At 40.8% G+C, this 144,179-nt stretch overlaps 2 protein-coding genes across 19 annotated transcripts in view; both read right to left on the minus strand.

Moving 5' to 3' along the window:
- Positions 1–19,069: 19,069 nt before the first annotated feature.
- On the minus strand, positions 19,070–118,512 carry KIDINS220 (kinase D interacting substrate 220). 15 transcript variants are annotated; one of them, XM_032866798.1, is made up of 33 exons: positions 118,362–118,512; positions 111,605–111,748; positions 103,670–103,768; positions 102,783–102,881; positions 97,991–98,089; positions 96,932–97,033; positions 93,989–94,087; positions 91,614–91,811; positions 89,512–89,610; positions 87,555–87,653; positions 85,949–86,047; positions 83,006–83,183; positions 79,466–79,630; positions 78,077–78,256; positions 76,882–77,047; positions 74,721–74,872; positions 74,245–74,534; positions 73,368–73,508; positions 72,412–72,655; positions 72,159–72,247; positions 70,592–70,736; positions 65,967–66,129; positions 46,234–46,412; positions 44,884–45,110; positions 42,306–42,419; positions 41,486–41,542; positions 37,227–37,262; positions 35,542–35,574; positions 30,868–30,999; positions 28,912–29,010; positions 27,656–27,892; positions 20,290–20,346; positions 19,070–19,380 (listed from the first exon to the last, which is right to left on the minus strand). In XM_032866798.1, exons 2-32 carry the CDS (start codon positions 111,710–111,712, stop codon positions 20,296–20,298), a joined length of 4,179 nt encoding a protein of 1,392 aa, XP_032722689.1. In that variant the 5' UTR covers positions 111,713–111,748; positions 118,362–118,512; the 3' UTR covers positions 19,070–19,380; positions 20,290–20,295. The 15 variants fall into 15 exon arrangements, with proteins under 15 accessions (XP_032722689.1, XP_032722690.1, XP_032722692.1 ...); XM_032866788.1 differs by lacking the exons at positions 19,070–19,380; positions 20,290–20,346 and adding an exon at positions 22,072–25,065 and having other exon boundaries at positions 96,932–97,030; XM_032866786.1 differs by lacking the exons at positions 19,070–19,380; positions 20,290–20,346 and adding an exon at positions 22,072–25,065.
- Positions 118,513–135,936: 17,424 nt separating this feature from the next.
- MBOAT2 (membrane bound O-acyltransferase domain containing 2) overlaps positions 135,937–144,179 on the minus strand; it is a 119,651-nt gene continuing 111,408 nt past the window's right edge. For all 4 annotated transcript variants that reach the window (XM_032866805.1, XM_032866804.1, XM_032866802.1 and 1 more), the window contains 4 exons: positions 142,500–142,564; positions 140,640–140,772; positions 138,471–138,622; positions 135,937–136,719 (listed from right to left, as the gene is read on the minus strand). In XM_032866805.1, coding sequence (XP_032722696.1) covers positions 136,494–136,719; positions 138,471–138,622; positions 140,640–140,772; positions 142,500–142,564 — 576 coding nt within the window. In that variant the 3' untranslated portion in view covers positions 135,937–136,493. The remainder of the gene's footprint in view (positions 136,720–138,470; positions 138,623–140,639; positions 140,773–142,499; positions 142,565–144,179) is intronic.

The following is a 144,179-nucleotide window of genomic DNA, read 5'->3' on the forward strand; positions in this document are numbered from 1 at the left end:
AACAAAGTCAGATCCTTCTCTATCACCACATAGAAAAAATTAACTCAAAATGCATCCAAGACCTACACGTAATGGCTTAAACGATAAAAGTCTTAGAAGAAAACATATGGCACAAGCTTCACCACATTGGAATCGACGATGCTTTCTTCGATATGACTCCAAAGGCACAGGCAACAAAAATAAAAATTGGACTTCAGGAAAATTTACAACCGTGTCTCACTGGACACCATCAACAGGGCAGAAAGGTAACCCACGGAATGTGAGAAAATCTTTGCAAATCGTAGATCTGATAAGGGATTAATTGCCGGCATATATGGAGGCCTCCTAAAACTCAACAACAAAAAAGCAAACAACCCAATTCAAAAATAGACAAAGGACTCGAATAAATATTTCTCCAAAGGATATATGTGAATGGCCAATAAAACATGAATAGAAGATCAGCATCACTAGTCACTAGGGAAATGCAAATCCAAACCGTAAGGACATTTCACATTCATTAGGATAGCTACTATAAAAACAAACAAAACAAAACAGAAAATAACGAGCATTGGGGGGATGTGTAGGAGTTGGACGTCTTGTGCACTCCTAGAAAGAATGTAAAATAATAAAGTCTTTGTGGAGAACAGTATGGCATCACCTCAAGAAAATTAAAAAGTAGAATAACCATATGCTCCAACAATTCCATTTCTGGTATATCCAAAAGAATTGAGGCAGGGTCTCAAAGAAATATTTACATCCATGTTCACAGCAGCATTATGCACAATAGCTAAAACACAGAAGCACCCCATGTGTCCATCAACAGTTGAGAGGCTAAGCCCCACGTGGTATAGACAGACAATGAAATACTAGCCTTAATCAGGAAGGAAATTCTAACATCTGCTGTAAGACGAACCTTGAGGACACGATGCGAAGTGAAATAAGCCATTCACAGAAAGACAAGTATCATGTGATTCCATTTCTCTGAATGTCAAAATCACAGGGACAGAAAGTATAAGAGTAGGTGCCAGGGGGAGGGGAGAAGGGGGAGCTTAATGGGTGTAGAGTTTCACCGTGGCAAGATGAAAGAATTCTGGAGATGGATGGCAGTGATGATTGCACCACAATATGAATGTACTTAAAACCATGGACTCGTACACTTAAAAATAATTCAGATGGTTCATTTTATGTTATGTGTATTTTACCAGAGAAAAAAAATTTAAGCTACTAGAGAGAGAATTAAAGTACTGGGAGATGGATCAGGGGAAATAACCCAAAATACAGCACAGAGAGATAAAGGTATCACAGAGATGAAATCAAGGTAGGACACAGAGTGTGGGATGGGAAAGTCAGACATGCAAGGCAGACTTTACTGAAGGTCGTGCAATAGAGGGGAGTGCATGACAGCAAACAGGCAATTTGAACTTGAACATGAGACATGTCTAAGTGTCAGACAAGCTAATGTGCCACACATACGTATGTCCTGAAAATTGAAGAGAACAAGTCCAACGGCCCAAGAGAAAGAATTCACAGGTGAAGTAATACGATGGCCTTTACACACAGGAACAGGTGGTATGTTTTGTTTGTAGTAAGTTCGAGGAAATGGCGTCAGATACCAGCTCTCACTCAGCAGACGGACAGTGGCCCAAAAGTGTCCATACACTCTGTTGAGAAGACTGCGGGGGAACAATCTTATCCATGATAAAATGGCACCACCCACATGCGGAGGAACTGGACACCAGCCAGCAGAACGTGTATGCGTTTACTCCTTCACCCAGTGGGCAAATGATCGGAAACAACGTAATTGCCCACCAGGGCAGCAGGGACGGGTCGGAAAATCGGTGGAACATCCTGACGCTGCCTTGTGAAGAGGAAGGGCTCTCTGTACCCTGATGTGGGCTTTCCAGGGTGTAATGTCAAGTGCAGGACAGTGTACATAGCAGGCTAACTTTTGTGTCAGAGGCAAGTTATAGGGGCACCTGGGTGGCTTCGTCAGCTAAGCAACCAACTCTTGATTTCAGCCCAGATCATCTCAGGGTGTGAGATCGAGCCCCGCGTCAGGCTCTTTGCTGAGCGCGGGGCCTGCTTGGTATTCTCTCTCTCCCTCTCCCTCTGCTCCTCCTCCTCCACTCCTGCACTTTCTCTCTCTCTTTAAAAAGAAGAAGAAGAAAACCATAATATATACATAGAGATTCATATCTGTTTGTATTTGCAGAGAAACAAAGTGGGAGGATCAACCCATTGACATGGCTGCTGATGGAGGAAGGCAGAGGGATAAAACAGAGAAATGCAACATCTCTAAAGGAATCTCATTATGTATTTTTGATCATAATGTAAATTTTTTTAAAATTAAAGAAAAAAGCAACACGTAAATTTTTAAAAATAATAGAACAAATGGATGTAATTGCATCTCGAGTTGGTGGTACACCCGTGACAAGCCATCGGTCACCCCAGCTGGCTGTGGAACACGGCGGTTTTACTCAATGTGCCTGCTGGAGATATTCTAAGGACAAGAAGAGCTGCAAAGAAATCGTAAAGTTCATTCAGTTGTCATATCGTCCGTAATAATCTTGCTATTGTTCTTTTTCAACTGGTAAATGTATGTTGTAAGGTAAGTGAAGAAGTAATTACACTTCGTGGTTTAGGGACCAAGATTTTCATGTAAGAGAAAGTAGTTACAAGGAACAGTTAAAGAAGAAAAAGCCCCAAAACCTTAGATTTGAACTGAAAATATCAATTTAAACTGACTGTTTCTCTTAAAAAATATTTTTCTAATATTCCACTGAAAAAACCTAGAAGCAAAGGTGACTTGGCCACGATAAGCAGCCCCCTATACCAGTTTGCGTTCCCCAGGACCATCTACCCCTAGAAGTAAGCAGTTTCTTGGAGAAATGGCTGATTCCCCATCTAGGGTAGGAAGTAAAAATAAAAACAAAAATAAAGAGGAGATGAAAATAGAATAAAACTCTCTGTGTCCCAGGGAAGGCTTCTAGAGCACTGACTCATTTAAAAAAATGGACAATTAAGGGAAATGAAAAGTGTTTCTCCTGAGAGCGCCTGAGTGGCTCAGTCCATTAAGAGTCCAACTCTTGATTTCAGCCCAGCTCGTGATCTCAGGGTCGTGAGATCGAGCCCCACACTGGGCTCATGCACTGCGCGTGGAACCTGCTTAAGATTCTCTCTCTCTCCCTCTCTCCCTCTCTTTAAAAATAAAAAGATAAATAAAATTAAACATAAAAAGCGTTTGTCCTACCTTCCCAGTATAAGCTGTATATCAGAAAACCTCAAGAGAAGGACAAAATTAGTACAGCACCATGTGCAGACCCTCACATCACAACGAACGTAAGAACTAAATCCCTAGCAAAATCACTAGGTGACAGATTGATGGGGGACTCTATGATGACATGATCAGGCTGTTTATGAGGAAATGCTTACTTGAACCTCCACATCGGTCACTACTAATCCAGACAAAGGATCATGAGATGTGTCCCATCAGAAGGACACGACATCACTCATGAAATATTTTTAGGAAAACATGTTTTCTAATAACCCAATTTGAAATAACATAAAGCCTTTCCGTCTAACTTCTTGTCTGTAGGAAGTGAGCAGAAGGCCAGAATGGGGGCTTCCTCACGACAAGTGGCCTGGCTTGGTCAACACATCGGTGACACTAAGGGAGGGGGCTTGGGGAGGATAGGGGAAGAGCTGTCCTTGACAACGTAAGAAATATAACAGGCAAATGCAAGGAACGGGTCTTGTTCAGCTTCCTAAACTCTCAACCGGCAACCGTTCGAGGCAGCTGGAGACATTGGCACGAACACCGGGCATTACGTGATGTTACAGAATTAGCTCCACGATGTGAAGTCGGTTTTATGTCACACGGGAGAGCGGCCCTGCCTTTTTAAGATGCACACTCGAGTATTTACAGATAATGTGGCATGAGTCGAAGAATCGCTTTAAAATCTTCCAGAAGTGGTCATGATTGGTAGGTCAGAAAGTCCTTTCTCCAAAGGTTCTGGCCTACTGCCATGTGGCTTGGCATCCTTGTTCCCTCCCTCAAGGTTGACCTTGACCTATAGCGCAGGTGAACTCTCCTTCCTCACCTGGCTCAGCTGCCTTGCACCACCCCTCCCGTCCCCCCCCCCCGACCCTGCAAGAAGAGACGCTGCTCTGTGAGCCCAGGGACACCAACGTCTCACCAACAGGCAGCAAAGACAATCTCTACGAGGCCCACCCACATCTTCCCGTCCTTGTCCTCTCTCTTCCCCTCTGTCATGAGCAGAGAGCCGTACATGTGTTTCCACATATATGCTGATGCCTTCCTCTCAGAATACCGTCCTCGTTTTAAGTAAGCATCCGGCTACAGACAATGCTGCGGGACTCATTTTGCACGGACAGTCTTCTAACCAAGTTCCATCGGATCTGGAAGAAAATTCCCCAAACCTCCCACATTCCTTCAAACTTCTACGTCTCAGAAAATCCCCCAAACCTCCCACATTCCTTCAAACTTCTACGTCTCAGAAAATCCTACAGAAGCACTGCAAACAAGCGAAAAGGCAGGGCCATCCTTAATGTTCTCATTTCACCAGAATTTGCCAAAGCCTACCAGGGAGGGGAGAAATATTCCAAAAATGCTAACTGAAACTTTAATCCCCTAAAGTAAAATATTTAAAGGAGAAAAAACAACAACAACAACAAAAAAAAAAAACCTCAAATTTAAATTTAATCCATACGGGTTCAGCCAATCCAACTTAAAGCTGTCTTGACGAATACAGAAATCTCAGGGCAAGTTTGTCAGGCACTGGATTTGCGGCTGACAGTGACTTTGGAGAATCGTCCGGAAACTCGAGTGCAGCCTGGAGTGTGATCGCTGCAAACTCCAGCTGATGAAGAAACAGTCGCAAATCACCCAGGGACGCGGGAACGTGTCCTGCTGATTCTCCCCCCGCATGCTGTCGTCGGTGAGAACGAGCGCTCCGGCCCGCAGCCGCTCCCGCTGCCCAAGGAGACTCTTCTTTCCAGGGCTCAGGTCCGAGGTGTCCGACGGGTCACGTTTACTGTTACGTTTCCTTGTGCATTTGCTCCACAAACACTGACCCGATGCTTTCTCTGTGCCACACACTGTTGTAGGTGCTGCAAACACAGCAAAACGAGGGTCCCTGCCCTGGTGGGGGGGAGGACGCGCATTCCAGCAGTGAGACCGAGATCATATGCAAGAAAATTCTAGCACATCTGTGGGGTAAGTGCTATGAAGGAACTTAAAGTAAGGAAAGCCAACAGGGGCCGCAAGATGAGCCACGGGCTGACCGACTCTCGCTTGGCTCCCGCCCACCCGGCCATCCGCAACCGCGTGCGCTGGTGGCTCTGCGGAAGGAGACCCTCCTCGGGGCGGGCGAGGGAGGGCAAGGGCGGGTGTGGGGCAGCAGGACAGCAGGACTGGAGCTGCTCCTGGCACTCCCGGAAGCCACACCCAACACGTCTGCCCCCAGCCTTCCTGCAGCAGCCCCCCACCCCCACCCCGGATCCTGTCTGCGGCCCAAGCTCCCAGACAGACCGCTGACCCACTCCCCTCCCAGGCTCCAGCACCGGCAAGCAGCACCCGCTCCTCGTGGGATGTGGGGCCCAGGCCCGGGGCACCCCTCCGGCTCGGAGACCCCCCGCACAGTGAGTGGCACCCCTTCCTCAGAGCTTCTGAGAGTGAATTATTCCAGCCCCCCTCTTCGTGTCCTCAGCCCAGGGGTGGAAATGCTCCCTGCGGTAACCACCTCTGGGATACCCGAGAGCTCTCCTCTCGCTTTTTCCATTACCTCGTCGGTGCTTGAAACCTCGCTCACAGTTTTTTTTTCTCTCTGCTGAAGTTTGCGACCAGACCCTGACTGGTGCACTGGACTCTTGGACCCCCGTGTCCTCTCCTGCGTGACATGAAATCCGCACTGCTCAGAGAACAGATGCACAGGCTCACCAAGTCTTGGATTTAAAATAGAATTCTAGTTATGGGTTAGTTCTACACTACTGCGTAACAAAGTACCCCAAAACCTAGAATCTTAACACAATAAACATTTATTACCTTGCACAGCTTCTGAGGGTCAGAAATCAGGAGTGACTTACTTGGGTGGCCCTGGCCAAGGCTTAGCCATGCTGGGGGGTCAGCTTCAGACTTACTCACGTGGTTGTGACAAGTCTCTGTTCCTCACAGCTGTTGGCCAACGATCTTAAGTTCCTTGACACCTGGGCTTCTCCACAGGGCTGAGCATGACATGGCAGCTGGCTTTCCCCAGAGTTAGACAGAGAGAGAATGCCAGAAGTGACATACCACCATGGTGGGTCACAGACCAACTCTGGTACAGTGGGAGGGACCACAAGGGTTTGGGATGTAGGGTGGGGGCACCAGGAATAGTCGATTCCTGATGCCATCTTGGAAGTTGGCTACACAGGCTGTTTTCACTAGGAACTTTGGGCCCTGGGGTGAGGTGGGATCAGAGCCAGCCTGGGTGTCCCAATTCCTGTGCTGCTGGGGAAAATCAAGAGACTTCTAGACCTGGGCAGGAGCTATAACCCATAGGTCCTACAAGTGGGATATGGCTAAGTCCTCACTGCAGGCACCATTTTAGAAGCTTTTTGGAAACATTTGTTGGAAATGGCAGGGATAATTTTGGCTGTGTGACTCCTCCAGGCATATCTTGCTTTGTCACTAAAAATCTCGATTTAGGAATTATGCTGGCATTTTCTCCAGCTGCTGAGATGTCTAGATGTCAATGGCTTATATGTGTCTTCTGTAGTTATAGCCAATATATTTCAAACTTATTAACCAGACTACAATTAACTTGGCTTTTTAAACCCAAGAAGTAAATAGCATAGAAGTAACCACACATCACAGAACATCGTAACTCCTTAAATCATTTTCCTTTTCCCAAATATTACTCCCAGTTGATTAAACACCCAGTCATAAATAGAACCTTAAAGTGAGGCAAATAATATTTCCACTTTCGCAATGACAGGGATAATAATGGCAAATCTGAAAGATTAGATACATTGATACACATCTGAATGACTAGATACATCGATATAAAGATATATTAGATACTCTTAAATATTTTGGACTTGAAATGATTACTAATACATGGAATGGCAAGGTGTAATAGCCCAGGATAAAATCCAGGCAATCTTCCCTCCGCCTGCCCCGCCCGCGAGAATATATATGCAGCCTCTCTCGGGGGAAATACTTTAATTACTGGAAAGATTACACACAATCAATAATGTTCTTCAGATCCACCAAAGAAAGTGACACCCTTCAAGTAGTTAAGGAGATAAAAAGATCGAAGTTCTGGAAATGTTGAAAATGCCTCTTGGGCCATTTCCACACATTTATACATAGGATCGTGGTAGCTCTGGTGTAATGTCTATAGAGATAAAGATAGGCGACTTGAATCCTAAATGTTATGTTGATATGCAATCTGAAAATAGTATATATTGAAGATTTTTTATACACTTCCACATTTTCTGTGTAAGGCCTTTACATTCTTAGTTACAGGCAAAGGCCCAAGTTCTCTGAGATTCCATAGCCAAATCATCAGTGAAATAGAAGGAAAGGGGGGGAAAAAAAGAGAAAAAAAACCACACAAACCTCTTGCTGGAAGCCATATGCAAGAAAGAAATGGTGACAGTGTCTGAAAAGAAAGCCATTTCTATTTTTTACATCTTTTTTTTTTCACTATAGTAAGGGTGTAAATTTTCACTGACATTTTCCAACTCAGTGGAAATCATTCCGGGGGGATGTGAGTGGACAGGATTGGCCACCAAAAGTACATTGAGGGCTTTGGTGGTGAGGGATCAGCTCTGCTTGACTTCACAGGTCTTCTGCCCAGACCATTTCCTGCCCCAGGCCACCCTCACGGGGACCCCGTGGAACCCACAGCTGGGGTCGAGCCTGCAGAGAGCGGCAGGCGGCAGGCGGTTCTCCCGGGGGCCCCATGGGCAAGCGACTGCACTCACTCACTGTCAGGCCCGCAGAAGCAAAGCCTCGGGACCTTTCAGCTCCAGAGCACTATCTGGAATTCTCCTGTCCCGGAAGAAGATCAGGTCTCAAAAATCAGGCCAGAGTGCGTGCTGCATGGAGCAGAGCTGGTTTTCCATCCGTGTTCTGCCACAATGGTACCACAGGGGATAGTTTGCCTTCCTGATCTCCATATGGATCTGCGGCAGTCTGTGCTTTCCAAAAAGGCTGCAGAAATATTTCTGGTCCCACATCCTCTTCTGGAACCTTGCTTACTCCAAGAGCAAGGGGTGGAATCTCTCTCCTGCCCTTGAACCTGGGCTGGACTTTGTGAATGCAAAGGAAGGGATGCTCTGTGAATTCAAAGGCTGGTTCATAAAAGGTCGCACAACTTGGCATGGTTCTCTCTCTCTCTCTCCCTCCCTCCCTCATCACCCTTGGTATGTAGCTGCCATTTCGTGAGGAAGCTCAAGCTGCAGAGAGAGACCACATGTAGCTGTTGCCACCAACACCTGCCATCCCAGCTCACACCTCATCTGTCACCCACTGGGCACGGGAGTGGGAAAACCCTCATGAGGCCTCCAGACCCTCCCACCATCTTACCACCATCGCCTGCGAGGGTCCTGGGTTCGAGCCCCACCAGGCTCTCTGCTCAGCGGGGCGCCTGCTTCTCTCTCTCCCTCTACCCCTCCCCCTGCTTGTGCTCTCTCTCTCAAATAAATATACAAAATCTAAACAAAATAAAATGATAAATTAAAATACAAGAACCATTTCTTCTTTTGGAGTCAGAAATTTCACACTGCTTCTTCTTCTCTCTGGCCTAGTGCTTCTAGTCCAAGCCCCCCACAGAGTTTTATTCTCATAGATGTTTGCATTAGAAAATTATTTCTCATCCTATTATGCTTTTCTGCAAAAAAGAATATGCGCACTTACATATTGAAATTATAAGTGTTTTTGTTTCCGTTACCACAAAACATTCTTCAACCCTTAAACATTTTTATAAACATTAAGATAATATTTTACAGAAAATAAGATGTGCAAAACTGTTTTGTTTTGTTTTGTTTTCAGTGATTTTCAGTATCCACGGATGAGTATTCCTATCGTATAGAATGAGCCAGGGTTCAACATGAATTTTGATCCGTTTGTAATCTTGTAGGTTTCAGCGCCGAGAAGCCCCACTCACACGACGAAGTAGCTGGAGTTGGAAGCAGTTTCCGTAGACCAATGTCTATGCAAGGGACTTGTCCAAGTCACATGCTAGGAATGGCATAGCAGTCCAGTCTCAGGCGTTATTGTTAGTGTTCTATACCATGACAAGTCGGCTACATCTACCTTCCATTTTATTGGTAGCAAACAACTGGAAATCACTTGGCTTGAACATCTCCTGGGCAAACGTTCTGGGGACTGACAGGAGGAGGAGAGGGCTTCAGAGGGGGGTGATGGGAAAACGGTCAGCCGGCCTTCCAGTTCTCAACCACTTTCACCTCTGCCTCTAGGGGGCGACCCTGGGCTTCCCCGGGGCGGGAGGTCGGGGGTGGTGTGGGGGACGGACGGGTTCTGCTGGAGGCCCTCTGAGACCCCCTGCACACCCAACTCAACTCGCGTCTCTTCGGGGACCCGCTGGTAAACACAGGATACAGCCTGTGTCTCTGCTTTCCAGACTTGCGTATGTGTCGGCCCCACCCACTGCTGTCACCCCCCCTTCCTGGGATCCTTGTCCTTGCAGGCTGACACATCAGGATGGGACGGAAGAGCTTCATGTCATCTTCTCCCATTCTTAACTGGTACTGAAGTCACTACGTAGCAGGAAGTGCAAGTTCTTAGACTTACCCAAACCGACATCTTACACTCTAAAGACGAGCCTTGGGTGGCAACCATTTACACATGGACAGCAAGATTGTTTGAATAGGCTCAGTGACACGTTTTCTTTATCGAAATTTCCAAAAGTCATTTGGAGGAAAGGCCTCAATTAATCAAGGCTCTTTACAGGAAGTTCTATGGAATACTGTCCTGCTCGATGCTCAAGGGAAATGGGGCTTGGGGTCAGCTCTGTTTGGAAGAGATCGCACACCATTCTCTCTCCTTGGAATTTCCGAATATACATTGAAAGTTTTAATACATTATGTAACAAAGAAACCCATTTGAATGGACTTTCCAAACTCATCAGACCACGAATCCAGTTTTTTGTGTAATACTTACTAATATCCTCACATAACCAGCCTTCCACAAATGTACAAGGGAAAGGCTAAAGTCCATGACAAATCTGGTGACAGATTTTGGTCAGAAACGGCTCAGCTGGGCCCTGGATGTGCTGAAGCCAAAAGACCCCATTCAGCTCTCCGCCTTGTAAGGCATCCTGTGGACCTTGAGCGTGTGTGCATGACGGGATGGATGGATTTTTGACTTCCGGTTTGAACCATGCCACAGATGGCAGAGAGACAAAGCAATGTGCTCTTTATTTGGGACTTTGACATGTGTGCTTCGGGGGATATTGGGAATGTTGTAATTTTCCAGTGCAAACTTTGACATTTTGTTTCTGGGTCACAGAGAAAACACCACCTCTCATCACCAATTACTGTTTTCCTCAAATCCATGCTATTTTTGTCCAGTTTCCTTTGAACAAATGCTAAGCCTTTGAATTCTCCTCTTGTCATTCAAACTCATGGTACAGATTTTTTTTTTAAGTCTTACCTTGTGTTCAAGTCGTCCTTCAGGACAAGTGAGTTGCTCTCGAAAATCAATTCGCTCCTAGCACTTGTCCCGTTGCTAGAATCACAGCTCTTACCTCTTTCCTGCTGATGTCACTGACTGACTGTTTACTTGGATTGTCTTTGATATTATCTGTACTTTGTTTAATCTTCAGGGTCACACTCTCACTTTTGATGTCAGTTATGTCCAATCACATCTCTTTTTATGTATTTACAATTACATGAAAAATTGACTTTCGAACATGTTCGTTGTTCTTCACTCTAACTACTGGTCAACAATTTCTAGTCTAGTCCATAGTAATGCATTCCTCTGTCTCTAAGGCTATTGGAACAAGATTAGTTTGACAACACCAAGGTTAGTGCTGTCGCAGGTCAAAACAAATTGCAACGTGCTGGAAAACACGCGGACTCTGACTTTTTTAATTTACAAATTAAAGGTGTTAGACTCAAATCTCGTCAGGTCTCTTTGGAGAATTTTATGCTTCTGTATGTTGCTAAGCTCAGGACCCTTCTATTTCCATAAATAATATGATAGCATTTTTTAAAATATTTTATTTATTTGTCAGAGAGCGAGCACAAGCAGGGGGAGTGGCAGGCACAGGGAGAAGCAGGCTCCCTGCTGAGCAAGGAGCCCAAGGCGGGATTCGATCCCAGGACTCTGGCATCATCACCTAATCCAAAAGCAGATGCTTAACTGACTGAGCCACCCAGGCATCCCAGTATAATTGCATTCTATAATTTTTTTAATTCTAAAGTTTTTGAGATTCAATTATTTTTCAATTTACTGCAGCTCCTTCTGTAATAAATTCTGTTCACTTGCTACCCACCAAGTTCCAGTTTGACTCTTGCCCCAATGCCTTGCCTGTGGTGGTGGCCGGCTGTGAGAAGGCACGAATGAACACTCCCTTGGTTTGTGAAAAGTTTCTAGGCTTTAACGGAAACCCAGACAACTGCATTTCAACAGGAGATATTGTGTCAAGAAGGTAGAGCACTCAGCATGTGAGGAAGAGAAAGCGTGCACCTGAGCACGGACAAAGTGAGGACAAACCCACAAAAAATAAGGATCATTTCTGAGTTTAGTTTTCTGAAGATCTTTGTAATACTCAGGAAAATAGACGTGAGTGGACAACTTTAACCTAGAAATCGATGTGAACAGGAGTAAATTAGGGCCATAATGTGAAGGGTCTCGAGCATCCACAGAAGGTCACTAGATTGGATACTTGGGGTGGCAGGAGAGACATCACCATTTGGGGGCAGGAAATGATGAACTCCGTGATTTTGGAGGTTTCAATGGTATTTGTGGGCAGATAAGGAAGAAGGGAAGAGGTGGGAGGCTGGTGGTAGTGGGTGCTAGTGGCAAGGTGAAGGGACCCTACAGGGACAGCCTAGGGAGACACTGCAGAGAATAGCTAAGAGCTTAGTGACAGATGGGCTGAGAGGATGGGAGAGAGAAGAGGCAAAGATAACTCAGTTCTGAGCCTGAGTAAGGAAATCATTATGGCACCAATGAGAAGGAGGAAAACATGGCAGGGAGAGTTGATTTGGGGGACTTGGGGGATAGTTCCATGTTAGACCAACATGGGAGAAGACCACCCATATCTGGGTGGAAAGTTCCGCCGGTGCTGGAGGAAGGGGAGGTCTGGAATTCTAAGGGTTGCTGGGCACACACGCGACCTCCTGGCCACACCTGTCACAAGGCCGATGCCTTGGATCACAGCTCTTTTCTCCTGGCATCATTCCAAAATGAAAGGCCCCAGTTTTGGTCTGTTTCCAGATGGCAATTTCTTGTGCTGTCACTCACTGTTGACACTTGCTCCCAGTTCTTGTTACGTTTAAGATTTCAGGATCGTCACAGCAGTCTAGACATAGATATACCCCGGGGGGGCTTTAGAGATATAATAAACCAAGGAGAGTCTGTGCTGTTTGCACTATTCTTCTGAATTACAAAAATACATGTTTTTTTCTAGAAATAACTCAAACCCAGAAATGTGTACATAAAAAGTCCAAACTCTTACACCGGTAAACCAGGAGACATGCAAAACGCCATCATACAAACACTGCAATAAAAATTGGAAACAACCCAACATCCAATAAAGTAAATAGGGAAGTTATACATATTTATGTAAGAGAATACTAGTCTTCAATGACAATGAATTATAACTATGTACATCAGTACTGATAAACAGTGTTCAATGAAAAAAGCAAGTCAAGGGTAAATATTAAATGATTTTATTTATATGAGATCAAATGCAGGTAAAATTTTTCCAGGAGACATATACAGGTGGTAAAGTCATAAAGGTAAGCAAGGAGAGGATGCTTCAAGCAAGGGAATGGTACTCTGGCTATACTTCCAGAAGAGACACGCAAAAGACTTCTAAGATATCGGCAGTTCCTAATTCTTGACCTTGCTGTAGTTAGATTGATATTATTGATATTTGCTTTATTGTTGTGGCACAATGAGAGAGAGAGAGATTTGATCTTTGACCCAGGTTCCTGACAGAGCTTCTAAATCCCCTGGAATTTCCTGGAGGAGAGGTACATCTTGTTCTAAAGAGATGGCTCTCGGTGGGCTCCTGGATGGCTTCAGGATGGCGGATCTTGGGTCACCAAGACCAAGCCATGATTAGAAGCATGGAACCTCCAGCCCTATTCCCCATCCTCCAGGGAGACACGAGGGGCTGGAGATCTGGAAGATCTCTGGAACTTCTGGAAGAAACAGTGGCTGCTTTGAAGTTTGGATAGTGTCTACAGGTCCTAGAGGAAAGATCACCTTGTTTCCAGCAGTGAGGGACCACCTGCAAGAGGGGTGCTGATTGGTGAGCAGGTCCAGGATGAGCCATTTTCTTCTCCTAATGCTGAAGCCGAGTCTGGCTGGAAGCCGCGCCCTGTGACCACCGTCTTCCCTGTGCTCGGCCAGGCCTCCGGGGGTGGCAAATCAATGCACGAGCCTGACAGAGAGGCTGGCCTTCCATCTCCCTGCAGAGCCACAGTCCTGGAAGCCCCCCAGCAGCAGATTGATGGCACAGCACTTCTGGCAGACTAGAAGTCAGTGGGACCCGAAGATCAAACAGGTAGGAGACAGTTTCTATTCGAGCTGAACGTTAGCGCTTACGAGGTCTAATAACAAAGAGCTGGTTTCCGCTAGCCAGAAAATGATCCGGAGGAGGAAGGTTGTTAGGAACCGAATGTTCATATCACCTCAAAATTCATTCGATGGAGGGGCACCTGGGTGGCTCAGTGGGCTAAAGCCTCTGCCTTTGGCTCGGGTTATGATCTCAGGGTCCTGGGGTCAAGCCTCGCATCGGGCTCTCTGCTCATCGGGCAGCCTGCTTCCTCCTCTCTCTCTGCCTGCCTCTCTGCCTACTTGTGATCTCTGTCTGTCAAATTAATAAATAAAAAAATCATAAAAAAAAATTCATTCGATGGGATTAGTGCCCACATGCAAGTCACAGGAGAGCTTGTTTCCACCCGCTGTCACCCGCGAGCGCGGTGGACGTCTGCAGGCCGGAATAGCGCTCTGCCAGAACCTGGCCGGGCTGGCTCCCCGATCCCGGACTTCCCGCCCCAGAACTGACACATAAACTCTGTTGTTTCTAAGCCACCAGTCTGTGGTACGTGCTTACAGCAGCCTGAGCTAAGACAAAGGTAAAGGAAGCTGAAAGTCAGTGGAAACAAACCATTCTGGGCAGCCCGAAACACTCGTAATGGTATGACCACTGTGTAATGTCCCCATGGGTAAACCCGACGGGGCTGCCTGGGTGACCATAGCGTTTCCACTCTGCGTGCCCAGTGCCTGTAAGCAGAGTTCAGGGACATCCTTGCAGAGGCACGGGGATAGCTGGGGATACATTCATGGCTTTGGTGTCAGACCTGAGTTCAAATCCCTGCTCTAACACATAATGGCAAGACCCTAAGCAAGGTTTTTAACTTCTCTCAGCTTTAGTTCCCCTGTTCATAAGACAGAAGCGTCTACCCCTCCATATTATTGCAAAGAGCAGAGAGCTAATGCGTGCAAGGGGCCAACACGTAATCAACTCTGGGGAGGTAGCCCAGTTACCACAGGAGGGAGTCCTCTTTCCTCCATCGTTTCATGTTTCTCTGAAGAAACCCAGGCGGACAAGTAAATGGCATCTGATGAACGGGTCACAGAGCCAGGGCCACCACGCAAGCCTCGAGACTCTGTTCTGCATTCCTTCATCAGTGGCCGACTGAGCAGCTGACCCCCTAATTCAGTGGTGGGCTCAGTCAGAACGGCTATCTGGCAAGGAAAAATTTTAACACGTGCACGTGCAAGTGTACACACACACACACACTCACACAACCACTGTAAGAATTTCACCTTGGTCATCTGTACCAAACGAACAGAGTTCAGCTCGGGCGATCCCGTCAGCGAGGATGGTGCAGCCAGACAGGGGACTCCTTCGGAGATTCGCAAGGATCCGCAGCGCCGGGGTCACCTGCACATCTGGCCCACCGTATTGCCCAGCATCAGGGCGGCCGGGGTTCGGGGGAACGGCACAGAGGAAGAACACGAGAGCTTCTCTGGGAAACGTGACATTCGTTGAGCTGAGTGTGAGGACTCAGGCGTGTTTACTACTCTCCACTAACATTTTCTCTGACGAGGGAATGGAGAGCAGAAGCATCACAGACCCATGCGGCGCCCAGGGAGGGGTGCTGGGGGAAGAGAGGCGGGCAGTGTGGTGTCTGATGGGAAAATTACAAAATTTAGAGGCAGAAAACAGGGTTGGTGTCTTTCTTCTGTTTACTTGCTGGTGACCCTGAGGGTAGGGTCGAGGGCGGGATGGGCCTCGCACCCCCAAATCTTCAGTTTTCTCAAAAACAAAGAACACTAATGATGCCAATGTTTTAGGAAACAGTTATAAAAATATAATGCATGTAAAATTATGTAAAAGTTATAACTTTCTGCATTGCAGTTTCTGCATCTGTAAAATAGGGCTGCTAACAGGATCTACTTCCTTAGCGGGTTAGAATGTAGCGAGTTAGGCCCATGTGAGCACTTGCAACAGTGTCTGGCTCCAGTGAGCAGCACATTATTGGGCAGATGATCATACGAAACTAGATGGTCACCCAACCACCGTCTCAATGCACTGTCTATCCACTATTATCGACACATCTCTTGGCTTCTTGCCATTAGTGACTAGTTGTCATCATGAGATACGGAGTCCAGTTTTGCCCATTTTCCCTTCCTTTCTGAGGAGGCAGTGACCAGAATCATTTAAAAAAAAAACAACTCTACTGCAGTAGTGATTTTTAAATAGATACATATTACTTCTCTATGAACAATATTAAGCCATAATTCTGATCAACAATAGGATATGAAGAAAAATGCAGAGTGGTGTTTAGGATTATAATCTAACATAGCACATTGGTAATAGACACACAGAAGAGCAAGTGTCTGACAGCCATGCAACAGTAAGACTACAAATAAAATTATTATTTTCAACATAATGTGCAAGATTTAATGTAGTGGTCTAATTCATGAGTAATAATAATAAGACCGTTTTTAAAAAGTCAATAAATTTTTAACCAAAAATCCAATGTCGTTCCAAAATAATTAGTAGGAGCAAAGATGTTGGATGATAAAATAATTTTTTCTCTATAAATTTAAACATGGCTATAGACTTTTTAAAAGGTCTTTATCTTTCTAAAACAAACAGAAAGCTACTTGAGAGACCCCAGATCCTATCTTAAAAGGAATAGACAATGATGACGATACAGCAAAGAGAGCTAAAATTAAAATCTATCTTGGAAAATGTAAGAATGGACTCCTCTCTAATTAGCTAAAGAACAATAGTGATAAACGTGGCACAAAGAGTGGCCATTCTGGAGCCGCACTGCCTGGGCCTGAATCGTGGCTTCACCGCTCAGTGGTCATGTGACCTTGGGACTTTCTGAAACTCAGATTCTCATTTGCAAATTGAGAGTAATAGCAATTATTTCATGAAGTTACTGTGAAGATTAAATTAGTTAATACATGTAGAGGTCTTAGAACATCGTCGGGTGCAGGTATGCTCAATAAGTCTAAGCTATTTTTATTATAACAAATGCGTGACAATATTTTAAAGATCCAAAATGCACGCAGGAGGTGCAGTCACCGAGAACACAAGTATTCAGCACAAGCTGACTTCTGGAGGTCGGTGAAACGTCCATCACCGCCAGCTCGAGGCTGTTGCGGCCGCTGCGGTCCCGCATGACCGCGCCACATACTACGGTAGCATCGCGCCGTATCGATCCAAACGACTCCATCAACTGTGAGACGGGGCCTTCCTTCCTTACTTTAGGAAACGTTAGAGAAAAACGCTGCCGGTTGTCAAAACGTTTCAGAGAAGTCAAACGTGCAAACAAAACGTGCGTCTCGGAACCGAGGAAGTGCGGGTAGGAAAACGCCGGGAAGTGGTCCACGGAGCTCGACTACGACGAGTTCGTTTCAGGACAAAGCCGCGGGCGTGGGGTCGAATGTCCCGCCGACTTCTGGCGCGGGGCGCTCTTTCCCGGGGAGCAGTGGTCCGGGGGGCGGGGGTCCTGTCTCCGAACCAGCAGCCCCCGGCCTGGGGCCAGGCGCCCCCCGGGACCCCGCGCCGCCCCGTCTCACCGCGACGAGAAGCGACCGGGAGCCGCCGGTCCCGCTCCAGGAGGAAGAGACCTCGCCGAGCCGGGGGCGGCCGCGCGGCCGGCGGGCTCCGGACGGACCGAAGAGCGCGCCGGGGCGGTGAGACGCGTCCCGCGGCGCCCGTGCTTACCTGGCGGATCCCTCCCGCGCTCCGCGCCGCGCCCGAAGCCCGTTTCGGCGGCGCGGGGAAGCGCGGGCTCGCCGGAAGCCGCCTGCCCGAGAAGCGCTCCGCTCGCTGGCGTCCGGCCGTGGCGGGCGCCCGCAGAGAAACCCGCACGGGCTGAGACGTGAGACCGACGCGGCCGGAGCAGGGGCCGCTGTGGTGGAAAACACCGTCGCGGCGCGGAGTCCGCCGCAGGGAAGCCCGGCAGGTGTCCCCGCCGCGAGGGCTCCCGCGCGCCCCGGAACGCTCGCTCTTCCCGCGGGGCGGCCGGGTCGCAGCGCAGCAGCCGCCCCCGCCGCTCGGCGCCGCCGCGGGGCCCACGGGGCCGGGGCGAGGGGCCTGGGCCACCCCCTGGCGCGCTCCCCCGCCCCGGCCGCTCCCGCCCGCCCGGAACGCGCGCGGCGGCGCCTGCTGAGGCGGCGGAGGAAGGCGCGCGGGCCCGAGTCCTCACGTCGGCTCGGACCGCGGCGACCCGGCCGGGAGCCAGGAGCGAACTCGCGGGCCCGTCGGCGAGCTCGAGCCGCCTCACGAACGACACTTCGGAGCGGCCCGCGGCGGCCCAGCCGCACCGCAGACCCTCGGGGCCGAGCGCGGAGCCGCACACTCGCTCCCGGCGGACTCAGGGGACACGCGGCGACAGAAGCGACAGAGCCGTGAGGCGGTCGGCGGGAAGAGCAGCGCGGCTGGCGGACGGAAGAGGCTGGAGACGGAGCCCGACCGGCGGAGCCTGCACAGCGGCCTGTCGCGCGGCCCGCAGCGGGCGTCCCCGGCCACGCCGCAGCCCGGGCGCCGAGGGGATGCGCAGATCCTTTCAACGCGCTGAGCTGAACGTAGACGAAGCATCTGCTTTGACGCCGCAGTTCCGCCAACTTGGACGACGGGCGTCCCCACAAGGTTCCGACGGGCTTCGAGCGCAGGAGGGCGTGACAGACACCCCCGAGCGACACAGGGCCTGGCACTTGGAAGCGACGGCGCGTCTCCGGACGGGCTGGGGAGACCCTGCCCCGGGGGGTCGTTGTCAGTGTCCGGACAGACTCCGGGCGCCCCAGACCGAAAAGCTTCCGGGGGCCAGACAGGGAGGGGGGCGGGCGTGACGCCACAGCCCGAGCGCCGGCCGGACCCGCCGCGCGGAGGCAGAGCCGCGGCGTCCAGGCGACCCGGGCCCGCAGCCATGGCCGCGGCGCAGGCTCCGTGCGCCCCGGCCCGCCGCGGCCTCGGCCCGTCGCCTGACGAGGACGGCCCCGAGGTCCCCGCGCTAACCGAGTCCGAGGTTCGCTCTAAAAGCTGCTGGAGCTTCCGTCCCGTTCTGCCGTCTGAAGAAGGCTTCGTGGCAGGAGCGGGTAAATACATGACAATAGAAAAAAACTTACGATGAAAAGGAGCCAAAGAAGTCAGGTTAAAGGTAGAGGAAGAAAAACACAAAGAACTCAAAAAGAAAGTAACTTTTTTAGGAACACAGAGAGTTTAATGTGCATTAACGAGAACAATATACAGTGTGTGAGTTCTCAGAAGCATGCCGGCCGAAACACATGCTAGCCGCGGGAGCTGGAATTTTTAAAATAACAATCTAACTTTTTATCAGATATTTGACCAAGATGCTAGGAGATACAAATGCAGGGTTCTGTGGAGTTCATTGACATGCTTTTTGCTATGCATTTGGGCTTTCATCTAGAATTTCATAAACAGAAAACTTCATTAAAACCAATTCAAACTTTACAACTACTAGGAAAGGAAACTGGCAGAGGTGAACATTTCTCTTCTCCAGCAACTGGTAGCAGGTTACTGAGTGGTGGGTAGTATCTTCTTGACCCCCTTAGGTTTGGTGAGGAAGCCGAGCGTGAGAAGCTAACCAAACTGTCACGAGAAATGGTCTCGTGGGCAGGGTACTAAGACCTAGAGCCCTTGTTGCCTTGAAAGAAAACAGGTAAATAAGTATAAAATATATATTAAAATTAGAAAATGATAGTGGGTAATCAAGACCATCTTAGTTATTTCAAACAGCTTCTTAATTTGAATAATATGGCGCATATAACTCTATAAGAGTAAAACGTCATTTATTCAAATTTTAATAATTCGGTTTGATATATTATTTCACATTTTGTTAAATCCTGGCAAAACTAAGCAAGGGCTCCTGATGTCTATCACTGGTGTAACTAGCACTACAAAAACCATATTCAGCCTCAGAAAGTTCAGGACTTAAGCGTGTTCTCTGTAAACAGATGACTGCTGATGACACTCCCCGGACACATTCAGAATACCGTGTGCTCGGGAACAATCACACCGCCTTTACCCCACAGTATTGTGTAATTCACGTTTCTGCCAACTTTGGTCCTCACTCCAGTGAGATCAAATCATCGACATTTCCATGGGCTTTTTAAAGAGTTGTACTACTAAGAGTCTAGAAATAATTGTTCTTTCTTCTCCAGGACCCTTTTATATTCTTAAAAATCCTTTATTTTCTTAATGCCTCACTGTTATGGGAAATTCAGGGTGGAGCTAATCATACAAGCCACCCATGTCCCATTTAGGAAGTTCTCTGCTCTGAGTTCGAGTAAGGCCAAGTCAGTGAAACCTTTCGGCCACCCCAGGGACCACGGCACAGCAGACTCAGGACAGTGTAAACCAAGACTGTGCTTTACTAGTAATTTTACTTACAAAGCTTTGGCTGTGAAGTGGTTCATTTCCAGCGATGGTTTTAGATGTTCTTACTTAACTCTGTTTCTTAAAGCGGTAAGAATACAAATTCTCTAATTGGTGAAAATTGTGTCCAACAACTGGCTTAAAACTAGTTGACTTTGAAAACTAATTTTTTACATACCTTAGTTTAAATTGGATCCTCTGAAGATGTATCTATTTCAAAGGCCGCATTTTCTTCCTAGACATGAAAGGGTTTAAAATTATGTAAGATTTTAACTTCTCTTTCTAGTTAATCAGTCTCAACCAAGGATTCTCAACCTTTCTGAAGTGCTGAACCATTAAAAGACCATCCAGTGTGGGCTCACTGTTATATATAAATTTCCATTTTTCAATTAATTTTCATAATTATGGCCTATGCTTGAAATTATGGGGTAGGGAAGGGTAGGCGCACCACCACCTGGAAATTAAAAATACCATCATTTCAAATAGCCTGCCCCAGGCTAGATAGCCCTCACCAGTAACCCCAAGCAAGAAGTTTCCCCGCCTGCTTCTTCCCTTCTGCCAAGTGTCAGCGTTAAGTCTAGAAGGGCAGGTAGGGAATAAGGGAACCAAGATGTTCAGTCTCAAGTGTTTGCCGAAGTTAATTTTATCGCACCTTCCCTTTTACCTGCTTTTCCCTCAATGTCACTCATCCACAAAGTGAAGGGGACAGTGACCTCTTTTTCTGGGCAGTTGTGTTGATTTACTCAAGAGTGAGCCAGGAATTCAGAGATTTTTGACCTCGGGGATACTTCTAAATAGGCTGAGAATTCCTGGTGCAACCAAAAATTAAGTAGTCTTAAAACCTTTTAAGTTTAGTATTTTAGCCAGAAGAATAAAGAATTTAATTTTATTCAAACAGTATTTTCTAATGGTTAGTATTTGTAAGAAAAAAAAATCATGATTAAAATGTATGTTACTGCAGCACTACAGCATGCAAATGATCTAAGGAGTTCTCAAGTTGAGAATTTTAGCAAATAAATTTCTAAAATTACTTGGTTAGGCAATTAAAATTATTGACTGCTAAAACTTACATAATAAAATATAACACAAAAACAGATTTTCCCATCAATTTTGGAAATGTTGATTCAGTTACAAATGGTTAAATTTCCCAGAATTTGGGCGCTGACCTTACACCCTCAGCACTGTGAAAATTGTATCCATTGAGAGATGTCAATAGCTTCCTTCCAGTTCCAGTCTCCCCTGCAGGAGGGCTGTACTCCTACCCACCACTCCACATGTCCAAGGTGAATGACTGGGCTTAATGTTCTGCTACGTGAACAGAACTGCCCGTGGCTTACAGTGAGGCAGAATGGTTTATAAAATATGGTAAAACTCTAAGCGACACAGAAGCGAAGGGACTGGCAAGATTAAAGCACCGATTTTCTTTTCTATCATGTTCCACCCAGCTTAAAGCAGAGTTTCGTATATGTGAGGACCAGACTGAGCTATACAGTATAAATAGATACACACACACACACACACACACACACACACACACATAGACGTACAGATTCAAAGGGATGACGGTATGACTCAATACGCCATCTGGCTTGTCGATTTCTGTAACAGTATGAGAAGGAAAACTTTTCCATACTGCTCATATAATAATTAAGTTGATATCCTCCCAGGATCTGGACGAGCTACTTCCTGCAGCTACAGAAATGCCTGGTGGAGGGTTGTGCTGTCGGGCACTAACACCCCAGCACAGCACCGTTCAGGCTCGGGGACCGAGGAGCCAAGTTCCCTCCAAAGGACTAGTGGGCAGCTCAGCACACGTCTGCCAGTTGTGCGACTGCTCCATGAACCTGAACATCTTTCACAAACTGTACACACATATGACAAAACAAACACACAAATTACTCTTTTATTTGTACTCAAATGTGAATCATCACTGTAGTGAATAAAAATTCATGAGTCAGAATAACATGCAATTTTTTTATTGTTCTCTAAATCTATTTGTACACTTAATACTCTAGTATTAACTTCACAAACAGCGTAAAGAATGTACGACAATGATATTAAGCTGCATCTACTCACCGGAAAAAGAACAAAATATTGCCTCTGAAATAATTACTAATTATACAATACTGTGAACTAAACCACTATAAATACTAAAATGTTAACATTTCAATATATAACGTCAATAACATCCTGCCTTAAATTGGTTAAAAACATTTGTTAAAGTCATGCAAAATAAACACTTTAAGGAAATGTTAGATTATACTCAAACATCAAGACAATGAAACCCCAAACAGCAACTATTCAGCGCAATGACTGGTCAACTAAATAATTTATTCAGTGTATTAATAAAAATCTATTAAGTGAAAACTATCACAAATGTAACACTAACTTTGGGTAATTGCACATTCTACGATCTCACCATCTACGATATTATCTGTGACTGAGGCTATACTGCCAAAATTAATTCTACATAAATAGGCTATGTTAAAACAACAACAAAAAAATTCAATGCATGATGACAGGGTCCACTTCTAGTCCATATGATACTTAAATGTGGTCATTCTCTTAACCCTGCTAAGAATAAATGCAAAGTCTCACCAGTTTTATCTGCTTTTTACCCTTGCTTTGTTACATCTTAAAACTTCTTAAAGTATATCCTTTTTTATGGTCCTCCTCTGGGGTTAGCATGCTAGTTTTGGAAAAGATGAAGTAGACAGATATATTCTACACTGGTATAGAAGGCATAATTTAATTTTACTTGATTAAATATTTCCTTGTCTTTGTCAAGTGACACTGACCTTTCTGATGTAATTATCTCCTCATTCTCTTGACCCATGAGTATCAGAGCCTATTATTACCTGTGTCTCCCTGAGTCTCCAGAGAAAGAATTCATGTTTTTCCCTCTCACTGCTAGGCTAAGAAAAGTTGGGTACATGATTTAGAAGAGTCACAGAAGAGACCAGCGTGGGTTCTCAAGCTGGTGGATGGGGTGAGAGCCACGTCTGGGATGTGGAGGCCAGCATCCAGGTCCCAGGCAGGTTCTCAGCCCCTCCCCACGGGCCACTCCCCTAGCAGCTCGGAAAGTTCTCATCACTGGGTCTCTATTTTGAGCACTGTTCATTCACCTTCTTATCAATATTTAAAGCCCTTGTTAAACAATGTGTCTATTATATACAACACTGGTCCTCTATTTATACAGTAGTCTCTGGGCTACTCCATAACCTATAAATTCTTATCTTTTACCCTTGAAGAGCAAAATTTGCTTCTGGTTCATCTAATACCATGTCTTCCTTTGAATATTTGATGAGTGAATGTTGTCCAAAAGGGGTCTCTAGCTTTCCATTTTCTTTGGCAAATCATGCCCTTTCTATCTAATAAGATATTTCTAACCTATTTTTATACTTAGATCTTGTCTCAAAAAATTTTATGACGTTGTGTGCCAATGCAAGTTCCAATAACAATAGTGAGTTTTTAAGCTTCTAATTACAAAGACAGTGGAGGCTGACTGATCCATCGCCTCTTCTTACACTTTACTCTGTGTATAGTGTATGCTTCTTTTACCAAAGACCTTCCCATTCATTATTTGTGAATGAAGCGTACAAAGACGGCATGCATGGATGGATTCACTATAAGTGTGGGTCAATTTTGTCCCAGGGGTAGGGTAATACTATTCTGCTTTTGCTCATTTCTCTTAAAGAATGCTTTCTCTTTCCTCTCCAAAGCCTGTACTATCAGAAGAGGCCACTGCATGGAGCTCTGAAGAATCCTTGGAGAGCCTTGTGTAACTTGAACGCTGGCTTCGCTTATGCGTCATGCTTTTGAGGTTTTCATTCTGAATTGCAGTTGGGTTGGAACTGGAACCAGGCCTCAGAAGGACTTGGGAAGTCTCTCTCGTTCCTTCCATTTCATCAAAATTCTGATTGGATCTGTTAGCTGGCGCACTGTTGTTGTTCAGAGTCACGGTACTGGGTGTTCGGTTCAGGTTGTAGGCTTTCTGACACGCTGGCCAGTTTTCTTCAGGACTGCTGGCTATCAAGCTACATTCGGAAGGGCTTTTCTTGTCTTCAGAACAAATGGACATCCGAGCTATAATTGGATCTTGCAGGCCGCTCAGGCTATGTGGTATCCCCCGTTTTCCACTGTGGCTATCATCTTCGAGCTCAATGAGATTCGCCTTTTCAAGCTGGGAATCATCAGCCCCTTCATTGTGAAGAGAATGATTGGGAGAACTTTCACTGGATCTCACTCCTGAATCAGATGAGTCTTTTTTGTCAAGGAGGGCATCTGACAAATACTCTTTGGCTTTAATGAAGGTTCTAATCGGCTCAGCACTGTGTTCTGGAGACTTTGATACTCTCTCTACCTTCCCTTCCACTTTTTTATCTTTATCATCTTTGAGCAGTGGAGTATTATCTGACTCTTCGGTCCCAGATTCATCCTCATCACTTGGAAGTTTTTGATAGCGCAGCCCACCTCCCTTAAGCTTCAACTCTGTCTGGAAGAGGCTGGACCTTTCTGAGGACTTCTTGCCGGGGAGCAGCTTACTGCCTGACTGGTCAGACTTCTCATCTTCTTCCGTGATGGGATCCAGGGGTGAGGCATCATTAGTGGAAACCCCTGATGACGAATAATCTATAACATCTCCCCTCTTCATTAAGAACGACTTCCTTCCATCATCTTGCTTTGGTTCACTATCCTTCCCTTTCTCTGGTTCTAGATTAGAGTGAATGGAGCCCCCTGATGAACTCTGACCCATATAGTACGTGCTATGTGGAGAAGATCTGCCGCTAATTGTTGTGGAACCTGCACCCCCTTCTAACTGAGACATCTGAGCAATATATTCTCTATAGGCATCTCTATACTCGGCCTGCACCTTATCAGTAAGCTTTGAAATTTCAATACTGGAATCCTGGGAATTGAGACTCGAAAGACTTGGGGTTCTGCGAGTTTGTGACTGTGAAGACAGAAAAAAATAAATTTAAGATTTCAAATAAGCAAAAAAAAAAAAGGCATAATAAATATCAACTTAGGAAATATATATGTACACTCAGAATTTTTAAAGTCCTCAAAATACCAAATTCTTTTAAAAGAACTCTACATAACACAGTTTAATAAAAGCTGTGATCTTATGGATAATTTTACTGTTATTAGAAAGCTTTATATAAATTTTAATAATGTTAGTTTATTATTAATATTTAAAGGTATAATTAAAGGTTGTATTAACAAATAATCTTAGCACCTATTTTTATAATTTTAAGCTTTTAGCTTTTATTTAAGGCAAAAGTCACCTTCATTGATAAAATACAAAAACTCCTCTTAGAAAAGACAAAGAAAACTAAAGGTATATCTCAAAAACAAAATACTCAAGTCTTCAATGGATGTTAAAAAGAAACTTTCTCCGATGAGCACTGGTTATTATATGGATGTGCTGAATCACTATATTGTGCACCTGAAACTAAATTACACCGTATGTTAACTAACTGGAATTTTAAAAAATTTTAAATAAAAAAAAAGAATTATTCACTAAATATCCTTGAAATTTAAAAAAAGGAAACTTTCTCAACTTGTAGGACATGTTTCTGTCAAATTTTAACAGTATGAAAATGTACTCTAAATGCCAAAAATAATAATTTAAAAGGAATAAAGTATAGGGAGCAACAGAAAAGACAAACACAGGATCCAAATGAACAGAAATGGAAGCCATGAGGCCAGCAGTTAGGTCCCAGTAAACAGAGAAATGAAGTATTCTTAAAAGTTTGATTTCCAATGTGAAGTTTTAGGATTTGAATTGCTTTAGATCTCAGAAAAGCTGATAAGGGAGGAGTAAAGAATACAGATTAGGAAAAAGAGAAGGGAAATGGAAGAAAAAGAACAAAGGAATTCTACAAAGGGATAACAGTGAAGGCTGAAGCAAAGAAGCAGAAGTAAGGCCCAGAGTCTTCCTCCCACGGGGAGAAAATGGCCCGTCTCCTTGAGAAGGTCTCCTGCGAGTGGGTTCGGACTGTTCAGAGAGCAACCTCTCCGCTCTCAAATGCAGTGTGTACACACCACTTCGGGTACCCCAGAGGTCTCAACAATTCTCATCAGAGAATCACAGGACGATGCCAGTGCCTCTCACTCTCGTTCCCACCAGTGTGTCCAGCAGGGCTTCCAGAGGCTCCAGGATGTGTGAGGTCACAAGAGATTTAATGCAGAAGCAGATATGGGGGGAAAAGGGGGGTCTGACTGCCTTCTATTAAGCCAGGCATCAAAGAGACTTGCAAAGCAACCCCATTTTCACTAAAGTTTGTCTTGTTTTGGAAGATATTCCCATTTCTCATAAAAATGCTATTTATGTTAACACGTAAGTGGTTTATTTTTAAATAAACTAGTTAGTATTTTTAAAGTTTCTCAGTTTTTATTTCTAATGTAATATACAGAATAAAATTTACATAAACAAAAGCCCTCTGGGGTCTTCAGTCATTTTTAAGAGTACAAGGGAACTGAGATTACAAAACCACTGCAGAGCTGCTGCATGAATGGGAAGGCTAGGAGTTCCCAGGTCATGGGAGGAGATACAAGTGTGGAAAAGCAGAGAAGAGATTTCTTATGGAATGCTAAAAGGAATCCCAGGGAAAAGAAGGGAAGCACTACTGCAGAAACACAGGGACAAAAGGGTCAAGTGTGAACTTATCTTCTTATAAAAGAAGGGAATTTTTTCTCAGTCAGTACGCAATTATAAAATAGTTTCCCAACATAAAGAAAAAGGCACCTAGTAATATAAAAACATAATGACAATGACAAAAAAATGTTTTTAGTACCAAACCAAACCCAACTGCCTTAAAAACGGTAGACCTGCCAGGGGCTGCTTTCCCTAAACACGGCTCCCGTCAGCACCACTTCTCTGGAGCTACTAACTGCGTTTCCTCCCTGGCTTATCTCCTCTCTTTCCTGCATCCTACTCCATTTTCCCCTAGTTTATTTTTCTTATTCCCTCCTTATTCTTTCTCATGTGTCTCTCACTTTCCTCTTTATTCCTGATCCTCCTCTGGCTCTTGTCTGCTAAGAATATCCAAAGAAGAAACTCACCACACCTGGTATCAGTCAACAGAAAGAAAATGAATATCCACGAACGCGGGGCATTAGTACTGAAAACCAGATTACGCTGCTCAAAGGGATAACGTATGTGGCAATTTTCCAGTACAGATGTATCTTAGCCACTGATGAATGAATTTAACAAGAAAACAGCAAGTGAAGCCTGAACTCTCACCAGCCTAACCAAACCAGTCCAGTTCCCATTTCCTCTCCATGCCATTACCCTAGTTTACTGCTTTGACAGTTCTTGCCCATTTCCAAAATTATCTTTTGTTTTCTTTTGTTTTACTCACTGTCCTCTTCAGAAAAATACAGTTCCTTAAGAATAGGTTTGGAACCCTCTGTCTTGTTCCCTGAAGTACTCATTAAGTATTTTCCGAACGACTACATAAACGCACCAACATATTCTCAGCGAATTAAAATCACCCTACTTCTCTTCGGTAATATGAAAAATGACATTTAATAAATACCTGCCAACTTAGATTACTGTGACGTGGGGCACCTTCATCTAGGCCAAGTGTATTCAGTTCTTCGAAGCTGAAGTTCAGTGTGTAGGGAGTTTGACTGGAAAGCTCGGTATGCGGCAATTCGTTGTGTGAAGAGCGACGAGCGGATTCGCCGTGAGGAACTGGGCCACTGTTGTTTTCACTAAGTAAACGTGGGTCTTCAGAGACCACTTGGTTTTCCGCATTTCTCATTTCTAGTACCTTTAACAGAAGAAAAAAAAATAAAATAACGTTAATATCCACACTGACAAATCACATTTTAGAAGTTTTAGAAATCATTTTTGAAAATAAAACATTATAAAGTTATTATAACGAAAATGAGAAAGCAGACTTCTGAGTTTCTAATGAATCTGAAATGTATCTGCTTATCTTTCATTTCAATTATACTAAAAGAAGTAATGGTAAAACCATCATATACATAGCACACTCTAATTTGACCATTACGTTATTATTACTTTAGTTTGAAATTTAATTGGAGAACGAAACAGGATGCAACTGTAGTGTGTCAAAGAGAACCAAAGCTGGAGAGTAGCTAATGTGGTAAAAGCAGATTCTGATCAGAAACTACTGCAGTGAGGGGAAAGAGACGTCAGGACAGAACGGGCCTCAATCCAGAAAGCAGCATGGACGAGAGGGCATTTATAGCAAGCTTTGGGGTGGGGGTTTCTGGGTAGAAAATTGCTAGGAGGAAACATCAAGGTTAAGGGGGAATTCTGGCCGAACCAACTTGACAGGATTCTCGCTGAAGGCAGGCCAGGGTGATCAGATATCAACTCCGGGGTGGTGGGGAATGAAGAGTTTGATCAGGGACCAATGATGATCAGACAGTGAGGGCCGGGGGTTGTTTCTAAACTGACTTAACATGATCTTTGTTAAAACTGGGCGATGCAGGCCTGACAAGGACAGACACCAAAGTCGAGGCCTAGAGGCCTGGGCAGGCTACTAGAGGCAGTTCAAAGAGAAAGCCTTCGTCAATGAAAGCATGGAGAATTGGCAGGTCACCTCTTTACCAAGGTTCCAGGTGAAATACCCAAAGAAAAGGTTGCCACGTGCTGCTGTGTACATTGTGCATAACATAATACACAAGGGTTGTACTTAAGTATAAAATGCACTTGTTACAGGTTTTTTAAAATTACAGAAAAATAGCAGTTTGGACTAGTAATGATAGCATTTGCCTCATACAATATTATAAACAATTCTATAAACATAAAATATCTTACTGTGCTTCTAAAAAGGTGCCAGTCCCCAAAGTTCATACTCATCTCTTTCTTCAGTTCATCGATGTTACACTGAGCTAACACACGGCCATTTATGTTTGCCTGGATAAAAATAAAGGCAAAGTATAAAGACAAACATAACAGGACATATCTCAATTATTAGTGATTAAAAAGTACATTTACATTTAGTACTAAGAAAGTCATTACAGACTAGAAAATACTGACCTAAACAAGGTTACTAACCTATGTATTAAAATAATAAGCCAACTTACTTTGAACATCAGCTACTCTGTATTTTTCCAAATGTCTTAGTCACGCAAGTAAAACAAGTCACTCTTCAGGGACAACCCCAGAGCTAGCGCTCCCAACTATTTCCAAAACTACCTGTACTCTGTCATGAGCAATAAACAAAACCATTAGTTTTTCTCCTCTAGTCTCGTAAAATATGAACAGGAACGAAGCTCCTGGGAGGGGACAAAGATATCTGTCCTTATAAGTCTGTCAATCAGACACAAAGTTCTAAATGAAGTAAACTCCGACAAGCCTCTTTATCAGTTCCGTTAGATAACTTCGGCCATAAAGAATGTCCACCCACTAAGTCCGCAATTTATTAAATTCACCAAAAATTACTGTGTCACTATTGGGTCTAATTCTAATTTCTGCCAAAGGAGAAGAGATGGAATTTTATTTATTAATAATAGGTGGCTTGCTGATTTTACACAAAACCTGGCTTTGTTAACTGTGGTAAAATGATAGAATACTTGTGCTTAAAACTGATGCAATGTTCAGTCTCCGGGATAATTCTGAAGACATGAGTGTACACAGCAGGCCTGTGACAGAGGTCCTGTTGCAGAAATGCAAGGCAGTTCGCTGCACTTAAGAGACCAGGTGCTAAGATGGGCCTCCAAAGCCAGGGCGCAGGCAGAACTGAGTGGGAAGAAGATGCTGTCATAATGGAAACAAAATTGCCCAGGATTCAAACTGGAGGCCTCACCCTTTCCTGACACTACCCCAACTGCCTGGAGGAGTCAGGTTTGCACCTTGGAAAGGCAGTGCTTGATGCTTTCGCAAACCGGGATAAGCACTAACCACATCTGTAAGGAAACCGACATAAACGTACTTTTGTTTCCTAAACGTAGGTTGAGATTAGTAAAATGGTATCTATACATGCTCATAATTCTTTTCAAAAGTTTTCAGATGCCATTCTTTAAAGTATGCAAACATTAGAGGCTTGTTATTAATATTCACTGTAGTTCTCTGCTAGGAAAAGCATAAAAAGCATACATAATAGAAGTATCTACTATAACAGGGACACAGCCTTGTACAATATGGAAAGCCTTCCCGAATCCCAGGCGACACTGTCCAACTTTGCAGTAGCTACTAGAAGGGCAAGAACAGGACCTAGGAAAAAAGAAACTTCCTCCAATGTGTTCGTCTTACAAAGCAGACCCGTGAGTTTCATCAGATGGAACATACTCGTAAGTCCTCTAAGACATGAAAGTAACAGTCTGGGGAAAATGAAGCAAGTGTGGCTTATTCTGATAATTATTAAGTCACAAATAAATAATGCAATAAACAAATACACCATAAAAAGCCTTGAAGGGTTCTGCACTGTGCTCCGGAGACATGAGTTGCCGTGTCTCTAACTGCGAAGCTCCGCAGAGCTCTGCTCCGCAGAGCTCTGTTCTTCCCACCACGGCATTTTAACTTCCATTAGGTCATTTAAAAAATAACATTGTGATACAGCTACTTTATTGTCTTCTATCCATTTATAAACTCAGGAATAATAGGGCAATTTTAGGGTACAAAATAATAAGAATCATGTTTCCATTTGGAGCGTTCCTATTCCAACAGAGAATCCAACTTTCAGAAGCTAAAACTGCAGCGTTCATTGTCCACGGAGCCCACCCCGCACGCGCTCAGGCCCACTTTGAGTCAGCAGGTAAATGTGTACATCACCTTTTTGATGGTTGCGCAATACTGAGGCAGCATACTCTGGTCCAGACCTTCTATTTGTTTCAGTTTCTCACATACTGCATCCACATTCATTGAATTCAGTGATACCACTGCTCCTGAGGCTGGGCCTGACCCCTAAATGAGCCATGGAAGAGTACAGCATTTAGTGCCAGATGCATGAAGCACATGAGAGAGAAACACTCGCGGAGTTGCACAGTGAAGTACTCTGATTAATAACACACTTTCAGACTAAAGCTAAAAACAGCAAATGTGTGTAGTATGGGAAATGTCATTAAGGGATAGATTTAGCTACTGTTTTACTTTAAGGAGTAGCTTGTATTATAGCAAATACAGCCTGATCACAACCATTTTTCTAAAAAGACAAAACATTCCATGAATCAAGCACAGGCTAACTTATCAAATGTTTACAGCCTGACTACAGAAGAATAGGGTACAGCCCTTAAGGAGGGGTTTAAAAAAAAAGGAACAAAGAGGGAAAATTACTGATGCCTATATTATAAAAATATAAAATGCAAAAATAAAATCTATGAAATAATTTTTAAGTGCCTATAGTAAACAGCTTTTTTTTTTTTTTAAGATTTTATTTATTTGACAGACAGAGATTACAAGTAGGCAGAGAGGCAGGCAGAGAGAGGAGGAAGCAGGCTCTCTGCCGAGCAGAGAGCCCGATGTGGGGCTCGATCCCAGGACCCTGGGATCATGACCTGACCCGAAGGCAGAGGCTTTAACCCACTGAGCCTCCCAGGCGCCCCTATAGTAAACAGCTTTAAATGTCTCTATGTACTACCTGAATAATCAATGACAGCTAAAGTTTTCAGATCCTGATCATATTTTATATCCAAGGAATTTAAAACTTCCCTTTAAGAATCTATACAATAGGGGCGCCTGGGTGGCTTAGTGGGTTAAAGCCTCCTTCGGGTCAGGTCATGATCCCAGGGTCCTGGGATCGAGCCCCACATCGGGCCTGCTTCCTCTCCTCTCTCTGCCTGCCTCTCTGCCTACTTGTGATCTCTGTCAAATAAATAAATAAAATCTTAAAAAAAAAAAGAATCTATACAATAAACATATAAATATAAAACAATATTACTTCTTAACACATGTAAAAGTAAATACAATCCATTAAAATTTGGTCTCATTTAAAAGAAAAATCACAACAATAAATAATCTAGTATTTACTTAGAAGAAAACTGTTTTCTGAATGTGGTGACATACTACAGAAGTATTTGCCCCGTGGTCCATTACATATGGACCGCCTCATTCACGGATGTGGACACTGAGGTCTAAACAGATTAAATTTTGGGTTCAAAGTCACAGAATAAATAGTTGGTTAGTAGAAGATTTGGGCCAGAAGCCTAACTTAGCAGTTCTTAACAACTTCCTACTTTCCTTGTTCTAACAGTCTATTCTTGAAAAGTTTAAAGAAACTAGAACCACAATGGACAGAAGACAAGCCAACCAGCATAGCAGGTAATGACAACATTCCAAATGATCTGCCCTGTTTACCGTTCAATCTGATCTTAAAATAAGTAAAACTTATCCTATCCTCAAGGATGTGTAAATTTATATTTTCTATCTTTTACCATTAACAGGACAAAAGTACACCATAACACACCCAAAATGGCCTAGAAGCCAGTTGTTAAACTTTATTTGTAATGTGAAAGCATAAATGATACTGTCTTAAGAACTGACAAATAAATATATACACAAATAGTACATACAGCATGTACATCAGTCTTACATATAGATGCAGCTAGGGAATGGACCATATCGAACAGGGACTGTAGCATCAATTTTATGACCGGGAATCTCAGCAAGTTCACAAGTATGAGATGGACCCAGAAAAGTATAGAAATTAATGACTTGGAATATCCTGTACCAAACATCTTTAATCATAGTTTGTTTTTAATGAAATATAAATTTTAAATATGCCATATATTATATGGTCCAAGCTACACTGCTTCAAAAATACTAAGAGCAAAACATTAGTATTTCCATAATTTAGTTTTCATATCCCTAATCATAGTTCGATTTTCTGCCTGAATGATATAGCCAATATTCAAGGTATAATTCCGCAGTATCTACAATGGAAATTTAAAATCCTTTGTAAGAATTTTTAATAACCAAACTTGTTTTATCTTCCTTTCAACAGCTTTATTGAGTTATAATTCACATACCCTACAATTCTCTCTTTTAAAGTGTATGATTCAATAGTTTTTACTATATTTGCAGAGTTATAAAACCATCACCACAATTCATTTTATGACATTTTCACATCCCTAAAACGAAATGCCTGTCTCCATTAGCAGTCATTCTCCATCCCTCCAACATCCACTCCCAGCCCCTGTCAACTAGGGAATCTTTCTGTCTCCAGACTTGCCTGTTCTGGACATTTTCTATAAATGGAGCCATATAACATGTGACATTTTATGTCTGGCTTCCTTCATGTAGGATAATGTCAAGGTTCAGCCATGTGATAGCATGTACTAGCACTTCATTCTTTGTATTGCTGAATAATATTTATCTTTTAAATGATCTTTAATACTGCCTTCCAAATATTCTTATTCCTCAACCTGTCTCTTCTCTCTAGATACATTTCTACTTAAGATATTCTTCATTCAAAAACAACAAATGAACAGTTTGATCACCAAAATAATTATCATACTGGATTATAACTTATCCTATATAGAATGAGTCCATAATGATGTAAAGAAATAACTGAATAAGTGAAAACAGATAATTGAATAAATGAAGAATGAAAGACAGCTTTTCCTTATAGAGTTGGATTAATAAATGTGGAAGGAAACAGAAAATTACCATGAAGAAACCACCACAGTCATAGCGGTTGTACATAAGATACCACAACGTGTACTGAAATTAATGCGTAAAAGTATAAGCAGAAACAGGTTATTTGCAGAGTGTCAAAGTATCGCTCTCAAGATATTTATTCATTACAAAGGAGAAAGTAAAACTTCACAGTGTTGAAATCTGGCAGATGCCACCTTAACCAAGTGATTAAGGTCAGCATTACCAGCGGCAAGAAGCGGCCCAGCACTAATAAGGACGTGCGGAGAAGGGCATCCCATCATTCCTGTGGGTCTCTTATGAGAGGTAATGTAACCTCCAGAAGACAAACCCAAGTAGAGGAACAGTCTGCAAAACGCCTGACCAGTATCCTTCAAGAGTGGTAATTAAGGTCACGAAAGACAAGGAAGGAGCAAGGGATTGTCACAGACCAGAGAACTCTAAGAAGTAATTAGCACCAAACACAACTGGATTGGATCTTGGATCAGAAAAATTACATTAGTGGAAAAAAAGGGTGAAATTCAAGTAAAATCTATAGTTAGTCAACATAATCATACCACTTTAATTTCTGCTCTTGAACAGTATACTAGTTATGAAAGATGTTAACATCAAGAGAGTACTATTTTCGTAACTTTTCTAAGTCTAAAATTATTTTAAAGTTTTTTTTTTTTTTAAATCCCCCCAAAACTCTATTTCTGACAGCTCTGAAAAGGAAAAGTATAATAGGCGTAGAATAAATTAACTCTGCCAGCTTAGGAGAAATGTAAACTTTTAGAGTATCTTATTTCCACAGGGAATCTGGGAACTCAGCAAGAGAGACCTGCTGACTGATACTACTCTCGTCCTTCGAAAGAGAAAGCTCCATATAACTTTAAAACACTTGTACTTTATCAATTATTTGAAAACATAACTTCTCAAAAAAAAAAAACCCCACAACTTATTGTTGGGGATTATGTAGAAAATATATATTCCCTGAATGACTTAAAGTTTTATAAGACAGACAAACAGGAACATAAGATCCCTGTAATTCCATCAAAGCTATCATCTGACTCTTGATTAGATTTAAGTAGGGCTATATCAAGATAAAGAGTAAATTATCAATAAATTAAAATATGTTATAATATGCTTCTTTGAGTAGGAGAACTGGTAATTATCTGCCAGGTCTTTCCTCAAGTAATCACATATAATACAACTATTCTGAAACCAAATCAATCTCAGTAACCAAAATAATGATTTTTGGGTGGAAATCTCATCAAAGGAAGGTGAAAGAATAAAAAAATGATAAGAAAAAAAAGCATACTTAATAATTCAACAGGTAAATTACTAGAAAACCAATTATATTACTTTGACAATACAAAGACTGGTAATACATTCAAGTTTATCATGCATTCTTACTTGAAATATACCTGCTCTAAGTCTAGAACAGATCATCTCAGCAAATAACACAATTTATTTTTAAAAAATTTCTAATGCAGATATTTGAATACAGAAGATGTTAGTTTGTTTAAACTGTTAAATATAAACTTCAAAATGCATACAAATCAGAATTTCTTCAGGAAAAAGCAAAAATAACAAAACAGACTAGAATTACCTTGATGTAAGTGTATTATTTTATATTGTAAGTAGATTATAACTACACTCTGAAACATTACCATTTTGGTAAATTTATGAAATAAGCTTAGAATTGGTTAGCCAGAATGCATGCCATGCAAAGGCTGAAAGCAGCTATTAAAATAAACCCAAGGCACTGAAATAAGCACAGATTTTATCAACAGCCCAGCATGAAAGTGCCAATGATTGCTTCTAATAGTCTAATAAGAAAAGTGAGTAAGATTTCACTGAAAATTTCTGTACCTGTCTTTGTTTGTTAAACCCAGAGTCACACGGCTTTAAGGAAGGAATAAAACAGAATGAAGGAAACGAGCTTAAGTAAAACATCAAACAGGCACATATAATAAACACAGGCACCACGCTTGTCACTCCTCAGACTTTCCGTAGCTTTGAACACCACTTCTGCAGCAGCACAGGGCAAGGAACACACGCAGCCGTGCACGTGCGCACACACACACACACACAGAGTAGTTTAATGTCATTAACACGTGCTCGGTAACTTTATCATTGTACTCTCAAAATTCATAGTCTTCCCATTACACGAATGACGCATGGGCCATACATTCAACAAGAAAACGGAGTAAATAAAACTTGCTCTAAAAGTCAGTTTTTCTACCACATACCAACATAAAATTAACATTTAAATATTCTGATTAAAACACTACAGCTAAAGTTAACCAATTTAATAAGAATACAAGCACTTGGAATTCACATGATCACTTCATAAAATGAACTGTTATCTAGCCACCCTACACTTAATGCTCAGAAACATACTTTTCACACTTGGGTTTTGTTTCATTGGGCATTTGGCACATGAGAGATACATTAAAACACCATCTGAAAAGAAAGGCCTTAACAGCCTTATGGCTTTATGCTATATCGGCGAAAAATATCTGCATACCATGATTAACATAACTAATTTTAGTGATGGAGATTTTTAAAAAGCTCCAATTCAAAGCAGATGCCATTTTTCTGTACCCATTAGGCACGGAATTAGGTACCCATTAGGCTGGTGGCAAAAACTGTTAAACAGTTAATCTACAGAGGACTGACAATATTGATTCAAAATTAGTTTCCAATATTGGGTTTTTTAATCAATACGACTATTTTTATTTTATTTTCTTATTGTTATGTAAGTCACCATACAGTACATCAGTTTTTGATGCAGTGTTCCATGAGTTATAGTTTCAGTAAAGGACGGGGCTTTGCTGTTTGCTAGCCTAATGTCAGATGTTCTCCTTCTGACCTACTCAGTATCTGCTGTACCTAATGGAAACCTTGCTTTCTAATTTACCTCATAAATAGGATTTGCGGAAAGTTACCATGTATCTCTCTATATATTTGTGAAGACTTGAAAAAAATATCAAAAAGGAGTCCTAATGAAATGCCAGCTTAGTCTAAGATACTAGAAACACAAAAAAAGCTATTGTCAACCTAGTTAGAAAATATAACTTATTCTTCAAATTACATGAGAAATAATAATGAGGTCAAAGTTAACAGACGAGGCTTAACCTACCTTTTAGGGCAATCTTAAAAAAAAAAGTACTAAAACTGCAATGAATGTGATTGTTATTTTTTAACTTCTAATTGTACTCTAGGATGTCTATGATCTCGTTACTGCAATATATTTCTGTGGAAATCTCTCCATCAATTTTGTGAAAGTTTATTAATTGCTTAGGGAGAAAAGTTTTCTTGAGTTTGAGGCTGGCACAAAGACTTTCAAGCCCAAAGTGCACACAATTTTTCACTATATCATGGAAGTAAAAATAAGTTAATACTTTTCCATACTGAAACAGAATAATAAAAACACATTTCTAATATACTTTAGAAAGTGTGAATGACGCTGAGAAAAGCCACTGAGAGGAGGCCGCGAGTGTGTGTCCGAATCCTACACCCTGAACAAAACCTAGAACGAGCCCATTTCTTACCCAAGGCATCTTTAACTTTCTCGTCCAACTCTGCTCCTGAACAATGAGAAACAGCTTGATTTGGATATACATTTGTTTGCAAACAGGTTAAAAGTTCTAAGCCAGTGGTGGAAATAAAAATTATCTACAGTTCAGCCCCATCTTTTTTTACTTTACTTTTTCTTCTTCTTTTTGCTTACTTATAGCTACTCTGCCAACTGCATCCAGTTTCATGAAAACCAAGGCCTTCATTTTTAATACCTTTATTAATTCATCAATTTTCATTGATCCCTAACGGCATGCGGGAAATAAGGATACTGTCATTAATTCTGCCTTTGCACTTCTGAAGTTCTTCACAATAATACTGAGTACTAATTCTTTTCATGCCTTTTTAAAAAATTAATTAATTCTTTAAAGATTTTATTTACTTATTTGCCAGAGAGAGAGAGCACAAGCAGGGGGAGCAGCAGGCAGAAGGAGAAGCAGGCTCCCTGCTGAGCAGAGAGCCCAATGTGGGGCTCAATCCCAGGACCCTGAGATCAGGACCTGAGCCGAAGGCAGACACTTAACCGACTAAGCCACCCAGGCGCCCCAATTTTTCATGACTTTTCAGTGTGGTATGTAAGTGATCTAAATACAGCTGCCTGAAGGTATCAAGTAAATCCGTGGCACAGAAGCCTGAGGATGACTGACTTCGGAGCCCAGAGAATTCCCTTGGCAGCCTCTGAACCCAAAGGCTCGATGAGGGCAAGAGTTTCATCAGTGTTGTCCACTGCTGTGTGCCACCAGGATGGTGCCCGGTAGACACTCAACAGATCTTTTGAGCCAGTAAGCGATCACACAGGGACCTGTAGAACTCAGCGCTAAGTAATTCAAGGAAGGATAAGAAGGAAAGAAATGCTGTATCGTTCCTGCTTTTGAAGGACTGCTTTTCAGTGAAATACGGTTTCCACCATGAGCAGCAGACCTTAGATAAAAACCGACTCCAGTACTGCTAAGAGCAACTCTGAAAGACCATACCAGAATGCCACGGAGGCTCCCCGGCCTGAGAGAAGCCCTCCCCACTGGTCCTCCCCTTCATGGTCACAGATGCTCGGATGCCATTATTTCTAGCAGGACCTGGACTGAAAGAAAGCACAGGCACCACGTACATTCCCTGGAAAGCAGTCACAACTTTAAAGTATTTGGAGCACTCAAATAGCCCAGAAATCCTTCTAAATTCTAAGAAAGCAAACCAACAGAAGCATCAGCAGATGAAAGGCAGAGTTAACCTACACTGACTGGTGTATCTGTACACTACTCCTACTACCGAGACAGGTAATTTAACATGAAACGCTTTTAGTTCGAGTCTTTAAAGCTCCATAAAATTTGGCCTTGGTGTAGTAATAATAATAATTAAGTCTTGAAAGTGTCCTAAGGTTGAGTAATCCTTACATCAGACCTATGTGGTAGGTCTGCTTTTTCCAGATGAGGAAGATGGGCATCGAGGAGGTTAAGTAATTTGTCCAAGGCAAAGCGCTAGCCACCAGGGTAGGGTCTATGGGACTTCAGATCGAACACCTGGCTAAGGCATGCTGAGTGTTAACAGAGGCGAAGAAAGCAGCACGGTCTGAGGAATGGGCTGTGACACGGGCATGTGGCTCCGGCCCCACATCGGGCACTCCCCTCCTATGCACCTCAGACAAGTCTCTCAGACCCAGTCCTGAAAGTTCTGCACTGTGGAGCTGAATGAGGCCATGGGTCCTAGTGCTCCTGCGGCCCCTCAAAAGGGAAGGCAAGTCCAGGGTGGGGGCCACACCTGCACTTTTACTGGTTTTATGAACTAGAGTTCTAATTAGTATTTCATTTCTGAAAAAAAACTTCTCTGCTTTAAAAGTTTGAAAACCACAGTCCATTCGAGCTCTGATTTCTAGGGAACATATCTTGGGTCCAGTGTTAATCTTCCTCCCCAGTTTTATAAGATTTGGCATGTATCTTCTCTACATAAAATTGTTTTTTAAAGTTAGCATAGAGTCTTGTATTTTACCTCTTCACTGTTGTGAAACACCCAGACATACCTATAACTTATCTGGAAGTCCTTGGCTGGCCTTCACAAGCTATACTCATGACAATGTTCCTTAATGTGAGAAAACCCCACTGTTTCATTAGAATCTACTTTTTAAAGGTTTATCAGAATTCCCTGTGGTAAAAAAAAGATGGGACCACTTATGTTGAAAATAACAGTTGGTTAACTCGTTATGGTCTTCCTCTTATTGGTGGTATAGTTTATTTATTTTTACTCATTACTTTGTGTCTGTAATGACAATTTATCCAAAAGCGTTCGTGTAGCTCCTGACTTATCTATAAGCAGCTCTTATCATCAGCTGTTGCATATGGGGGGACAGCTGAATGAGCAAACAGACCTGACCCAGAATCCTATTATCTCAGAAATACAAAACTTTCTACCACAGGACTGGAAAGCCATATGAGCCCCGAAGGGTTAAATAATTTTTATATTAACTACTTCTGTGTTGGTTCAGCTATAAAAATCCTAGACAATGTTTCCAAGTACAGATACCTCACATTTCCACCACTGCTTTTGATCTGGGTTTGAACTAAGTGTCTATTTTTACTAGTCTTCTACCAAACAAATTTTACATGCTATTGTCATTGTTAATTTCTTAAAAGCAAAGAAAGCTTGGTAAGTATTTATTATTCACTAAGCCAATCACAAAACTATCTCTTAATATTAAAAGGAGAGCAAATAGTACGGTTATTTCACTAAACAAAGGCACTAATATATGCAGAGCACCTTTATCCTTTGTTATTGGGTTTCTAAGCACATCACAAGAATTGCATTATTTCCCCTTCCCCAAAAACTCATTTCAAATTTGCTTAATGCTCCTTCACTGGTCCCTGAAAGAAACTACAGATATCTTCTAATTACAAGTGTTTGTCCATATACTCAAGCATAGGAATAGCTACTATTTTAGCATGTCTGTGTCATTAAGACCAATCAAATTCTTCACAGTATCTGATTTTCATCAAAAGTTTGCTAAGGAATTTTAGCTTAGAGAATTGCATTACATGCATGAATGTATGTATGAAGGGCTCTTTGACTAAACTAAAAGTCATTCTTGCATATAGTGGCAATGATCCACGCATTAAAGATTCCCCCAACACCCAAATAGAATTATTATGGTTTATTGTGTCTATTATTCCTGGGTAATTGGAGTCACTCAAACACTTCAGCTGAAATGTTAATGACTTAAAAGGAATCATCAGCTCTTCAATGAAAACACCAAAATGGTTCTCTTTCCTCTCTTACTAACATTAACTCAAAGAAAATTAAAATTAAAAAACTACTGCCTACCCAAATGCATGTTTTAAGTTCAAAGTTACGGATAAGCTCAGGATGTAGTATTTCCCCCACGTTAATTCTGTCAAGCCACACTTTAGCAGAGCTCTAGATTAAACTGATCATGTCCACATGGGCATAACATTCTGCAAATAAATCAAAAGAAGGTAAAATACAAACTGGGTTCCTAAATTCCATATTGAGTAAATGAAGATTTTAAGGCTCATCACATTAAACATATCTCTTATTAAATACAAAGTCCTGAATAACAAATATACGGAATGATTTCCCATACAATTTTTTTTTTAAGAAACTCCACTTTAAGGTGTTGGCCCATAAAGGTTTAAATAATTCCCTTTACATAATAAACTACCTCTGTTTACCTAGCAATTTTATTTTAATAAAAATACAGGTCAACAGAAATAGCACTACATTCACACTGGGGTTTCACAAACTGTGGACACCCAGATTAGGACTGCCTCACTACAGATGCATTCTGGTCTACACCACCGAGCTTCTAATGTCCTTCTGTGGTCTTGAGGGTGATTTTGGATACTTTCAAAAGTATTCCACATGTGCAGTACCAACTGTAGGCTTAAGAAAAATAATCAAAGGTGAAAATATTGCTCAACACTAAGGAACATATTCCACCAACTGACTGCTCCTGAAGGCTGCTAGAAAAATCCTGCCCTTGGACAATAAAAAAAGAGCCCATCCCACGTCATTGAAAAAGGGGAAAAACTGGAGGAAATAAAGGGTAAAGTTAAACATTAGCTTTTAAGTTAATCCATGAACTATAAGGATTAGTATCAGCTACTCTACGCTAGCGGCCACAACAGCACAGATGCAGAGTTAGGGGACTGCTGTCACCACAACTCGGACAGTTGTTATGGCTGCAGAAGCGATGACCGGCTCGTGTTCCCACCACAAGATACTCCGTTACCCGCAAGGAGTCTGTGGGTGAAGGAAGCCCCTCAGCAGCATCCTCCTTGATAACCTCCTAACAACACAAAACAAGAGCGTGGGTGAAAGGTGAGGGGGGCAAACTAGGATGACGAATGAACATGATGCTGACATGATCACAGTCGACACTGAAACCTGGCTGTGAGTCGACTCCCCTAGTGATGTTTAAATTTGAAATAACAGTTTAAGTTCTATAGCTTTTACCTTCTAATGTATAAAAATATATTAACAAGAAATTTCTTTTTGTGAATTGTTAAACTAAGCTGACCATCAGGAACACATACTATTTTACAATGTATTTTGTTTTGGATTAGAGTCAATCATATGTTTAAGTAATTCCCTAATTCTATTTAATTTCTGCTTTAAATTAAAATGCTCTTCCAATATACCCTCGAATTTTTATACCATAGGGCTAACATACATACATATATATAAATACACACACACACACACACACACAGATACCATGTATGTATATTTTTGTAAAAAGATATTAGAAATTAGCAAATGTAAAGGTTTAGTTTTTAGAGTTTTGGTAAAAGACACTGCACTCTAAGCCAGAAACTCTGGTTGTAAACAGCTCAACATTTATTCACTGAGGCCGCTAGTCATTTTCCTTCCATAGACATTTGCCAGAAATGAAAACAAAATACATTTTATGTTAGTAAGAGCTTATCTGTCTTAAGACTATTTATAAAGTAAGTTGCATTCTTTTGTTACAGAAAGGAAATAACCAAACTTCTACTGCTGTCTGTGTGTCTTATTAGATTAATACTTTAGTTACCCTTTTTTATACTTACTAGGCCATTGCTCTGATCTCTGGGCAAATTCGTTTTTACTGATGGACGTGAGATGAGGTGTTGGGAGCTGCCAGGGTAATACCTTGGCGTGTAAAGGTAGGGGGCAAAGAATGGCTATGGAAAAAACACGTAACAAAAGAAGGGGATAAACAATTACAGAAATCAAAGTGTGATGAGATTTATCAAATGAAACTAACCAATGAAACACAACTCCAAATTTTTAATAATGCAAGTGACAAAACAAAAGAAAAAGAGCCTTACTTATAGTCTCTAAGATATCAAACCCAAATTTGAGACCCAGTATTTAAATTTTCATATTATTGATTTAATATAAGGTTTTTTAAGCAACTAAAGTTTTACACCTTACAGTCTGACAAGAGTTTTTCCTTAACATTTTTATGGGCTTACCATGTATCAGTTCCTAAGTGACTTACAAATATTAACTCACAATTTATTTAACAACAACAACAAAATTAAGCAAAATGGACTCTTAATACCATTCTTTTCAAAAAAAGATTAGCCTTAAGAAAGTCAAAAAAAGTCTTAATATATATGAGAATACCCTAGCATGGATTCCAGGAATACTATTACTCTAAGTTCCCAGAGCTTACTTTATATCCTATGCCCTAGAGTGTATCTCCTAAATAAGGTGTATTTTTTTAATGGGGAATCCATTGTTTAGCGAGATATATAACTCCGGCATTTATTTGTAGCCAACTTCACATAAACAGGAGGTATCAGATTATATGTGCTAAACATAAAGATTAAAACTCATTAAGCTTCATTACACTGAAATAACATCTTCCCATACCTTTTTACTGCTGCCATTTAAGAAAATTATTCCCCTTTTAACTTTCAGACTAAGAACCTCAAATAACTAGAACAAAAAAATAACTAGATCTAAAAACATGAGAAAATGTTAAGTGTTTTTAAAATGATAAAATACTCTTAAAGCATCACATCAGCCTGATGGTATGGTAAATTAAAAAAATAAATAAATTTTTTGGTTTCAAAACCTCAACTGTCCTCTACCGATCAATGAGCCATTTTATGTAAAATTACAGCAGATTTTAAGACTGCTAAATAAAACCCTGCATTTCAACACTGTCTACCACACAGTTAAATTTTACAAGGATGGAATACATTATAAAATGCTATTGTTCCACCTTTTTCTCCTTGTCTGAATAAAAGAATAGAATAACATTCATATGACCTCTATGAAGAGTGCCCCTAATTACAGTTGAGCTTGAACAACACAGGGGTGAGGAGTTCTGAGCCCCACCATCCCCCACCCCCGAAACTGTGTAGTTGAAAATCTGTCAAAATAACTTTTGACTTCCCAAAAACTTAATTACTAATGGCCTACTGGTGATGGGAAGCCTTACCGACAATAGTAACAGTCAAATGCACATATTTTATAGGGTTTATGCACTATATGCTGTATTCTTACAATAAAGTAAGCTATAGAACAGCAAATATTAAGAAAAGCATAAGGAAAACACATTTATAGTACTGTACTGTAATTGTTTTAAAAATGCTGTGTAAAAGTGGACCCACACAGCTCAAACCTGTGTTGTTCAAGGGTCAACTGTACTTATATGGCCAACATTTTTCAAAACCTGAAAATTTAATTTAAATTCTGGAATTTCTTCATTGCCACATTTACTCTAAACTTTGCTTTCTGTCTAGCTCGCGTGACATTTACTTAGGCATGCAGTTGGCTTTTGTGAACACTAACCCCTACGTTTTTCTCAAATTAGACTAAAGAGGGAGACAACAAAAATAAGAAACAGTAATGGACCTTAGCGTACCGTTCCAGAAAGTATAATACTAGGGCTCATGCTCCAATATCCTGTAGGAAATAGTAGTGCTTAAGATCAGTAGGATGGGTATAGCTCAGGCCACTAAACTTGATAGGGTCTGTATATTACTGATCACTGTACTTCCACCTTTTACAGTAGAAAATGATCACATTTATACTAAGTAAATAATTATGCACGACTGCACACAACCTGAAATATAACTCCAGAAATGGCTACAGTGCTATTACTTGGCAGTAACATCTGAATCCTACAAGTGGTATCTTCTATCATAATCTCACATTTAAAAGCTGTAACACATATTAAATAGATTTACTGAATACAGTGGAAATTTAAGTTTGAAGTTAAATCATTGTTCTAAATGCCAATATAATTATGCAAAATATAACAAATGGAACACTGTTTATGAACAAATAGAGAAACAGCTCCCTTTGTGGCCCAGGACAGTCACTGATGACCCGTGGAGTTCACTTCCTTAAAAAAGCAAAAAGCGTCTCTAACATTCGAGACTCAGCTGAGATCTAGACCCCATTAAAGTTAAAAGTTCTTTTTATTTTTAAAAAAATCATGTATTTTTTTCAGCATAACAGTATTCATTATTTTTGCACAAAATCATGTATTTTAAATTCAAACTTAACATTTTTCCTATTTTAACGCTAATGTGCAGTTTCAAAACAATAACAGACTCCACAGCAGAAAACTTCTGGTATTTCCCCCGAACAAATTCTTAGAATGAAAGATTCCTCGCACTTCCTTACCCTGTTGTAGAACGGATGCTGAGGTCCTGTCATCCCACTGTAATAGCTGCTGTGAGGCTGTGGTGACACGACCCCACCTCCAAACGGTCCATTGAAGGAAGTGGAAGAAGAGCAGACAGATGGGGGCTGGCTGTAGCCTGACGGGGGTCTGGGTGGAGCTTCGTGAAGAGGCAGTGGAGGATACGCGAGCCCCCCAATATTAATCTGGTCTCTCGCAGCGCGAACATCTGAAAGATTAAACGGTACCCCAGAAGACAAAAGAAAAGAGGACTTCAGTCATCAGTCCAGCTATCATATCCTCCTTTAGTTATCAAATAGAAACATGCTTTTTTTCCCACTCTTGCCAAGGATTCCAACTGACTTAAAGGAGACAGGAAATCCTGACTCATAAAAATCTTGTTCATAGACATTCTAGTGAGAAAAAACTCAACTACTTTGCATAAAAGCTTTTCTCACCATTTGAAAAGTCACCAACATCTGGATTCTTCACTTCAGTTACCAGAACAATAATATTTTTTCTCTAACTATTTAAGGTATTTGTGCTATTCTAACAGTGGTTATGATCCATAAGGTGTTATTATTCATAACTATTATTAACTAATAGTTATGAATAACTACTAATAACTCACGGTGGTCTAATACTAATAAATACGGTGATTGCTAAACTGTGGGTGTGCAAACTGTATGATTTATCCTTCTCTGAACAAACCAAACAATTCCATAGCCACAAAATACACCTTGATATCAGCCTTATAACTGGTACCTAAAAAAGAAAGCAGAAGTAGACTGAAGCTCTCTCTTCATAACTCTCAGGAAACTCAACGGCAGGTCAGCAGTGCCACACGGAAGATAATGTGTTTCAGGAACGGTTGTGTGTGTGTGTGCGTGCGCATACAGCGGTGGTTCAAGAACAAATGAAATGATTCCAGAACTTTAATGTCACCATCCTTAAGTTCCAGTCCACAAGTTTAAGTTAAAATTTATCAAGTAATATAAGGATATCTGTGCCCTTTCAGATAGAGACCCCTATTAAGATTAGTCACAGAAAAATTATAATGGACTGACATCTTACAGTGATGACTGTTTCTTAAAAGGAATCTGATTGCAAAGAAGTCAGGTATGTGGGTTGAGAAACATTACGATAAGGTGGTTTTACAAGTGACATTTTCTTAGCAGTCTCTAAAGGAGGTCAAGATTCCTAATCCTCCGTTTCATTAACTGTCCTGTGTAGTGCTTGGTTCAGTACTTCTTGGTTTTTCATGGAGCAAGACAAACTCACATAGCTAAGTTAGAAATGAGAAACATCTTGAAGACCAGAGAAGACAAATCACATTTACTACTACTACCCACCTGCAATAATTTCCCGTAGCTTGGGGTCTAGGTTGACAGTACATGGCAAAAAGGTTTTTACATCTCGAGCCACAAGAACTGGGGTCCTTGAAGACAAAAACACTTCAAAGTTTCTTATATCTCCATCTATTTCTAGCAGTGGCTCAACATCTTTAGTTGTTGGAATATTCTTTGATATTCTTCAAACAAGAAACAAATGAAAAAAGGTCATTACTGTCAGTATCAGAAAGGAAAATTCCACATGTACCTTAAAATTTATATATGAAAATAAATAACACATTATACATCTTGTTTTCAATAAAAATTTTCTTAAGAAAAAAAAAACTGGTACATACACTACAAAATTACTAAGATAACAAGTGTGAGGTCAGCCTTTGGCCAAAGGCAGGACTGGAGCTAGGAAACGGGAAGGAGAGCAATATATCCTAGGCACTCACATGTTGGTAAGACCGCTCTGTGCAAATTAAATGAGTTACCATTTTACCCACGAGGAGAGTGAGCCTCACACAAACGAGGCAGCCTGCCTAGAGCCATGCAAGCACACAAGACAAGCTGACTGGTTCTGACTCCGTGCTTATTATGGGATACCACAGTTCTTCCCTTTGCAAAGAAGAGAAGAAATAAACAATAATTTTTAAATAAATTACATAAAGTAGAAAAAAGTTAGTACAGGTTTTTCCTTTTTCTAAAAAGGTCTTATTCTCTATTTCTTCACTGCTCAGACCCAATCCTGGCTGGTAGCCAAATATTAAAAGCCATCTGAGGGAAAATCCAGAGAACAAAATTAGCAAACAAGAAGAGAAGAGCATGCTGGTGAGAAGATAAGAAGAGCAATTTTGTCTTCATGAATTTCAGGGAGTCCCTCTAACAGACTCACTCACATATATACAAAATGGAAAAGCCCTCCGAAATAGGATTACTCTTATAGATTAGAATGGCATTCAAACCGATTATTAATATGGTTTAAATGATATGAAAACCTTGGAGAATGGTTACAAAGAATCATTTGCGGAAGTGGCCAAAATTTCAGAAATTTTTTAACAGTTAAAAAGGTAGTTCATCTGTTTGAGGAGTTTAACATGAAATACTAAGAAGAGAGGCTACTAAGATTTAGATAAAAACACACAGCTGACAAGTCACATGAAACAAATTAACTGAATTTCAATGCCAGCTCTGCTTAAACTTGAATGTGAACAGTGTTCTCAGTATGATGAACAATACTGCTGTTCACAAGCCAACAGTCTACTGCTGGTTTCCAGATTGAAGGCTGGATTTTAACCTTTTGAGCTCAATACATTAAGCTCTTCTACTGAAAGAGATATTTATGTAAATGATAATTTTTTGGCAGCGGGCCACTAAAATCATATGTGTCTTTATTTTTCAGATATTTTTCCAAAGGTTAGTATTTAAAGAATTTAAGTAACTTCACTTTTCAATTAAGAGTGAATTTAAATTTTTAGTATTATGAATCATGTAAATTAAAGTTGCCAGCAGTTAAATGGCCCACAGAAAGCATTATAAAACCTCAGGCATCAATGAGCTCCTAGTAAGTTTAAATGCAATTTCTTTCTATGCTACCAATGTAGCAGTGCTTGTTAATGCCAACATCAATGTAAGTTAAAAGCATTTTGATTATAAATGACAGTGGTTTAGAGAAAGTCCATATTAATTCCTTGGCAGAAATTACATAAGCCATTCAAATCACTTCCATTCAAAATGAGGTCTTAAATTACAGGGAAAAAAACTTCCTATTTTAAATCAAAATATAAACAGATTTGAAAAGCATAATTTATGAAGGCATTATTTATCATACTTAATCTAAAAGTAGCCACCTAACAATGTCATTATTTAATCATTGAAGGTTAAAAATAAGACAGATTTTCTTTAAAAACTTAAACAGGGAAAACTCTTAACTGTCTCAGAATTTTTTACCTTAAAACCAATTTAACCCCTAGTAAACTCAAATACTTCCTACCACAGTGAATGCCCAATTATTAAACAATATTCTAATGCACTCTGGAAAGAGATGGAACATACAGACAGAAAACAGCTACTCTGCACTGTAGCCAACAGGTGAGGAAAAAAAGAGGAAGTGAAGTGCACATCTGGAAACACAACCAAACACCCCGAACACCTTCGGAGCTAACTGTGCTCTCCTGTTCTGTCTTGACCCAGTTAATTCCTACTCATCCTTAGTCTCAGTCCAACTTCCCCTCTTCCGGGAAGTCTTCTCCAAGCACAGGCCCTCATAGCACATACTCTTTCTTGCACACCACCTATCACAACTGGAATTTTATAATCTATTAATGGAATTATTTTATTAATGTCTACTCCCCCTCTAGACTAGAAGTTCCTTTAAAGCTGGGACCAAGTTTGGTGGTGGTCACTATTCTATCTCCAGCGCCTTGAAGCAGAGCACTGTCACGTCACTTTTGCTTAAATATCTGTAGAGTGAAAAAAATATCTGTAGAGTGAATACACACAAAAAATGCATTATTCCCTGAGAACTCTACTCTTTTATAATAATTTTCACTTTAATTCCCCTTTCTGATATTGGAAACAAATTTATGCTTGGGAAAGTGTAGGTCGATCCACTTTTAGTTAATTTTCATACATGGTGTGAGATAGGGGTCCAACTTCATTCTTTCACATGTGGAAACCTAGTTGGCCCAGCACCATTTGGGGAAGAGACTATTCTTTTCCCCATGAAATGGACTTGGCACCCTTCTCAAAGCTCAACTGGCCAGATGTATGAGTTTCCTAGTGTAGTTATTGAATAGGATGTCTTTAAAACGCAAGATTACTTTTGCAAGTTTTGAAAGTATTTCTGAACTCTCATCTATTCCATTGGACTATATGCCTATCTTCAGGCCAGTACCTCATTGTTTTGATTACTGCGATTTTGTAGTTAGTTTTTAAAACTGAGAAACACGAGCCCTCCGACTTCATTGTTCTTTTTCGAGATTGTTTTGGCTACTCATATTTATATTCAATTTCATATGAATCTGAGGATCAGGTTTCTATTTCTGCAAAAGGCTACTGGAATTCGGACAGGGACTGCACTGAATCTGTAGATCGCTTTGGGTAGTACTGACATCTTAATATTTAGTCTTCCTGTTGATGAACATGAAATATATTTCCATATACTTAGATTTTTTTTTTATCTTTTATTTAGCAATTCACAGTTTTCAATGTATAATTCTTTAACTTCATTGGTTAAATTCATTCCTGGGCGTTTCATTCTTTTCGATGCTATAGTAAATAGAATTGCTTTCTGAATTTCCTTTCAGATAACAATCTGCAGAGGTACAGAAACATAACTGATTTTTGTGTTGATCAGGAGCCCGCAACTCTGCTGAATTTATCAGCTCTAGCAGTTTTCTTGTGGATTCCTTAGGGATTTTCCATATACAGGATCATGTCATTTGCGATGGGAGATAGTTTTTCTTCTTCCTTTCCAATGTGGATCCTTTTACTTCTGTTTCTTGTCTAAGTGCACTCACTAGAACTCCACTATAACAGTGAACAGCAGTGGTGAAAGTGGGTGTCTCAGTCAACTCGGGCTGCTGTAACAAACACCACAGACTGCGCAGCTTAAACAACATTTATTTCTCACATTTCATGGAGTCTGGAAGTCTGAGCTCAGAGTGCCAGCTCAGACAGGTTCTGATGAGGACCCTCTCCCTGGTTTGCAGCTAGCTCTCTGGCCCTTCTTACAAGGACACTAATCCCATCATGAGGACTCTACCCTCATGACTTCTTCTGAACCTACTTACATCCCAAAGTCCTCATCTCTAATATGATCACATTGAGCTAGAACTGCCCCCACGCAGAAGACTGTGCTGAGTGTAAGACAACACTCAATGGAGCAGAGAACTTGTTAGAAGGCAAAGAGACATTTCCATGCAGTGGTCAGAGCTGATTCTCAAGATAAGAGTGCACAGCGTCAAGTGTTCTAAGTAATGCCACTTTTCAAAGCTTACAAAAGTAATCTTGCATTCTAAAGGCATCCTATTTCAGTAACTACACTAGGAAACAACAAAGCACTGTATATGTGGCCCAGTGAATCCAGATCTAGGCCAAACCTTCAGGTTTGTTTCTGGTTTCAAGTATTTAATGTGTTTGATTTATGGTGCTTAAGGATGGTCCAATTAGGGTTCTATAAAACAATCACAAAAGTACTTGCCTGTTTCCAAATAAACCGTTGGCAAAGCTAAAAATGTATTCTTTTCCCAGAGAGCTTATTCTACACATAAAAAAAGTTATTTCTCTCTGAATGTGTACATATCCAAGATGTAAATTTCCTACTTGGTCAAAATATTAAGGCAAAGATTACTTTTCTACATTGGAGGAAACATGTAGTCATGTAATAAAAACTTTTTTTAAATGCTCAATACACAAACTCAGTGGACTATCATTAAGACCACAATTTGTGTGCGAGCAGCTGGGCTTCAGCCAGACCTCACATGGGCAGCACAAGATATGACCCTGGTGGCAGAGATACCACTACATCCAGGACCCCAAACGACATGGCTCCCCTTTCCTCAGTTAGATGCACCCTTCTGAACTGCAAGGCAGTGCTGCTGGCCATGGCTTGTTCATATGTTTCAGTGTTCTTGCTTCTTGCTTTGGGCATGAATAACAAACAGAGTCAGAAACTGAAAAACTAGGACTAGAAATAATAGGAAAATTTTATGACCAAGAAAATCTCCTTCTTGGGATTAAGAGTACACTTACTGCGATGAGCACTGAGTAATGGAGAGAGTCACATCACTATATTGTACACCTAAACTAATGTAACATTGTACGCTAGTTATATGGGAATTTTTAAAAAATCTCCTTTATATATATTTTCTAAAGCACTGAATTATTTTGACACGGAAGCATTTATACTCAAAAAGAAATGCACCTTAGTAATCTCTAGTGATGATTCAGTTCAATCCAGTGGTGAACAAGAGTGTGTTCAACTGCTGAGGAAACTTAGTACACACTGAAGTTGGGGGTAAAAGTCTCCCTTTGAAGCTACTGTATGAACTTATTACAGATTTACATGTTAGACACTTTCCACTAAAGGCAGTCATTTCTAGGACTACAATACCTACACTGCAACTTGAAACACAACTTGACTCTGAAAGGACAGAACAGAGGCAATGGCTTTCCTTACATCCAGATTTGATCATCTCACGTAAGTCAGAATAAAGCTGTAATATTTAAAAATAAAAATTTAAAGCAATGTGGGGCTCCTGTGGCCCAGTCAGTTAAGTGCCTATCTTAGGCTCAGATCATGATCTCAGGGTGCTGGGATCCAGCCTAGCACCAGGCTCCCTGCTCAGCAGGGAGTCTGCTTCTCCCTCTACCCCTCCCCTCTGCTCATGATCTCTCTCTCTGCCTCCCTCTCTCAAATAAATAAATAAAATCTTAAAAAATAATAAAAAAGTAATAAAAATAAAGAACTCCTCAAACTCAACAAACACAAAACAGACAATCATATAAAAAAAATGGGCAGAAGATATGAACAGACACTTCTCCAATGAAGACATACAAATGGCTGTCAGATACATGAAAAAATGTTCATCATCACTAGCCATCAGGGAGATTCAAATTAAAACCACATTGAGATACCACCTTACACCAATTAGAATGGCCAAAATTAGCAAGACAGGAAACAACATGTGTTGGAGGGGATATGGAGAAAAGGGAACCTCTTACACTGTTGGTGGGAATGCAAGTTGGTGCAGCCACTTTGGAGAACAGTGTGGAGATTCCTCAAGAAATTAAAAATAGAGCTTCCCTATGACCCTGCCATTGCACTACTGGGTATTTACCCCAAAGATACAGATGGAGTGAAAAGAAGGGCCATCTGTACCCCAATGTTTATAGCAGCAATGGCCACGGTCACCAAACTGTGGAAAGAACCAAGATGCCCTTCAATGGACGAATGGATAAGGAAGATGTGGTCCATATACACTATGGAGTATGATGCCTCCATCAGAAAGGATGAACACCCAACTTTTGTAGCAACATGGATGGGACTGGAAGAGATTATGCTGAGTGAAATAAGTCAAGCAGAGAGAGTCAATTATCATATGGTTTTACTTATTTGTGGAGCATAACAAATAGCATGGAGGACAAGGGGAGATGGAGAGGAGAAGGGAGTTGAGGGAAATTGGAAGGGGAGGTGAACCATGAGAGACTATGAACTCTGAAAAACTATCTGAGGGTTCTGAAGGGGCAGGGGGTGGGAGGTTGAGGGAACCAGGTGGTGGGTATTGGAGAGGGCACGGATTGCATGGAGCACTGGGTGTGGTGCAAAAACAATGAATACTGTTACGCTGAAAAGAAATAAGAAATTAAAATAATAATAATAATAATAATAATAAAGTAATAAAAAATAATTTTAAAAAATAAATAAAATCTTAAAAAAAATAAAGTGGGTCACTTGTTAACTGTGTGATTTGGGACAAATCACGTGAGCTCTCTTGATGCCAGTCTCCTTATTTCAGGGGCCTGAAGCAGATCTCTCGGATCCTCCCATAGTCCTGTGGGTGCTCCCCACACCCCGCCATGTGGGAGATGCTGGTTCTTTCAAAGTGATGAAGGAAAGCACTGGCCTACACAGTCCCCTCCACATCTTAGCTCCCTTGGTTTTGGTGTAAAAATGACACCAAAAGCGTAACTTCATCTGGCTTAAAGGCTGCAATTTTGGTAACTACAGGGATGAGACAGGATCAACAGACAGGAAGGGTAAATCACAAAAGCACAAAGAGGTACGTGCCTAGGCTCGTTACTGATAAGGCACTGCCTTCTATTCATGTGTGTTGTGGAAAATGCTTTGAGGAACATGTCCCTTTTCTTATGTACAATCTGATAGGAAAAACATATTTGAAGGTTAAAAAGAGTTAAGAAGAAAATTTTAAGAAGAACTAGCATTTGTAGAATACCTACTATGGCCTGCCATTCTCTGGGCCAGGTGTTTGAGCTAGTTTATCTCATTTCTATCTCCCAACATTCCATGACGTATCATTTCAATTTTTAAAACGAGAAAGCGGAGGCTCACAGATGTTAAACTCCCCGCCTGACATTACCGCAGATGTAAGTGGCCAGGTGGAACCTATCTGGCCTGATGCAAAAGCCTGAGCCTTGTTCCCTGCACCGGTTCAAACTGGGTGCCACAGACCTGGTTCAAAGTTCTTAATTAATGATTTACATATTTTTAACTCCTTAAAATATAATAAAATAGAACACTGTTACATATCAAATCTTACACTCAAGATCAACATATAAGCTTAATATACCAGGTCATCCTGGGTTTTAATTTTTTGCAGACTTTGAAAAATGGTTTTTTCTCCATCTTCAGGTGCACATTTAAATTCTTTCATTTTCTTAACCCAGTTTTTCTGTTCATAAAATTAGGCAAGCAAGTGCACTACTCCACCCTATGTGCCTGAGTGCAGAGTGTAATAAATAACTAAAAAATCACAATGTTAATTCACGACATGACCCACGTGCCAGGACCTTGTCAGTCAGAGAAGCAGCACCCAACAAACACTTCAACCAATTATAAGAAATGCGAGCAACTGTAAGATAATACTGGTGACTGACCTATGAACCCAAATTAATTAAAAACATCCTGCCACTGCAAAGCAGGTTTAAAAAAGTTTGTATCTACTTAGGATTTAGAATTTTCTTTTTTTCTTTTCTAATTTTATTTGAGAGCGAACGAGAGAGAGCGCACGTGCGCACAAGCAGGGGGAACAGCAAAGGGAGAGGGAGGAAAAGCAGGCTCTAAGCTGAGCAGGGAGCCCGATGTGGGGCTCGGATCCCAGGACGCTGAGATCACGACCTGAGCCAAAGGCAGATGCTTAACCACTGAGCCACCCAGGCTTCCAGGATTTACAATATTCTTTTCTCTTTTTAAAGATTTTATTTATTTATTTGACAGAGATCACAAGAAGGCAGAGAGGTAGGCAGAGAGAGAGGGGGAAGCAGGCTCCCTGCTGAGTGTGGGGCTCGATCCCAGGACCCTGGGATCATGACCTGAGCTGAAGGCAGAGGCTTTAACCCACTGAGCCACCCAGGCACCCCACAATATTCTTGATATTATATTACCAAAACTAAGTAGAGAAAGAGATGTTTAAACCAATGTGAGATTGCAAGGATCACCCACATATTTCAAATTTAATATTCTTCAGCACAGCTCATTTTTCTTACTAAGTGAATTTATTAGGAAATGTTACAATTTGAATCAATTAATTTATATTCATTCTGCTTTATTTAGTAGGATTGTGCATAAGATTTGATTTGCAAAAAGGTTTCCACTAGGGGGAAAAGCCTGAAAAACAATACTAAATACTAAATACTAAATACTAAAGCATGCCTACCCAGTTGCTGCCATGCAAGTGATCAGACAACACCTCAGATGGGAAAATAATAACTTCAAGGTGGAGTAATGAGAGAAGACTGCAGTAAAAAGGTTAAGAGAGGCAAAATAATTCACAACTGACTCAATATGAAAATAGTATCTATCATTAAAAAGTAAAGACCATTGTTTCATATCAAGTTTGTACTATGATATATTAACAAATATTCTGATGAAAGTAAGAGATCCAAGTTCCATAGCTACTGGAGGTACTCACTGTATTGTGAGGTCCTACCAAGCAGGAAGAGATACTCATGTTGTTTCCTTTTAGAAATTTTAAAAATTATTCCATTAACTATACAGAAGCAGCAAATGTGTTGCAATAAAACTCTGAAAGGCAGGCACAGAGAATGGAGGCTCTGAAATCAAAGCCTGCCTATGAATATGTCTCAGATGAAAGCAAAACCTTGATTAGATAAGCTGTCTTGAGGATTTAATTTCTAATAGGTACAGAACCCAAGATCTACAGTAATTAGAATTTAATATTTTTTCATCCAAATACAAATTTTTAAGCAGATCAATTTTAAACACTCCTTTTTCATGTCTACCCTCTTCCCAAAAGCTAATTTAAAAGGATTTTAGCAGGAAAAGGTACTATTTAACTTAATAAAGACTATGCCATATGGTCAGATAACCATTCATTTGCCTATGATCATGATTCTCAGTGCTTATGAATGTCCTGTGAAGCCATTAAAAAATAGGAATGGAAATTAAACTTTAAAGTTTAAAATATTCATATTTAAACTCCGTGTTTTCCTTGTTTTTCTGCTATGGAAAGGGAAAAGCAGAAATGCATTAGATCTTATTTCTTGGCTGAAAATATTAATCATGTCTCTAGTGAAATACCCCCATCTCGTGGACTTTTTGGGTATTGCCAACAGAAGCCGCTAGTAGCGTGGGTTTACAGCAGCATCTCCCCTTACTTTACTGTTTCATTTACATAGCATTTTTTGTTGTTTATTCTCATATTTCGAGAAGTCTTAAAAATATTTTGATTTGAAATTCTGAAATCAGAAATCTTTGCTGTAAAAAATAATTTCAGGTAAAAAGAAAAAAAACCCTGATCTCTGAAAGTCTCTATATACAGAATAAATATAAATATTTATAGTTTGGTGGCAAATTTGAATTCTTCAGTAATCGGAGTGGGGTTTTTAAAATATAAATGTGCATAACAGTCTCACTGTATCATAAAATAAACTGTAAACCTTCATAGGTAAGACTTTTTGTTTCACATATTAAAACATATACTTTAGAGAAATCAATTTTTCTATTTCTGTGTTTCCAAATAACCTTAGTAATATACTTCAATTTTGCATGTTGGAGTTAGAAACACACAACTTTGGAATATTTGAAATTCTTTCTTTATTCTACATTACCATAAAATTACTGAATATGGCATCATGAGTTTAAATGAGAAAATATTTTAAAAACCAGTTTTACCCTATTTAAAGCAAAAGAAAAGTTACTAAAAAGCTACCTGAAAAAAAAATTACAGCCTCTTAGTGCATATAAAAATAATATAAAGTTAAACAGATGTACCAGCTGTTTAAGTGCCAAATATCAAAACTGATGTTTTTAAGCATTCCCTACAAAACCTACTGCAGGTACTAGATACAATTAGAACTGAATAAAGTATTTATTTGAGGTTTTACATAAGTTGGTAAGAAGTCTGCATCTTTTTAATAGAGAAAATATTCAATCCTCTGGAAAAATTTCTATCTGCCACTGACACATAACATACCCATTGACTATAATAAAAAAATTCTAAGTATTTATTTGAAAAATGAATAAAATATACTTGGAAATAATAAAATTACTATAGTTCTGTTTTTCTAGTGTCAGACCTACCGCCCCATTGTGTAATCACAGACCATCTCCTGGCTTCCAGAAATAGGCCTGGAGAAGGTCCAAGAGTTATAGCTGTGTGATCTTAGGTAACTGCCACTCTTTTCCTCCCAGAGTTAGTATTAAATAAAACCATCTATGTAAAGTGCTTAATCCAATGTGTGACATATATCGAGGGCTCAACTAATACTAACTAGTACTTTCATTAGCATGTACCCAGTACATAAAACTCTATAAATATTTGCTTAATGAATGAACCCAATGGCAGTTTAGCATGACAAAAATGGAGTGCACTTAGTTCATAAGGCCTTTTTAAACAGTACCGACAACAGCCTGCAAGCAGGACCTGACGTGGGAGGAGCCTGTCTAAAAGTGTGTCAGCACGAAGTGATTCCAAACCATGGCATTCATAAAAGGATTATAAATGCAAGAAGCCTTAGAAATGTAGGTGAACTCAAGAGTTTACGGAAACATCTAACAAAAACACTGCTTTCATTTTAGTATCACCCAAAAAAGATGGAAACTAGTAGGTGTTAACTGAAATATGTAATCACCATTCAGTTGTGTACCCTGAGAACTTACTTAGTGCCTGTCCCAGGGATATATCCGTGTAGTAACAAGGAAACATTTACCCACATTTAGAACCAAGAACAAGGGTCTATATGAACAGTATTCTCAAGATAAAATGTGGCTTCTCATTCACCACCTGCCCCCAGTCCATGCTTTCTTCAACCCAAATGTCACCATCATATTTCTTTACTGTCTCAGAAGTAATCACGACTGCCTACTCCATACCAAAAATGTCTAGAAGCGAGGAACTCAGCAAGGTTTAAGGAAGGTCCAGCCCATGGAGTGAAGAGTCTAGTTCAGAAAACTAGTATTAAAGAAAGAGCAATGCAAATATTTAAAGAAGGATAACTATGACAAGCACTATGACGGAAAATACCAGCATACAGTGAACATATCTAGTAAAATCTCGGAGAATGGGGTATGCCTGGTCACAAAAGGCTTCTTGAGGTTGTGGTATTTAAGATGTGAATGAGGTGGGGGAGAGAAGTGCAGGTGGAAAGGCGAAAAGCAAGCGGGAGTGGGGAGGGGGGAAGCAAAAGGGAGAAGGCTTGAGAATGGGCTGGAGAGCCAGGCTAGGACTGCTCAGAACTCCAGATAAACCTGATCCTTATACACCAAATTTTGACCAATTACTTCTCTTTATCCTCAGAGCCCAAGTTGACACACAATGACCACCATTTCCATCTTATAGTACTCATAAGTCAAATTCAGTATGACTGTACAAGCAACCCACTAATTGTTCTCTACACCTATCAGTCAATGCTATGGAAACCACCTTTCATTCACTCTCAACTGGGGGCTGAAATGTGGGGATTAGAGGACAAGCCATGCAGCTGGCAAGTCTAAGGAAAAGGCGGCAATTTAAAAAACAATTCAAAAAGCAGCCTTCTAAATCCAACATTTTACTAGAAAATAAAGAATGCAATGATCTGGGGCGCCTGGGTGGCTCAGTGGGTTAAGCCACTGCCTTCGGCTCGGGTCATGATCTCAGGGTCCTGGGATCGAGTCCCGCGTCAGGCTCTCTGCTCAGCAGGGAGCCTGCTTCCCTTCCTCTCTCTCTGCCTGTCTCTCTGCCTACTTGTGATCTCTCTCTGTCAAATAAATAAATAAAAATCTTAAAAAAAAAAAAGAATGCAATGATCTTAAGAAACAAGAATCTAATACAACAGGAAAGACATACAGGGAACCAGTCATACAAACCACTGCAGTTGTTCATCTTAACTAGCTTTCTTCAGTACACTGCAACAAGACTGTAGAGAACACGGTTCGTTTCTTAGCTTCTCCACATTCATCTCTATGGCCATTCTCTATCACTCATTTTATCTTTACTTTATCTTCCCTAGCCCAGGCCAAGTTACACTGATGCAACCAAATACCTAGGCACCGTAGAGCATATAGGGTAGGGATCCTTTTTTTTCAAGACTCCAAACAGATCTCCTTTTTACTCAGGATAAAAAGCCAAAACCCTTACAATGATCCTCCATGTCCCATACTCCCCTAACCTCCCTGACCTCATCTCCTGCCTCCTGCCCTTTACTGAGTCCTCTCTAGCCACATCACATCCCTTGTTGTTGCTATTACTGGTACATTACAGCTACTCTCAGGAGTAGCTGAGGACCTTTGTCCGAACTGTTCCCCTCTGCCTAGAAATGCCTCCCCTAGATATCTGCTTGGGTTAATTCTCTCACTTCCTTTAATTCTTCGCTCAATTTTTACCTTCCCAACAAGAACTACAATGAATACAGCACTGACATTCTATATAGTAAGGGACAATGTGTTCTGGGAAAAAAGATGGAAACAATAATTATATACAAGACAGTAATTTAATAAATGTGGAATGGTGACAACCCAATACATAGAGGTCACATCATACCAAAATGATAGAATTTCATCAAGGTTCTAAACACCATATAAAAAGCACCGAAACAACACGTATGAAACAGTGTTTGGAATGAGTATTTCTAGTATCTCAAATCTAAGTTAGAAGAAATATCCTTAGTACAAAGGATGTATTTTGTACTACAAAGGAGATGAGACAACTTCTTCACAAATCTAAACTAAGTGGTATCCAGCTTTTCATGCTACTGAAATCCATGACTTACATCCACATGCAACAGAAACAAACCTGTTCCTAATGCAGGTCATGTGACAGGGGAGGGGCAACAAATCATAGCCCAGAACATGAAGGAGAGAGAAGGAGGAGGCCAGTGAGAGCCAAGGGAGACAGGAGATAACCAGAAATGAGCGACTTAAACTTAGGAAAATTTTGGCTGAGTATCAAGGAAGAACATCATAAGATAGGAGGTTTTATTATGAAAAATGTCAAGTACAGAAATACCACTACTTAAAAAATTTAAGGATACTGAATTGAGCATAAACGTTTTAAGTTAGATGCCTACAGTGCCTACTCAGCAAACAGCTATTTCAGCGAAGTGGAACATGGTTACCATTCTAAGGCACTCTCAAAACTTATTCAACTGTTTTAAACAATCAGAATAAAGTACGGCATTATCCTTATCACAAAACTATTCTGACCATATCATCCTGAGTAAATGACTGCTTGAGTCATGTCAAAACAGAAATTTAAAACATTATCTTCATGAAAACTACTTAAATTGATCCTTTAAAAACCTCTATCATTGCTTAAAATGCATACTGAAAAATTCCAGAAATAAAGTTTTATACTAAAATATTTCATTGGTTGTCTAAAACGTCATAATAAAAAGTAGACAGAAAATCTTTATCTATAGTTTTTATTTTACTCCCTTTCTTCTTACTAAATGTATGTTAACAAAAAAAAAACCCTCAAATGATCTAGACAAAAGCTTTTAGCTCAACACATAATTGCAAGAAAATTACAATAATTGTACCAATTAAAATAATCTTGAATGAACAGTATGTCATCTTAATGTTCCAATGGTTTATAGAGGGATCTACTTAATTAGCTGAAATTGCTTTCCAGTGTTAGTATCAAATGTCATTTGTTAAAAGTTGAACAATTTAGAAAATAATTTAACAAAGCAATTTTACCAAACACCAAGAACCAACATTTTCTTTTTCAGCTGAATAAAGCAAGCAGATGTGTCATCAAGTTGCTATAAAAATAAATGAGGCTTTTTATGGATTAAAAAATAAATTTTACTACTAGCGTTAAAAATACTATTTTCTGATTGTTTTTATCAAATCAGATTTCTTTAATAAAATAAATGAATATCAATTATATACTGCTGTTTTTGTCTGCTGTAAATAAAACTTTTTATTATTCAAATGACAAGCAATGGAATCAAAGAACTCAACTATGGTTAGCTAGAAATAGTCATCCAAATTATTCTAAAATATTCCAATATATGTTCTTTCAATATGCTGATCAAATTGTCTTGCCATAGTTTTTCATTCCAAATCATCTTAAATTCAATTACTAAGTCAATTCCTTAATGAATTCTTGAAGATTCTTACTCCATTGTCTTTTTCTCTCTTCCTTAGAGTATCTACAAAATAGACTTTATAAATATTTGTAGGCATACAAATCACACTTTTTTCTTTAAAAAAACAAAAAAAAAAGCTACAGGCACCTGGGTGGCTCAGTCAGTTAAGTGTCTGCCTTCAGCTCATGTCATGATCCCGGAGTCCTGGGATGGAGGTCTGCATCAACTCCCTGCTCAGCGGGGAATCTGCTTCTCTCTCTGCCCTTACCCTGCCCATGATTTCTCTCTCATTCTCTCGCTTCCTCTCTCTCTATCTCAAATAAATAAAATCTTTTTTAAAAATCTAAAAATCCCCCAAATCCAATGCATAAATGGATGGCAGGCCCAGCAAGTGCCAAAGTCTAAAATAATGATTAACTTAATGGCAAAACAAAGTTCTGATTATCTCATTTTATCTCCAGTATAGAATATTCTCTATCTCCTACTCATCTTGGTTTCTTCAAGAAAAGAAAAGAAAGAAAAGAAGAGGCAAGACTTTAGGAAAACATGTTATGTTCAAATGATAGTATCTAAAATGAGATCAAATTGCTCCTCTCTTTTTTGTATCTTTCGTCTTCCTGCCACTATCCCAGCAAAGATTAAACAGGAAACTCCAAAACTAGTACTTTCTAATTTAAAGTACTACCCAACAATAAATTAAAAGCTCTGTCTCACACAAACATGCTCAGCATCTTCTGTCTGGTGTAACATGCAGGAATAAGAAATTCTCTACAAAGAAATGGGACACTGTGGACTTTTTAGGATCTATGTGATTTCACCTGAAAAATTTACTAACCCCAGAGTTGCAGATTCTGATCATACTTGACCTCCTTGATGGACTGTCCCATCTTATTTCCTTCCTGTAGGGTCTGAAATAGCTAACTTGGCCTCCTGGCAATTTCTAGATCTCAGTTCTTAACACACTAGTGAGTGCTGCCCCTCCTGCATCCATTTGCTTCATACGTTTTAGAGTTACTGGTACTGACATTAGAATCGATCAATGAACCAAGTGTGGTTTGTGATTCACTCTGCCACCATGAAACAAAACATTGGGTTTTTTTTAAGCCTTCAGTAAAGCTATGTTTATATACATAATGATTCTCAACTACATGAAGCATATGCGTAAAGGTTATTGAAATTAGATGAGTTTGCTAAGAAGTACAGTTCTTGGAAGCATTTAATTTAAACTATATCCTTAAGTTAAAATGTTAACAAAGCAACAAATAATTATTATTCAATATTTGCATCTCCTTTCTCCCAAGGGAAAAATACTAGTTCCCCAAAACATCTATTTATTTATTCACTTACTCTTATAATATGCTCAAAAGGATTTCAAAGGTATAATTGCAATACTATTACCAACAACAAGCTCAAGATTTCTTTGCAGTTAATTCTGTCCTTAGGATATATTCTACTAAGAATAAAGAGTCAGAATATTAAGTTCAAAGGTGATTGAATTAATTATTTTCTCTGTGTGGTTATGTTATCAATGTCATATACAGTTAGGATCATTTCTTTCTGTTTTCATTTGATACTAGGATTTGCTTTTATCCATCCTCTTTATTTTGGAATAAAGAGGAGAGTCCAACCCCATGAAAACGTAGAGAGGCCTCATCTCCTATCTGTGCATCCACAACAGACAAGGATTCTCACCAGGATCTGGTTTACCCTTCCTCAGAGTTTGTTTTCTATTTTTACAATAAAAGAATACCTACCTATTTATATACAAATGTTCTTATTCCTCCTTCTTTCTTGCATAAACACTATCATGTTGTACATTCTTTCACACTTTGCTATTTTCACTTAACGCATCCTGAAAATTCCTCCACATCAATCACAGAGTTTCTCCTCATTCTTTTCTACAGTTATAAGGTATTAGGGTGCATGTGCTAAAATCCACTCAACCAACGTTCTTATACATGTATGCTTAAGCCGCAGGGTTTTGTTATTTGTGGTGTACACTCAGAGTAAATTTCTGCAAGTGGGATCGCTGGACTGAAAGCAAATATACATGTACCTATTCAGCACTGTATCTCCAGCAACCAGCAGCAGACCCACAAACAATAAACACTTAATATAGTTTTGTTGGATTGAACTGAAATATGAATTTCTTTGAGGACTTTAAAAACCTTTTATTTGGAGTGCCTGGGTGGCTCAGTGGGTTAAGGCCTCTGCCTTCGGCTCGGGTCATGATCCCAGGGTCCTGGGATAGAGCCCTGCGTCAGGCTCTCTCCTCAGCGGGGAGCCTGCTTCTGACTCTCTCTCTCTGCCTGCCTCTCTGCCTACTTGTGATCTCTGTCTGTCAAATAAATAAATAAAATCTTAAAAAAAAAAAAACCTTTTATTTATTGTCACAACTCTCCTGCTTCTGTCTCTAGGGGACCCAGACTTTCACCACTTCCCACCTTCTTCATAGAACATGTAGAAGGCCCAGCACCTGAGACTTCAAGCACAGCCCTTGACATGTAAAAAGTTGATTAGTGTTTCTGTAATCCTGAGACACAGTGTACTTCTAAGCAATATACTCGACTAAAGGAAGGTAAAAAGCCTGACCGGAGTCCCATCTTTACCCAAACCACAGACTGACATGGACTATATTTATTTGGTTAAAGGTGCGGGGGAGGGAGTGGGAGAACAACTGAAAAATGTAATACCTACTAGGTTATCTTAGAGAAAGCTGATGTTTTTATGAAGGCAAAGAAAAACTGTAGAAAAAAATAATATAGCAATGCCTGCTTAATAGGTGAGTTGTCACTGGAGTAAGACCATTTATATTAAACATCTTATGTCTTACACAGAGTACTACTATCTTCTAATATTCTAGAAGGAAATGGAGAACACAGAAATGTAAAAACTTCAGACACTTCATTTTCATCATAAACTTTCAGTGTCTCAAGTATCCCAGACAGGGCTACTGCTGAAGAAAATTCCGACGCTTTCCAGGGCTGTGAGCGGCAGCGCCCTCTGCAGGTGGCCTCTGCAGCCAGCTACTCGGCTCTCGCGCTCAGCGGCTGTGAGACATTCAGGAAATGACTCACCTTTTTTGGGCTTCGATTTGCTCAGGTGTAAAATAAGAATCATAACACTGCTTCTCAGATTGTGAGAATAAAAGGTGTTAAAGCGTAGAGAACAGTGACAGGCACGTAAGTAGTTTACGGTCTCTGAGAGGCCTGGGTGGAAAGGGCTCTGCTACTTACGAGCTAAGCGACTTTGGGAAGCGACCTCAGCTTTCTGAAGCACAATCCTCCTTGTTAGTAAGGAACTGCTCTAACCACCGAGACTTCTAAAGCTGCGAGAGAACTAAGGCCCCGGCAGAGAACCTGGTGCCTGAGGAAGAGAGGCTGGAGATACACGCGCCAGAAGGAGAAAACGCGAATGAGGAGCGACCCCTCCTCCTTACGGAGGCCCCCTGTGAGAGAAGCAGCTCTCCTGCTGCCCGCATTTCAAATTTCCTGAACCCAATTGCACTACTCTAGCAACAATACCGATTCACACAGACTCTAAGAATCCCCTTTAGAGTTCCTAAATGAACGCTCAGTCCTTTCTCAGACATATTTTTATTTAGACACAAATAATTTCTCAAGGATAAGCTGAAGTGCCAAAGGACCATCTGTCCATGCTACTTAGCACTTTGTGTAAAAAATACACCATGTGAAGAATAAATCCCATTATATTGGTATGAATTATAATTAAGAAGTTAAAACATTAAAAAAGTTCAATTTTAACTGCTGAATAATAACTGTACTCATCTAGCAAACAATCGTAACTACACAACACGTCATGATGTAAAACTTATTCACGAAATAAAACAATACTTTTCTACACAACCAAGAGAAAAACCAATCGTATATCTTATAAGAAAAAGATAATTTCTAAAATATCAAAGAGCAGAAGCAACTCAGTGCCACTTATCTACAGCATGTGGCCATTATGTATCACTGCCATCTGCTGGAACACCTACTGGATAGAGCACACAGTTTAAACAACTTTGGTATAAATTAAACAGCAAAACCAAGAAGAGTTCATATCTGTAGACTATTACGACACCATTCTCTGTAATCCTAAAGCTAGTTATTTACCTAGGATTTAAAAAAATACATATATGAAAAATGGGGAGGGGCCCCTGCATGGTCCAGTTGGTTAAGCAACCAACTCTTGATTTCAGCTCGTCATGATCTCAGGGTCCTGAAGTGGAGCCCCGCATTGGGCCCTGCACTCAGCATGGAGTCTGTTTGAGTGTCCTCTCCCTCCCCCTCTGCCCTTCCCTCATTCTCTTGCCCCCCCTCTTTCTCTAAAGTAAATAAAAGCTTTAAAAAATATGGGGATTGGGGCGCCTGGGTGGCTCAGTGGTTTAAGCCACTGCCTTCAGCTCAGGTCATGATCTCAAGGTCCTAGGATCGAGTCCCGCATCAAGCTCTCTGCTCGGCAGGGAGCCTGCTTCCCTCTCACTCTCTCTGCCTGCCTCTCTGCCTGCTTGTGATCTCTCTCTGTCAAAGAAATAAATAAAAAAAAAAATATATATATATATATATATATAAAATATGGGGATTGAAAAATCAGGAAAAACCGTATACTGACAGTACTTTAAGAAAAAACTTTTGTAATCTCAGAAGTTTTAATATAGGAACTATATACTAAATGCTTTGTTAGAGTTAGCATTTCATTTATATGTTAAAATAATTGTTTCAGTTACACCGAGTTTTATAAAATTGTCTAATTTCTTGGTACTATTTGTTTTCTAAGGGAAATTTATTTCAAGCAGCAATTGAACACTGAAGGTATTAAGTATTCTGACAAAAAGGATTTTAACTTCATTTCTGAATTGATAAATTGTCAACTCTTAAAACTTTACATACCCGACATTTCACTGAACCTTAACTGCATGTTATTTAAGAAAAAATTTATCAATTTTAAAAGTACTTCAAATCACTGAGCTTAAAGTAACAATAAATTACTATTTAATGCAAAGAATGTTTTCCAGCTTATATTCAGTTTCAAAAAATCCTCCAGATACAAAACTGAAAATATCTGCAATAATGATTTAAAAAATTTAACCTCCTTAATATTCAATGAAGACACAGAATAAAAAATAAAATGGAAATAATAATAACATTTCAAGATTTGCATTTTGTATGTACAAATACACAAAACTAATAGAACTATTAACTTTTTTTTACCATGTAAGTTACACTGAAAAGGAAAGACTATATCCAACTGAAGATGTAAATTTTACATTAGATATTTACCTGTGCTAATATGACTCCAAAATTATAATGGAATTAATGAGAATGGTTGAATCCATCCAGAAGTATACATTTCATGCATATTATTTTATATTCACTTTGCTTTTATGCATTAACTTATAACTATAAGTTATAAATTATAACTAACTCAATCTAAAATAAAGTGAAATATCAAGAGGCCAGACAAAGTACCTTTCATAGATGGTTTTTAATGTCATTTGATCTGGAATACCTTCAGTCTCTTCCAAATATAATATGAGCCATGAAGTTCGGTAAGGCCATTGCTCAGTAAGGTTGATCCAGCTAGCAAGCCTGTCCCAGTTGAAACTAATCTGATTGGCTCTCAGTAATCGTCCTTTAAAAAAATACAAAAACATTCTAAAATTAATAGATGTGTACTATTATACTAAGTGAAACATTTAGCATGTTGACAATTAATTTAAATATTTAAAAGTTGCAACTTAATTTTCACTGCAAATTCAAATCTACTATTTCCAGGGCTTCTATAATCCAAAGAGCTGTACTGGAAAAATTCTAGGGATTAAACACAATTCTGTTCAATTCTAAAGTAATTTTTTGGTGTCATTTGCCACTAGTGTTATAATCTGCTTTGACCATGCACATGCAGGCAAAAATCTTTCAGAACTATGTGTCAGACAGTCTCAACACTGCCCACAATCAGACAGCAGAACATCGATGCACCCGTGACAGACCGCATCCCCTAAAGTGCCATCTCAGCTGCTAGGCAAATGGTTCAGTGCATTAGGTGATCGGTTCTATGGAACAAATGAATAAAGCAAGGTATATGTATAGAAGGAGGAAGTATAATTTATATAAGATAACAAAGGAAGTTCCCGATGAAAAGCTGACTTTTAAGCAAAAACTTCAAAGGAGATGAGAAGGCCAGTATACATCTCTCCAAAGAAAGATCATTACAGGCAGAAGCAGAAGCCCTTGGGCAGAAACATGCCTGGCATTTTCAGGACACAGCAAAGAGGTCAGTAAGGGATCGAAGAGCAGGGTAGGAGAAGATGAGGTCAGAGATAGGGAAAGAGGTAGAGAGAAAGACATCAAAAAGGGCCCTGTAAGAAACTGTAAGGACTTAATATTTTTATCTTTAGCAAAATGGGAAAATAAGAGTTCTGAGCAGAGAAATAACATGACTGGCTTCTGTTTCGAAAGGACACTGTAGCTGCCGTATGGAGAACAGACCACAGAGGAAAGAGGAGGAGCAGGCGACTGCTGTAATGAATACAGATGAGACACAATGATGCGGAGGACAAGCATAGTATGTTACAAACCACGACAAGTGGTTATATTCTGGATATGGTCTGAAAACAGAACTCACGGATGTACTACAGCTTGGAAGGGGTATATGTAAACATGATATCAAGGTTCTTCCCCACCAGGGAACTGGAAAAAGAGTTGCATTAACTGAGATTGGGAGATGGGAGATGGGAGACGATGGATGGATTAAGTTTGGGGCAGGGGATCAGGAGTTCACTTTTGGACACGGTATGGTCTCAGACATATATTAGACCCCACTAGGTATCAAGCAGGCAGCTGAAGAACAACAAGGCTGAAGATATACATCTGAGAATCTTTTGCATGTAAATGGTATGTAACCCTTTGGGACTAAATGAGATCACCAAAGGAGCTGGTTCAGATAAAAAAGAGAAGAAACAATGACAGCACAAGGGGCATCCTGACACTAAGGGTAAGGGTAGATGAGGTTTTTATGGTACTTATTATTACATGACTTTATATGTTCTGTCTTTACCAACAGCGCAAGAACTTTGTCTTGTTCACTGCCTATCTCCACAATACTCAGACTGATACCTGGCATATCAAGATACTCACATTTTATTTATTAAATATGTACAAGGATACTGATAACATACTAGAACATTTCCATTGTAGAACATAATCAATAAAGTTTGAGACCTCACTTAAAGGCATTTAATTACCAAAAATATTGCACATATATTAGACACAACCTCACTTGCAGTTTAGTTTATAGCACGCACCCCAACCTTATTCTAAAAGCAAATTCCAGTATAACTATCGTAATGGTGTTAACACTAGTCAATATTACTAAGTACCATTCAATACCATGCAAAGGAACATATACTTACATATTAAATTTATATTTATGTTTATATGTATTTAAATTTATATGTAAGCATTACCATGGTGAAGAGCAGAATTCCATGCATGGAATCCAGTCACAGGGCACTAATCTTCAATTTTATTGTTAGCATTATTTATTTATTTTTTTATTTTTTTATTTTTTTAAGATTTATTTATTTATTTATTTATTTGACAAAGAGAGAGAAATCACAAGGAGGCAGAGAGGCAGGCAGAGAGAGAGTGGGAAGCAGGCTCCCCGCTGAGCAGAGAGCCCGACACGGGACTCCATCCCAGGACCCCGAGATCACGACCTGAGCTGAAGGCAGAGGCTTAACCCACTGAGCCACCCAGGTGACCCAGCATTTTTATTTAAAATGTCATTTGAAAACTGAAACAACTGCAGCATATAAAATGTGAATTTCAACTTTAAAATTTTATTTACTTATTTATTTTATTTGAGAGAGAGAGAGCAAGCAAGCGAGCATGGGCATATGAGTAAGAGTGCAAGGGCAGAGGGGGGTAGATACAGATTCCCTGCCGAGCAGGGAGCCTGAGGATCCTAGGATGATCCTAGGACACTAGGATCATGACCTGAGCCAAAAACAGATGCTTAACCAACTGAGCCACCCAGGCTTCCCCAAATTTCAACATTTTAAATTATAAGTTAATTAAGATCCATGTTCATGGATTGGAAGACTCAATATTGATATTTTAACCCAAGTCATCTAAAATTCAATGAAATCTGTCAAAATTCCCATAAGCTTTTTCGCAGAAATAGAAAAACCCATCCTAAAATTCATATGGAATCTGTGACACTGAATAGCCAAAATAATCCTGAAAAAGAACAAAACCAGAGGACTCATACTTCCTTATCTCAAAACTGACTACAAAGCCACAGCAATCAAAACAGTACAGAATGGCATAAACACAGGCATACAGGTCAATAGAATAGAAGAGAACAGGAGAGCCCAGAAATAAATCCCCATGTATATGGTCAAATGATTTTGACAAGGGTGCCAAGACCATTAGATGGGAAAAGGACGGTCTCTTCAATAAATGGTGCTGGGGAAACTGGAGATCCACATGCTTAAGAATGAAGTTGAACCCCTACTTAACACCATATATAAAAATTAACTCAAAATAGATCAGGTTACTTAAATGTAACTTAAAACAATAAAATGCTTAGAATAAAACATAGGACAAAAACTTCTCAACACCGGATTTGGCAGTGCTTTCTTGAATAGAACACCAAAGGCATATAAACAACAACAACAACAACAACAAAAACAGACAAACGGAACTTCATGAAAATTTTAAAATTCTGTACACCAAAAGGCACTATCCACAAAGTAAAAATGCAACCCACAGAATGGGAGAAAACATCTGCAAATCATGTATATGGCAAGGAATTAATATCCACAATAGAGGGAACTTCTAAAACTCAACAATAAAAAACCCAAACAACTCTATCCAAAAATGGACAAAGGACTTAGATAAACATTTCTCCAAAGAAGATACAGGAATGGCCAATAAGCATATGAAAAGATGCTCAACAGCACCAATCACTAGGAAAATGCAAATCCAATCGACAATGAGATACTACCTCTCACCTAATAGGATGGCTACTATCAAAAAAATAGAAAGAAACAAGTGTTGGCGAGGATGTAGAGAAATTGGAACCTTTGTGCATGGTTGGTAGGAATGTAAAATGGTGGAGTCATGGAAAACAGAATTAAGGTTCCTCAAAAAATTCAAAAATAGAAATACCATGTGACCCAGCAACTCCATTTCTGAGTATATATCCAAAAGAACTGAAATCATGGTCATGGAAAATATTAAGACGCACTCATGTTCATAGCAGCATTATTCACAAGAGCTAAAATATGGAAGCAACCCACATGTCCATCAACAAATGAATGGTTAAGCCAAAATGTGATATATACATACAACAGAATACTACTCATTCTTTAAAAGGAAAGAAATTATGCATGCTACAGCATGAACCTTGAACACATTATGTTAAGTGAAATAAGCCAGTCACAAAAAGATAAATACTATATGATTCCACTTATATGAGGTACTTAGCATAGTAATATTCTGTAGAGACAGAACAGTGGTTGCAAGGCACTGAGGTAGGGGAGAAAGGGGAGATATGATATAATGGGTACAGAGTTTCAGTTTTACAAGACGGAGAGAATTATGGGGATAGGTGGTAGTGATGGCCACACAACAGTGTGAATCCATTTAATCCTACCAAACTGTGCCCTTGAATATGGTTAAGACAGTAAATTTTGTTGTGTATTTTATTTAACCCAATAAAAAAGAAAAAAATCTGTCATTTGAAAACTGAAACAATAGCAGTGTATAAAATCTGAATGTCAACATTTTAAATTATAAGTTAATTATACTCAGTCATACAAATTAGCATTAAAATTATCTTTATACAAAGAGAAAAACCTGAGGTGAAATAAAAGATTTTTTAAGTCATAGAGTTTTAAAAATAACAGTGTACAACCGATGGTTGATTTTCATCGTCAAAACTAATGTAGGTTTTATTAGATATACTTAATGCAAATAAAAGTGGTACACAGCAGTACAAACGTTACGAACACAGTACATCCTTTTGTTTCTGAAACTGAATTGCTTTCCTAATGTGATCAAGTTTATTATCTACTATAAGAAGTTACCTGTCACAGAAACAATATTAAGTAACCTTCTCATGGTCTGAGGACTTATGTCACTGAACCAGTCCTCGGTAACCAGCAGTTTTGTAAGATCAAAGGACATCTGCCGAGTAATGGTCCGCTGCATCTGCCTTCTCCGGTAAGTATCCTGAAAGAGTTTAAGAACAATGAGAATAAACCAATACTTCAAGTCTGAGAACTTAGGGCTTTTTGAGAAGTTATGGTATGTTTATGATGACAACAAAAACAATCCACAGTGTTAGTCAAAGAGGAAGATTATATAACAATAATAGGCATTATTACTGTTATTCCCGGAGGCAAATCTTTACAGAGCAGTTATAAAGTAGTATTAGCAGCAACTGCATCCAATAGTGTGGTTTAACTTCAGATGTATTTTGATTTATTGCTGTACAGGTAGAGAAAGCTAAATGCCTTGAAGATTATAAATAAGCAAAATTTGGTAGAGAATTCAAGTCAAACTCTTACAGGAGTTCTAGTATCAGAGGGACCCTGAAATAATAGAGTACATAAACTCTTTATTTCAAGGATTCAGCATTTTGATGTTTAGGTGATTTTTAAATGTATGACAACTACGTTTACATATGGGTAAGAATTAGAGGCACCCCTTCTAGTCAGAGGAAGAACAGGCACAACAAAGGCGAGTTCTCCTCTGAAGTCATAGTGGATGCAAGCACAGGGAGCCCAAGAGGCCAGACTACTAAGAGACAAATTCGAAATGGGAAATGATACCCTCCTAATTTAGTATTATCAACTGTCTTTCATATTAATTTTGCATTCATACTTGTACAGGTTAGAGACATAAAATCAAAACATCAAAATGTCACTGAAAACACGTATAAAATGTCTCAAATGTAATGGTAGCAAACCAGAAAAAGAAAAGAGTGCCAGTGCCAGCCCAGCGTTAAGTGGCACTCTCACCATCCCATACCGTCAAGTGGATATCTCCCTATCTTGTAACATGCCCTCGATCTATGTACAAAACAGGGTTCTAAGAGTGGGGTAGGGCAGGGAAAACCTGAGTGTTCGAGGAGAAACCCAGACGGCCGGGCAGGACACAAAATCACTGCGTGGGTGTAAAAGAAAGGGACGGAGCTCACAGACATCAGGGAGGGAGAAAGGTCAGCAGGAAGCGCACGGAGCTCTTCTCACACCATGAGCCTCTTTCCCTGCTATAGTCTTGTGGCAATGGGCACCTGGAATGGGTACAACCTGACCTGGAATGGATATGGGGCTTCTCCACCCTGGATGACGTCCTCTGGAGAGCTTTAAAATCTCACTCACAGAGAGCCTAATTCGGCTGCTCTGAGGCAGGGTGCCTGGGAACAGGCCAGGAGAGGAGGGGGGACTACTGTGCAATCCACAGTTGCTATGGGCTCCAGGCTCACGTAGTTCCTAAAAAGCCATCTGAAGCCGAAAGGAAATTCAGTAATAAAATATATTGGATGAGCTTAATGCAGCATCTACAGCAGCTTATATTTAAGTAGCATCACCTTCGCTCTACTTGAACAGCAGCACAAGAACACGTGGCTCAGAACAAGGGGCAGCTTACCCGTCTGTTCAGGGCCGTTCTGCTACCGAGCTTAGTCATCTCTCCAAGGCTGTTCTGTGAAACTCTTCTGTCAGCATCTTCCTGGGTCCCTTAAAGAATTTGTTGAGAGAGCACCACTGTATTAAAATTCTGTCGTACATGACATATAAAGAGAAGTGAAATACCAACAGTATTTTTCAAGGTAAAAGGTGAGTCACCATAAAACATTACGTAACTACTTCAAACCGAAGTGCCCGCAGAACTAACTCTTTACCTGCAGTATCTGGGCACGGAATGTCCCCATTTGTCGTTGAAGTCACAAGAAATTTTCTTGCATTGCTGAGTCCACGACTATTAAGAAAAACAGGTAAGTGAACTATATTGCGCATATAGTCGTGTCCGTTTATATTTGAATCACGAAGCACGCTGTTGAGGTTCTGGTTAATTGCCTTGATGATAATATGCGGATCACTTGCAAAAATGGCAATGAAGGGGCCTTTTGAAAACAGAACTCGGACCTGTGGTAGAAAAAATGTGTACTTATGATACAAAGTTCAAATTATCCAAAACAACAAAAAGCCTCTCAAAATCCGTATTATCCTTTGGTGACTATATTTTTTAAATATTACTTTTTTCAAAATATTATTTCATATGAAAATAAATTTCATTAAGGTCTCAATCTGGTTGTTTACCATCTGACAATTTTTCATCACCTAACTGTGATAAAACCTCCACAGAAAACAATTAACCCTGTCCTATTCTGAGATATTTGTGGCCTACATAAAAGGAAAGATCAACACACACAGACATATTTGTGAGCAGACATGAGGCGCTGGGCACACTGGTGTCTCTCCACAGCTACACACTACTGCTTTACCATGCCTCACAGAGAGCCACTGATGTACCCCAACTTCAACAAAAACTACAGATTCTGGGGGTTCCCTACCGTTGCCTCTGATTCTAACCATAATCATCTGCAAAAGAAAGCTGGAGTCACACCATGGACTTTAGAGCTACTCTGTTCATTTGCTCACACAGCCATTGGGCTAAAATTGTTTAAATCTGTTTGTAATGAGACATTTACTCCTATTATGCTTTTGCACTTAAAAAAAAAATGGTTGGTTTTACAAAAGAAAAAGTACTATTCAAATTCCACTTGAGAAATTCACAAGTCATTCCTCTCGGCTGCCACATGTGACAAATGTAAGTTTCAGGATGGCTAAGACATACAGTGTCCAGCATTTGGAGTACTTTGTCCTGCTCGCAGGCATCCAGTCCATCAATGATCACCACCAGCCTTGTCTGATTCTGAGTGAAACTGTCAATGGTTTTTGCCATCCTGGCCATCAACTCCACTTCACACTTAAGAACCTGCACAACAGAAAGGACAGAAGCACTAAAGATGTAAGAAATTGAAGCACATTTCTTAAAAAGCCTGACAGAATCTCATCTAACAGGAAGAAAAGAAATCCCAAGTCCTCACAGCCAGTTCTGGTCCCACGTAAAACTGCGGTGAGTGCTTCACAATTTATAAAGTGACTTTACATAAATTAGAGCCCTTCACCCTTATAATGAGGTAGCCACAGTCATAACCACTTCAAAAGGACACACTAGGCTGAGTGACTTATTTGCCGAGATCACATGCTCTGAAAGTCACTGAACACAAATTCAAACACCACATTACAGTTGGCTCCTGATGGCCTGTGACCTTGATCAAAGGAAAGGGGCTATAGATATTCCATGAAGTCCCTTTTGAATCTAAAAGTACAGTCCTATTTTATATGTTTTAGTGGTTTAATGTGCCATCTCCACTGAGGAGCACATCTTCTCAGGCAGGAAACCCAGGGTTATTAGGTAGGTGGTGGTGACCTGTAGAGCAATCTCCTAATTCCTAGGAGTACCTTATAAGAGTCTATTTTATAAAAACCTGTATTGTTTTAATTTTTCCCACTTCAAGCATACATTTCCACAGGGCAAATGTGGACTAAAACTAAAAACAAATGCAACACTGTAACACTGACAGAACCCACGCCCTAAAGCCCCTCCATCAAGGTCATGGTGGCAATACTCACATTCAGTTACTTCCTAATGATCCGTGAGTGCTTACCTTCATGAATCCTTCACTTTTTAGTTTGTGCAGTTTGGAGGCAGCATTATGGAGGCGTTTCCTCTGAGAATTCAGGAGAGAGTCCAGCACCTGCCACCACGTACGGCAGTTCAGCACGAAGGCCAATCCCACTATTGATGCGATTGATATGAGGACAGCATTCACCGTCAGGTGTTTCGGGTCGACTCTGAAGATAGCCAGGAGAGTAATTCCAGCAATAATGCAGCCGAAGATAAAAAGGAAGATGACAAACGATGGCAGGCAACAGGTCTTTTTCCATTTCTTTTTGCCTGTAAGACAGAAAATGGTTTTACCAATTACTTACATACCAAGTATCTAGAAGACCATAAACATGAGAGTCATGGCGTATGAATTTCTAACACTCAATTCATGTTTTCACAGAAGTGCACTGAATATCCATCCCATCCTCATCCCCTACACATGCATACAGAGGAGGAGGAGTAAGGAAGGCCTACCCTGCGAATCTTCAGTCTTGAATACTCGAAAGAGCCTGGTCGCCAAAAAGCCAAACTCTCTCTCACAGGCATCCGAGAGAGTCGCGATCATTTCAGCCATCGATGTTTCTCCACCTACACTGGACAGCCTGTTGTAATCTGTGAACAAAAACCTTGGGGGGAAAGGGGGAAGAAAGTGTTACTCGGATATCTAAAGAAATAAATAATTTCCACATATGTCATCTCTGTATCATGTGACTACATTTTCTTAAAGTCTCTTTTAAAATATTGTCATTGAAGTTCTGAAGAGGGAAAATAATTTGTAACTAGGTTCCTCCCACTTCTAGTATCAGACATACTTGTCTTAGGAAAAGGCAATAACCCAAGTGAAATGCAGCAGAGTTGTATGAAGTTAACTGATGAAAAGCAGAGGGGTAAAACATGGCGGCAGAGCTCAGGCAAGGCATCGGCCACCTGCAGTGGCCGATGGCACAGTGACTGAAAGAGCCACGCAGGGAAGTGTGTGAGGCACCAACCAAGAGATCAGAACGCTGACAGGATACTACAGTCATTAAGAATTTAAGGCCATTTGAAAACTCAAGTTTTAGAATGTTTTATTTATAGCTTAAACATTTAGTAAGGATTTAGAAATGAGGTGTAAAAGATTCTTTTCAGGTTATCTTTGAGATAACTGAATCATTTGTATCCTGATTCTCCGAATGGGTAGGACTTCTGCATTTGCTCCTTTCTCCCCTTCCATCCGTAAACTAAATGCTCATCTCAATGGTATGTAAAAGCACTGTTTTCAAAATACAGTCCAGGACCACACTATACTCTGTTGTGTGACCTTGACTTATGCTATTTTTATTTTTAGATTTTATTTATTTATTTGACAGACAGAGATCACAAGTAGGCAGAGAGGCAGGTACAGAGAGAGGAGGAAGCAGGCTCCCTGCTGAGCAGAGAGCCTGATGCAGGGCTCGATCCCAGGACCCTGGGATCATGACCTGAGCCAAAGGCAGAGGCTTTAATCCACTGAGCCACCCAGGCAAAATTTATGCTATTTTAATTGTTCTTTTTTTGAAATACCGTGTCATTAATTTAAAATAAATTTTCTGTGAAAATATTTCCCTCAATTATTTTATTCTACTCCGCATGTTTTCTTAACTTTTTCATTTTACCTTTTCATTTGTAAATCCTTCTAATATTTAATCATATATGCTAATTATGTAAGTTTTTATTTTTATTTTTATCTCTTATATTCATAGTTTTGATGTTTCATCTGGTTTGGCTTATTTATTTTCAACTTAAGTTACACATTTTATCTTTAATAATTTTAAAATTCTTAATCATTAGTATGCATTTAACTATTTTGCTAATTTCTACTGAATTCCTCTTGCTTTCAATTCTGTTTTTCACTTGATGTTCCTCTGGAGCCCTCTACCTTTCCTTTATTCTTGACATATATGTTTTTCACCTTTTCTGAACTATTTTCTCATACATTTCCTATTTGACATTAATGATAATTTTAGATAGGCAAGTCAATTTATTTCCGCAGGCGAGGAAAAAGCATCTCAGAGGGCACGCTCAGTAGCCAAGATCACAGGCTAATGAAAGTGGATGCCAGGACCCCATTCTACATCCTGTGCTCTCTTCAAAGTGTTCCCAAAGGATGGAAAAGGTGTCATGTCATGGCAGGGTGGGATATGCTCAGATCAAATTTGGTAAATCCAAGTTAACCAGAATTTTTTAGGGAGAGGTGTCTTTGTTCCTTTTACATACAAGAGGAAGATATAATATAAAGTGATTTCTCAAACCTATTTAACCAGGACATGTTATTTGATTTCTCATTTACGAAGTTTAAGAAAAATGCCTTGGGATGCCTGGGTGGCTCAGTCAGTTAAGCATCTCCCTTTGGCTTGGGTCATGATCCCAGGGTCTTGGGATTGAGTCCCATGAGAGGCTCATGGGACTCTTGCTTGATGGGAATGTGCTTCTCCCTCTCCCTCTGCCTGCCGCTCCCCCTGCTTGAGCGCGCGTGCTCTCTCTCTCTCTGACAGATAAATAAAATCTAAAAAAAAAGAAACCAATGTTTTTTTGGAATGTACACTGAGAAAGCATTATAAACTTTATTTTTGCTTCATCTTACAAAAAGCTACTTCTGTCAAAGGGACCAACTTACCTCACAGGTAAAGCTTTAGTGGTCTGCTCTGGCAATTCAGGTGGGTTTACGAACATCAATTTGAGGAGGAGTTCCAAATATCCAATATGTCTTGCCAATCTAGTGCTGAGGACCCAGGCCCAATTCCAACTCTCTCCTTCCCTTCGTCCACCAAAGTAAATGACAACTGAAATGCACAGTTTAAAAAAATTATTCAAAACAATCATGACCCAAGCAGCCTCTTTTCTCACACTGGCAAATATTAAGTACTGAGAGGCAGGCTTACAAGACTTTCCCTGGTTCCATGCTATTTCCTAGCTATTCCTCAAAGAATTCCTCAGCTAATTCACCAACACGGAGAATGTGTGTAGAAAATAAACTAACGGGCGCCTGGGTGGCTCAGTGGGTTAAGGTCTCTGCCTTCGGCTCAGATCATGATCTCAGGGCCTGGGATCGAGCCCCACATCGGGCTCTCTCTGCTCAGTAGGGAGCCTGGCCCCACCCCTGCCTGCCTCTCTGCCTACTTGTGATCTCTCTCTGTCAAATAAATAAGTAAAATCTTTAAAAAAAAAAAAAGTAAACTAACTAAAATATGATGTAAGAAACACAATGAGAAAGATAATGCCTTAAACAGAAACATATGACTTAGTTCAGACTCAAATATAAATAAATAATTTGGGGTTTGTCACTTTTTGCACCTGTTGAAGTCACCAGTTCCTCCAATAGTGAATCTATTTCCTCTGCTATGACTGAAGATATCCCCTAAGAACGGGACTATAACTGATGTTTTTTACTTTGCTTTTAAGTAAAATGAAGATCATAGGGATGATCAAAATGCCCAACAGCATCCCACTGACAGCTATGAAGACTTACTTTCAAAAAAGACCTAAATATAGTAAATCATTAACATATAAAAAAGTGAGTATAATAAATTAGAGTTCTATTTCAATATTAACGAGCAGTATGCCAGTGTTTAAAGCTATTCTAGCCAGATTGTGAACAATGTTCCTCTAGGCCAACTTACAAAATAGCAAAAAGATTATGAAACTCTTGTAATTAAATATGAAAATCACTTACGGGAGAGATATAAATAATATTTTATATTTTATAAATATAGATACATAAATATAAAATATTAAGATAATATTTTAAATAAAACAAGAAGTATTTAACATTGTCTTTATTTTTTGAAAAAAAAAAAAAAGCAAAAACTTACTAAAAAATATGTATAAGAGCGCCAAGAAGCTCAATGATACTGCTATTCCAAGATTCAGGTCAACGGTGAACGCAAACAGTAAACCAAGCCCCCCACAAAGCAGCAAGGTCAGAAACACTATGAGCCAGGAGAACTGAAAAAGAGGCTCAATCTGTTGTCCTGCAAAAGTCTTCATTTCATCTGAAAGAGAAACAGGAAAACCTTAATCCTTTTTTTTTTTTTTTAAGAAATACAACAACCTTTTTCCCCCCTCCAAGTTTTTATTTAAATTCCAGTTAGTTAACATAACATGTAATATTAGTTTCAGGTATAGTTTTGGTTTTCTTCTCCCAAGTCTTTGAGAAAACAACTTCTAACTCAATCTGAAACTTTCAACATAAACATTTACTGGGCACTTACTAAGGCCCTAGATGGAATGTTGCTACTTCATCATTTTAGCCAATGTTCTCTTTAGACAAACATCCGAACTTCGTTCCCTAGGTGTTCACCCACCCGTTTTACTCACTCTCTTGCTTCATACCAAGGACACACAAATCCTTTTCCATATCTTCCCATCTGTCAAGATGCTGTTATTTTTTGTGGTTTGTATTATATAAACAACAAGGTATTGTTTCCACATACAAACTGGAACACATGACTTTGCTATGTGCCTTCAACCTACACATGACCTCCTCACCCCTTCTCCCTGCAATCACATTTGAGAATCACTGCTCTTAAACGTGTGGGCTAAGCCCAGATGAGCCCTGAACAAGTCATTCTTTCAACAAAACTTGGTAAAAACTTTACAGGCAATATTGAAACCTGTGCCTTTAGAACGAATAAGATTTTGCCAATCAAAGGGGCAGTGGGAGGTGCTGTCTAGGAAGTTCCTAACAAAGGGAGCAACTCAGGAAAAGGACCTAGTCTGTTGTCGCAGGAGCCAAGAGCCCTCTGGAACTGCAGCACGGGGCACACCCAGGAGGCGGTGCTGCTGGGTATGCCATGCAAAGTGACAGGTTTCAGAAGGGCTCTGGACAGGATGATTATAAATAGCAAATGTGGGGAGCCTAGTGGCTCAGTCAGTGGAGCATGTAACTCTTGATCTTGGGGTCCTGAGTTCAAGCCCCCTGTTGGGTGTGGAGTCTACTTAAAATTAAAAATAACAACAAACAGCACATGCAGAAAATCTGCTACCAAGGGGTCTTAAGAGTGTTCTAACACAACTGGATCTTTGTTGTAGGAGAACTCAAATGACTGTGAGGAGGATCAACCGGAAGGAGTAGCACATCCCATTTAGTCAACCATGCAACACACACTCGTACACGAAAATCTATCCTGCTTCACTTCAGAAAAAAAACACCAGAGGAAGCCTTGTTATATATACAGACTTTGCACAAACATGCCCTTCACCTTCTAGTTTCTTGAGTAAGAAGGATTTCCCACTTCCCCACTGTGCGTACAGCCCCACACAGATGGGCGGCTGCATGGTCGGCTCGCTGAGGATATCCGCTAGCGCACTGCTATACAAATCGTAACCGAGCATGTCCCCGTCTGTTTCCGTAGGAGACAAGTGTCCTGTAATTATAAACACGCCATAACCTCACATTAAAAACAGACATTACCACTAAAAAGGAACATCAATTCTCAGTTATCAATTGGTCATTTAATTAGAAAAAAAAGTTACATTAAACGGTTACGCGTGTGAAAAAATAGGTTAAAAGATTCTTGATTCTTAAACACCGCATTTCACTGAACTTAAGATGCCTACTTATTGCAAGATGCATCGTTATTATGTATAACCAAGAGAGAAAAAACACGTTGCCAAATTGTGACCCGATGCTCTCCTATCCATCAGCTATAAGACACCTTCCAATTTCAGAAAGTTTAAAAAGTGAAACAATGTACATTTTAGAATCAATAAAATATGATTAAAACATAAACCAGTACATAGGAATAATATTAATACATGTAATACTTTCTTACTACGTAAAATACTATGTAATATACTTACTATATATACTACTATATGTGTATTACTATAATATACTTACTATGTAAAATACTTTCTTACTATGTAAAACTTTCTTCATTACATAAAGAAAGCTATTAAATGTTACCAAAGAATAAAATATAGTAACTGGAGAAAAAAAGACTCCAGGCAGAAAGGTTCAATGGCTTTGAGACAGGAATTCTCACCAAATCAATTTATCACTTTAAGACAACTTCAGTCAAAATCTATGGGAAATTTTCAAACACTGAAAAGCAGAAGAACACATAAGAATATCTAAGAGAAAATTTTAAAAGACTACAGAGAAAGAGTCATTGTCTTTGTACAAAAATCAAAACATACTATAAAGCTACAATAATTAAAGCACTGTAGAACTAGCACAAGATATTAGTGCAAGTGGCATTCCAAACCAGTGGACAAGGGAGGAGTTAGTTAAGTGGTGCTGGGAGGGGCAAACCACCCATTTTTTAAAAAAATAACATGAAAACTCTATATATCTTTTACCTTAAAAAAATGTTTCTGAAACATTAAAAAATTAAATGTAAAAAAACCCTATAAAAATACTAGATGAAAATACCAGGGAGGGGCACCGGGGTGGCTCAGTGGGTTGAAGCCTCTGCCTTTGGCTCAGGTCACGATCCCAGGGTCCTGGGATGGAGCCCCACATCAGGCGCCTCTGCTCAGCGGGAAGCCTGCTTCCCTTTCTCTCTCTCTCTCTGCCTGCCTCTCTGCCTACTTGTTATCCCTCTCTGTCAAATAAGTAAATAAAAACTTCAAAAAAAAAAAAAAGAAAGAAAGAAAAGAAAATACTAGGGAAAAAAGTTTTTAATTTTTGTGTGGAGAAGGCCCTTCTTTCTCAATATAATACTAAGGCCAGAACTGCAGGAAAAGACCAACAAATTACTACAAAGTGGCATAACTTTTAGATAGGGAATAAAAAAACCCACCACCATAAACAAAGAAGAAGCTGGGGGGGTGGGGTGCAACATATAGGATAGACCCAGGATCCATATCCCTAACATATAAAGACACTTAAAATTAATTTTTAAAAAAATATCAAAAACTCAAGAGAAAAATGGGCAAAGAATACAAAGAGAAAAATGGCAAAAATATAAATATCCTGTGAACATATATGAAAAGATCTCAAACTAACAATTTTATAATGCAAATTACATGAGATTTTTTTCTCGTATTGATCTGATTAGCAAAGATTAAGGAGGCTACAGCGCCCAGTATTCACATCATGGGGAGCTGCACTATAGCACGTGGTCTGAGGCAGAAGAAACTGGTAGAACCGATGGGAAAGTATCCCAAAACTATGAGCATCCACTGACTTGCCTATTCTACTTCTGGGAATTCCAAGAAATAATCCTAAAAACAAGAGTTAATGAATACATTTACAAAGACGCTTAACTGTACCACTAGCTTTTAAATATAGTTCATTATTTAAAACTTTTACAGTATGGCATGACCTGATTATTAATTTTTAAAGCTGTATATACAGTATAAAACATTTTAAGAAATGTACAGAAAATCCTGTAGGGTCATTCAAACAGTTACGAATTAAGAGACAGGGGACAATGGAAAATTTGCACTTTCTACTACAGTCATGTCTTCATTTTTGAAATTTATGTGTGCACTAATATTATAATTAGAAAAAATATTTTAAAATACAAGAACTCATAATACAATAGAAGCATACTTAATCCCACAAAACAAAGGGTTTGTGAGCGTTGCTGGGGGGGTGGCAGGGTAGGGATACGGTGGTTGGGTTGTGGACATGGGGGAGGGTATGTGCTATGGTGAGTGCTGTGAAATGTGTTAAGCCTGAAGATTCACAGATCTGTACCCCTGGGGCAAATAATACATTAAATGTTAATAGAAAAATTAAAATTAAAAATTAAAAAAAAGAAACATACTTAAAAACCACCTGTAAGGAAGAAGCTCAACTGGAAGGTGGTGGGATTCTACCTCCTGTTGGTTTCTGAGACTCACATAACTCTTTTTCAATCTAGCAGAAAATTGTTCTGTATTTCAAAACACCCCATATAATTATATACTCATGCACATTCTTCTCAATCAAAAACTCTTTGAGTACAATATTCAAAGCATTATGCTAGACGTTAGAGAGGACATAAAGAAGAGTCCCTGTCCTGAAGAACTTGGAATTGGGAGAAAAATTCTACAAGAAATAAAATAAAAGGTCAAGTAAAAGAAGTATTTAAAAAAAGAAATGTAAACACAAGTGCTTAGGTATTCAAAGGAGGCAAAAATTTTATCTGGTTTAGGCAGATCAGTTAAAACATCACTGAGAAGGGGACAACTGACAGGAGCCTTGGAGGAGAAGATTTGGACAAGGAACCTTGGTGGAGATGGAGGGGGCAGGCCTATGGAAGGCATAACGAGCAAACACGGAGAACTCTAAGCCCTCAGGCCACAGAGAAAACAGACCATGTTTAGATAAAAGCACAATGTATACCTGGGAGAATAAGAGGGAAAGGATTTTTTAAAAGCTGGCTAGATTTTTAGAGGTCTTAAAAGTTGATGGAGGGGGCGCCGGGGAGGCTCAGTCGGTTAGGTGGCTGCCTTCGGCTCAGGTCATGATCCCAGGGGCCTGGGATCAAGCCCCACATTGGGCTCCCTGCTCAGTGGACAGCTTGCTTCTCCCTCTCCCTCTACCTGCCGCTCTGCCTACTTGTGCTCTCTATCTCTGTCAAATTAAAGAAAAAGTTGATGGATAACTCTGGACGTACCTCATTTAGATGCTACAGGACAATGCAGAAGGGATCGAGACAGGAAGGAATATTTTTCCACAGCAAAACAGTAACTTTCTCTACATCCATAATCCCCAGTTAAGTGATAAATGCAAAAACTGGCTTCTTAATTTTTCATATAACATTCATTTTTTAAAAGCTCAGTCAGGAATAAAACCCAATACTTACTGGCTCCAAATATTTGAGTTAAAATACTTTTTTGATGGCTACAGTCAATGTTGTAAGGAGTCTCGCCTGCTTTATTGGGCCTATATAGTAACCTCCCATCTTTGGGATTTCTTAAAAGAAGTTCTGCCAGTTTCCGACTCCTGCCACGAATAGCAATATGCAAAGGAGTGTCTCCTTTCTGTAAAACAGACAGAAAAATGGAACTTTCATATACTCTACATATAGTATATACAGAATAATAATTTTCAAGTTTCTGTAAAATAATGAAAAAATCTGAACTTTTCATATTTTTCATGAAAGTAGAGTGAAAATAGAGTGAATAAATAATCTGAATTTTTATTTCTACTTCTCTGTAATCTTTTTCTCAAGTTCCTCACCTAACCTTTCTTGGGTATTATTTCTCCCACAGCCCTCTAGAATGAAAGGCATTCTTCACTGAAAGGAGAAGCAACAGGCTTTCTCCTTGCAGCACCTCCCAGGCCACGGATCTACCTCTACTTGTCACCCAAGTATTTATTGTCCACAATGTCCCTCCACTTTCCTCAACTAATTTAAATTCTACTGTACAACTTTCTTCTGCATTTGACTAGAAGGCGTCACAATCCAAACTGCCATCCCACCTAGCATGAATGATCTCTGCTCCCATACCCTCTGCCAATCAGCCACCATCATATGAAGCCCTTAAACTTCGCCCTACACTTTTCTCCTTGGAGTCCTTCGTATCATATCTATCCATCTCTCGCCAATACAACCTCTTCTGCCCTCCTCAACTTCCACTTCTCCCCTCATTGACCTACCTTCTTCCCTAATTCAAATCCCCAATCACATTAGTAATAACATCCAATACTAATGAAAATATGTAAAAACAAACAAACAAACAAAAAAAGACCTTGGGTCTGCAATGTGTCCTTCACTTTTTACTTCAAAAATATCTCTCTTGAAGACAATGACCTAAAAAGTTAACAAATTAAGTTCTCAGTTGTCACCTACCCTTATCTCTCTAAAACACTAAATGAAAATGACCTGCAGTATTCTTCCTATAGCTTTGATGGCACAACCTTATCTTGACTTTGACTCTCCTCTTCTGCTTTGGGTCTACTTCTTCCTTTTCTAGATTCTCTTTCCCCATCCTGAGCACATGGCACAATAACTATGTATTGAGCTCATTCTATGTAATGCACTGTGCGGGGTGCGTAAAGATGGAAGACAAAACAGTCCCTGACCTTACACAGCTTACAGTATAAGAGGAAGAAATTAGAGAAACATGCAAATTTAAAAAGTAGAATGTGATATGTGCCATAAGAAAAGTAAAGTTCTGATCTCAGCTTTCTTCCCACTGATGACCGTAGTTGCACCATACAATCCTTATCTCTTGGTAACTTAAGTGCCAAATTCTCATCACTAGGCTTGATTTCTTGCCCAAAGTCTAGTCCCACACTTCCCGATGCCTCCTGAATGTCTCATCAGCCTTCAAACAAAACACATCTTAACCAGATTTCATCATTTCCCCACCTGAACCCCATCTCTTATCCCCAAACCTGCGAGAAGGTAGAACCACCACCTGTGAAATTTCTGCCAGACACAAGGTTTCTGAAATTGCAGGGTAGACATTAATACACTCAGTCAGTGTGCAGAACTGAGATCAGGGAGAGGCCAGGTGAAAATAGCATTAATGCTCATTATGAAATGTATCTGGATGAAATCCTCCATGAAGAGCTAGGATCAAGACCTTTGCAGGTTTGTATTCCAAATTCTATCACGACAGCACCTCACCCGTCCTCACGAAGTATGTGCTGAATGAATGAACAAATGCTCCAAGTATCAAGTGTGCTTGTCAGCAAGTATGTGCTGATGAGGCAAAGCAATACACAAAAGGATATGGAGACAGAGAACTCCAGGAAATTTATTAATGAGTATGAAACGAATTATTTGTTAATGGCATGTTACCGAATTAATGAGGCCATGCGGAATCTTCAAGGGCACTTAGTCCAGTGGTTTCTTATTTGCAAAATAGGAGACCAGAGCCAGAAATGAGTCAATGGCAGAATGAAAAAAAAAAAAGGCAATGCAGGAAGTTTTCTATAAAGCCAAATGTATTCAACTGCAAAATCTCCCGACTTTATGTCATTCCTCGTTTCCTTCCTTTTCTATGAAATTATACAAACATGGTAATAATAGGTGGGAGATTTTTTGGTTGTTTTTTTTCTTAAATAACATTGTTTTTTGATAAATGCAAATACATATTGATTCTGTGGTTTGTTTAATTGCCTCGTAAATAACAGAAGGACAAACTTCAATCTATTATGAATTAGGAGAGCCCAAATCTTACATGTTCAGATGGAAAAAGTTTTATTTCTTACTTCATATGTAAATCAATTCACTCCTTTTATGGGAGGAAATCAATTGGAAGTAGAGAAAGAATTCTGTTTAAAATGAAAAAATCAAGCCAGGAATCAATTCTATATGACGTATTAAGCAATTGAGAGTTAAATTTACCATGGAAAATATGAACATTTCTCTAAGAGGATTATGGCAAGGCCATGGCAGAACATTTTATCTCCTGTTAGTGGATATTTACGCTAGTCTGCTCTGAGTCTATCTTTCCCAGCCCCTTGGAGTCTTTCCTCCTATTTGTCTGCAAGAAGCTGGACATCTGACGGCGTCCTCCTTGGACGGTGGTCACCGGCAGTGTGCCATACTGGTACGAGCAACAGAAGGAAAATCTGATGCAGCCCCTTTAATAGCATCCTAAGCCCGCCCACTCCTCAGCATGCTGTCAGAAGAGCCAAGAAGACATCACAGGACCAAAATGCTATACAGATAGCCCCAGCAGGTCATTTCTCCCTCCACAAAATAAAACCAGACTCCCTTAAGTCCAGTGAATTTACAGGTCAGTCTACCAACAGCCTTCCCAAAAGTGTTCTCTCCACACAGACGTTTTACCTTATCTACAGCAGACACTTTAGCTCCTTTATCCAGCAGCAGTTCTACTACTTCAATATTTCTCATCTTGGTAGCTTTTATAAGTGGTGTTTCGCCATCCTGTGGGCAGAGATAAGAAGGTTTGCCAGATTAATAGCTTTAGTCATAAATGCTGGAAGTCACATCAGTGCACATGTAAGAATTCAAATATCTGACTCTGGCACAAGTCTATATTGAAAATGTTCTCAGGAAGACAGAGCTGTAAAAACTAACAAGAAAATGCTTTCCCTTTCCCAACCAATCATTTGTACCAAAGTAATTTTCTATCACTCAGCCAAAAATGGATATGCCCAGCTACCTATCAGCCATTCCTGGCAATAGTCCCCTGCCCCTCACTGATCTGACCATCCCCCAGGTTCTACCATTGGCACGTGGGAGGCTACTTCCCATTCACACCACCTCCCACCCACCAACCCACAGCTCGGCCAGTAAATGTCCAGGCAAGCCAGTGCCTAGATTTGTCAGAGATCTTTACCAACATCACTTCAGTGCTCTGTGCAGCCGAGCACCTGTGTGTAACATAGGAAACAATTTGATACAAAAAGTGTGCCTCTGGAAAACCTCAAAGTTCATGACTGCTTTTCAAAATCAAATTAAGGGATATAGGAAGAGACCATAGTTCAGCACTGAATTAGAAGACAGAAACCTGCTCAGAACGCCCAAATGGTCACAGTGGCTGACACATCGGTTTTTAAAAAAAAAATTATTATCAATGAGTCACCCTCACACGAAAAAGTATCCCAGAAAACTTTCTGCCTTAGGGCACTAAAGCTACCATAGTATAGAAAGATGCTGGTAACCATTTCCAGCAGATAAAACAGGAGTATCTTAGGGGTGACTCCACAAGTCTGTTTATTCATTGAGAATTCCTGCCAATTCTGGGCACCTGGGTGGCTCAGGGGATTAAGCCTCTGCCTTTACTCAGGTCATGGTCTCAGGGTCTTGGGATCGAGCCCCACTTCAGGCTCTCTGCTCAGCAGGGAGCCTGCTTCCCCCTCTCTCTCTCTGCCTGCCTCTCTGACCACTCGTGATCTCTCTGTCAAATAAATAAATAAAATCTTTAAAAAAAAAAAGAATTCCTGCCAATTCAATCCAAATATACTCATTCCAAGTACACTTTCCCCACAGAAAACTATTGCACATAAGGCCAAAATACAATTACTAAAGTCTTATGTAAGTTTTATGTTTTTCACATGATTTGAGCAAAACAGACTAAAGTGATGGGTTTGGGGAACCAAGAACCACTCACATTGCTCTTTTAAAAGGAAATGTGTTCTGCATTCCAAATAAAAGTATCAAAGATCTGAAAAAATGACCTGTCCACAATTTACGAATAGGTGATACTATATTTTTAGAAAGTATTTAATCACCATAACAAATTACACACTATATTTTCCTGTGAATAACTAACTTTTGAAAGGATACAAAATTATTCCTCAATTTAATACAGATCATTACCAGTAAAATCAGTATAATTCTAATATCAAACAAAAAACAACTGAAAAAAATAAGCAGTACTGATATTCGGCACTGGATATTGCTAGGAGAACAGAAATGTTCTTGATACCTTTGTGCACATCTCGGTGTCAGGACTGCACTGTAAGATATCTCTCACCATTGTTGCATTTCCTTTCTCTACAGCCCAATACAAAGCAGTTTTGTTGTCCTACACAATAGAAAAAATCAACAATCACTTCATTTCAAATACAATATTGGAAACTGCTATTTGTAAACATAAAACATGATTTTTAACATTTCTGCCAGAAAGTATTAATAGATCTTACCAAAAAACAGGAAATAGTATTAACCCTTATTCTATCTTGGATTTACTCTTGAGAAATTCTTTATGAAAGAAGCCTAAGAAAACACATTACTTGATGTATAAAGCAGCAACCTCACACACTTGATAAGGTAAAGTGTGCTTTTGTTAATGTGGTCAGATTTCTGGGCCATGCACTGGAAGTTGTCAATACCTGAGCTCATCCTTGAACAAGTCAAATATTCTGACCCTTGGCTTTTCATCTGCCCAATCATTCCAAAAGATAAAGCATGAGAATGTACTACACAAACAGGCGGTGAACTGGTGAACTATTTTTACCACATTTTGCTTTCTTACTCCCCCCACTCTGCATCCATACTCCAATCCTGATCTGATCGTTTAAATCCCATCTAGTTCAAAAACCAAAAATAGATCCAACAGACCCTGAAAGGAGAGCTAGAGAACCAAATAAAGTGACTCCAACATAGGAAAACAGGACTGACAGACAAAAAGGAATTAGGTAAACTCTAAATAGGGGATCCAGTAATCATCTTTCAGTGAAACTACGATTTTAATGCCAAAGACAGTCACTGACTTTCTGGGGCTGCCCCACCAAGTCTCCCACACCAGATTTTCCCTGGCGGAGTTCCCTACCTCAACAACGTGCAGTAGCTTCCCAACGTTCCGAGCCTGGCCCTCAGACCTCCCCAGCCCTGCCCCTTTCTACTCCGTCTCTGTCTCCCACGCCATGCTCCCTGCAACCCCCCACCACCCCACCACCCTGACTTTTTTGCCAGCTGAGGAGTACAGTCTTTCACGTGTCCGTTTTCTTGAATTTCCTCATCTTATTATTCCACTACCCTTGCCTAAAATACCAGCCTTCCTTTTTCTCTGTCTAAATCCAACCAGTCTTTCAGACTTTGCTCAAATTCAACCTTCTCTCAAAAGCATTCCTAAATGCCTTCTTTTCCCACCTCAAGACTCTTACATTGGTAAGTTCACTAGGTAATCAATCATATACCATCTCATACCTAAAAACTCCCTAACTAAAATACGTATTTCTTACAGGCAAGGGTTTCATGTTAAGTCCCTCACAGCATCTGGCATAATATTTATTAGTTTGATTCAAAAATAGATTTGGATACAAGCTAAATTCAAGGGAAAACTAAGTTAGAAATGTAGGCTGTCCAAAAACAAAACGGACTATTAAGTACAGATTTTTTTTTAACCTAAAGCTGCTGAAATATTGGATATATTCACAAGTTTAGGGGAGGTCTACCTAATCTTAGTAAGCTTTGTAGCTCTGTGAGCTATGACTGCCTTAAGCAAAGTCCACAGTCACTATCAAGGTGTCCTTGGAAAGGCAAGCAGAAGAAGGAAGAAGAAGAAAGATAAAATGGCAAGGATGGAAATACAACATCTGGACGAAGAAGACAAAACAAAGGAAAAATATTAAAGAAAATAAATAAATTGTATACATTCAAAGTATCAGCAACCGTCTCAGTAGCATGAACTACTCATTTCAGGACTGAATGTATTTATACACTAGTAAGAGAGGCGTATTCGAAAACTACGAGCTTTGAACATGCTCTACTGTCATCTAACATGACATTATTAGAGAAATTCTGTAATAATGGTAGTGAAAATTCATATAGGCAGGATCTATTAAATCATCTCCAGAGAACAATCAGAAGATTGGCACTGTCATCAGTCAACGTGTAAACTGACTGTGCGCAAAGAGGACCGCAGCATGGGAGGCACCCACCTGTCCTCTAATGTCTATATCAGCGTACTTCTGGAGAAGTGCTCGGACAATTTCCACGTGACCACCTCTGACAGCGCCGATCAACACAGTATCCCCACTCTAAAAAGACAAAAGAGGAAGAAAAAGGATAAACTGATAATACGAACAAATAAACACTGTTTTGAAGTTAATCGTATATTAATAGATACTTCTCTGCAAATTTTTTGGGAAAGAGAGTATCTCAAAATAAGAGAAAAGTTTTAGTTAACTAACATTAATACCAGACATTATTAGCCTTAGAGTAAGAGACAGGTTATACTTCAAAATGAGGAATTTCTGAAATTCCATGACAGAAGTTTAGAAAAGAGGAGTTACCCAGAACAATAAGCCATACTATTTGAAGGTGACCGACCTCCCATTATAAATGTAAATTAAATTAAATGACACCAGAGCTGTCAATGAACCAAATGAACATTCAGAAATCACATAATACAAAACCACTAGAATAATCCTATCTGACGAAAGCCGTGGATTGTAAAAAAGGGAGTTGTAGGGGTAGGGCTGTCAGTGAGTTTATAACCACATTTTACTACGGGAGAGGGTAGTTCTCAGACCAGTATCCATAGTCTAGGCAATCTGGCATTATAAGCTAGCAGTGCATAAGACTGGCTCATTCCCCTAGACAAGGATTAGCTGAAGTTTATTACCTCATAAAGACATCTCTTTGCCCTAAAACTGTATTTACCAAGTAACAATCGTTATTAAATGTATCTTCCTGCTAATTCAAATGTAAAATGCCTATTTTGGCAAAGGGCATAACTTATTTTTACTCTAAATTACAAATCAGTTGTAGGAATTTGAGTGGGTAAGTCCATGAGATATAGCTCATCTCAATCCTTAGTGGGCCTCAATGGGTTATAAATCAAGAGGCAAGTCCTTGAGGATTAATGAATTCAGCACCCTGTGTAGTATCTTAACTACTACATTAAAAGCAGAAACAAAACCAAAGCAAACCAATTTTATTTGAGAATGTTAGCATTAATGAGGTGCCAGAGTAGTAAGTTAATAAAAGGTTATAAATCTCATTGCTTATTACATGCCATGTACCGTTCTAGGTACTGGGAAACAAGACAGAAATGTTCTCAGCTCTAGAAGAACTGACAGTCTAGAGGAGACAGACAAACAACATACAAAAACACAAGCAAAAAATTAGACAAACGGCATGCAAATAAATTAAAATATAGTGATATCAGAAAAAGTGACTGGACAGTGACTTTTGATTGGGTCACTGGAGATCTTTCTGAAGAGCTCACACTTAAGGTGAGGTCAGAATGACAATGAGGAGAGAGCCACATAGTGATTATGAAGATCAGCATTCCCAATAGAGCACAGCTGGTGCTGAGGTCCCAAAGCAGCAACCAGATCAGTATGTTCTAGAAAGGAAAAAAGTTAATATGGCAACAACCTATTAAAACAGGGGAAGGGAAGTAGACAGATACAAGACGTGTTCTGGAGGTAGAGCCAATGGGACCTGCTGAAGAATTAGATGTGGCAGGTAGGGAAAATAAATCAAGGCCAATGTGTAGAACTTAGGGCTTTAATGATTGGGTGAACGGTGATGCCAGCCACTCAGATGGAGAAGACTGAAGGAAAAGCAGGGTTGGGATGAACCAAACAAGATATCAGCTTTGCTGTATCTCTTAGAGCCCATCAGACATTCAAACAGACAGTTCAAGTAAAGTTGGAAATATAAGTATAGAGCTCTGAGAAAAGATTAGAGCAAGAGGCACAATTCTGAAAATTTTAAGTGTAGCTGAAGCCTTAGGAAAGTGAGTAACACCAGCCATGAACAATAAACACTACAGTCACAGATATCAAGGACAGTTACAGACTAATAGTACATGTGACATTTTCAGTAGCAATATTATTTGACAAAGATTAAAAAGAGCACCCTTCACAAAGATTGGATACATTGTAACTTCTTAGTTTTAGAGATAGAAATAAAATTCATCTTTTATTAAAACAAATGTAGGGCATACACAAAGAATCCTAAAAGGGGTGCGAAGTTAATGTAATCTTCCATCCTGTTACCACCAGAAGATGAACTCAAATAAGTAACCTACCCTATCAGGTATGTTCACGTATGTTCCAGCATCAAGGAGATCCTGTACAATCTCTGTATGTCCCTCCTTTGATGCAATCATCAAAGCTGTATTTCCATCCTTATCTGTTAAATTTACATTTGGATTCCTCTTCAAAATTTCTTTTACTGACTGTGTGTAGCCTCCTTTCACTGCCACAATCAGTGCAGTCATTGAATTCTAAAAAACAAAAACAAGCCCAAGAAATCAATATAATCTAGAAAACATATGATTTATGCCACAGTCATAAAACTGATGTTTTCAAAAAGGCAACCTATTATTAATAGTGATTTTTTAATCATGAAATGCCAATATAAATAACCAGTCATATACCAAAACCAGCTAGGAAACCTATTTTCTGTTTCTGAAGATATATTAATTTTCTTGAGTCAAGAGGACAGTTAAGACTCTTCAACTCTTCAAACAATAATCTGAAATTGGATTCGCTGACAGCCAGCATACCCTCTCACTAATATGATGAGATGAGATGGGATGATCCAAAATGAAACCCATTCTAAGTTAAATAATCCATAATAAGGTCAATCAAACAAAGAATTGTTTATAATAAAAATCTGTAGGAAAAACTGAAGTAAAACAATGAATTAACAGTTATAGGATATTTCAATAAAGTATAATATAGTCTTCTTTCACAGTGATCTAGAAACTACATTTTCAAAAATGATCTCATTTTTAGTGGTTCTTTTAAGAGATGCACATCTGGGGTACTTGGGCGGCTCAGTTGGCTAAGTGGCCAACTCTTGATTTCAGTTCAGATCATGATCTCAGGATCCAGAGAGTCTGGTTGAGGATTTTTTTTTTCTCTCTCTCTCCCCCTCTGCCCCTCCTCTGCTTGCATGCTCTCTCTAAAATAAATAAAATCTTTTAAAAAAAAAAAAAAAGCTACACATCTAATTTATAACAATAAATCACCCAAGAGAAGAACCTGACTCATTACCAAAAGAAGTATTAAAGTCTCTTCCTAAGAAACTGATCTACGTTGAGATGTCATATAGTTTTCTTATTGAAATATCCCAGTCATTAGATCAGCCCCCCAAACTGAGTCATAATTCTCTGACATATTAAAATAATATAACCTTTTAAAATCCTGAGAGAGTCAAAAATCATAGAAATAAGCCACTTATCCTCTTGATAAACTGTCCAGAAAAAAGGAAAGTGAAAGGTATGAATTTCATGGCTATCTAAAAATCATACTCCTCCTCCAGACAACACTAAAAATATTATATACTCCATAAAGGTCAGCAATTAGGAGCTGACCAAATAGGAGGAACAGCTGATATTAAGCCAAGTGTGATTCAGAGTCCACTTTTGTTACAATGCAGCCAGAGGTCTGGTAGTACCCTAACTCAATACTTCATGATCCATCTCACCTAATATTTAATTTTACAAAGAATACTCTGTATTAATAATTTCTTATGCATAGGGGCGCCTGGGTGGCTCAGTGGGTTAAGCCGCTGCCTTCGGCTCAGGTCATGATCTCAGAGTCCTGGGATCGAGCCCCGCATCGGGCTCTCTGCTCAGCAGGGAGCCTGCTTCCTCCTCTCTCTCTGCCTGCCTCTCTGCCTGCTTGTGATCTCTCTCTGTCAAATAAATAAATAAAATCTTTAAAAATAATAATAATAATAATAATAATTTCTTATGCATAAATATCATTTCCTTTAACTATACTTTTACAAGTTCAAGGGAAAAGCCATCCGCTAGGCTTCTCCAGTACCAGCACATCTGGCACAGGGCTGCGTGCACAGTGCGTGCTCAATAAGGAATTAGTAACTGCTACTTGGTAGGATGCAGTGAACCAATTTTTAAGCTTCCTAGGTTTTGACTGCTGATTTTTGAAAATTTTAATTATCTATTGGAGAGGAAAATAAGTCACAGCTAAAAATATCCAAAAAATTACAATATTATTTTAAAATCTTAAGGAAACAGTATTTTCACTTGATCTTAGCCAAAAGACCAAGAAGCGATTTAAGGAAAAGGTATTTTAACAGAGCATAACTTTTTCCCATAATTAATAGTATTTCAAACTATTTGATTTAAGGAGTATTTCAATACTGATTCAATCAATAGTAAGATGACTGTAAGATATTCTTTATAGTTTTAGCCTCCCAAAATTTACATGCACTAGCAATAGATCCTTAAAAGCATATATTTATAGTACATACTATCTAGAACATAATATATTTTTCAGGATAATAGAAAGAAAATGCTTGTTTTTCTAAGTATCACTTAAGAACTTTAGGGAAAATGTTCTAGACATATACTAAGAAAGAATATTCTCTCCCTTAAAACTAAAAACATATCTCTATTATGAGGGTTTATTAAATAGAAAAGATACTTACAGCTCCTTCTTGATCAACATCAGCTCCCATGGCCAATAAATGTTTAACACACTCCAAATGACCCTTCCGTGCAGCCCAAACAAGAGGGGTAGTTCCATACTACAAAAATACAATTAAAAATGTAAAATTATTATCAGAACTATGGTAAAAGAAACTTTCTCAACATAAATTCAATAAAAATCATATTGAGTATTCTCAAATTACTGTTTTTACAAATTATAACTTTAATCCTAGATAAGTCATATTTTCCCCAGTTTTTTTCTCCTGAAGCGATGATTAACCAGTATATGAAACTTCTTTTAACCAACTTTAGCTTTTATAATTAGTGGCAATTTTTCCATCATAAAGTCATACAGCCTCTAATCTTCAACAAGCTTTCATTGCTTCCTGCACCTTGTGAAATAAATTTAAAGTCCAACAGTCTGACTACAGGCAAAAACATTAAGAACCAAATGACAAATATAATTCTAACTACTTTACATGGGTTAACTCATGTAATCCTCATCATAAGAATAAGGATAATTTGAAATATCACATTTTGACAGACAGCAAATGATGCCCTGAGAAATTAATTACAGGCTTAAAGTCACAAAGGTACCAAGAGGTAGAGTAAGACCCATGACCCCAACAGGCCTGCTTCAGTCTGTGCTCTTAACAACCACTCCCAAATCAGCCTCTAAACTTGACAAAATAAACTTCCCTAGAAACTGCACTTAAAAGCACCTTCGCCTGGAATGTGATCCAAAAAACATGAGAGAATGCACTTTATGCATAAAAGCAATGTTGTGTCTTTGGGAAGTCTGCCAATCAAGAGATGTATGAATACCCATGGTGATCTTTAACTACATGAGACTACAGACTGAAATAAACATGTAATAAATGCCTCCTTTCTGTAACAGCTTTAACAAAACTTTCTATGCTGATGGAAATGCTCTCTAATTCTGCACTGGCCAATACAGTAGCCACTGGTCTCATATGGCTGTTGAGCACTTGAAATGTGGCAAGCATGACCAAGGAACTTTGTTTTTCTATCTTCTGTGTTTAGTACAGATACAGAGTGCTGCACACAGTAGGTACTAAACTTTTCTCGAAATGTCAGAGTGACAGACTAGGTAGCATAATACCTGATTCTGGAGGGGACGTGAAGGCCAGGTCACATAAAGCATTTTTCAGTAGGCCAGAAAGAGAAATCAAAGATTTCACCATCATACTAAAGTGTCAAATCAGAAACATCAACAGAGAGAACCATATCCACTTTGGACATAAAATAAAACCTCACTAATCTGAAAGAAAAGACAGCCAATCTTGATGAGCACAGGTGTTGTATATTGTGATGAATCACTGAATTCTACTCCTGAAACCAACATTGCATTGTATGTTAACTAACTAGAATTTAAACAAGAATGTGAAAAGAAAAAAAAAAAAAAGAAGAAGAAGACAGCCATTCTGGATTAACAAACAGTCCCAAATACAGTATTTTTTTTTTTTAAGATTTTATTTATTTGACAGACAGAGATCACAAGTAGGCAGAGAAGCAGGCAGAGAGAGAGGAGGAAGCAGGCTCCTCGTTGAGCAGAGAGCCCGATTCAGGGATCGATCCCAGGACCCTGGGATCATGACCTGAGCCGAAGGCAGAGGCTTTAAACCACTGAGCCACCCAGGCGCTCCCAAATACAGTATTTTTAAATGCCATGTTATAAATATTTGTAATAGTCTCTTTACAGTCCTTGTTAACCTATTATTTTAGGTAATGCTTTTTTTTTTAAATGAGCATAGCCTACATAAAGTATATAAAATACCTCAATCTAGGGGCACCTGGGTATCTCAGTTGGTTAACCACCTAACTTTGGCTCAGGTCATGATCTCAGCGTCCTGGGACTGAGCCCTGTGGGTGAGGCTCGATGGGAGTCTGCTTCTTCCTCTTCCTCTGCCCCTCCCCCACCACCACTTTCAAATACATAAAATCTAAAATATAAATAAATAAAATAAAAAACATCTATCTTAAATGTACTACTTGGGTTTTCTACATATGTATATATCCACACAAGCACCAACCAGATTAACGTAAGGATGATTCCCAACATTCCCATCAGATTAAGCAATATTATTTTACTTAAATTTATGCCAAGAATATATTCCAATTATCAAAAATGTCTTATTATTGGCTATTTTCCTATATTTCACTGAACTGTTATTAATTTGAAAAGATTACAGTTACCCACAGTGTGTCAAGTTCTAATTATATACTCATTAAGTGTTTAGGATGAATATTAAGGATTTAAAAAGTGAATAGAACAAAATTCTGGGAGATTTTCTGAAGCGAATAGAAATGAGCTCAGTGTGAAGGACAAACAGAAAGTAAAACAGATGAGGAAGAGAGGCTCTCCACACTGAAAGAGCACATGCAAAGGCATGAAGGGCTAAAGCCAGCTGAATCCAGGCTCCCACATCCTTCGGCAATCTAGCAGCAAAGCAGTTTTAGGGTTCAGAAGGCAGGAGAAAGGGCAGAAAGGGAGCCAAGGGCTGTCTTCACACATCATACCAGGGATTGATGTCTCCAGCCTTTTGAGCATGAGATAGAACTAAACTTGAATTTCAGAAAGATCAATCTAGCAAGCATCCAGAGAAAGCAGCTACCTTCCTCCTGAAGGTAGGAATAAGAGTTACAAGAGAAAACTTCAAATAATGAAAATAGATGGAATCTTCCCTATTCTCCAGAGAATGATGAATGTGATGTTTAAAAAAAAAAAAAAAAAAAAGGAGGGACACCCAGTAGTTAATACGTGTAAGGGATCCACCCATCTGTCTATATAAAATACATTAATGTGTATCAGTAGAAGATTAGCCAGCACAGTCTCATGAGATCACATGAAAAACCTTGCATTTAGACACACTGAGTGCACATAATGCGGACTGGAACCTGGAAAGATCCTGCCAACCTACCTTATCAGAGCAGTTGACTTTAGCCCCATTTTGCAGCAAAAGATGCACTATATCTGCATGGCCTCTCCCTGCTGCCCAAATGATTGGGTAAACACTGTACTGCTGGGAGACAGGTAGGGGGAAGTAGGCACACAGAACAGGAGATGAGGAGGGAAGATGCAAGGGAGGGAGGGAAAGAAAAATCTTTTAGGTGGATATTTACAACAAACATTTGCTAAGAAAAGTAAGTAATAAAGGGAGTAACACAAAGTAATATTTTTAAAAATTAAGTTACAGATCATTCTGCACTTTAAAAAAACGTAATACTCATAAGACATAATCAGCTAATAAGATGCACTCAACCTTAAATATATATATATTATGAACACATTTATTTTTACAGATTAATACATTTAATATGATTATCTAGCCAACAGGAAAGACTAGTAAGAGAAAGGTACAATATAATCCTTCCATTAACTTACGTAATCCTTCTATTAACCTGAATTAAGTTTCTCCTTTTTTCAGCTTTATTGAGTACAACTGACAAATAAAATCACAAGATATTTAAAGTTTACAACATGATTATCTGACATATGTATACAGTATAAAAGGATATCCCCTATCAAAAGGATAATCTCTCAACCTGCCGTCTGAGATCGATTCTCAAGCAGAGTAGTAACGCATGTATTATCATGTAAAGAGATGTAGAGAAAAATGGCATGGATATTTGGTAAACACCCCTTTTCCTTAAATAAGTTTAGAGTAAGAATGCATACCCACAGAAAACAGGCAATATGACATAGAGATTTCAAAATCTCCTTCTGAAAGGTTATATAGTTATAATTAACATTTAAGCTCTAAGAGTTACTGTTTTGCTGATAAAAACTGAGAAAGAAGCTTATCTTGAGAAAAAAAATTCTCACTGTGATTTGAAATCATATCCTGCATTATTATTTTTAATAAGATCTAGCTAATTTCTATCTAATATCTAATATGGTTATAAAATATAACCAGCCTTAAGTATTGCCTAAGAGAACTTACCACTTATATTAGAGTGAAATTTTTGTAAACGCTTACCAAACCAGTGACACTCGGATTGGCACCATGAGAAAGAAGCAACTCCACCACGTCAGTACGGCCTTTATAACATGCCCACATAAGTGCTGTCCATCCTCCCTAAAGACAAAAGAGTTGGGGGAAGAGAAAACTTTTTATCATTTTGTGCCAAGCACAAAAATGCCATTAATGAAGTTCCTTCTTTGAATATTTCTATATAAAACCATTGTGTATTAAGACACTACTATGTAGTTTTTAAATCCCAAACTCCCCAAATACACAATAGTATCTGAAATAAGTCAAATCTCTTAATTCCACAAGTGATTACTCCAAATTTTGACTATATCATGGAAACTAAAATAGAGACCATTCATGTTAGATTTTTCAAATTTCCAAGATTTATTTTGGCTGTTTAAAAATTTTTTCTTTGAAACACTTTCTATGTCCCTAGATATTCTTGCATGAGTCTAGATTTTTTTTCAAGAGAGGATTTCTAGCAATTATATTCAACTCCTGCATTTAAACACATCCTATAAATCCCAGACCAGTACAGCACGTCTGCTAAAAAAGAGAGGATGCTGAGGCAGACATCTGCAGATCACGATTTCCAGGGTGAATTCACCAAGTGTGAATGATCAGCATGATATTTTATTTTCTAAACTACAGGAGCAATTTTCTTTTCTTTTTTATTTTAAGTAATTTTCTCTTCAGCTATAATGCAATTCAGTAAAAAAGAGCAATGTCATCAAATTATATGAAGAAATAAATGTTTTGATTTTTTTTTAAACCAGCATTTAAATCCACATTCCTTTTTGACAATATAAATCACTTAATCGGGACGCCTGGGTGGCTCAGTTGGTTAAGCAGCTGCCTTCGGCTCAGGTCATGATCCCAGCGTCCTGGGATCGAGTCCCACATCGGGCTCCTTGCTCGGCGGGGAGCCTGCTTCTCTCTCTGCCTCTGCCTGCCTCTCTGTCTGCCTGTGCTCGCTCTCTTTCCCTCTCTCTCTGACAAATAAATAAATAAAATCTTAAAAAAAAATAAAAAAAATAAAAAAAATAAAAATAAATCACTTAATCCTTCTCCGTCTCTTTCATCATCACTAAAAAGGAGATTAAAAAAATACTTGTCCTGATCTGAAAAAGGCACAACTATAGAAAGAGAAAACAGATCAGTGGTCCCCAATGGTTTAGAAGTGGGTAGAGGCGACAATTATAAAGAAGCAGGTGGGAGTGCCGCTGAGGGGTGGAACCGCTCCGTACAGAACGTGGCGGGAGACCTAAGACATTATGCGCTTGTCAAAAGCCACAGAGCTATACACCATAGGAGTGAACTTAACTGTATGCAAATGTAAAAATCAACCATAATACGGAAAGAAAAAATTGAATACAGACTGGGCCAAATGCATCTAACTATATCATAAATGAATCACATAATCACAGAACTACTTAGATGCTAACCCTAGGTAACTTTGGAAAGCAGTATTTTGACTGGATACTGTAATGTTAAAGAAAGAACTGAACACAAACACTGTACTTAGTAGGTAAATCTGCTTCAGAGTATTGATTAGCAATTCTGGAACTGCTTTATTTGTATACTAAAGTTAAACAAATAAGTAAATATGTTGTGTAGATAATAGAGCCCGATTTCTCACCATCAGAAAAGAGTTACAAATTAAGGAAAGGGAAAAGGTGATAACAAATTGGTTTGGCAGTATCAACCTGGTCTCTTTAAAAAAAAATACACACACAAATACAGAAATAGATGCATGTATATGCAGGAGTTAGTATACAGACATGTATTTTCTATGTCTAACCATTGAGAAAGACTACAGGTAGTGACACCCCCGTAACAATAAGCTCACCTAACACCTAAACCAAGATACTGGTTTCTCAATACCATTTTCCAAAAAAAGAAACCATGGTTCCTTGGAAAACTGATTGATTCCAGAGCTGATAATTAGGAAAATAAGACAGAAAAAATACAAGATAAACCTGGGCCTGAAGTGTGTGATGCCAGAAAATAAGGAAGGGCTTTAAAAAAAGGATAGGGCAGGACATCTCAAAAGGGCACAGAAGCTCCCAATGGCCAAAGCTGGAACAACCCGAGCAGAAAAGTAAGCACAGAACTAAATTATAACCCAAATAATAAAATAAATCTTCATCAGAGTACATGTATCTATAGATATCTAACATACAGATCCATAGAGACATGGAAAGAGAAAGAACTCTTCATCACAGAAGAATTCGAATTAATCAATGTATAGGGAATGAGGGAAGTAGAAAAATCACCATTATAACACCACAGTAATAACTCTGCATGCAAGATATATGGTAGATGTTAAAACAAGTGAAAGTTCAATCAAAAGCAGGACATCTGTATAGTTTCAAAGTATCTTCTCCAAAATGCTTAGTAATTACAAAGGGGGAAATAGTAAGCTTACAGTGAAGAAATCTGGCAGCTACTACCTTAACCAAGAGATCAAGGTTAACATCACCAGTGACAGGCCTGCTATTATGTACCTACATGTGGACGCTGAGAAGAGAACACCATCTCTGTGCTATCCTATCCAGCAGACCATAATCTCAACCTAATTGTGAGAAACATCAAACAATCTAAATTGAGAGACACCCTAAAAATGCCAGAGGAGGGGTCCCTGGGTGGCTCAGGTCATGATCTTAGGGTCCTGGGATCAAGTCCCACATCGGGCTCCCTGCTCAGTGGACAGTCTGCTTCTCCCACTCCCTGTGCCCCTCCCCCCGCTTTCATGCATGCACTCCTCTCTCTCTAATAAGTAAAATCTAAATAAAATAAAATTAAATTAAAAAGTAAAGAATAAAAAATAAAAATGCCAAAGGAGTAATCTTCAAAAGGGTTAAGGTCATCAAAGACTAGGAAAGGCTGACAATTTATTTAGGTCAAATTATAGAGCTTGGCATTTGTTATAAAGTCTTACATACACCAACATTTTAATCTTTAAAATGCCTGCCCAGAATTGTTTGAATATCATGCTTTCCTTTTAATTTGTATAATGTCACCCTATGCAAGAATCTAGGAGAAAACTATACCCGAATTTGCAAAATGAAAAGATTAGAATTTAATACCTTTAGTTTAGCACCCACAAAGGTCCTCTTAAGAAAAAATCCTTACATGAAAAAAAAATTCCCACTAGACTTCGAGATGTTATATCCTGGTTCTTCCTGGACCCAAAGACAACCCCTGGTGGTCACTCTCCTCTCCTGCACAGGTCCCAGGGACTCTGCCTTCCCTCACAGCTCAGCCATTACTACCACCCACCCAATCCTATGAGGTTAGGGTCCCTCAACACTAACTATTCAGGGAGACACAGCCCTCAGTTTCCCCAATTTTGGTGTTTTAAAGCCAAACATAAAGACTCCATAAATATGTTAAAAGATGCTGTGGTAATTACTTAGGGGAAATAAACATATTAGAAACTAAAAAAGCTTAAGATCATTTTGTACAAATCTTATTAAGTTTGACACATTCATAATGTGTACTTTATGGTTCCTAACTCCCTATTAATACATGTGGAAAAGCAATAGAGAAAAACCTTTGGAGTAAGGCAGACCTGGGTTCAACACTCAGCCTGACTGCTCTGGGCAAAGGGTACTTCTTTCAGTTTCAATTTCCTGAACTATATGCGCTGAGAACAAGATGAATCCCTAGCCCAGAGGACTGTTCTGAGAAGTCAGCTAACCACAGAGAAGCTAAAAAGCACGTAAAGAGACCAGGCATAGAATAGGCACTTAATATTAATTCACCTAATTAACTGGTTTGGTGCCTTTAATAAAATATTGAGAACCAGGTAACCCCCCCCCCACTTCCCTTCTACTTTATATACCAGTAAGATGAGAACACCACATTTTATTCTCACCTGCCACACCGACCCATCCTCTGCCTAGGTTACTGACATGATGATCTTTTCTCCCTCAACTTTTATAGCAATATACTTCAACTTCTTTTCAGAAATAAGTAGGATATAAATGGTCTGTATTTTCCTATAAAATAAGTATACCACCTACTTCATTCAGTTTGAGAATACATACAAGATTATAGAGGGAAGCACATTGTGTAAATTATAATAGTAAGTATAAGATGGTAGAACACTGCAGCTTCTTACAAACTCAGACTGCCTGCACTTCATAAAGCATTATCAGCGGAGTAGTACGCATTTTATACATCAAGGCAGATCAATTCCTTCCTCTCTTCCACTGTTAAAATTAAGCTTGGAAAAGGCTGAACATTTTGTAGAAAAAATGAGCCGGAAATGATCTCTTTCTTCATCTTTACGTTTAAGGAGATGCCAGAAACACATAAGAACTAAGATAATTAAGAATCATTTCTTGTTAAACCTGTAATGTGTATAGATGGCATGTCTGAACACAATCACATTTTTAAAATAGATTTATAAATATTACCTGAAAGTTATAACTTTAAACAACTGAAAATATTTTTTAAACTATACTGTCCCTCTTAAAGTTCCTCTTAAAGGAAACCATTCTCTCATAAAGTTTTAAAACATTGGTACATTGAAAGCTAATGAGTTGTTTTTAATAATATTTCTGAATTTTAAACTCTGAAACAAACTGAGAATGATGACTAAGAGTATTCTAAAAGATGATCATCATATCACCTGGGTTTTCACACATTCTTGTGAGTCGTCAATGCACAGCCCCAAAACCTAAAAGCATTATTATAATAGAACCTCACACACAAAAATACAATGTTCCAGACATATCTATTACGTAAGATTCCAGCTAACTGAACAACATATCATAACTGGCATACATACCATGTCGCGGTGCTCCAGGTTGACCCCACATTTAAGCAGTTCCTCCACGATGTGCACGTGCCCTTCCTTTGATGCCGATATAAGCGCTGTCCAGTTATCCTTGAACACACAGTCACCAATGTCACCATTTCAATACCAAAAATAACAATCCAAAGTGAGGAACACTAAATTCAGGCTTACGTACCAAATGATCATACCAAACGGACATGATCGGGCCCACTCTGAACCACTCTAAAATAACACTGCAGCACGGGCTCTGTTAAGAACGTCTCTGTGCATCAGGCCGCGGAGCCCAAGCGCTTGGGCAGTCTTTTCACGGCCCGTCTAATCACGTACTGCGTTTTTTTAAAAAAAGAAAAGATGACTACCGAAACCTTAAAGCTAATCCTTGTGGCTGGCAACCACTACTATAAATTGAAATAAAGAGGCTGTCATCAGATTTAAGAGCACGTTCCCTGGCTATCAAACTAAGGTGATCCCATATGATAAATTTAGAAACTACGTGGTAAAGAAAAAACTACTGCCCTTGATTTTTAAAGAAAGGCCACAAGTACCCAAGCATATGTCCTCCTATTCAGCCAGAGCCATCTATACTTACAAAACATGAAGAGCTGAAACTTTTCATTTAAAGTAAAAATGTCTTATTTCTTTTCATTTTTATCATGTTCAGTTAGCCAGCATATAGTAAAAAAATAATAATAATAAAAATAAAAATTTCTCTCCTGCATCACCCCTTTAAAAACTGACTTAGTATATTATTAGGCAAAGTTAAGCTAGATCTGAAAGAGTAACTGTAATCTACTAATTCTGAGTCACTTCTTAAAAACAAAGAACAAAGTTAAGGAAAAGAAAAAGACAACAAATAAGTAGATTATTTTAATATATACCAAATCTTCCAGATTGCAATTAGCTCCATTCTTAATTAATTCTTTCACTATTTCCAGATTGCCTTGCTCAGCAGCTATCATCAGTGGGGTCTGGCCACACTAGAGAATAAAAAAGACACACAGGGCTTTATGGAACACCGCAGTTAGATAGACCGCACTTATGTTTTCACAACAGTATGTTAAATGTTGTTTACAGAATTTCTTAAATTTAGAAACACCTTTGAAATCTTTTCAGTCTCCTAATAATATAGAAGTCAAAGAGAAAACGAAATTTTTTTTAAAGATTTTATTTATTTGTCAGAGAGAGAGCATAGGCAGGAGGAGCAGCAGGCAGAGGGAGAAGCAGGTTCCCCGCTGAGCAGGGAGCCCAATGTGGGACTCCGTCCCAGAACCCTGGCATCATGACCTGAGCAGAAGGCAGACACTTAACCGACTGAACAACCCAGGCGTCCCTGAAACAGACAGCAGTAGTAGTCTGGTTTTGGCACTACAATTTCATTCAAAATAAGTAAAACATGAACACTAGGCTCTGAAAAGTAGCTACTACAATGTGATCTTAGCAAATCTATGGTAACCAAATTTTCTAACAATACCAGATAGAATATGATATAGAATGTGATTTTAACTGTATAGGGGCGCCTGGGTGGCTCAGTGGTTAAAGCCTCTGCCTTCGGCTCAGGTCATGATCTCAGGGTCCTGGGATCGAGTCCCGCATCGGGCTCTCTGCTCAGCAGGGAGCCTGCCTCCTCCTCCTCTCTCTTTCTGCCTGCCTCTCTGCCTACTTGTGATCTGTCAAATTAAAAAAAAAAAAAATCTAACTGTATATATAAGATGTTCATCAGAGCAAGAGGCAGGAAAATAAAACAATAAACAGAAACAATACAGGTGTTATATATAATATGTATATCGTTTTTTAAGATCTCCCTTAAAACCTTAACTCAAACTAAAGCTTCTTCTCATTACACCACGATTGCCCAGCCTGGGTGCCTAGAATGAGCCACAGAAGTAAGAGACAGTAATTCCTGAGCTCTGAGACAGTGCGGCAGGGCCTGGGCGGCCAGGTCCTGGGATGGGTTCCCTCCAGCAGCAAGACTCACCTACCCCAAGTACGATACACACATGGTCATCTTCCATAAGTGCCGCCGATGAAACAGAGGAGGAGCACTGGGTGATAGTACTGAAAGTGTTAAAACATACTAAGGTATATAAGACAAAATGTACACCAAAAATTAAGTTCAATTAGACAAATTATTCTTTTAAGCATCTACTTACTATGTGTTTATCAGTGTAGGGGAAAATATCTGTGATTTTTTAAAATGCTAATATGGCATCGTTTCTCTGCATAAAATCCTCGGGGTTTTCTATTGCTCTTTTGGATCAGAACCAAAATACTTAAGAGTGGCCATGGCAGGACTACCTTATAACTTACTCTGTGCCATTCCCTCCTCACCAACATACCCTTAAACTCTTTCCCACTTCTGGACCCTCACACAAAGTTTTCCCTCTGTCTCACCCAATTAACTACCACCTATCTTTCAGCTCTTGGGTCAAACATCAACCCCTCAAGGAACCTTAACTAACGCACTCTAATTTTCTTTACTATACTAATCCTCGTTTGTAATTACTTTTATTTATGTGATTAGTAACTGATCATTGTCCATTTCTCCTAGAGGCTCTGAGGGTGAAAAGCATGTCTGTTTTATTTAATACTGTATTTCTTAAAAAAGAGAGGCAAACTGAGAAAAAGACTCCAAAATATAGAGAACAAGGGCGCCTGAGTGGCTCAGTCATTAAATGTCTGCCTTCAGCTCAAGTCATGATCCCAGTGTTCTGGGATCAAGCCTGGGATCAGACTCCCTGCTCAGCTGGAAGCCTGCTTCTCCCTCTCCCACTCCCCCTGCTTGTGTTTCCTCTCTCGCTGTTGTCTCTCTCTCTCTAATAAATAAATAAATAAAATCTTTTAAAAAAATAAAATAAAATAAAGAGAACAAATTGATGGTTTACAGAGGGTAGATGAGTGGGGGATGGGCTAAACAGGTGATGGGGATTAAGGAGCGCACTTGCCATGAGCCCAGGGTATTGTATGGAAGTGCTGAATCACTAAATTGTACACCTGAAAATAATATCACACTGTACGGAAAAAACCAACATAAGTGTAGATGCAAAAATAATACATAATAATAATATTGTATCGCCAGTGCGAAGGACAGTGACTGTCACACAGGTGCTCAAATACTAGTTAAGTAAATGAGCAAGTAAAGTCTCAAAGAATTAAAAAATCTGTCAGTGGCAACATACAAAAAAAGCAAATTATAATAACTGACAAAATAAAACAGAGGCTATTATAAGAGTAATACAGGTAAAGAGTTAAACACAGATACTCCTTTAAACAAAGTACAAAAATAAACAGATTAAATACAGACATTCTTATATAACAATGGATACTAAATTATATGTCATTCAACCAAGGTCATTATGGAATGAGGTATTATGCACAAATAGATTTTCCAGATGAAAAAGTTTATCCCTTAAACATTAAATTTGATTATATATTGTATGATAACCATTATTTTCAAAAGCAATGCACATATTACTTACTACTTGTTGAACAGATTACCTTAAACATCATGTTCACAACTGAGTCATAATTACAGACATCAATTATTACATCAAGCTTGCCTCTGCCAGCTCTAACACCTCTCTGACAAACCTTCTATAGCATCCTTCTCCCTTCTAATCACCTGAGATAAGAAATGACGTAACTAAGTCATCAGTATAATACATAAATTAAAGCCAATTATTCTGAATCCATGGCCCTAAGGATGTATGAATTTTATATTAGAGTTTTCAGATTAGTAATTGCAGAGACTCAGAAGCTTTCTGTTTACTTTCTGGGGTCACAGTCACATTTCAGATTGTTCAACAGAGACAGGTGCTTCTAGAACTATAAGGGAAAAAAATAACACAAATGTGCATAAATACCTATAACTCAAATAAGAAAGATGGTATAAATCTGGTAACTAGAAACAAGCCAGACAAAAGACCTGAGTAGTTATCAGTTTCCTTGCAAAAACTAAATATTAGTTGTCTCTCCAGTAACCAGAATGATGGGATTTTGTTTAGGGGATTTTGTTTAGCAATGTGCTCAGCTAAAAACAAACAAACAAACAAACAAAAAACCCACATTGTTCAGCTTCCCTTGCAGTTGGAAATAATCCCATGATACGCTCTAGCCAAGTCCCCAGGACAGCTCAGTAGTTAGACTAGCTCAACCAGCACATCTTTTTCCTTCTTCTTACCCCATATGCAACGCTGGAGTTATAGCAAGACGGCAGATAGGCAGTGACCAGCATGCAGTGAGGAGTGGAGCGATGGGCAGAAAGAGCCTGAGAAGAAATCCTGAAGCTATCCTATCAGCATTGGAATGCTTCCTCCAGTTTGTCATCATATGAGAAAACTCAGACCTTACTTTGATTAAGACACTGTTTTAGGAGCTATTACATGCAGTCCAAGGAATTCTCAACTGATATACCTTTTACAGCTACACTAATCAAAGAGATAAGTAATTTTCAAAAAAGGTTACCATGAAGTTTTATTAGATTCTCAAAGATAGAAGAAAAGTTACCTTATAAGCTAGGTCTTATAACAAAACATTTATTTATTCTATTAATTCTTGCTTAACCAATCTGATAACTATACTTGCGGAGACAGAGTACTTAAAAACAGCCATGACAACTTTATTCTTCCACTTCAAAATGAATCACTAAAGGCCCCTTCCATACCTAATCCCACACATCCCAGTAAACCCCAAGTCCACTGCTTCCCAAAATACACAGAACCACGTAACTGATTTAACCCCTATTTTATAAAAATCTCAAGCCAAAACACATTAAAGATTTTTTTTTAAAGATTTTTTATTTATTTGTCAGAGACAGAGGGAGAGAGAGCGAGCACAGGCAGACAGAGGCAGAGGGAGAAGCAGGCTCCCTGCCAAGCAAGGAGCCTGATGTGGGACTTGATCCCAGGACGCTGGGATCATGACCTGAACCGAAGGCAGCCGCTTAACCAACTGAGCCACCCAGGCGTCCCTCAAGCCAAAACACATTAAATAAATACTGCACCAACCAAAGATCCCCCAACAGGTCTCATACTTATCTCAGCTTCCCAGAAGACTACAATGCAAAAATATTTCCTATTCAGCATCTCTTTGCTCTTCCCAAGTCCTAGGCAGTCCTACTTCTCTTTATTCAGATGTCCTAGACCTCATTAACCAAGACCCTTGGCAGCATATATACTTCTTCTAATAATTGTACTGAAACTAAAACATTTTTAAATTCTCCTTTGAAGTTTCCCTCAGAGCCTATTTCTAAGCACATAACAAAGTGCACCCCTTGAATTTTAAGTCCCACTTCATCTTCCTAGGAGAATACTGTCCAACCTCAGCACCATAATCTTGAACCAAGAAGAGCTGAGAGTAACTTTGTTTTTTTTTTTGAGGAGAGGAAAGGAGAGGAGAGGGGAAAAAGGAAAGGAAAGGAAAGTAGAGAGACAAAGGGCAAAGATCCATTATCATCAAGAATATTCACAGGCCAAGAGCTACCTAGTTTACAAATAAAGCAGAGAGAAAAGAAGGCAAGAAATTAGCATTTACTGATGGCAGCCAACTGTATGCTAAAACACAGTATGGCAATTTTCCCCACATTATTTTATTTTATTGATGTAATCTTTAAGAGACTTTTTCAAGATTGATAAAACACATTAATATAAATTAATTAAATACTTTAAAGGGCAAGAAAGAAAAAAATCCATACAACTTTACAGAATTCTAAAAAATTTACATTTTATCTGTAGCTATAGACGCAAAATACCAAAAAAGGCCTTGAGAAAGCTACTTTCTCTCCAACCCTCACACTGAGCCATAACTAAACAATCCAGGTTGTTTCCAATCACTATTTTAAAACTCCAATTTCAACCAATGCAATACTAAACTTAAATATAAATACCATTAAAATCAGGGGTGCTGGGGTGCCTGGGTGGCTCACTGGGTTAAAGCCTCTGCTTTCGGCTCAGGTCACGATCCCAGGTCCTAGGATCGAGCCCCACATTGGGCTCTCTGCTCAGCGGGGAGCCTGCTTCCCTTCCTCTCTCTCTACCTGCCTCTCTGCCTACGTGTGATCTCTGTCTGTCAAACAAATAAATAAAATCTGTAAAAAAAAAAAAAAAAAAAAGTTTAAAAAAAAAATCAGGGGTGCCTGGGTGGCTCATTCAGTTAAGCAGCTGACTCTTGATTTCACCTCAGGTCATGATCTCAGGGTTGTGAGATCGAGCCCCAAATCAGGCTCCACACTTGTCTGCTTGAGATGATCCCTCTCCCTCTGCACCTCCCTCCTCTTGTGTGCTCTCTAAATAAATAAATAAATATTAAAATTTTTAAAAATAAATACTATCAGTATCAGTTAAATGTTAATAAAACAACTACTCTTGTAAGCAGCTCTTTATAACAACAATCTCCAGCTACAAATTTTCTCTCTTATTTATGTAGAACAATTATTGACAACACATAATCACAGAAGAGTTACCTAACCAAAACATACTGTGCTCTAACCAAAACATACAGGAACATATAGGAACACTGAAAATATCGGCACATCATTAGATGAACTTATTCTGAAAATGCAAAGAATGGCAATAGAGCATAAACAGATTACAGTCTGAAATAGAACAGAGTTCAAATTTGGGTTCTACCAGACAGTATCTGGAATAGGAAGCTAAGGAATTAAGCCATTTACCTGTAAATCAAGATAAATAACAGCACTATTCTTTATAGAGTTGCTATGCAAATTAAAGGAGCTGATTCAATAAAATCATTAACTCTCATAAGGTTATCTCAATAACAAATTGTGCTATGCATTAACAAAATTCTACGTTAAGATTTCTTTATGACAGTTAATGTTTAATGAAATCAGGTACCCTATGTCAAAATAATAATCATAATCATAAGTAATAACTGCTGATTCCACAACTTTAAAAACATTTGCAATATTTGCATATTCGTGTTCATAGCAGCACTATTCACAATAGACAATAGAAAGAAAAAACCCAAATGTCCATCAATAGATAAATGCATAAGCAAAATTCAATGGAATAGTATTCAGCTTTAAAAAGGAAAGAAATCAGGATGTGTGGGTGGCTCAGTCGGTTAAGTGTCTACCTTTGGCTCAGGTCATGATCCCATGGGATCAAGTCCCGTATCAGGCTCCCTGCTACTCCCTCTGCTTCTGCCCTCCTCACTGCTCCTTTGTTGTTTTTTCCCTCTCTCTCTCACATAAATAAAATAAAATCTTTTAAAAAATAAAATTAAAAAATAAGAAGGAAAGAAATCTTGTCATATGCCACAACATGATTGAACTTTAAGGATATTATGCTAAGTGAAATCAGCCATCACAAAGACAAATATTGTATGATTCCACTTTTATGAAGTACTGAGAGGAGTCAAACTCCTAGGAACAGAAAGTGGAAGAGCAGTTACCTGGGGCTGGCGAGAGAAAGAACTAGGCAGGTGCTATTTTATAGGTATGGAGTTTTAGATTTGAAGTTCTGGAGATATTTCACAACATTATGCACCAGTTGCATGAATGAACACAAATGAAATGGTTCAGATGATAAATTTTATGTTTTTTCCCCACAGCAAAAAAAATGAAACTCTTTACATGTCTGCATACACAGACACATATATGTATACACATACAGACATATATATATATGTATCACTCCTCATTCACCTTATCCACTGGCAAAAAAAATTATGTTACATTGAAAATACAGTTTTAAGAAAGTTTTGGGGTTTTAAGTTTATTCATTCACTCATTCATGCATTCATTTATTTTTAAGTAAGCTCTGCACCCAATGTGAGGCTCAAACTCACAATCACAAGATAAACAGTCACATGCTCTTCAAGCTGAGACAGTCAGATGCCCCTAAAGTTTCATTTTTCTTAAATTTTTAAAATACAAACTTTGACACTTAAAAATTTCATACAAAAAGTTTCTTAGTCCATAAAATGCTGTACTATGGTGCTTCATGATAAAATACAGTCAACAGCTTACTTAATCGTTGAATAGAAATACCTACTAGAAGTTAATGAAAATGGTAAATATATACTTCCCTATCTTGTTAAACAAAACACATGACCTATTTAACTGTCTTAAAGATGTAGGCTCTTTAAAATCCCTAAGTGTGTGTAATGAATAAGTCAGAAAGAGAACTAAGATTCCATTAAAGAAAATATTTGAAATATTTTGTCTAGTTAATCTATTTCTAAAAAAACTGGGTCTAGAAGTTCTCTAAAACTTCCTAGAAACACTGTAGACTTTAGTAATCAAATTTCCCAAGTACTGATTATTTCATCTAAAAGAAAAGAGTCAATCATAAATCTAAATTCCATATTCAATCATATAAGTTCAAATGTATTCCAAAAGTATGGAATTTGAGGTACTTTTTTTTAAGGTTTTACTTATTTATTTGACAGAGAGAGAGAGAGAGATCACAAGTAGGCAGAGCAGCAGGCAGAAAGAGAGGGAGAAGCAGGCTCCAGGCTGAGCAGATAGCCCGATGTGGGGCTTGATCCCAGGACCTGAGCTGAAGGTAGAGGCTTAACCCTCTGAGCCACCCAGGTGCCCCTTTGAAGTACTTTTAACAATCTGACCAAGCTTAACTTTATATTTCATACTCACCTGTATTCTTAGCACAATGCCTTGTACACAGTAGTCGATAGTCAACAAATATTTGTGAAAAGAATTTAATTTTAGAAACTTGGTCTTGGGGGTGTCTGGCTGGCTTAGTCAGTAGAGCATCTAACTCCTTATTCCAGGGTTATGGGTTCAAGCCCCACACTAGGCGTGAAAAAAAAAGGGAGGGGCGGGGACGTGGTCTTACCTCATTTCTCTCATCTACATCTTTGCATTTTTCAAGAAGAGCTTTCAGGGCAGGAATGTTTTCTTCTTCTACATAATTTATTACACTCTGTGATATCAGAACTGACATTTTCACAGAAAGCTGTAGTTAACTTTATTCCAATACCTGTTAAAGGCAGATTAGATAAAATACACATAATTTGCGATTAGGAAAAAAACCAATTTACTATTAACTATATAATCATTTTTAACCTTAACTTGTATAAACACACCTCCACTGTCAGGAATAAAAGCAAGGCCCCACAGCTCAGCTGTCAAAATGCCCACCCCTCCCTTCCCAAGACTCTCACACATCTCAGTCTTAACTCATCCAAATCCCAGATGTGTCTCCCAAGCCATCCTCATCACCGCCCCTAAACAGAAGAAAGTCCCCACTGCTCCTGCATCTCCATAAATGGCAGCTCCAGCTCCATTCTTCCATGGAATTATCCATGACTTACCTTGTCCTCTACACTCTGCATTCAATCTATTAGCAAGTCCTTTCAGCTTCACCTATAAAACATATTTCACATCCAACTGCTTCTCATCACCTCCATCACAACCACCCTGGTCCAAGCCACTGTGACTTCCCATCTAGATTCCAACTGCTCTTCCTGCTTGCATTTGCTTTCCCCATAGTCTATCCTCCACAAGGCAACCACAGCGATCTTCTAAAAACATAGGCCTGACCAGAGCTTCTAAAACTGTAATATGCATCAGAATCACCTACAGAGCTTGTAAAACCCTGATGCCTGGCCCTTACTGTCAGAGATTCTGATATGACGGGTGTGGGTGCAGCCCGAGTCCACATCTTTGATAAGCTCCCAGGAGAGGCTACTGCCTCGGCTGCTCACTGAAGAGCCCTTCCTGCAAGAGCACCGAGTCGGACTCCATCCTGCCTTGCTCAAAGCCCTCCAACAGCTTCTCAAGGAACTCAAATCCCACGTGTTACCTTGGTCTCGACTCTAAGTGACCTCATCTCCAACCACTTCTCCTTACCCATTTCACAGCTTCAACACACCAAGCACTCTGCCACCTCAGGGATTCTGTCTGCCTAAATCTCTTCCACCAGAAATGCACATGGCTTTCTCCCTCTCTTTCTTCAATCCCTGATTAGGAAATTCTAACCTGACCCTGTGATGCAGCACAGTAACAACCTCACATATCCTCCACAGCGGTCTCCACTCCCACCCCCTTGCCCTGCTTTATATTCTCCGTGGCACTTACCACCATTGCAAATATATCATATTATGTGTTTATTGTCCATCTACTGCTACTGAATGTAAATTCAAAAAAAGTAGGCATGTTGTTTTACCCAACTGGGACATCCAAATGCAAATTAGCAGATTTCAATGCATACCTTGAACGAAATACATATGCTAAAATTGACCTAAATATCTAAAAGCACATAACTTCTGGAAAATAACATAAGACTATTTTGGATTAAGCAACGATTTCATTGATATAATACTAAAAGCATGGTCCTCCAAGAAAAGAAAAGTGATAAATCAGAGTTCACCAAAATTAAAAATGTTGTCCTTCCATTTTCCCTTTTCTTGAGCAATGTCAATTACTGGTATCCCATGTTTGTCCCTGCATTGTATTTGATAGCACGTGACTTATTTCTCGAGTTTCAGAGGTTCACAGAGGGACAGGAATCATGCCTCAAGACGGACTCTACCCAGAGCCTAACTCATACCTGATTTAGATAATCAGATTTAGAACTTGAGACCTGACAAGATTCAAATGAGATTTTTGGACTCTTGAGTTAATACTGTAATGAGCTGAGACTTTGGGGGCCTTGGGATAGGGTGATGTGTTTTGCACGTGGATTAGAAGTCTATCTCTGGAGACTAGAAGACAGAAACTATAGGGACAGAAAATAGATCAGAGGTTGTCAGTCTAAAGGAGGAGAAAGAGGGGACTACACTGGGGTTTAAGAGAGTTTGGGGAGTTCTTGGACTATTCTATTTTCTGCTTGTGGTGGTAGTTACAAGCTTACATGCATTTGTCAAAACTCACAACTGGACAGTAAAAAGGATAAACAATTTGATGTAAATTGTATCTCAATAACACTTTACTTTTCAAAAATCATCAAAAAAGTTATGTAACTTCACCCCTAAGTATCAATTCTAAAAACACAGGAAACATGGACAAAGATTTGTATGTACAACACAATTTTATTCATAATGAGAAACTTAGGATGGGAGATTACACAAATTATAATGTGTTCACACAGTGGAATAATATACAGTCACCAAATGTTGCTAAAAAATATATTGACAAAAAAATGCTTGTGATATATTCAGTGGCAGAAAAAATTAACTAAAAAAACTATATTCACAGCATCTCAACTATTGTAAATATATACATTATTAAATACTGAAATGAAACAGATCAAATGTTGATGGCATTAATATAATTTTTATTTTTTTAGAAACTTTATTTCCTAATTTTCCAGAATATGATACTTTTTTTCCTGAACTATAATGGACATACAATATCCTATTAATTTCAGGTGCCATCCGTCACCACACAAAGTTATTACAATACTACTAACTGTACTCCCTATGCGGTACATCACATATCTAAGAATATGATACTTCTATCATTGCAAACCAGTAAGAGATTTTTATTGACAGTTGTCACCAATATCCATGCTTCATGTGTTCTCACATCTTGTAAGATGAAGTCTAACTCCTCAGTAAGCCGTCCAGGATCTGGCTCTAACTACCACTCTTACCTCTTGATATCTGCGCCACACCCTTCCACAGCCCAGCCAAGGTCAAAGTTGTCCCTACCTGCAGGCTGCTCCGCACTCCTGCCTTTGCTCAATTTACTCCTTCCATTTTGAACACCATCCTCACGTCCACTGTTTCAAAGCATCAACCACTCTCTCCAGAGTACAACCATTACCATTTTCTGTCTACCGCATTTCCTAACATCTGACATCAGCCAACCAGACTCTCAGTGCCCTAGTTTAGGGCATTCACCATCTATGCGAATCAAGCCTTCTTCAGGTACAAGAAACAAATGTAAACTAGCTTAAGGAAGACAGGAAATAAGGATACTGATTTATTTCCCTAACCACATTGGGGGAAGGGTGGGTGCCACTGGACTACAAATGCCAGTAGAATTCTCATTCTCTGTTGGCTTAATCTACTTTTGTTATAGATCAACTTCTTCTACACAAATGGGAATTTGGCTGCCAACAGCTATCTAGTCCAAGTCAGACAGTTTCTCAGAGAAAGCAGATTATTCTTTGTCCCCAGATTCAAAAGTCCCACATTGGGCCAAGTGCCACTGGAACCAATGAACTATAGTCACAGGACTGGGAAGGGGTTAAAGGTCACATAGTATTGGCAACGTTTCCAGAAAAGAGGAAACTGTTGTAATCTAGGAACCTGTCCTAAGAATTTCTACCATACCATCTCTCAGCTGGATCTATGTGATAGCCCCCAACTTGACGTCTCCTCTCTCCACCCCACTTCAATCAAGCTGCCACACTGAACCAAGAGTGACCTAAAATACACTTCTTTAAAATTCTTCTTAGTTCCCCATAAATTCATGCTGGGAGAACAAATGATGATTGCTTTATTACCCAAAAGTTTATTCAAAGGACTGAAACCCTCAAATCCTTTGAAAGCTGCTGTAAAGATTCAATTCTGTAATTCCTATGAAAAGCTATGCTCTGTGTAGAGCAGTGAGGATTCATAAACACAGTTCTGGATTATGATTATGAAGACTTGTAGACCCTTCGCAATCTGGCCCCATCTCACCATTCTAGCTTCACCTCTGTCTCCCCTCCCCAGCCCCATCCCTCCCACCCTTGACCCAAAGCTGCTTCCCTACTCACTTCCACTCTTCCAGGTCCAGGCTGACTAATCTGCTTGCAACCCTTGGCTGACCCACACTTTTTTTTTTTCCAGGCCTCTGCATTTACTTCTCCCTCAGCTTAGAAAGCCCATCCTCCACAGATATGCCTGCACAGTTTCTACTCATTATCTTCTGGAAGCCTCCACCAACTGGCTGCTTGCTCTAAGCGGGGCCAGTGCCCTGAACTCAGTCTCTATAACCTGTGGATATGCCTCGGCTTTGAAGGCTCATATACCATTTTATTCATTCTTGTCCACAACTCTAAACTCCAAGATCTGGAGGAAAGACCCACCTTATATCCGGCGTAATGCCTACAAAATTGGAGCTGAGCAAGAGAAAAGCAGCCCTGACTGTCGGGAACGGGCCTGGCATGCACAGTTAGACCTTGGTACTGTCAGGTGAAGGTAAACACGGACAGCCAAGTGCCTATTTGGCGTACACCCAAGAGACAATGGATAGCATGAATGGAACGTTTAAGTAAAAAGTAAGCGCTAGGACCGGAAGTGAAGGTGATGGGTTAGATGTGTAACTTCTTCAAGGATAAGGGCTGTCTCTCCTTTGTCCTTATGTCCCTAGAACCTATCACAGGAATACACCAAATAGAATCACAGTAACTAGCAAACTGAGTAACTGCACAGGTGTACTAAACGTGCCTCTTCCGTAGTTCTTTGCCCGCCCACAGGCTCTGCTACCCTCGACAGCCCTGTTTTCTACCATCAGCCATTATCAGGGATGGGCACATGATCTGGGACACGTGAGTGCTCAAAAACATACGCCGGGCCAATGAGATTCCTCTCTTCAGAACTGGGAATCAGAAACCAAAGACTCAGTCATTATGGGCCATGTGCCAAATGATACAGTTTTGAGATAACCAGTCGGCAGAGAGAACCTAACAGATAGGAATAGAGACGTAAGAAAACAAATGCAGCCCCTTAGAGAGAGGCAGAAGGTGAAGCTGCCTTGGATCCTGATTTCTTGCTGATTCTCATTAAGTCCCATAAATCTCCTTTTCCCTGAGGTAAAAGAGTAAGTGTCTGTTCCGTGCCTTCCAAACAGCCCTGACTAATATACGGCAGATAAAGCTGAGAAACTGACAGTTTTTGAGCAAAAGCAGGAAGAGGGAGATGGCACACTGGCATGATTCCAGGAAAGTTAATCTCTCAGCAGTGTATGTAGCCCAGGAAAGAAAAATTAGAACTCTGGACACCAGGCAGGGAACCCCCAAAATAACCCACAGGAAATGAAGAAGAAATGAGAGATATGAGCTTGAACAATATAAAATCTCCCATATCTGACCTTTTAACCTATCAAAATACCCAGAAGAGAGATTCTGGATGTAAAATCAAAGAAACTATGTGACTGGAGATTTAAAAAAAAAAAAGTCAAGGATGACTAGATGCCACGCATCAGTGACTGGAGGAGGGTTGAACCCATTAACCAAAAGGCAAGTTAGGAGGAAGTGAGGACTTTTTTCTGCAGGGTCATGGCCCCCTACCACCTCCCTACTCTGGCTATGGGGTGCTTTGGCCAGGCTGAATTTGACGTGCTCCAAAAAGGATGGGTTGGTTAATCCACCAGTATTTGTAAAAACCATCTGGATATCATTCATACAAAGAACGCAGAACGAGGATTCTCAAACTTGTGTACACCAGAGCTACTCGGCAAGTCTGTCAAATACAAATATTCCTTGGCTTCTACCCGAAAGAATCCCACCCGGTAGATCTGGGATGGGCCCAGAATTGACATTTTAACAAGCAGCCCAAAATGATTCTGATGACCAGTCTTCATGCGACTAAAGCTAGAGAACAAAGAACACTCCGCGGCCGCAGCCACTTCTCCCCCTTGGCTCTCCATCAGCTCTCGAAGGTGCTTTAAACATTTTTAGATGTTCAGTCCTCAGTGTTGTCAAAGTGTGGGCAATGACAAAACATCAGAAACGCCCGGTGGAATCGGAAGGCGTGACTCCAGAGCCACACCCCGGCCAGCTGAACAGCGATTTCTGAAGGTAAGGCTCGGAAAACTGCATTTTTAGCCGGCGCCCCTAGCGGCTGGCAGAGATGGATCCATCAACAGTTATTAACAAGAAAACATTCTTCACTGGTTTAAAGCTTTCTCTATGTCAAAACAACTTGGAAGAAAAATAATCCAATATTGCTAGCGGACAAAGAAATCGTTTCCCTATAAGTAAATCATAGAAGCATCGCAAGCAACGCCTTGCTGCTGTTTTTCCAGGCACTCAAAGGCCTGCACAGGACAACGGAGCAAGGAAGCCCGATAAGAAAGCAAAGGAAGAAAACGAACCACCTGGCCCTCGGAAGCCCGGAGTAAGAAACCTGAACACCTGCCTTAACGGTACCAGCTAAGGCGGGTCCCGAGACCCGAGGGTGTGCCAGCGGCTGCTGCACAAAAGAAAACAGTTTCACTAAGGCCCCTCCCCCATGCTCCCTCCCCGCCTGCCCCAGACAAGCACCTCTCCGCGGGCTGCCAGACTGACCACCCGAGACACCAAGTGCGAGACCTTCGCGGCGCTCCAGCTAGCGCGGGCTCCCGGGGAAAGCCAGACCTCGAGCTCCCCGGGCGCCCAGCCGCGGACCCCACACCCGGCCTCGCCCCCTCCCCCGCCGGCCGCGGCCCTGCCACACCGGGCCTCACCCCCTCCCCCTCCGGACACGGCCGCGCCCCCTCCCCACCCACCCCCCTCACCAGGCCGCGGACCCCCACACCAGGCCGCGGACCCCCACACCCGGCCTCGCCCCCTCCTCACCAGGCCGCGGGCCCGCCGCACCGGGCCTCGCCCCCTCCCCGCGGGGCCTCGCCCCCACCTCCTCTGCCCGTCATGCCGCGGAGCCGACCATCGCACTGACCGTCTCACAGTCCGGCCTGAGGACCGCGCCCACAGCTCGAACGGAAAGGGCCTGCTCTGCCGCAGGCGCCGTCAGAAGACGGGAATGGGAGAGGCGGCGGCTTCCAGCGCTTCGCCCTCACCAAACCCGGCGGCCATTTTCGTCCCTCTCCGCAAACTGACAGGTCACGTGGCCGCGGGCGGCGGGGCGGGGCTGCAGGTGGCCACGCCCCCCGGAGGGCGGAGGAGCCCGAAAGCCCCAGGGAGCCTGCGGGCGAGGTGGGTGTGGGGCAGGATCAGCGGACCCCAGGACTCTTTGGCCCTCCGCCCCCTCCTTCTGACCTCCAAATGGGTGTATTTTTGACAAGTGCGCCGGGCAATATTTTCTTCCTTGTCAGTGTCACTCTTTTTATGATAATTTATAGTCCCTATTCACCATTGTAATCAAAATTTAGGCGGAGAAATAAACCCAATTATAGCTTCAGAAAACATTGCTAATACATTGCAAACTAAAGCCCGCTCAAGTCTCTCCTCCAGAACCCGGAAGCCAGGTGTCCACCCTGTCCGAGCACCTGTGGGATTATATCTATCCTGGTCTTTCCTTGAGCCCACCTCCTCCTGCCGGCTTGCCAGGCCCCTTGGCAGCCCAGGGTCTCTGCGGAAGGTACCTCGGGCTTGCCTGAGGCCGAAAGCAATTGAAAGCTTTCAACTCGGGTCCTACTGTGGACTCCTTTCAAGACTCCCTCCTGGAAATGTTCAGCTTCCTGGGTGTCTGTGACTCTCATTCTCCTATTTCTCTCTGTGACTCTCATTTACCAGGCCGCTGCTCTCAGATTCCAATTCCATTCAACTGCTTGTTTCTAGAGTCTTCACCGTCCGCACCCAGTGTGGTGATCCTCCTGTACTGCTGCGGTGTGGGAACGGGCTACTGCCCGCATCCACCGAGAGCGGAGCTGGGAAGTCATTTCATATGGCTCAGCCCCCACCCCCGACCTCCCCAAGGTCATCCCATCAGCCACTTCATCAACTCAGATCCAATGGCTGCAGAAACTCCCACCAGGATTATCCTAAGAGCCCCCAACCCCCACCCTGCCTCTGCTGGTGCCCCACTCACTGGTTCAACAGGAGATTGCTCCCTCGGGTCACTTCTTTGATTAAATTTCTCAGCAGCCTTCCATTTCCATAGAATAAATTCCCAAAAAGTACTTAGCATGCAGGCCTCCTAAGGAGCTGGCCCCTTGCCAGACTTCCTGCCATCGCTCTGGCCATTAAGCTCCTCCTATCCTGTCCCCACCCCAAATGCTTGTAAATGGTAAGCATTTACAGTTCGTGGAACATTGGGCTATATTCGGTCTCATCTCCGTTCTTTCCCAATGTTGTTTCCAACCCTAGACGTTCTGCCCTGTCTCTTGTCCAGCTGATTCCAAGGGATGCAATTGCAGTGGTCCCCAATTTTGTGTAGCTTACTGGATGACCTCAAGCAGATCTGGCCAGTCCATCTACTGTATCCACCTTCTTACTCCGTAGCGCCTAGAGGTACCCAGAGAGCTTGTGTTAAAGCATATTTAACCTGTTTACCTGTCTTCCCCATGCTGTGAGATTCACTCCATCCTTATTCCACACCCACACCTTTACCCTGTTTGGAACAGTGTCTGGCCTCAGTAAGCCAATAAGGAAGAAACCACAAGATCTACCATCCTGTCATATGATCTGGGGTACCACCTCCTTGTCTCGGGCATGTCTCGCCAACATGTGTTGGAGCCATGACTACTCATTGGCTTTTTCCAGGAGTTGCCAGATTGATCCACTGGGAAATACTTTTCAATGGTCCCCAACCTTGGCACATCAGAACCATTCACAGGCCTTCATATAAACTAAGACCTCGAGTGGGGATTTAAAAATAGCTCCCCAGCTGATTCCAATGACATACCATTCTCAGACTTGGGTTTGAGTCCCACTGGGCCTAAATCAGTGATTTCAAGATGAACATACTATTTTTATGTCAAATAACTTTTGACAGCCCACACAGGACAGCCGGTGATGTTTTAGTGACCACTGGTTGTGAAATTGGCATGGGAATTGGAATTTGTGGATTCATAGAGATCCGTAGCCCCAGATGGGCAGCCTGCCCTCTCAACAAAAAGAACGGCCTGAGCAGTGAGCAAGGCAGTTGACAGGTTTTCTTGATGAGTGTGTGGACACAAAGAGAAAACGCGGATTGGGTCAAAATGCACTGACGGTCTTGCAGAAGTGTGTTGGCTAATGAAATGGTGGCTTAGGGAGATGGGGTTCTTCAATCCTTGCATGCCTTAGCCTGGGGGACACCACTATGAGAGGAGCTGCCCCCAGGATAATCCCTCCTCACACCATTCCCTCCAGCCCCTGCACCCCATAATTTTTGCAAGTGCAGCAGCATTGCCTGCTTAGTGCAACTGCCCCTCCACGGCAAGGCCAGGGGCTCTGGCATCAGCTGAGCTCTGACCCACTACACGTGAGCCGTGCAGAGTGACAGTGAGTCAGCACACCAGAAAGCTTTTCCCAGGGGAAACTGGAATATACAGCAGAAAGCAAGACAGGGGAGGTGGGGCAGGAAGCTGTCGTTTACCAGCGTCGGTGGTCCCAAGCCCCTCTCTGGGGAGTTCTCATTTAAAAGCCTTGCAAATCCCCTTCTAGAAGTGGGACATTCAGTCCCAGATGTTGAAAAGACAATTGCCTCTGCTGCGTGAATGTCCCCCCCACACACCTTTCCCCAAATGAAAATCCCTAAAGATACTCCGTGTACGAGCTGTTCTTTTAGGAGTAATTTAAAAAAAAAAAAAAAAAAAAAAACAGGCCAGATAACTGCCTGGAAAGAAGCTACTAGAAACAGGCTTTGCTCCAGCCCACATTTTGATGGAATATGAGAGGAAGGTGAGGAGGGTCAGATTCCAAGGATGGCAGAGTGGGAGGAAAGAGAAGCAACGAAGGAGAGAAAAGATTCACCAGGTAGGGTTCCCCCTCCATGGCAGGTCTGACCTGGGGAGGGAGGAGACTTGAGGAAGGGTTTTAGTGCTATACCACGTCAAACATTTAATAACCAAAATGAGAAGTTTTACTAAAAGTGACTAGATACGATTGAAGAGTGAGGAGAAAAGTTATGAAATGATGAGCCCTACTGGAAATTTCATCCAGGGGTGGGAAGCAAGAAGTAGACAGCGAGCATTTGCAGGTGCAGCCCCGAGGGACAAGAAAGTGACTTTATAATCCCACTGCGGCTCATTTTCTTCCACCAACATAATGGGGACCTTTAGGAAATTCTGTCTATTTTGATAATGAATATTCCCTAATTTGTGCCAAATGCTGTTTATCCCTTTCAGACTCAAGGACTCTAACACTCCTATCTTGCCCCACTGTAACTGTTGCAAAATAGAAGTGAAATGCCTTCTCTTCAGCTTTCTTCCAAACATCTCTCTCTTTCCACTTTCCTTGGTCTTTTTGTGGTTTGTACAGCTTGCCTAAATCTTTCTGGCAAACCCATCCTAAGTGCTTTCTTGCTTCAGCAGAAATGCTTAAATCACTCCAGGAGTCTGGCTTTTCTACTTGTCATGTGCTATTATGTGGTGGGAAAACTAGGAGTTATCTTTCCATCCCTCACCGCTCTCCCCATCAACACTGTAATTTTAATCACCCTTTCATCTTTTTAACAATATCAGCATATTGGGATGAGGGTTTCAGCAGTCCAAGCTCCTCACATGGCTTCAATTTCCTTGTATATCAGATTTTCCATAGAAATCTTAAAAAGTTATGGAGTTCCTGGGTGGCTCAGTCAGTTAAATATCTGACTCTTGGTTTCCACTCAGGTCATGATCTTAAGGTCCTGGGATCAAGCCCCCCTCGGGCTCTGAGCTCAGCGGGGAGTCTGCTTGTCCCTCTCCCTCCATCCCCCTTCTGCACCTCCCCCTACTCAGTCTCATGGTCTCTCTCTCTTTAAAAGAAATAAATGAATAAAAATCTTTTTTAAAACAAAATCTTGAGGCACCTGGGTGGCTCAGATGGTTAAGCATCTGCCTTTCGGCTCAGGTCATGATCCCTGGGTTCTGGGCTCCAGCCCTTCATCGGGCTCCCTGCTCAGCAGGGAGCCTGCTTTCTCTCTCCCACTCCTCCTGCTTGTGTTCCTGCTCTCACTGTCTCTCTCTCTCTGTCAAATAAATAAAATCTTTCAAAAAAAAAAAAAAAAGAAATCTTAAGAAGTTATACACTATCTTGCTTTTGAAACAGCTTTCCTCTGATTATAAAAAGGAACATATGTTCATTATGAAGAATTTGTAAAACACAAAAAATTCGAAGAGGTATCTCCCCTAATCTCATCACATAGAATTCTCTAACTTTTTGAACAGATTTGAAGCAAAAACTTTATTGACCCAAGTTATTCCTTTAAGCATCTATCACTGGAAAGCAGCAGGGGAACAGGGATGTTCATGAGATGTCATTTCATCCTTAATTGATGATGGCATTGCTAGCACTTCTCAAGGTATCTATGCCAGTGTCCTCCCTGACCAGTTTAATTAGTATGTTCCTTCTGCATTAAAACACACACACACACACACACACACACACACACACACACAGAAGGAAGGAAGTTTCTTCACCCTGGGATGGCACCAGAAAGAGAAGGAATCTAAAACCCTGTGCTCAGCTGGGGTGGGGAGAGAGAGGGAGAGACAGACAGGGAGAGACAGACAGAGTGAGAGAGCTGGAGGAAAGAAAGTTATAACAGAGTTAATTATCAGTCCACAAGAAAAAGACTGATTTTTTTTATATAAACATATAATATATTTTTATCCCCAGGGGTACAGGTCTGTGAATTGCCAGGTTTACACACTTCGCAGCACTCACCATAGCACATACCCTCCCCAATGTCCATAACCCCACCCCCTTCTCCCGACCCCCCTCCCCCCAGCAACCTTCAGTTTGTTTTGTGAGCTTAAGAGTCACTTATGGTTTGTCTCCCTCCCAATCCCATCTTGTTTCATTTATTCTTCTCCTACCCCCTTAACCCCCCATGTTGCATCTCCTCTCCCTCATATCAGGGAGATCATATGATAGTTGTCTTTCTCCGTTTGACTTATTTCGCTAAGCATGATACCCTCTAGTTCCATCCACGTCGTCACAAATGGCAAGATTTCATTTCTTTTGATGGCTGCATAGTATTCCATTGTGTATATATATACCACATCTTCTTTATCCATTCATCTGTTGATGGACATCTAGATTCTTTCCATAGTTTGGCTATTGTGGACATTGCTGCTATAAACATTCGGGTGCACGTGCCCCTTCGGATCACTACGTTTGTATCTTTAGGGTAAATACCCAGTAGTGCAATTGCTGGGTCATAGGGTAGTTCTATTTTCAACATTTTGAGGAACCTCTATGCTGTTTTCCAGAGTGGCTGCACCAGCTTGCATTCCCACCAACAGTGCAGGGGTGTTCCCCTTTCTCCACATCCTCGCCAGCATCTGTCATTTCCTGACTTGTTAATTGTAGCCATTCTGACTGGTGTGAGGTGATATCTCATTGTGGTTTTGATTTGTATTTCCCTGATGCTGAGTGATATGGAGCCCTTTTTCATGTGTCTGTTGGCCATCTGGATGAAAAAGACTGATTTTAGTTGTTTGCACCTCTACTTAAGTCAAACAAGGCTACCAGCAGGCCAGACACATTTTCACGCGGCCAACCTAAGAGGCTGACTTAAAGAGACAACAGGAAGAAGGAACAAAAGACTTTTTTAAACTCTTTTTTATTTATTTATTTGATAGAGAGCACGCACAAGCAGGGGGAGCGGGAGGCAGAAGGAAGAGGAGAAGCAGACTCCCCCGCTGAGCAGGAAGCCTGACTCAGGGCTCCATCCCAGGACCCTGAGATCATGACCTGAGCCCAAGGCAGACGCTTAACTGACTAGGCCATGCAGGTGTCCCAGAAAGAGAAATTAAGGATGCAGTTAATATGCAGATCAAATAAGCTGCGTGTTCGCTGAACCTCACTCCAACCCACAAAAACAGAAAATACGGTACATTTGTATGTGTGTTTGAGGCGGTAATGAATAAGTCACATGGACTTCTCTTCCTTTATACTGGGGCACAGGCTTTTCCTGACAGTAATTTTCCTTCAGGGGCACAGGTAGGCCATAAACAGATAAAATTAATAAAAACTTTGATTAACTTTTGTCAAGAATAACAGAAAAGTAGACAAGAGGATGATTCAAAATACATCCAATGTAAGGAAACGGCCCGAATGACTCTCGTCTGACTTTCTGAACCAGTTTGCTCAGGGAGAAACTGACTAACGATGGAGAACTACGGAATTTTATTCTGATCATCATGTGCTCCTGACGTTTTGTTCCTTTAGGAATTTGGACCCATAAGCCAGTATGAATACGTATTTTTAGTCTATGATGGTGGTGCCTTTTGGTGGAAATTCCTGTACCAATGGCTAAGCCATCCAGACTTCACGCTGCCACAGTGACTGCATGGACGTTTCTTTTCTCTAGAGCATGGCATTTCAATATATTTATGTTTTCCAGATCATCTCTGTTTTCATCAGTATTGAAAGTGGAAACCTTGCACCCCATGCAGCTCAGTACTGCTTCTCTTCCACACCCTCCCCCACCCCCCCAAACCTGCCACTGTCCCAGGAATTTGTGTCATTTTGTTAGTAAAATACCCCGTGCCTCCTCAACTACTTTCCTTCTGTGTTCGCTCTGATGAAAACCCAGATCTCTCGTGGGGTCATACCTTTCCTTGCAGACCCCTTAACTGTTAGCTGGTTTCCCTCTCTCATCACTGGGACTGGAGGTGAGGAAGATCCCCTGCTTCCTTCTCATTGTCACTTGCAAAAAATTTTCCATTTCCTTCCTAAAACAGTAGACTTGCTGTCCCCCCTTGCTGCCGACACCTGGGTCACTCCCCACTAGAAAATACTGGAACCTGGTTAGCATCATTCTTTCCGGGGCACGATCCCTGATGATTTTAACATCCTTACAGAAGAACCTGCCAGCACTCCGGCCTCCCGGGTCCCGGACCCGCCTTCCAGGGACGATCTTGTCGCCGTTCTAAGTCAGGCCACCAGCTGGCGTGCTTCAGACCTAGTCATCCACCAGAAGTTTCCATTTCAAACACTGTGTTCTCAGCCACCCCTCCAGCTTCCATCCACCCCTCCCCCGCCCAGGCACACAGGCCCCATCTGTCCTGGCAGCACTGGGTGCCGATCCCAGGACCTCAGTCCACGGTCTTAGTCATTTCCCTTACTTGCTTAGCCCCTGGTCTGGAATCAGGACTGGACGATCGCTACAGTTAGAGCGCTGTTCTTTAAAAGCACAGGGATTCTGATGAATTCCGTATTGTGTGTGGCAGCAACAACAACAAAGTATGGTGTGTTGGTAATTGTATGTGCTAGATCCCTTAAATCTATCTGCCTATAAATGGATAGAGATACATATGCTTTTTCTTTTAGAATAGTTTTAGATTTACAGAAACTGTGGTAAAGATAGCAGTGTTCCCACATACCCCATGTTCCCCAGGGTTTTTTTGAAGATTTATTTATTTATTGAGAGACACATGGAGAGTGTGCACGGAGTGGAGGGGCAAAGGGAGGAGGAGAGAGAAACTCTAAGCAAGACCCCACGCTCAGCTCCAACACAGGCTTGATCCCACCACCCAGAATCAGACCCGGAGACCAAGACCTGAGCAGAAGCTAAGAGTTGGATGCTCGAGCGGTTATACCACCGAGGCTCTCCTTCCCAAGCTGCCAGAATCTTACCTTAGATGGTACATTTGTTATAACTTTAACCAGCGCTGATACATGACTGACTACAGCCCCCACTTTATTCAGATTTCCTTAGCCTTTCTTTTAGTCTAATGGCCTTTGCAGAACCTCAAGTAGGATCTAGTGCCTATTTAGTCGTTATGTCTCCTTGGGCTCCCTTGACAGTGACAATTTCTTAGACCTTTTTTTTTTTTTAAAAAAAACAGTCTTTTGCTCTTTAAAGTTTTTTTTTTTTTTAAGATTTTATTTATTTATTTGACAGACAGAGATCACAAATAGGCAGAGAGAGAGGACAAAGCAGGCTCCCCACTGAGCAGAATGCCCGATGCAGGACTCGATCCCAGGACCCTGGGATCACGACCTGAGCCGAAGGCAGAGGCTTTAACCCACTGAGCCACCCAGGCGCCTCTCTTAGACCTTATTTTTGATGACCTTGACAGTTTTGAGTTGTACCAGTCAGGTTATTTCCCAGAACTCCTCTCCATTGCGATGCGCTCGCTGTTTTTCTCTTGAATTAACTTTGGCAGGAGAGAACTTCCTTTTTGACAGCTTTATGCATCTAATGACTGAAAGAACGTTTCAAATGCTAGCACAATGAGCCCAGGGGGCTGGCTTAAGGCAGGGCCAGGCTCATGCCTCGGCCCCAGAGAGAAGTAGGTCATGTTTGAATGCTCAGCATTCATCATTATTCCCGGCACATAGTATAAGCTCACTGAACGTTCCCTGACCAGCGACAGTGAGGGGGCCGTATCCTGACGATGAACCCAGCGTTAGCTAGGCGGGAAAGGTCGGCGGGGATGTGGTATGCAGGAGAATTCTGGGTAAAGGAACAGCAGATACAAAGGCCGGGAGGCAGGAGAGAGAGATTGGAGGAAGCATAATTATCCAACAGGACTGGAGCGTAATAAAAGGGGCTGCCTCAGTCCCTTCAGGCTTTTTAACAAAGAGCCATAGACTGGGTGGCTTGTAACAGACGGAAACTTATTTTTCACAGTTCAGTAGGTTGGAAGTCTAAGATCAGGGTGCCAGCTTGGTCAAGTCCGGGTGAGAGGCCCTCTTGGAGGTTGCAGTCTGCGCACGTTTACACTGTGCCCTCCGTGGTGGAGGCAGCAAGGTCGCCCTCTGGGTTCTCTTTTACAAGGGCACGAATCCCATTTTGAGGGCCCCACCCTCATGACCTTAGCACCTCCCGGAGGCCCCACCTCCTCACACCCTTACCCTGGGGTTAGGATTCTGACATAAATTTCAGGCTAAGTGTAGTGCACGGGTTTCCTTCTTTCTTTTTTTTTTTTTTTTAAGATTTTATTTATTTGACAGAGAGAGATCACAAGTAGGCAGAGAGGCAGGCAGAGAGAGGGGGAAGCAGGCTCCCCACCGAGCAGAGCCCGATGTGGGGCTCGATCCCAGGACCCTGAGATCATGACCTGAGCCGAAGGCAGAGGCTTAACCCGCTGAGCCACCCAGGCGCCCCAGTGCACGGGTTTCTGACCTGGGTAACCAGAGAACTATTCACGAGAGCTCATGAGACAGTCACTCCGAGAGCAATCACAGGTTCTGGGGTGATGAAACTAGATGATGAGTTTGCTGTCCTAAATTTGGGATGCCTGTGGTTTTTAGGTGCAGAGGGTAGGATGGACACTGAGGAAGTAGAACAGATAGGCGTGCGGACGGGGAATCCGGTGTGACGGTTCTGCAGACAGTGATCCCCCAAAGGCAGCAGGAGAAGCAAAGGACAGGTTAACAGAAGCAGAGAAAAGATCTCAAGAAGGCAGTGGTCGACAGAGCCAAATGCTGCAAAGGGCACATGACACGAACAAGGAAAACCAAGCACCACGATTCAGCAACAGATGTCAAAAATGACCTTATGCGGTGTTCGGTAGAGGGCTGGGGTCGAGTAGAGAAGCAGAGGCCTGTGTTGACTTCTCTTTTAAGCAGCTTTATTGTACAGGCTGCGGACTGTAGGGTGGTTTTCCAGTACCTGTCTGTTTCGGGGGGTTTTGGGGGGGGTTGTTTTGTCTTTTTGGATGGGAGAAGCTCAAACCCAAGGCAGTGTTTATAACATTCTTCCTCAGATGGATGATTCACAAATTTAAAAGTTGTGACCAAGAGGAACTCATCTTTCTTGAGGGATTGGTGGCCCCTTGGCCAGTGGAGGGGACCTCATCTCAGCAGCTCTCGGTCTCTGGGCAGCTGCCTTTCCCATTGACGGTATGAATATCCGGCACTTCAGCTCAGATCTTAGGATCTCACACTCACCCTGCCAGAAGCGATGCCACCAGTGACGGCACCCCCCTACTGGATGCAGGGCACCCCATTCCGCCCTGGCCGGCAGATCAGGACCTGCCTTCCTCCGGACCGTGGGTCTCAGCCTGTGCTAATGGACGCCATTGGTATTGCTCTGAAGGGTGGGACACGAAGAGATCACACAAGCACAAAACAAAAGCGTATTTGAAAAATAAAAGACACGTCATAGGAAAATAGGAAAGATTTTACCAGGAGGGAGAACTGCAGTATTTTAATGACATTACCAGTCTGAGCTGGCATCTGGCCCTAGGAGCAGCCTGAGCCAACACAGGCCATCTTGCTAGAGGTACCTAGAGCAGCTACACGAAACAGAACACAGAATTATTTTTAAAGTCACACAGCTAAGTTCAAAAGAAAGGCAACCAAATGAAAAGCTGACCAAAAGAGGTTCATATGGACACAGTTGTTATATCCAAGACAGGGAGGAGGGAAAGGGATGCTGGCCTTATGGGCAGTGTGCTTTTTATTAAAAAAAGGGAAAAAAAGGCACATTTTGAATCTACTGTGGTGGAAGCACCTGTTCGATCCGAGCTGCTCTGTAGTGGACTATACCCTTGAAATATTTCGCAAAGTTTTATTTTTTTTAAAAAAATTGTCTAAATTCCATTTTTCCCATTATGCCTTTTTCTGATTGGAGGGAAGATACGTTATTGTTGGACAGTTGGCACACAGTGGGTCTAAACTGCTTTCTCCTATTTGTGTGCAACACTGTGACATTCCCGACCTGCGCTTTTCTTCTTCCTCTCATCAGAGCCCCTGCCAGCGCTCTCCCAGCCAGCAGAAGGCTTCCTCACAAACCGACAGCGGGGCTTTTTGCCCCGCGATCCCCGCCTCGCCCCCCGCCCCCCACTCCCCACCCCTCCCGATTCCAAAGGCCCTTTGTGCACGCCTGGAATAAAGCACTTACTGTACTCTGTGGTGATCACTGATTAGCTTCCTGAAGCCAAGGCCAGTGGTTTATTTTGTAGCTACCAGCACGTGGGTGGGAAGTCATTAAATAATTGTGGAATGAACAGCTCAAAGAAAAAGATAAAATACATTACGATGTCCATCTATGTGAAATAGGGGGTCTTCCATACCGTGAAGTCAATTCAGTGACCCACGCTGTCGCGCTTGTCAGGATATACACGGGGAAAGGATGGGCCGGCAGGCAGCTCTGGCTGCTGCATCCCTACTGTTCTCGGTCATGGCCCAATTTCAGCACAGCCCTGAATCTCAAAATGGGGTCATTAAAACTGTCATCACAATCTGTCTTCCAGCGAGAAAGACCAAGATGGGATTGTCTTGGACATGTTCAGCCTAACATCTTTGTACAACGGTCCACATTAACAGAGGTTTCCTCCACAACAGTCATGGCAGAGTCCAGAAGAGCCTCTGGAAACACATTCCAGGTTGGAATCATGGCACAGGAACCTCATGGGGCTGACTCCTTGTGCTCTGCTATAGATACCCTATATGGGTATAAGGGTTTGGTTTGGTTTTTTATTTTTATTTAAGATTTTATTTATTTATTTGGGAGAGAGAGAGAGAAAGAGAGAGAGCATGAGAGGGGGAAGGTCAGAGGGAGAAGCAGACCTGCTGAGCAGGGAGCCTGATTCGGGACTCGATCCCAAGACTCCAGGATCATGACCTGAGCCGAAAGCAGACGCTTAAACAACTGAGCCACCCAGGCGCCCTGGTTTTGTTTTTTGTTGTTTGTTTTAAAGATTTTATTTATTTATTTGACAGACAAAGATCACAAGTAGGCAGAGAGGCAGGCAGAGAAAGAGGAAGGGAAGCAGGCTCCCTCCTGAGCAGAGAGGCCGATGTGGGGCTCTGGGCCGCAAGACAGAGGCTTTAACCCACTGAGCCACCCAGGTGCCCCTGGTTTTGTTTTTTAAAGTAAGTTCTACACCCAATGTGGGGCTTGAACTCATGACCCTGAGATCAAGAGTCCCACCTTCTATCGACTGAGCCAGCCGGCGCCCCTAATTTGAGGTTGTTTGAATTGCCTCCCCAAGTGCTTACAATGTGACTACAGTTTGTTTTAAATAATTTTTAAGCAGTTAAAGAGTCAACAACGCCTTAGAAAATTATCATATTGAAGAATCCTTTAGTAAAAACAGAGCATCTCACCTCTCATGATGGGACAGGCCCAGTATTCAGTCCTACAGGCGGAATTTAAAGCCTCTGGAATTAGGAAACACACATGCACGCACATGTATTTTTAAACTACAGTTTTAATCATCTTTAAAGACACACAGATTAGAAAAGAACATTTATGTGTAAGTTAAAAACATCTTTAAAACCCAGCAATAAGCCTGCAGCGCGGCGCTGAGGACACGGCTTGGAAATGAGCAGTCATGGAACCATCACATCACCGGCTAACGGACACAGGGGTGGTTTAAACTGAGAACCATACAACAAGTGCTAATTTATGGGTCTGTTGAAAAATAACACTTCTTTAAAAAAATATTTTGGAATAATGACAACAAAGAAGCACAGAACACCACGTGCTGGTCTCACCCAGGGAGGGCCGACAGGCGCGGTCAAGGCCGGCTGCGGGAACCGGGGCCCTCCTCGCGCTGGGGGGACTGTCCCAGCACTCCTGGGCAGAGACCACGACAGGGCTCTCAGAGGGCAGGCAGGAATGAGCTCACGCCGTCTCACTCTGCATGTGGAAGGGCTTCTCTTGGGTCACCTTAATTAGGTTTTACTTTCATCCCTATTGTTTTATAGGGTACCCTCCTGGTTCTGAGAGGCAGTCGCGCCCAGGGGACAGAGATGGAGACCGGCTTGGGACATGTTTGGGCGGGATGTTGGATTCCTTTCTCCTTGTGACCAAAAGTCAGGGGAAGGTGTACTTTGTGGACAAAATCTGCAGCTATAGAACCAAAACTACTTCAAATTGGGAAGAGGCCTATTTTATAAAGTCTGTCAAACTCTTCTCATGTGTTTGTCCTTTAGCAGGCAAGGACAAAAAGGGATATTACCAAATTAATTTCTCAAAGAAGTTACCCCAAAATAGAGACAGGGCAGGCTACAGTCATTTACAACTCCCGCCAAAGGCAGCCTGTCACTTTTTCCATCTCAAACGTGTTATTAGGAAAATGGTCAGTCACTCTGCTGCTGTCGCTCTGTGTCTTTCAGTTTCTCATTATATTTCCACTTCTTCTTACAGTAGCGAAATCTGATAAACCAGGAGTGGAGGGGTGGCTTTGCACCATTGAGTAAGCTTTCCACGGGGACTTTGCATGGACCTTTATACCATTCTTCATAGAACTATGTAGTCTTGGGGTTGTTCTGTTTTTGCTTTATAAAAGCTTTACTAGAACAAGATGAGTATAGTTAGTTTAAAAGGCAAGACAAACTAGTCAGCATGTAAGTGTGCCTTCAGGCTCCATTCCAGAAAGTCTTCCCAATCAATGACCTACAGAGCTTGTCAGTTCTTTACTGGGGTTTCCATAATAAAAATCTATTAAAATAAATATTATTTGAAAACATATGAAAAACATTAATAAGCAGCCCACTGATTAAAATGTCATTGGCTGCACCCTCTGTACAACGAGAGCCTCAAAAAGCAGCTTAGTCGTTGATTTTAAGAGCATTCCTACAAAACACCAACATGGAAAATATCATTTTAAATTTTCTTCTATAAGGAGAGTTACTACAAATTGATTTGACCACACAGGGCTGCAGAGACGCACTGTGCAGGCCCTCAACAGGCTGATCTTTTAAACCCAAAGTTCTGGTGTGACTTAGCAAACCTTTTCCTTGCGCACCAGGAGCGTGCACTGATACAGACCCACTTTTACAAGGAGGCTGTAGAAAGCAGAATTTTCTGCATCTCAGAATCTTGTAGAAATCATCAGCCATTCATTAAATCTACACCGAGTTCAGAGTAAGCGTTTAATAAGGTACTTGAGGGCAGTTAAGATTACATTTCACAGTGTTATGTAGAACTCCGCACCTATGTTAAATCTGATGTACTCAATTTTAGCCAGGACGGACAACTGCTGGTTGAATAAAACTCCATAAAATACTGGTTTATATTCAAAATTCCGGACAAATCCTTCCTTGACACAATAACAGGTGCCATTCCAAACAATTATTCTCTCCAGTCATTTTTTTCTTTCAGTTATAATGTAGAACTCTTACAGTGAATTATCTAACAATTTTGAAGTTTATAGCAAGGGAACACAAAAGTATAAATGTCCAGAGCTGTCCATGAGTACACAAATTAAAATTTACAAGGGATGAATCTTAAATAGGATGATTTTTTTGGTCCTAAATGTAATCTAGTCCTTGAATAAAAAAAAGTATAAGTTTTGTAATTATTTTCATGGCAAAATTTTAATGTAATTTCTTTTGTAGTTTAAAATGGGTAACTAAATTGAATGTGTCTTAATGATCTTTGAATGAAATAATATTTGAGAAGTTATAGAAGTTAAACCCTGCCCAGTAAACTTGGTGGTTTGTACTAATATTTTCTAACACCTTCAATTTCACCTACAGCACAAGCAACCAACCAAGCAGGGAAAGCACAAGGAAAACATGTTTCCTTCAATAGAGACTGTTTCACCACCAAAGATTCACTTTAAGGGCTATCTTCAGTGGAAACAGGTGCTGCCGTGCCTTCTGATTTAATGGATTGGAAGGTTTTCCTCAGTTGCCAAGAAAACCTTTGGAAAAGTCAGGGCTTTGAGCTTAAGTAATAAAAGTAAATGACCACAACTGTTCTGACGACAAATCTGCCTTTGCCCACAACTCTTACAGATCTTGCTAATGGTTCCCACTCATTACAAACACAACCGGTCATACACTTTTGGAACTGATCCTTTAACTTACTAAGGAACTTCCGTCTAGAGGACAGGTGACTTGCCCAAATCTGAACGCATTAATAACAGAGCCAGATGAACAACCTGGTCTCCTCCCAGGACAATCAGAGCTTCAATGAGGTTAACTTCACTGTCCAGAACCATCCTTTGACTGTTCATTTTTCTGAAAACTGGGAACTGTGGAAATGTCACACATGGTGGGGGTCAATGACAAAAATACTCTTTAACCAAAAATCTGGTGGTGGCTGGACATTGTGGAAGCCAAATAAACCTTCCCGATTAGGCTGGACATTTGAGAAGTCAAGTAAATTTCCCCAATTACCCTGAGTTCCAAGAAAAATGCTTATTTTCAAATCTGAGAACAAATGACTTATAAAATGGTGATTGCTGAGATACATCAAATTAACTGCGACTGTTTCAAGAAAATGAATCTGAGAGAAGAATAATTATATTTGTTCAATTTTTTTTCCCTGAGTAGTATAATAATGAACCAAGAGTGTAAGTATGATGGTCACCGATCATCTCTGGAGTGGTTTCAAGACAACTGAAGAGTGGAGAAATGAGAGAAACATGTACTGAATCTTGTTCTGTTGATTAAAAAAGAAGAAACACACAGTACAACGACTCCCTTTATCCTTAACAGTATGTGGAGACAGGCCAGTTTTCAAATCTCCTGCTGTAAGCAGAAGTGGAACAGTAACCCTTACCACACTCCGAGCAGATTCGTTTCATAGGGCACAAAGAGTTTCTTCTCAAGAAGAAAAGTCAAGCTGAGAATTGGAATTATTTTAGTTTTTCTTCTGGACGACACACTCATGATTAGAATTTCTCCAAAATTAGAGAAAAGCTATCCAAAACCCCTTTCATACAAAACACAAAACAACAACAACAACAGAACACTTAGCTGATCCAAGGGGATGAAAGTCAGTCAAACTGTACAGATAATGTATCATCTTCAAAGAAACTGGAGAATTCTTAGCCATCTTGCTGTCTGCACGACGGCCCTAGGAGTACATTCACCGAGCAAGAAACAGGTAACCATGATTTTAGGTTTACAGGCTGAGAAATGACATAGGTAGTAGAAATAAACAGGGATTATTTATAATGGCCAGATGGGCTGAAAAAAAGTTTTATTAAGCTTTCTTGTTTTCACTTATGACATGCCTAGGCTTGTCCTTGAAACTCTAAATTTGTTTACTTTTTTTTTTTTTTAATAGTGATCAGATTCTCTGCAGCATTAATTAAACTGAGGAGACCTTTTGGGGGCAGATCCTTTCCACGATTATTCTTTTCTGACCTCTCACATTACACAGCCAGCCTTATTTCAATGCATGGGAAAAATACAGAAAATCTATTTAGCTCTCCATCCTTTTCTGGGAAGTAATGGGGCATGGCTAACCTCAGCAGGTGGAAAAAATTTTCCTTTAGAAAAATAAAAAATTTTATGTAATCAAAGACTAGGATATTTCTAACGTTCTACAAAGATACACCAATATTTTGCTGATTAAGATCTCAAAAGCCCCAAGTACATTTGCTGTTCCTTTCTCCTTTGAAAGAAAAACTACACAGCTTAAGCCAGAGAGTTGTTCTGCCATAACTTCATGTGCAAACTTATTTATGACAAAGTTAAAAAAAAAAAAAAAAGACTCACCAGACTCACCAGAAACAGACAATTTACATTTCATTAAACATTTAAGGCAAAAAGAAAATAAACTGGCCAAATAAAGGGGAAGTCCAATAAAAGATTGGTCAAATGAAGGCGGGGTAAGAAGACCCTGCCCATTCTCCTCTCTCCCAGCCCGTGACCCCGGGATTTACCACGTTCGGCTGAAGCCCTCACGCCAGGCGGCCTCACATCCCAAGACTGTGGGATTAAAGGAGACATCTAGTAACGGGAGGGGAGATTAATTGTGGAGAAAATGGCCTAGAGGATAAAAGCACATTTTTCTACTTTCAGAATCTAAAACTCATTAAAGAGAGTTAACAGCAAAATTTCAATGTGAGAATTTAATAAGAGTTTGGAAACTAATTTCTTTTAGTCTCTAAAAATGAGGGTCAGACCCAATGACCGTAAGCTTTCATTTCCCTAAGACTTTCCCGATTCCGAGTTATGCTGTCAAGGACAAGGAAGTGATTAGACAGATGGTCACCTTACTCCGTGATTTTTCCTTCACGACCTCATGCAATCTACCAAGGCTATTTTCATAATCCCTCCATAATTCCATATAATCTACGTGTGCTAAGTTTCACTTAAAGTCCAGCATATTAAAAAGTCATTTACATGTTTATGTCTTCACAGAATCACAAAGAACTCAGAGAAAGAAAGGGGGAGAGCACTTCTGCGGAGCACCTGTGCCCTGTCCCAGCCCTGTCGCCAGCTCCCGCCCCGGTCGACATGGGGCTTCCTTCATTCATGCCTTCCTTCCTTCCTCTGTCATCTTTTCTTGCTCAGTTTTCTTTTCTTTCTTTCTTTCTTTTTTTTTTTTTTTAAGAAAATAAGCTTAAAATATCGCATTACCAACCTTTAATTATGTTGAAGATATTCTCCCTTGATGGGCTCAGACTGACACAAAGTAATTAAACTCTCCAGGACAGTAAGCTGCCCATAATTTGGCTCCATCACTGTTGACGGTTTCGCTATGTACTATAGTCATTTGAGATACTTTAAGAAAACCCTTCAAATACTGAGATGTTTATTGCATTTTTAAAGTGTCCACATTCTTAAATATCCTGTTCCAAATTCCTCCAGAATTCCTTTACAGAACATGACATCAAATATTGAAATAGTGTTCTCACAATATTACACTTAAAAATACCATTTGGGAACAATATTTTAAGAAATGGAGGGTTTAAGGCAAGACATTCATTTGGAAAAGGTAACTTCTCTCAATCACCCAGATCGACACGTTAGTTTTCCACCTCTTCAGTGCCTTGGGATACGCAACGTACATTCAGCAACAGGGCACACGTATGACCCTACGGACACCTGCTGAGGTCCCGAGTGCCCACTGGAATAATGGAAATATTTTTTAGATAAGGCGTGGCCCACAGGGACATGGCATGGGAGGGGTTGTTCACTCCAGTCCCACTCCGGCCAACGGGAAATTCCCCATCTAGCTCCGTCCCATTCGCCCCCCACATCGTCCCTTTGCAAACAAACACAAACCCCTCGAGAAGGTGCTAAGGTTGGTTTCTGTTAACAGAGACAAAATAGCCATCAGAGTGTTTCCCCTTCATTGCTTTAATGATGAATGTCTAGAGGCTATTTCTTGATTCTGATTGCAAACATTGTTTGTTGTGGAAAAACTATTCTGTCCCAAAGAATTTCCTCTTTCGTCACACTTTTCGGATCGCGACAGCGGCACATTTTCATGTGTGGTCTTTCCTCTCTGAGTTTTTTTCACCGGCAACAACAATAATACTAAGATGCCAGCAATGTGGAGACAGTAATACCAGGAGCTAAAAGAAAAAGGACAGAGTTTACTTTATTAAATTCTCAGAATGAATCCTTAGCAATGGCATCCTGGTGGAAATGTCACGGCCCGCGTCCCACATGCACGTCCACCCGCTTCCCGTGCACTCCGGCCCCTCGCGCCCACTGCCCCCAGGCGAAGCGCTCCAGCTGGGCCAGTGCGCGTTTATAAAGCCCCTATAAACCCAGGCCACTTAAAAGCACGATGCGAGGGATCGTGTTACGTTCCTCTGCAAGGGTCATAAGTCCATGGCTACACAGAACAAAAACAAAAAGGTACTTATTAGCAGCTGCAGCAACCTGAAAATCATCTCTCAAATCCACAGAAGCGAACACGGCGAGCAAACAAAGAGAAGGCGGAGCTCGTGGAGACCTGAATGCTCTGGCCTCCAGGGCTGTGCCCGGTCCCTAATTAAGTTACAGACCTCCCCAGCACCCCCCCCCACCAACCCTGCTATGTGAGTAAGGGAGGAGATTGCCGCTTGAGGGCTGCCGTCACATGGTAAAGAAAGGCTATGATATTACAGATATTACCAGAAGCATTATTCCTGAGGTCAGACAGCAATCAGGTGCGACAGGGGCTGTTTTTAGAGTTGGAAACACAAGTGATTGTGACCAAAGTTCCTGGGACAGAAAAGCAAACCAACTGCTCAAACACATGTAAATATATGGGACAAGTTTGTGAAAAGGGGAATTTCAGCTGGAGTTACATGAGGTCTTTCTGTACGAGTATTGCCATAATTACGGCAGTAATTTTTGACCACATGCTCTGTGCCATCGTTCTGAAGGCTAGGGTAATGGAGACTCTACGAGAGGCAGAATTTTTGATCTCAGAGATATCACTAACACAGCCAGAGTGGGATCTGGTGGGCGAGGGAGAGAAGAGAAGGTAAGACAGGGAATTCAAAACAAGAATTTCTCTAATACAGAGAAGACATAAAACATATGTAAAACATAAAAGGGTAAGAAACATAAAAGGGTAAAAAGGGAAAAATTCATGAAATAGAAGTGATTCTTCTTTCTTTCTTTCTTTGACTACAGCAATTAAGAGAACAATTCCTCGTAAGGAACAAGCTACATTTTTTTCCTCTTTTTTTAAACTGCTCTGTCATATTCTCTATTGCTCATCTTATTTTAAGTTCTCCTATCCTTTCCTTTTCGTAGTTAACAGTCTGGCAGCCTGAACTCCCGGCATACAGACTCTACAGGACCCACTCGTGACCATCACAAGATCTTCCTTGCTTCCGCTCCCAGAATATCCCCAGTGCCACATGAGCCTCTGCTTGGACACATGAACTCCCACACCCGGACCCCCGGTGTAGAGAGTAGGGCTGAGCGTACTCCAGTCCGCAGGCCACATCCAGCCCGATGTCGCTGCCCTTACCGGGGGTACAGTGACCTATGACGTTGTATTAGTCCTGGGTGTACAACGCAATGACTCGATGTACGTGCATGCTGCAAAATGATCACCGTGGTAAGTCTAGTTAACGTCCAAGCCACACCTTCCTGTTAAACCTCTGAGAGATCCGAGGTGGGCTTGCCCTGCTGAGACTCCTCTATATCACCCTCCTCTGAGGGCGTTCATTCCATCGGAAGCTTGGGACTTGCCGGTTTCTGATGAAAAGGCTACGGAAAGTAAGGCTGCGGCGCTGTTTCTCCACACCGCCCCCCCGGAGCAGAGAGCTCGCTCTTTGCAACAAAGCGATTCCCCCTGCGTCTCGGCAAGAGTGACACTTACCTGTAGAACATGAACGAAGGTTTTACAGAAAGAAGGACGAATGGCACAACTGTGTAGCTTATCGCCACCTGAGTCACTACCCACGTGAGAATGTCATACAGTAATTTCAGCTGCGGAGGCTCGAGGAAATAATGTCTGAAGTTGTTTCTCATCTGAAATAGAGGAACATAAACATGTGCTCTTTTACGTTGTTTATAAAATCACACTGATGGCGTCTGCTGCTCCAGGGATGAGGAGTGGCTGCAAATCCCACGCATGGCTGGAGGAGGGACGTCAACCACGGGGCCACCCCGGGAGAGGTCAGTTCAGGAAAAATGAATCCGCACGTGTATAAAAGACAGGGAGAGAGCAGAACGCGGGAATCCGGGCAGAGGACACGCGGGAGTGCTTTGCAACTTTTCTGCAGATTTGAAGCTGCATTAATAGTTTCTAAAAAAGTTAAAAATAATAATCTCAGAGCTGCTTCAATCATATTTGGTGAAGTACAGAAAGTAAATAAAGTGCTGTTTTCACTTTTCCTGCCATGACAGAATGAGACACCCTCTCTCTCCTCTAGGCTCCGCATTTGTGCAAGACAGATGGGCGCCATGCTCTGAGCTGAGATCGAAACACACTCATCGGAATAAAGGGCCACAACACACATTAGTCTCAAGATACATGTTTCCTAATCACTACTATTTAAACATTTTTTTTTCACTTCAAAAAAGTCAGTTTTTGAAACACACAAACTTAACCAAACATTATGTCCTCTCTTCCGCTGTGTTCCCTGCTCTTTCTGCCTAACCCACTCCGAGGTGAAGCATGGCCCCGCTGCGAGGATGCCACCAGGTTTTTCAGAAGTGACCCGCTGCACGGTTCGTGGAGCTCCCACAGAGAGACCATGATCCCTAGCAGCTGGATGGGATCCCAGCGCCCACCAAGTCCTGCCCGATTCACGGCCGCAGCAGTTGCCCACCCTCTCCCCTTCCATCCACTGAAGGCAAATCAGTCCTCCTGAAGCGTGGCTTTCAGCGCTTTCTCCCCTGCTTAAAAACCTCCCGTAGCTCCCAGGTACTCAGACAGAATGCGGATCAGGCCCTTTCCCGGTCTGGTGTCCAAGTTCTTCTAAGACAACCCTCCCCACCCTCGCCCCTGCATTCCTTTGCCCTTCCAGAATTATTCACCCCTTAGGTATTCATGATGTCTCTGCTTCAGCCAGATTTACTTGTCATTTCCAAACACACCGGGCACTTTCAAACTTGGTTCTGCTAATGTCATTTCCACACCTAGAATGTTGTGTTCCACGCCCATCACAACTTCCCTCACTTTTGAAATAATGTTCTTTCAAAGCCCAAATCCAACAAAACTTTCCTAATGAGGCCACCTCGGGTCAACCCAACCAGAAGGATTTCTTTCACCTCGAAACAACTATGTTACTTATGATAAAACCCACGGATGTCTCACACATGCCCCGTGGTGGGCACGCGCACACATGGGTACATACACTTGGTGCCCTAATTAGACCACCAACAACCAGAAGGTACGGCCCTTAGTTAATATTTCTCTGAGCTTCCCCTCATCTCCCCCTCAATGGAACCTGAAAATCGCATAAATACCTGCTGGTTTGTTAAATGAAGGCTTCTCACCTGTACGTGCTGTAGGAAGCCTGTTGAAACACCGTTTCTGTCATGTTATTTTCCTCTGACTTTCAAGGACTTACGCTACATTGTCCTCCTTCCTTGTCCACCCATGTCACCAACCTAATTTCTCAACTATTTCCCAAAATATTACTCCAGGTTCCACCCAGGCCAACACGCTAAAGAACTATGTCCGCCGCCCCGCGAACGGCCCATCCACTCCGTCCACACTGTCCATACTCCACTCTCCGTCTAAAAGAGGACTCAGAGGTGACAGCTTTCAGGAAACCTTTCTAAAATAAACCTACTCTCCTGACCCCCTTCACTGAACTCTGCTTTTAGCTCTCGTGCGGAAGATTCTGTCGAGACAATGAACGCTTTGTGGGTACCTCCCACGCACCAAGTCTTCTCAGATGAACCAAGTGTGGAGGCCCGGGAGGCCTCGACAAACACGCCAGGCACACACCTCACTGCGGGCTGGGGCCCCAGGCACAAGGCCCGTCTGTAGAAGGGGCCCGCCACCGCAGCATGAAGTGGAATTCTGGATACTCACAGCTCGCGCTGCCAACGTCATCACCACTCCTGTGAGAAATGTCAGGTAATATCCTGGATACACCCCATGCCAAATAGCAGACAGAACGAACGTCTGGATAGTTGGACTCAAGGAGGCTCGTTCGTAACAAACCCTAGAAGCCAGAAAACCACAGAGCGAGTTTAGATAGTCCACGGAGATCATTCTTTTCATACCTGACAGGACAGAGGGGAACAAGGAAAGCAGCCGCCACTTAACATCAGCAATAAGTTGACCTGTGACCTCAGGGAAGTGACAGCTACTAAAAACTCCTATGTACCTAGGAAGATAAATTTGATCTTCATCTTTTTATGGTATATGTAATAGCTCAAATTAGCACTGCCAGTGTCTAGAAATCTACATGAGTTACCAAAAAATCTTTAATGTTAAAGATATTTTACTTTACATTATTTTTAAAATTTTCTTTAATGACTGTAGTTTAATTAAGAACTTTCAACGCACCTAACAACACTTCTTTCTGGCAAGTCTGGCTGTGCTTAGTCTAAAATTTCTCTGTAAGGGTAGAGTACTCAGAAGAAAGTAAGATATTCCAACAGTATCAAATTTATTTTTTTAAGGCATCTCTACACATGGGGCTCAAACTCATGACCCCACGATCAAGAGTCATGTGCTCCACTGACCAAGCCAGACAGGTGTCCCAATGGGTGTCGAATTTAAAATATAACAGTAGGGGCACCTGGGTGGCTCAGTGGGTTAAGCCTCTGCCTCCGGCTCAGGTCATGATCTTAGGGTCCTGGGATGGAGCCCTGCATTGGGCTCTCTGCTCAGTGGGGAGCCTGCTTCCCTCCCGCTCTTTCTCTGCTTGCCTCTCTGCCTACTTGTGATCTCTCTGTCAAATAAATAAATAAAAATTAAAAAATACAACAATAACAAAAATCACACAATAGGAGTTAGGGTGGTCTCCGGCCCATGGGGAGACTACACGGTACCAACAAGTGACACTATCCTATAGTGGGTATTTCCAGGGATAAAGATGCTGAACTTGTCACAAAATAAAGGACATTCCCAAAAAAGACAGCTTGATGCAGATCAGTGCTTAGAGCTATACCATCACGGTGCAAGATTTCATAGAAAAAACTTGAGGCAGAGTAACAGGTCTCACTGGGAATAAGGAGGCAGTCACTGGGAGTTTCTGTATAATTTCCTAACTTTGTTCTTGACAGATGTTGCTCTGCTTGGGCTGCCTGTGTCTCCCCCCATGGCCATGTGACAAACACCTATCATAGATCCCAGCAACCATAATCCCTCCCCTACCCCCTGCCCGTGCCACCTCTACTCAAGCTCCCTGCTCTTCCTCCCTACAGGGAAGGGCACATATAGGTGATGCTGCCCTGTTTTCAACAAGAGCGTGGACTCTCTGGCTACAGGAGCTGGGTCCTTCTGTCAGACTCATCCTTGCATCCTGTGCCTAACATGCAGAAGCATCTGTCAAACTGAAATATCTTAACACTGGAACTGTTCCAGAAAAATCTAGGGCATCTGCAGTGCGGTTGTGTAGATACTTTGTTTTTACTTAACCACATCTCCAGGGAATGAGAGTAGGAGGACACTGGTGATCCCAGACCCCAGAGAGATGGCGGGGAGGATGGACCGAGAGGCCAGCAAGAGCTACGTTCACTGCTCAGGCGGAAAAGTTCTCATATTTGATAGATTCTGGCTTTAGAACACTGTTAGCACTATCAGCAGCACTTCCTGGTTAACACCAAGGTCACAATATCACTCAACACACCATAAATTTAATCAAGAATTGGAGCTCAGTGAAGCCTGACCTCAAGTACCAGACGCCATAGCACAGCTAATACTGTCCCTGAAGGAACATACCTTTTGAGCCAAAGAGCTGTCTGAATATTCCAGTTATCAAGAAACATCTTGAAACTTGTTGACATCTGAAAAACAAAAGAACGTTTTTCTTTGGCCCACGAAATGATGAAGCTTGAAATATAAGTAATAACATTTTATTGTGCTAAAATTAAGTTACTTGACATTGATGGTAGGGTACTGATTTCTTTCCTTAATACTGCTTTTCTAACACAGTAACATCATGTGTGAGTGGAATTCGTTTATTGTAAAAGCCATCTACGAGATAAATTTTTCCTATATGTTCACATTTCCTCCTATAGGTTAACAGTTATCGGGGTTGTCGTCGAATTATCCCAGACATTCCTGATATGCAAATGACCTTTCAGTGACCCTTCAGTGACTCTTTCACTGGGGACTGGATGTCCCATCAAGCCACAGTCTCTCAATCCCTTCACCTCCGTGTCTCTTTGGCCACCACCTGTGGCCACCCGGAACCTTGGCCCCACCTTAACTACCATCTTCCCAGCTTTCTAGCCTCTCCATGCAAGCCTCTCCCAAAAAATCTTCCCCTTGACCTCAGAGGGAATTTCCGGTCCCCTACCTCTCCTCTTCCCTCTGTAACCATGTCCTCCTTGCATCTTAAGTTCTTTCCCACCATTTAAAGCCCATGGTCCATTTCCTACTCTCACCAAAATCCTTGATTCCTCACCCTCTACCATATTTTCATACCGTCTTCAAATACTCTAACTGGTAAACCTATGTCAATCTCTCCATTTTAAAACAAAATTAAACAAAACAAAACAAAAACTCCTCCTTCAACCACCTGTATCCCACAGCTACGTCCTTATTGTCTCCTTCCCTGTGCAGGTAAGAGATGCCTAAGAGTTGTATAATCTGGCTTTTATGCCTATCCCTCCCTGGAAACTATTACCAGAATCCTCAGTAAACTCCCCTGTTGTCACAGCTGAGGGCACTCGTGAGTCCTCCTTGCTCCCCACGTCTCAGCAGCATTTAACATGGATCACCATTCCCTCCTTCAGAAAAATGAACTCCTTTACTCTTCACTTTCTCTCACACCGTGCATTCTCAACAAGGGCAATATTGCTCCCAAGACGATAAAACCCGGTTCTTGGGGGCAAAAAGTCTTCCTCTTTTCATGTATAAACACATGTGTACATACAAGCATATACACTGATATACGGTACATGCAGTACTGAGTTTCATGGAGGCTTGATTAGGAAGAACATGTCTCAAAGTGTCCACAGGGCAGCCATGATGAACAGGAAGTTAGAAACCTGCTGTGTATCTGTCACTCAGTTTCCACACTTACCCGCTTTTCCTTCCCCCTCCCCATTTTATTACTGACATTGTTCAGAGAATTTCAAAGCACATACCAGACACCTTATTTCACCTATAAATAGCTCAGAATTTATTGGACTTTTAAAAAACCAAGATTAGACCTAACAGAACTAATTCTTACTCCTTAATATAATCACCTAATACCCCTTTTGTGTTCAAATAGCGCTGAGTATTTGAAAACACATTTTTCCGGTTGGTCTGTTCACTGGGATCCCAAGAAGGTGCACACAGGGCGTCTGGCTAAAGCTTCCTTGAAGCTGTAACAGCCCCTCTCTGCCCCCCACCTTCCCATGTCATTTATTCATTGGGGAAAAATGGGTCATTTCTCTTACAGAGTCCCCC

Source organism: Lontra canadensis, unplaced genomic scaffold (assembly GCF_010015895.1).
Source record: "Lontra canadensis isolate GAN:19392208 unplaced genomic scaffold, GSC_riverotter_1.0 scaffold32, whole genome shotgun sequence".
Classification (NCBI taxonomy): Eukaryota; Metazoa; Chordata; class Mammalia; order Carnivora; family Mustelidae; genus Lontra; species Lontra canadensis.

Excerpts from the sequence above, each read along its gene's own strand:
- KIDINS220 (XM_032866786.1), bottom strand. The coding sequence starts at position 111,712 with ATGTCAGTTCTGATATCACAGAGTGTAATAAATTATGTAGAAGAAGAA. Across the intron at positions 98,090-102,782 it reads ACCTGGAGCACCGCGACATG|GGAGGATGGACAGCACTTAT; the intron begins GTATGTATGCCA and ends TTTTGTCTTTAG. Across the intron at positions 79,631-83,005 it reads AACTCAAATATTTGGAGCCA|GACACTTGTCTCCTACGGAA; the intron begins GTAAGTATTGGG and ends TTATAATTACAG.